Source organism: Ahaetulla prasina, chromosome 4 (genome assembly GCF_028640845.1).
Source record: "Ahaetulla prasina isolate Xishuangbanna chromosome 4, ASM2864084v1, whole genome shotgun sequence".
In the NCBI taxonomy this organism is placed as follows: Eukaryota; Metazoa; Chordata; class Lepidosauria; order Squamata; family Colubridae; genus Ahaetulla; species Ahaetulla prasina.
Genome location: NC_080542.1, coordinates 49,717,175 through 49,858,243, shown reverse-complemented (window position 1 = coordinate 49,858,243; position 141,069 = coordinate 49,717,175). Strand labels below are relative to the sequence as shown.

Below are 141,069 nucleotides of genomic sequence, written 5' to 3'. Positions count from 1 at the left end.
TGAATACATAACACATCCCAAAGAAAAAGAAATGCAAGAAAGCAAAATGGCTGTCTGAGGAAGCTTTGCAAATAGCTGAGGAAAGAAGGGAAGCAAAAGGCAAGGGAGAAAGAGAAAGATACACCCAGTTGAATGCAGAATTCCAGAGAATAGCTAGAAGAGATAAGAATACATTCTTAAAAGAACAGTGCAAAGAAATAGAAGAAAACAACAGAATAGGGAGGACCAGAGATCTCTTCAAGAAAATTGGAGATATGAAGGGAACGTTTCATGCAAAGGTGGCCTTAATAAAGGACCAAAGTGGCAGGGACCTAACAGAAGCAGAAGAGATTAACAAGAGGTGGCAAAATTACACAGAAGAACTATACAAGAACGAGCTTAACATCCCTGGTAACCACAATGGGGTGGTCACTGACCTTGAGCCAAATATGCTAGAATTTGAAGTCAAATGGGCCTTAGGAAATCTGAACGACAATAAAGCTAGTGTAGGAGGCAGTATTCCAGCTGAGCTATTCAAAATCTTACAAGACAATGCAGTAAAAGTGCTACACTCAATTTGTCAGCAAATTTGGAAAACTCAGCAGTGGCCACAGGATTGGAAAAGGTCAGTTTACATTCCAATTCTAAAGAAAGGCAATGCCAAAGAATGTTCAAACTATCGCACCATTGCACTCATTTCAGTGCTAATAAGGTTATGCTTAAAATCCTACAAGATAGGCTCCAGCAGTATGTGGATCGAGAACTACCAGAAGTACAGGCAGGATTTCGAAGAGGCAGAGGAACTAGAGATCAAATTGCCAACATACTCTGGATCATGGAGAAAGCTAGGGAGTTCCAGAAAAACATCTACTTCTGCTTCATTGACTATGCTAAAGCCTTTGATTGTGTGGATCACAACAAATTGTGACAAGTTTTTAAAGAGATGGGTGTACCAGAGCCATCTTATTTGTCTCTTGAGAAACCTGTATGCGGGTCAAGAAGCAACAGTGAGAACTGGACATGGAATCACTGATTGGTTCAAAATTGGGAAAGGAGTCTGGCAAGGCTGTATACTATCGCCGTGCCTATTTAACGTATATGCAGAGAATGAGAAAGGCGGGGCTGGATGAATCAAAAGTTGGAATTAAGATTTTTGTCTTGAGGGAACTGGTGAGCTAAGAGAAATATCAACAACCTCAGATATGCAGATGATACCACTCTAATGGCAGAAAGCGAAGAGGAACTAAAAACCTCTTGATGCAGGTGAAGGAGGAGAGTGCAAAAGTTGGCTTAAAACTCAACATTAAGAAAACTAAGATCATGGCATCTGGCCCTCTCAATTCCTGGCAGATAGATGCGGAAGAAATGGAGGTAGTGATGGATTTTATTTTCCTGGGCTCCAAGATCACCGCAGATGGGTACTGCAGCCAAGAAATTAAAAGACGCTTGCTCCTGGGGAGGAAAGCTATGGCAAATCTAGACAGTGTACTAAAAAGCAAAGACATCAACCTGCCAACAAAAGTGTGTATAGTCAAGGCTATGGTTTTCCCAGTTGCAATGTATGGCTCTGAAAGTTGGACCATAAGAAAGGCTGAGCGCCAAAGAATTGAGGCCTTTGAACTCTGGTGCTGGAGAAGACTCCTCCGAGCCCCTTGGACTGCAAGGCGAACAAACAAGTCAGTCCTAAAGGAGATCAACCGTGACTGCTCTTAAAAAGGCCAGATCCTGAAGATGAAACTGAAATACTTTGGCCACCTAGTGAGTAGGAAGGACTCACCAGAGAAGAGCCTAATGCTGGGAAAGATTGAGGGCAAAAGAAGAAAGGGACGACAGAGAACGAGGTGGCTGGATGGAGTCAGTGAAGCAGTAGGCGTGAGCTTAAATGGACTCCAGAGGATGGTAGAGGATAGGAAGGTCTGGAGGAACATTGTCCATGGGGTCGGGATGGGTCAGACATGACATCGCAACTAACAACAACAACAACAACAACAAAAGAAATAAAAGAAAAAGCAAAAAGCGTAAGGAAACAAAAAAGAAAAAGATATGAAGTGTCTATTCTTCACAGTTTTAAGTACAAATGTATTTTAAGCTCTCTAAAGTTACATCAAGTTATTCTTTCTGTAATCTATCCTATCTAATAATCAGAACTATAAATCATCAGTTTATGAAATGTTTTAACTTTTATGCAAAAAATCTATAAGAGGTTTCCAGGCACCAGTAAATGTAGGTAATATATTTCCTCTAATCAAAGAAGTCAATTTATCAATTTTAGCAAAATCTGTCAACTTCACCACCATTCCTCCTTAGTGAGTAGTACTGAATCTTACCATCTCCATGTATATAGTAAGCTCTTTGTAGTAATCATATGTTAAAATAATCTTCCATAACTTTTTTCTGTTTATCCAGGGTCTGACATTCATATTTGAAAAAAAATTGCAATAGATAGTAAAGAGGTTGATCTGTAAGGTTTGTATCCTTACAGTAATGTGAAATGTAATGTGATTACTAGCATAGATTTATCAGACAACGCTTGTTGTTGGATAGGGGAACAGCGAGAGGCTACTCTAGATCAAATATTACCTAATCTTATATTATTTTTTGATCAAATAACTTTTCTAATAGATAATGGGAAAGCTATACATATGATATACCTTTATTTCAGCAATGAATTTGGACAAAATACCCCATAATATAGTGATCAGCAAGCTAGCAAAGTGCAGGATGGGTGACTTGACAGTTATAAGGATACATGGAACAATAGCATGGAGAAGTGTAGATTCTTCTTCACTGGATGTGTTCAAGCAATGACTAAAATGCCATTGCTTTGGGTACTTAATTTCCAGTGCAATACTGAACAGACAATTACCTAAATACTGTTATATGATTGTCTGAGATTAAACAACATAATTAAATAATTAAACAACATAATTTTTACATGGTTAATGCATCTAAGAAAGGACTCTTGGGTTCAATATGCCATTCTGTAGATTGTTATACTGTTCCTTTACTCTCCATCTGCCATCAAGGGGTCATAAACTGAGAGTTCATCTTGTTCATCTAATCTATAATAAGTTTAAAATATAAATATAAAGCTAGTCTTCTCCTTGAACTGACCTAATAAGACAGTAATTTGAAGAAAGAGATTTTTAAATGAGCTACTGCTGACATTGCAAATTTCCGTTGTTCAGAGGAATGGCAGCTTCTTGGAAGGCCTTCTTGTTGGTGTTCTGAGCAATCAGTAGATGGCAAATTTCTTGCAAGACCTTAGTTTCTCTGCAAGCGAATGAAGAAGCACTGTATGCTAAACCAACATATTTTTCCTGGCTTCTGTTTTCTTTGCAGTCAAGCAGATTTTCGCTACTATCCAGGCTTTTTCTACCATCTGCCCTTCAAATATGTTGGAACCACAAGTAGCTGCAAATAGGAATAGTAATAATCTCAGTACATCACCAGTTTGGGGAACATTATCTTTAAAAAATTACTAGTCTGTTCTTGGCCTAAATTTTCTACTCTTCTCTATAAGAGGCTATTCTTAAGTATCTTCTTGATGTTTCTTTCCAGGCCAGCCAATCCTGCAACTTAACTGTTAACAATTTGCACAGATCTAGAGTAGCCTCTCGCTGTTCCCCTATCCAACAACAAGCGTTGTCTGATTAAATCTGGCTAATTATCAGTCAGTATCAGACCACCTTTAGTCTTTTGGCTGCTATGCCAGTTAAGCTTGTATAACTTCTAGATGGTCGATTTATCAGGAATACCATGCAAAGAAGTTCTCACTTATAGGAATAGTTTCAGCAGAGCTTTAAAAAAAAAACATGTAGCAGGATAGAGTATTTTAACCAGTTAAAATACTACCTCTTCCAATATTCTTTCTAACTTTCAGAGTATTTCTTTGCATATACTTATTTTCTATTCTTTTGTTCTAAACAATAGACTGATGCCTCTCTCATCCTCTCTTCTTAACCCTCTTATCCTTTCCAATACCCTTGTCTATCATTTATTTCTCTCTAACTCTACAAGCTTTTGCTCTCATATGTTTTCTAACAAAAATAGCTTTGTTATCTCTTGCTGTCTACTGGGAGGTGGGAATTGCTTCTCCCCACACCCTGAAAAATGCACACCATGTGATCATCACTTTATCACCATCTTATCAAACATAAATTACACAGCTCATCCTAATCTAGGCTCTTATTTGTTTCTTAGAAACATTGAATTAAACCGCATATGTTTTATTGGTTCATGGAAATTGAAAATTATGGAAGTGCTAACTCCCAATTGTATCTGGAGGCTCCGGCTGGAAAAAATATATGCATCTTTGTATTTTCATCTGCTATTACAAACTTGAACTTTCCAGATATTCTTGACTAAAATTCTTTGTTACCTGGGGATTCTAGGAATTGTGTCTAGCAATTGCTTGCCCTCTTCTCTGTTTTTATCTTTAGCTTAGTGCCATTATTTACAGCAGTGTTTCTCAACCTTGACAGTTTCAAAGTTTTGTGATATTCAGCTGGTTTACAGTGTACCGTTGAACTCCATGCAGATTATGAATCATTGGAACATTTCCTTGGGATGACTTGGGGAATGAGGTTTTCTATACTTGGATACTGATGCTTATATAGATAACTTTAAAGAGAACTTTTCTGTCTTGACAACTTTTAAAATGTGAGAATGTGAACTCTCAGAATTCTCCAGCCAGATCTAGCTGGACATCTCTGGTAATTGAAGTCTACACACACACACACACACACACACACACACACACACACCAGCTACAGACAAACAACTAAACAACAAAAAGAGTAATAAAAATATGTGCACAACAAATAACAAAGATATCATTAATATTAACATTAAACATAAAATGTCCATGCTTGTTGTATGCTGAAAGAGATTTCTCAGTCTATTCATCTTAAAGTTGCTAAGGTTGAGAAACACTGATTTAGAAGAAGGAAGTGTTGGAAGAAATGTCTACCTGGATTCAGTTCCAAGTGGGGAGAAAGACACTGGAAAAAATGGGGACTGTTTAGAAAGATGGTTTAATGGTGGACAGGACCACATGATTTGAGGTCCTGAGCAAAATAATAATAATAATAATAATAATAATAATAATAATAATAATAATAATAATAATAATAATAATAATAATAAATAAAAAAGATGGGTGAGAGAGAAAAAGAGATTTATACCCTCTCTTGGGCCCCGCCTTGGAGATTCCCGTTCCTGTGTAAGGGCAGATATCCTGATTGGTTGTCAGACTCCCATGGGGCCATGCAGGGGAGACTTTGTAGGTTGTCTTGAGTCCCAGGCTTGGTTGAATCTTGCTGGGTGATGTAAGCTCCCCAGGTGCAATGTCCTGAGGGCGGAGGTCTTTTGTGTTGTAGATAAGCTGGCCCAGCCTTTCTGGGGCTATTAGCAAAGATGGAGGCTGCTTTCCAAGAGCATGTTTCTCCTTTTCTCATCCAGGAAGGTATAATATTCTGCCTTTTTAATATTTCCTAGAATATTTCATTCTTCTAGGGTGCTAACTTCCCACAGAAGCAATATTCTGTCTTGGTCTAAAAGGCAGCAATAGATTAGGTTCCTATCATTATTTGTAGTGCAGCAAAAGTCCAAATCAAGACTTTCGTACATGGTTTCATTTTAAAAAATGGCTGTCCCTGCATATGCTATAAATAATGCTGCTTTCCACAAAAGTCAAAGTTGTTTCAAGTAATTTCTCTGACCTAGGAGTGAAAGGATAGCATCTTCTAACACACCTGAGGAACAGGCCATCTAAGGAGTTCTGTCCATAGGGAAGATACAGTTTGTCCTCCAGTTCTTTCTTTCTTTCTTTCTTTCTTTATTTGTCGTAACAATATATACAAGCGTTGCATAAAGGGTTATATAATATATGAACATATATATGAGGAGAAACGAGGTACTGTAAACATATATATACATAGGGGAAGAAACAATAGGACAGGAACAGTAGGCACGTTTGTGCTCTTATGCATGCCCCTTAGAGTCCTCTTAGGAAAGTGGTGAGGTCAACCATGGACAGTTTTTGAGTAAAGCCTTTGGGGTTATGAGAAGAAACCACAGAGTCAGGTAATGCATTCCAAGCATATACAATTCTGTTACAGAAATCGTGTTTTCTGCAATCTAAACTGGAGCAGTTGACATTGAGTTTAAATATGTTGGTAGCTCTTGTGATATTGTTATTGAAACTAAAAAAGTCATTGACAGGAAGGACATTACAACGGATGATTTTATATGCTAAACCCAGATCCTGTCAAAGGCGACAAAGTTCCAAGTTTTCTAGACCCAGGATTTCAAGTCTGGTGGGATAAGGTATTTTATTGGTTTTGGAGGAGTGGAGAATTCTTCTCGTAAAATCCTTTGGACACGCTCAACTGTGTTGATGTCAGATACATGGTATGGGTTCCAGACAGGAGAGCAGTAATCAAGAATTGGCCTAACAAATGTTTTATATGCTCTGGTCAGTTCTCTTCTATTATACTTTGCCTCATGATATCTGCCTTCTGAAACCTTTGCTGTTTTTTGCCTAATGATAAAGCTAGTCTAAGGTGGCTCAGAGGCTAAGACGCTGAGCTTGTCGATCGAAAAGTTGGCAGTTCAAAGGTTCGAATCCCTAGTGCTGCGTAATGGAATGAGTTCCTGTTATTTGCCCCAGCTTCTGCCAACCTAGCAGTTCGAAAGTACGTAAAAAATGCAAGTAGAAAAATAGGGACCACCTTTGGTGGGAAGGTAACAGCGTTCTGTGCGCCTTTGGCATTTAGTCATGCCGGCCACATGAACATGGAGACGTCTTCGGACAGTGCTGGCTCTTCAGCTTTGAAACAAAGATGAGCACCGTCCCCTAGAGTCGGCAACGACTAGCACATACATTCGAGGGGAACCTTATTTATTTATTTATTTATTTATTTATTTATTTATTTATTTATATTTCATTTTGTCACAACAGTATACACAAACATCAACATAAGAAAATCAACAAAATTATAAAAGATATATATATATATATATAAGCAAAACTATGCAACAACCATGTTAATTTGTTATAACGAAAGGGAACAATAGGACAGGAACGGTAGGCACCTTTACCTTTACCTTTTAAAGCTAGTCCATTTGCAGTATATTATTGGGCATGCATAACACTTCTGCGTCTTCTTGTAGAAAAATGAGGTCTCTCCTATATTTGGGGATCAGCAGTGCATTCCTATGTTCCCACAATATTATCTGGCTTACATACCACTTGGGAAGCTGAGTTGATTAGTTGCCAATTCAATTCCTGCTTCAGAGAAGATAATTTTGGTGTACTTCCACTGGAGATATGGTGCAGGGAATTTCTCATTCATGGATATTTCCATCTCATCTCAAGTGCTTGGAATATCCATCCTATAGCTACATTGCCACCAAGGTCTCCTCCTTTTCTTCACAGTTCTTCTGAACAGTTTTGCAGCGGCTGTAGTTTAATTTTTGAATAACCCCTACCCCTTGCTTCAAAAAATAAAGGCAGAGAGGGAAAAATAAGGGGGAAGGCAGAGTAGAAGCTAGTTTTTCCTTGCACTTTCCTACTGGGTAGCTGGAAAGAGCAGTGGCTTGCAACATGGGAGGACAAAAAGATAATGATGGGGACACTTCTAGAGTGGTATAAATCTGCAAAAAAGATTGTGTTTTACGATCTAACCATCCAAGAGAGCTTATGAGATTATTGTATGACATTATAATGGTGGGATAAATGTCGTCACCATTTGCATTTTTATTTCTGATTACTAGTTTTTGAGTTTAGAAACACTGTCCTGCAAGGCAGAATTAGTGAGTGGTGTCAAAGCCTGAAGGCTCTAGGAATGGAGTCTGAGGAACCACTAACTTGCGAGTTGTACTATAGCAAACTTAAATGAATTGGAAACAGAACAGTTTAATAGCTGGGTCAGTAACTGTTGGCAACCTTATCTATGGATTCAGTGAAAAGATACTGGCATATCATCAGGCATGGCTAACCTTTCTCAACCCAAACCCAAATATACTTCCAAAGCAAAAATTGTTCAGTTAGTGTTCCCTGATTCGTGTACTTCTTGAGTTCAGGATCATTCATTATTACAGAATCTTCATGTTTCAAAAATCTAATTCTTTCCTCATTGAACATAAAGAACCAAAAAGAAGATGGCCTTAGCCTGACCCATTGTAACGAGAAAAGGGGAATGTGTTGATCAGTCCAATGATATGCTCTGTTAAAGCTTCCACGAGACCCAAATCCTATTATGAATATCCATGTGTGAAGAAAAAGATCTCCAAACTCTTTGACTCCACCCCTTCTTCAGAGGACAGCCTCCTCTACTTTGATTTTTTTTTTACTTCAGCTATTTAATATAATTTCTAGCTAGCATGATCCCCAACTGCAATTTTCTGAACTCGAGTGTGGTGCATAATGCATCCATCTTTTCTCTTTACCATAATTCATGTCTCTTTTGAAGTCCTTAAAATCATTTGACTAATCCTGTTACTCTTGATTCCAAATTAAAACTAAAGGGCAAAGGTTAAATATCCATGGCAGGCCTGCTGGCTTCAAAACAAAAAAAAAAAGTTCATGTTTTCAGGCTCTACAAAGTGAAATATATCAATATAGCACTTAAAATGTCCTTCATTCCCTTTAAAATACATCTGGGTGGCATAGGGCAAATGCAATGATGACATAAAATAGGATTATATTGCTGCTGTTATCACAATAAATTCTGAAATGGACTTTGAACCATTTTTTAATTCGTAAAGATTTTTTTTACATTTAGCTAGTTTCTTAACCATTTCTTTGCTTTAGGCAAAAGTAAATCATGAATGAATGCATTAAGTAAAGTCTATTAACTGCCTGGGACATTAACTGTTAATGGTTAATGTTAACTAGACATCTGTCATAAAAATGAATGCCTCTTTTTCTGAGATCAAACACTTCCGAACAGAAAGTCTCAAAATAATTCTAAATCTATCCCCCTTTCTGTGGATTACAGAATACACTGTAACAAGGACTGGCTCTGCATTTAATCTCCCAATAATTTAAAAGAGATCAGGCCATAACATCAATTTCATGAACACAGGGAAATCTAAATGTGCCCTAAAATCTTCTATTATGCTGGAGATTGTTAACATTTCATTTTTATGGATGTTCAAAGAAGGTAAGCAGAAAACTTCTGAGGCCTTGGTAAGTATTGCTTCTTTAAATGGATCTTCCATAGAATCCCAGATAGATGAGGGGTGAAATGCTCCCGGTTTGGACCGGATCACCCGATCCGGTAGCAATGGCGGCTGAGCCACGCCATCGTCAGAGGTTGGAGGTTTTTTTACTTTTAAAAGCATTTTTTCTTCAGCCGAAAAAATGCCTTTAAAAGTTAAAAAAAAAAACACCTTTGATGATCACGGGGCTCAGATGGGATCATCAGAACCCTTTAAAAAAATCGTCAGAGGTTGGTTTTTTTTTTACTTTTAAAAGCATTTTTTCTTCAGCTGAAAAAATGCTTTTAAAAGTAAAAAAAAAAACCACCTTTGATGATCACAGGCCGAAGAGGTTGTTAAAAAAAAGCTTTTAAAAGGCTCCTCTGGCGATCCCAGCTGAGTTGCCTGATCACCAGAACCTTTAAAAAACATGTTTTCTACAAGCTCTTCGGCCGAAGAGGTTGTTAAAACAATCCTTTTAAGAGGTTCTGGCAATCAGGCAACTTCAGCTGGGATCGTCAGAGGAGACTTTTTTCCCTCTGGCGATCCCAGCTGAGTTGTCTGATCATCACAGGCTTTTAAAATCATTTTTTTACAACCTCTTACAACAGCCCCCACCCATGCCCACCCAATCATCCCCCTCCACCCTTGCCTAATTGCTGCTTCTTTCGGGCTCGCTAAGCCTTGCTTCGGCTGCTGCAATCAATTGCATCAGCTAGCAACAGAATCTACCTGCCTGCAATCCATCTCCTTGGTGAGCAACTCAATCTGCCTGCCTCCAATTGGGTAAGTAAATGGTGGGGGGAGCTTTAAAAAATAGTTAATTGGGTTTTTTTAAGGAGTTTTTTTTTAGACAGCAATTTAAAGTTAAGGAAGTTTTAAAACAGCAGTCGCCAACCTTAGTAACGTTAAGGTTTATGGACTTCAACTCCCAGAGTTCCTCAGCCAGCTTTGCTGGCTGAGGGACTCTGGGAGTTGAAGTCCACAAACCTTAAAGCTACTAAGGTTGGAGACCCCTGATATAAAAAATATAAATATAATAAAATATTTGTGCAGCTTTCTGAGATTTGGTGTGTTTCTGTAGTGTTTCACTCTAACTACACAAGCACACAAAATCTCACAAAGCTGTATGTGGCATTTTGTGTGTGTGTGAGAGAGAGAGTCAGTTGTGTTGTGCTCTGTGTGTGTAAAGTGTGAAAGTTGGTTTTTGAGCTTTTTGTGGCTGTGTGAGGTTCCTGCTTGTTGCAAGGGCCATTTTGGGTGAGGAGCAGCTGCTTTTACATTTTGTATGAGTCAGTTGTATTGTGTTGTGTTGTGTTGTGTGTGTGTGTAAAGTGTGAAAGTTGGTTTTTGAGCTTTTTGTGGCTGTGTGAGGTTCCTGCTTGTTGCAGGGGCCATTTTGGGTGAAGTGCAGCTGCTTTTACATTGTGTGTGAGTCAGTTGTGTTGTGTTGTGTGTGTGTAAAGTGTGAAAGTTGGTTTTTGGTACCTCTTATTGTTTTGTATACTTCGTTTATTATTTTAAGTATTTATTGTTATTGGCCATGCCCACCCAATCATCTGACCACCAAGCCATGCCCACCAATTAAGCCACACCCACAGAACCGGTAGAGAACATTTTTAGATTTTACTCCTGAGATAGATGTACATGTCTGTTATCTTAGAACAAGAGTTCCTAAAAATTTTGCCATCACACCTCCCTTTATTGTAGTCCAGGGGTAGTCAACCTTTTTATACCTACCACCCACTTTTGTATCTCTGTTAGTAGGAAAATTTTCTAACCACCCACCGATTCCACAGTAATGCACTGTGTAACATCATCTGCACATGCCTCTCGCTCATTGTGGATTGGGTTTGGGGGGGGGGCGCCGGCTATCAGCTCTGCTTGTCTGTTACAGCTGGGTGGTGTGGGGGGAGATGCGCAAGCTATTCTGGGATGAGGCTCTTTTGTTGGCAGTCGCACTATAGCACCATTTAGTTTCACTTATGTAACACAAACTGAACTTATGTGCGGGCGATACAAATAGTATATTTTCAGAAATTTAAATTGTCATGGGGAATTTTATGAAAACCTAATGAAAAAGTTTTTTAAATAATGCTATGAAATTTTTTTAAAAGTCAATTAAATTTAAAAAAAGTAAAGTGCTTCAGTTCACAAAACCCCTACTGCCCACCATGAAAGCTGGAATGCCCACTAGTGGGCGGTAGGGACCAGGTTGACTACCACTGCTGTAGTCTCAATACACTAAATCCCACTTTATTACACTTTCCCTAAAAAAACCAAGCACCAAAATGAGCACAAATGAACAATGAAAACAATGCAGTGAAACTCTGGGAAATTTATAACTAAGTATTATGAAGTTCTTCATAACTCTCCTAGACTGTGTACTTCCCAAAGGAAGGTACCAATGTCTTCAGTAATCAGATTTCACTGTTGTGTTGTACTTTAAACCTTTAAAGCGCTCCATGGCTTAAGACCCGGGTACTTACGAGACCGCCTGCTGTTACCCTATGCCTCCCACCGACCCGTACGCTCTCACAGAGAGGGTCTCCTCAGGGTGCCGTCCGCCAAACAATGTCGGCTGGCGGCCCCCAGGAGTAGGGCCTTCTCTGTGGGAGCATCGACGCTCTGGAATGAACTCCCCCCTGGCCTACGTCAAGTGCCTGATCTTCGGATCTTCCGTCGTGAGCTAAAAACATACTTATTTATTCAAGCGGGACTGGCATAATAGTTTGATTTTAAATTGGGGTTTTATTAATATTTTAAATATTTTAAATTTAAATTTTAATTATCAGCCGTTTTCGTAATTTTGCTATATTTTAATTCATTTTTAACTGTACATATTCTGTATTTTATTTTTGGCTGTACACCGCCCTGAGTCCTTCGGGAGAAGGGCAGTATAAAAATTTAATAAATAATAATAAAATAAATAATAATAAACAAATTAATACACTCTGATTTGGTTAGCTTCTGAATCATTCTGAATCACACAGACTACAATATATAATATTGCCTTGGTTGCCTTAGCCATTCCACTACACAAGCATGTGGTAACCCTATGCCAAATGGGACAGGCAGATATTAGGAGGTGATAAAGGCTTGGTAAACTCCACATGCATCACTTTTTCTCTAAGTATTTATGAGTGCTATTTCTTCATTAACTCCTATTTGCAGCTAGTGGACTCTAATCCTAGCAGACAAATGTTACAATCCCAACAGAGAAGATTGGAAAGTTTGTTTAGTTTTGCCTATCTACATGATGGAACAATGATAAAAAAAACAATGCCTGTATTTGAAATATTGGTTACTTTTTCCCACCAACTAAAAATTTAGTCAATTCTTCCCTTTGTATGATGCTTTTTAATTAAACTGTAAGGGGCTGAAGCATGTGACTGAGATTGAACACATATTGGTTAGCATTATATTACTTCTTACAATACTACAGGGGATCAGAGAGTTCCAGGTACCTAGCTGAAAAAGCATTGGTGATCTATAGAGTTGGATATTGTACATTAATGTTTCCTACTAGCATATGGTACTAAGAGCAAAATGCTTCTAAATGTGCCCCTTATAGCTGCTTGTCAATTTGTAAAGCTAATTTCTCCTCTTTCTCCCTTTGACCTCCAGCGGCTTCAAATGTTAAATTGGCTGTTTTATTATTTATGTACACATCTTTTTGCAAGATTCAATGGATGGAGACAGTGGAGGAGGAGGAGTCCATAACAAATTACATCCCCAATTTTCTGTCATATTCTCTTAAAAGCTATTAAAATGAAGCCAGTCCCCAAAATTGGCTCATTGCAAAAGAAAATGGGCAGGTTTTGTGTTTGATTTAGTATCTCCCTCACACCAAAGCATTGATTCTTAGAAAGTATTTGTGTGTCCAGAATAAAGAGATGCATATAGTTCTGCTTCAGTTTCACTTGTGCTTACCAACATGTGCATAGGAACACACGTGTGCATGTAGAGCCAGCTTGTCCCAAAAGCTGGGAGTCAGAGCAATTAAAGGTTGAAATGAAGCAGAAACAAAAGGAAGCTTTTCAAGCTTCCATGATGATCCCAGCTATTAAGTTACATACCAAATCTTTGCTCCATTTTTCATAATAGCCCAATGCTGTGCTTCTGCCCCTGATTGACCATCTTGGCTCTCATCCTAGTCTCCTGAATGTAGAGGAATTATTGAGTCTGTCATCTGCACCTCTATAACTGTCGGGTTTGGTTCTGCAGCCCAACAAGACAGACACAGACTTCAGAGGATAATTAGAACTGCAGAAAAAACAGTTGCTACCAACCTGCCTTCCATTGAGGACCTGAATGAGTAAAAAAAAAGGGCTGTGAAAATATTTACAGATCCCTCATATCCTGGACATAAATTGTTTCAACTCCTACCCTCAAAACAACACTATAAAGCACTGCACACCAGAACAACTAGACACAAGAACAGTTTTTTCCCCGAAGGCCATCACTCTGCTAAACAAATAATTCCCTCAACACTGTCAAACTATTCACATTAGGCTGCATTACTATTACTCTTCCAATCGTTCCTATCATCCATCTTCTCCCACTTATGACTACATGACTGTAACTTTGTTCCTTGTATCCTTATGATTTATATTGATATTGAATGTTTCCCAGTATAGTTTGATTGCTTATTGTACCCTATGACTATCACTAAGTGTTGTATCTTATGATTCTTGATGAGTGTATTTTATTTTTCGTTATGTACACTGAGAGCATATGCACCAAAGACAAATTCCTTGTCTTGGCCAATAAAGAATTCTGTTCTGTTTTGTGTGTCCAATCACACTTGGCCAATAAAGAATTCTGTTCTGTTTTGTGTGTCCAATCACACTTGGCCAATAAAGAATTCTGTTCTATTCTATTCTATTCTATTCTATTCTATTCTATTCTATTCTATTCTATTCTATTCTATTCTATTCCATTCCATTCCATTCCATTCTATTCTATTCTATTCTATTCTATGCAATAACCATCCCTTCTCTGCTTTAACTGGGACCTGCTCTTTTATATTAAGGCTTGTATCACTCCCTGCAAGTTTTTGTTGTATTTATCACTGTTCATCAGTTGTCTAGTTGTATGTCATGACATGCAACTTATTTCAGTGACACACCTGAGGGCAGGTTGGACATGGTTGTAGGTTCTAACCTTGGCAGTTTTCCAAGGGGTAAAATACTCTGAAGACAGCATTAAGTACTCTGGAGGAAAAGATCCCTGCTCCCACACTTAGTCAAAACTTGTTAAGGGTTTGTGAAATTTCTGTGCAATGTCATTGTGAAAGCACTGATTTATCTATGGACACCATGATGAAAATGTCAGCTAGGCAGATTGAAGAGGAAAATGAGGTGGGGAGAGAGGCAATAGGAGAAGAGAAAAGATTCACGTACGAAGCAGAATGATGTGGAAGTCCTATTATGGATTTTATTTTGATACGGTGGGTTTTTTGCTTTAATTTTAATGAAAATATAAAACATGTAATACGTTCACATGGTTTCTAAATGTGTATTTTTGTTTTTATTCTTTTGTTTGCTACCTCATAATTCCTAACTCATTTTGCTACATACATTGATACAATTGGGTGGTTCTGAAGGAAACAATGTAGTTTTGGAATGGAGAGGAAAATAGAATAACATAATAGAGAGAAGTCAATCATGTATCCATGGAAAAAACTAAAATATAGCCTCCTGCTGCCTTCCGGCCAAGATTTATTCACAGACATTTTAATCTAAATCAGCCTTCTTAAATTGGTGTAATGGCTAGGAATTCTGGGAGTTGAAGTCCTAACATATCTTAACAGAATAACAGGATAGGACTTTGGAGGTCTTCTAGTCTAACCCCCTGCTCAAGCAGGAAACCCTATACCTGTGATGGCAAATCTATGACATGCATGCCACAGGTGGCACGTGAAGCCATATTTGTGGGCATGTGAGTGTTGCCCTAGCTCAGCTGCAGCATTCATATGTGCACTGGCCAGCTGATTTTCTGGCCTTTCAGGCCCACTGGAAGTAAGGAAATGGGTCGTTTCTAGCCTATGGAGGGCCTCCCGTGGGGTGGGAAAGGCCATTTTCATTCTTCCCAGGCTCCAAGTAAGCCTCTGGAGCCTGGGGAGGGTGAAAAACAGGCCTAACGGACCCACCATGACATCGTGTGCCAAAAGCAGGGCAAGCGCATGTGCGAGGGGCAGGGCACGTTGAATTATGGGTATGGGCATGCGCATGCACAACCCCCCTGCGCTCCCCCCACTTTTGGCACACGACAGTAAAAAGGGTAGCCACCACTGCCCTGTACCATTCCAAACAAATTGTGGAGCACTCACAACACTGAAGGTTTTTAAGAAGAGATTGGACAACCATTTGTCTGAAATGTTATAGGATTTCCTTCTCTTGAGGATTTCAGGTTGGAGAAGGCTTAGTGAAATAGGTTGGTCCTTATAGTCTACTTGGATGCAGGATTTCCTGAATAATTGCTGTTAATATTTGAGCTAAAGTAAACATCTTTGAAAGGACTGCTGATCATTGATTACATTTGTAAGATTTACCCAAGACTTGCCTAAGACTTTTGAATGAGACTTATTAACTATTTGAGACTGGATGGATAGCAGGAGGAATCTGTTTGTTTTCTGAAAGCACTTTCCAAATCTGGAGTTTACATATTTGTGTTTGGCCCCTTCAGTGCTGAGACAACCTGACCACTATTATCCATATCACAAATAATATTATAGTCACACAATGGACCAAGATCATAGGTTGTATATGAGGCTGTCTTTGGAGACAACATAGATATTTCAGCTGATTCAGAGAATGGAAGTTAGATAATTGCCTTTGTTGGCTAATTAATCCCAAAGACAAAATGCTGATTTTAACCTTCAAAACAGATTTCCTTTGCAAAGGTGCAAAATTAGGACTGGTAATTCAGCATTTACAGAGAGCTTTTCCCCACCCTGGAGTGCACAGTTTATAAACCCATTGCCTGATTTTTGCTGCAATACCAAGAATCTACTTGGTTGTATTCTTATAGCTGTGATGTCTAGCAAATGCACTTTTTAACTTTTAATTATTGGGGAAAGCAGGAAAAAAGACTGAAGCAGGAAAATCTCATATTATCCTCCTCTCTTGAAAAGCCATGGCAAGCAGCAGCCACAGCAATAAGATGGCTGGTAATTAAAGCACCTTTGCTTCTCTGTAGAGAAGTTTGAAGGTGTTATTTTCCAGTCCATCGAAGCACAGAAAATCCATCTGGGGCAGACAGAGCCAATGCTTAGGAAAGGAAACTCTTGAGAGCTGGGGCAGGATTGGTTGGAATAAAGATATTTCCTTACTAATAAGGATCCCTTAGAAAATCACAACTCTAGTTTGCAGTGGAAAAGTAACATTGTATGTGGTGGAAGCTTAATTTAGATGCAAAGGCACAAAAATAAATAGAGGAAAATGGGCTGCATGCTATAATCTTATATATGCATGCTCAGAATTAAAGCTCATTGAGCCCAACAGGATTTACTCATATGTAAGTGTAAGTAAAATAACAGCCTAAGTTATATCTTGTGTCTTTAGAAAGCAATAGAAATGACTAAGGGAAAAATAACAATGAATTGCAGGATATGTCCATGAAGTTATTGTTTCTAATTCTAGACACATGCACATACTTAACATTACATGATTTGCATATTGATATTAATTTATGTTTACATTCAATTCTCAATCTGACAGTATTCCAGAAATTGCTGTTAGAAACTGAACACGGGAATGCACAAAACAGAAAATCTTTCATTTGAATTTCAGAACAAATATATTAGAAGTTCTGCTGAATCATTCTGCTTGGGCACAGCTCAGCAGAAACAGAAATCAGAATTGTTACCATTTGAAGTTTTTGTCTATGTTCTTGGACTTTTCTCATTCTTCCCCACCAAAACTAATACTCAGAACTGTAGGTTAGTTTTTAGCTACCAAAGCACAACCTACCAATGAGTACCGTATAGGTAATCCTTGATTTACATCCATTCATTTAGTGACCATTTGAAAGTAGAACAGCACTGAAAAAAGTGATCAGTTATCACTGTTTTTCACACTTGCAACCATTGCAGTATCTCCATGGTTCTATGATCAAAATTCAGATGCTTGGCAACAGACATGCGTTTATCATGCCTAGACCACATTTGCTAGACCAATTCTCAAATACAGCTCATCTGTCTGGAACCCACACTGTATATCGGACATTAATACAATTGAGTACGTCCAGAAATATTTCACAAGAAGAATCCTCCACTCCTCTGCTCACAACAAAAAATACCTTATGTCACCAGATTTGAAATTCTGGGTTTAGAAAATTTAGAACTATGCCGCCTTCAGTATGACCTGAGCATAGCTCATAAAATCATCTGCTACAATGTCCTTCCTGTCAATGACTACTTCAGCTTCAACCGCAACAATACATGAGCACACAATAGATTCAAACTTAAAGTGAACTGCTCCAATCTCGACTGCAGAAAATATGACTTCAGTAACAGAGTTTTTAATGCCTGGAATGCACTACCAGACTCCATGGTCTCATCCCAAAATCCCCAAAACTTTAACCTAAGACTGTCTACTGTTGACCTCACCCCATTCCTAAGAGGTCTCTAAGGGGCATGCATAAGAGCACCAGCATGCCTACCGTCCCTGTTCTAATGTTCTCTTTAGTTGTATTCATTTTATGTATTCAATTCATGCATATATATATATATATAATTTAATACGTATTTGACAAAATCAATCAATCAATCAATCAATCAGTCATGGTTGCAGTGTCCCAGGTGCATGTGATCACTTTTGTACCCTTAGGGTTCTATGGGAACCCCATATGCAAACATGGATGCATATTGTTATTAATTTATGTTTACATTCAATTCTCAATCTGACAGTATTCCAGAAATTGCTGTTAGAAACTGAACACGGGAATGCACAAAACAGAAAATCTTTCATTTGAATTTCAGAACAAATATATTAGAAGTTCTGCTGAATCATTCTGCTTGGGCACAGCTCAGCAGAAACAGAAATCAGAATTGTTACCATTTGAAGTTTTTGTCTATGTTCTTGGACTTTTCTCATTCTTCCCCACCAAAACTAATACTCAGAACTGTAGGTTAGTTTTTAGCTACCAAAGCACAACCTACCAATGAGTACCGTATAGGTAATCCTTGATTTACATCCATTCATTTAGTGACCATTTGAAAGTAGAACAGCACTGAAAAAAGTGATCAGTTATCACTGTTTTTCACACTTGCAACCATTGCAGTATCTCCATGGTTCTATGATCAAAATTCAGATGCTTGGCAACAGACATGCGTTTATCATGCCTAGACCACATTTGCTAGACCAATTCTCAAATACAGCTCATCTGTCTGGAACCCACACTGTATATCGGACATTAATACAATTGAGTACGTCCAGAAATATTTCACAAGAAGAATCCTCCACTCCTCTGCTCACAACAAAAAATACCTTATGTCACCAGATTTGAAATTCTGGGTTTAGAAAATTTAGAACTATGCCGCCTTCAGTATGACCTGAGCATAGCTCATAAAATCATCTGCTACAATGTCCTTCCTGTCAATGACTACTTCAGCTTCAACCGCAACAATACATGAGCACACAATAGATTCAAACTTAAAGTGAACTGCTCCAATCTCGACTGCAGAAAATATGACTTCAGTAACAGAGTTTTTAATGCCTGGAATGCACTACCAGACTCCATGGTCTCATCCCAAAATCCCCAAAACTTTAACCTAAGACTGTCTACTGTTGACCTCACCCCATTCCTAAGAGGTCTCTAAGGGGCATGCATAAGAGCACCAGCATGCCTACCGTCCCTGTTCTAATGTTCTCTTTAGTTGTATTCATTTTATGTATTCAATTCATGCATATATATATATATATAATTTAATACGTATTTGACAAAATCAATCAATCAATCAATCAATCAGTCATGGTTGCAGTGTCCCAGGTGCATGTGATCACTTTTGTACCCTTAGGGTTCTATGGGAACCCCATATGCAAACATGGATGCAAATTTATGAATAAATTTATTATAATTTAATAGAAAGACAATAGCAGTATCACTTAGACTTATATACCACTTTACAACCTTCTCTAAGCAGTTTGTAGAGTCAGCATATTGTCCCAACAATCCAGGTCTTGATTTTACTAATCTTGGAAGGATGGAAGGCTGAGTCAACCTTGAACTGGTCAGACTCCAGATTATGGGCAGAGTTAGCTCACAATACTGCATTTTAACCACTGTGCCACCACCATTCCAAGATATATTACCATAGCAGACAAGTCTAACCAAACTATTAATATGCATATTCAATCAACTATCCAGAAACTAATTGTCAATGGACACTTTGGTAACTTTCTCCCTCTGTCACACTTTTTGATTCTGAAATAAAATTCAGACTAGATAACCCTTCAGAAGATGCTGTCCCACAAACATTTATCCCCTAGGCCTAGTGAGTGGTATATGTTTATCCCATTAATTATTGCCTTATCTGAAGGAATCTTGCTTTAACATGTTTAAAGCAAGTTTTCTCCACAGTTTTGCATTTTTACTTTGCCATTATTCTGAAAGCAGCCAAATGCTGTCGTTTTCCATTTTTTCTGAACTTCTCTTTTGAGATTGGTTTAGCCAATACGTAACGCCCTTTCTACCTGGTGCTCCTCCTACTTCCTTACATGTAAATATACTTTTTACTCACTACAAAGAGGATTTCTTTTTAACTTTCTTTCTTGTAGACTGGTTAATTTTAAATCCAATCAAATGTTTGAGTTTAACATTATCATACAGGTTTCTGATCTTTAGTGTGTTGTTTAATGTGTGTGTATGTACATAAACACAAACCAGTGATGGGTTGCCCCCAGTTCGTATCGGTTTGCAAGAACCAGTAATAAAACCAGCGGAAGGCTCCACCCACTTACGCGGACGTCATCAGGAAGCTTCTGCGGATGCGCAGAAGCACACATGTGGGGTCCCATTGTGAACTGGTAGTAAAGGTAAGTAGAACCCACTCCTGACACAAACATACAAATAATATAGGGTATACGTGCAGGTTTTATTATAGTGCATTTCTGCATATCAACAATTATTACCTTATTTGATATTCCTAAATATAAAACAAAAATCGGAAGAACAAAAAGCTGATTGAACAGTAAAACCTTGAATTTTTAATAATTCTCAAAATCAAGTAAGATGGGCTATGAGGATATATATAACACCAATAGATAATTCCCAGTCTCTTTTTTAATTTTTGTTTCCATCCCTCTTTTAACAGTTCTCTCCAGGATTGTTAGAAAGAAAGAAAAGCATTCCTCCTCACCATTGAGCTAAAGTATTGTCCACCCAACTTTGAGCTGGCACAACACAATGCCAACTTAACCTTGTCCCTTTTGATAGTCCTTATCCTGCCTCTTCTGGGTCTATTACAAATCTTTACGGGATGTTTAATGAATATGCCACTCTTGAAGGGTAGGTGATTGGTTTTATCACTGATTTTGCATGCTGATTTTGCATGCTGTGCCCCTTCAGCATATTACAATCAGTGGAGAAAATGTCCACCAATCAGCACACCTCGATGAGTAGGGTCTAAGTTCAGGACCTTCCCTGTCATTTCTAGGTTGATTTTATTTGCTAAAACCTTAAGACCATTTGGGCATCTTCTAAGTTAAAAGGATATAAAATAAGGAGTGGGGTGGGGAGAGAGATGACTCCAGAGTGGAACTAGGAAGGAAGCACACGCCATCATGATTGTCCTTCTAGCTTTCGGGGTTCTATAGAATAGACAGTTTGAGAAATGCTAGCTGCCAGCAGCCAGCATTATTATTATTATTATTTTACTTTAGGGGAATGAGGAGGAGTGAAATAGATAGAGAAGGATCGAAGCCAAGTTGCAAATAAGCCATACCCTCTTCTTGCCCATGTGAAATAGTGCAGTTCTGACCTCCTTCCTCTTGTTGAAAGCCTGAAGAAAAGCTAGCATAAAATATATATATAAATGTGAGAGGCACGAAAGGAATTCAGGCAACCTACTGCTAACAGGGAGGGCAAAGGATGGGAAAGAAATGCCTGGGGTGGAGGCTGCATGGTGACCACTGTAGAAGGACAACCAGTGGCTCCCAAGACAGACTTCTGATTCCACCTGCTACTGGTCTCCTGAGTTCACTTACAAAGTAAAAGCTGGTAAAATATAGAATATTTAGTTGTATACACATCTTGTAGGGCAGTATCAGGGGGAAAAAGGAGGGGGAACACTGATTTGTTGGTATACTTAAGTTAATTTAAGGGTCACCCTCATGGGCAACCTTATGAGTAGAGGAAGGAACTGGTATTATCAGGACAAGTGTAAGTGGGAACAAGGACAAAATGAAATTCCCTGAAGTTGTTCACAAGATCCTTGGGAGACCAAACTTAGGAATAACATTTAAAACAATATTTTAGTTCCTTTAGATGAGGGCTGGCTTAGCTATCTGGATGGGGGGGGGGGCAGATTTCAGTGGCTCCATTCAAATTTTTCTTCTTTGCCCCAAGTACCAGGTTACTTCTCCCTTGCAATCGTAGATTGTTCTCTTCCCCCTCCCTGAAGGGGGTGGAAGAAAATTGAGTAAGGAGGGGAAAAGGAAAAGGGAAAACAAATCAATGAAGGCATCTTACTAAGATGTATCCAGTAAAGAACGTGCTGGCTCTCTCTTCTCTCACTTCTCTGGCTGCCTCTTGGTTCACTCGGTTTGTCTTTCCTCTTTTCTTTAATTTTTCTTTTAATCTAACCTTCACCCAGCCCACATTTCCATATCAAACCTGGGATCATACCTGCAGCAGTTATAAAAAGGCCATCAAAGAGCAGCAGTCTTAAGGGCGATACTCCAGCCAACGAGGGGACGGCGTTGTTTTTCCTTTTCTTTTTCACGGACGGACGGACAGACACACACACACACACACTCGGAACAAGAACACCCCTCCACCTCCTCTTCCCCAACCGGGAGATCTTTCTTTCTCCTTTCCTGAAGTTTACCCTCTCTGCCCTCCCCACCCGCCGCTTTTCTTCTCCTGCCAGCTTGCCCCGGCCATCCGTCACCATTTCCACCACGGGGAGGCAACGCGCCCAGCCCCTTCAGCGGCTGAGCATTGGCCGGAAAACTTTGGTCGCCGGGGCCATCGGCGTGGTGATGATCTTGATCCTGGTGATCCTCATTCCGGTGCTGGTGAGTTCCGTGGGCATCGACGGACACTACGAGATGCTGGGCACCTGCCGCATGGTCTGCGACCCCTACCTGGGCAAGACCAGCACCACGACCAGCGCCAGCAGCATCAGAAGCGAGGGCGCCGAAAGCCTCAGTAGCACCAGTAGCGACCACAGCGGACTGCCCCCGCCATCCACTCTCGTCCAGGGGCCCCAGGGGAAGCCGGGGCGGCCGGGCAAGCCGGGCCCGCCGGGTCCCCCGGGAGAGCCGGGCCCCCCGGGCCCCCGTGGTCCCCCGGGAGAGAGGGGAGATCCTGGAAAAACCGGTCCGCCTGGCCTGCCCGGGCCGGGGCTGAGCACGGGGGCCATCAGTGCGGCCACCTACACCATGGTACCCCGCGTGGCCTTTTACGCCGGCCTCAAGAACCCGCACGAGGGCTACGAGATACTCAAGTTCGACGACGTCGTAACCAACTTGGGAAACAACTATGACGCCGCCACGGGCAAGTTCACCTGCAACATCCCGGGCACCTATTTCTTCACCTACCACGTCCTGATGCGCGGCGGCGACGGGACCAGCATGTGGGCAGATCTATGCAAGAACGGGCAGGTAGGCGGGCGCCTCCGCTTGGCTCTCCTGGCCGGCCGGTGGGGAAGTCTTGGCTTCCTAGGCGCAGTTGTCGGTTCCTCGGGATGGGAAAAGTGGGAGAGGGGACCTTCCGCCAAGCGGTGTTTTTAAAAGACCTGACGAGCCTTTCTATTTACTGGAGGTAAGGAGGGTTTCCCCGAACTATTTGGGGATCCTGGGATGCCGCCTCCCCAAAGAGCACAGTTTAGCTTCAGTCCGCGTGTGTGCAGTTGGCGAAGGTGGCGCCTTGTCCCGCGAAAGCGGAACTGCGATACTCTCTCGGTCAGTACTAAAACCTTGCCGAACGGAGAGAGGCTACTTCTGCGCAAGTATATATATAGAATTCTGTGGGACATAATTTGTAAAAGACCTAGAGACGCACCTCGCTGTGGAATTGCAAATCTGTGGGGAGAATCCCTTCTTCTATAATAGTATAGTTGTCCAAGAGGTTGTGACAAGGAGTATCACTGGCAAATATGCCATGCATTCCCTCTACCCCCGCCTTCCTCTGGAAACGATGGGAAGCTCGATTCAATAACCAAAACACAAAATAATTCGCTTATAGAAGGATAGAAGCTAAAGGCTGGTAGAAGCTTGTAACTTTCTTAATAGAAACTTAGGTGCAAGACTCCTCAACCTTCTCTTTTATATCTCAGCACCCCACACAGTGACACAAATTCAGCATTTCTGTCTTAATGCATCAAAAGACCATTAAAATCCAGTAATGTCTCCTGTCATTTATATTCCTGCTCTTTATTCTGCCCGTTGGGATGAGAAAAAAAAGATCTGTGTTCACTAACACTATTCCTTCCCCCCCACCACATTCTAGTGCCCCCCTCCCCAGCTCTTATCCACACCTCTCTAGCAACCTGACCTTATTTTTACGGCATCATTTGATTCATGCATACTTTGTAGCAAGCCTTACTGAATTCAGTTGAGCTTACTCCTTAACACCCTTGGAGTAAGAGAACCACTGGGCTTCAACGCTAGTCAAATACACTGATATGGAAAAATCGCTTTAGTTTGCTCATTTAAATGTCTCTTTTTCTGATTTTCAAAATGTGTTGCATTCCCCTATTAATACATATGCGTGCATGCACACACACACACACACACACACACACACACACACACACACACAGAGAGAGAGAGAGAGAGAGAGAGAGAGAGAGAGAGAGAGAGAGAGAGATCTGTGTTGCTTTTCTTTAAAATAAGTCCTGAATGTGGGAAATAGCCTTTCAAAAAAGGAAATTAACTGCCTCTTCAATCACCCAGTCCAGGACCTGAAAAATCTTTTCTCACCAAATCATCCCTTTGTGATAGTACAAGTTAATATTGCCAGTGCCAGAGGGAGACTAACAATGAGTTCTTGATGCTTTCTAATTGAATTTCATAATTAAGTCCAGCCTCTGCAGAACAGCTTTTCATGTTGTATCCAACTAACATCTTTCTCTCTCTCTTTCTTTTTTAATGTTCTTCCTCTCCTTGGTAATACTTCAGCACTGCTTAACATGTGTTTACACAGATATTAGTATACTACTGCTTGCAAAGATCTCACCTGTGTGGTTTTCATTAATTAATCAAACAGAAATCTCCGCAGCTATAATGCTATCCTCACAATCACAAACTTGGTTTCAATTTCCAAACACTGTTAGGTTTGTTTCAATCCAAAGGTGTAAAAATCTTATGGCGCAAAAGAGAGAAATAAATCTTGCATCTAACATGAAGAAAAGCAAGCAACACAATGTATTTGTTAGTCTTTAGGGTACCAGAAGACTTGTTGTCATGACTTCAATCTCCTGCTTACCCATAAATATATATTGAAAAGGTGATTAAATTCACTTGTAACTGCTCTGATATCATGTCCTACAAAGAAATCCAATCTTTAATCAATAGCTAAGCAGTTAGCATAAGCTTAAATATGGAACAACACACACACACATACATCCTTGTATGGCTGTCTTTAAAAACTTTGCTGCAAACTCATTAATTCTCAAATGTCTATGGGAAGAAATCTAAGACAGGAGACTATAAATTTTATTATTCCCAGATACGTTTATACTTTAGAAGATATTTTTCTGAAGGTAGAGTCCCAAGGTGTAATATTCAGTGCAGGGAGGCTCTTCCCCTAAAAATTGCTGCACATTTCTCCTGCCAGTAGGCAATGCTTGCTGCTCAAGTCTTTCAAATTTTTATTTATTATTTTGTTCTTGTTTTAACTGCCTGCTAGTGATTATAATATTTATATAGGGGTTTTTTTTTGTTTTTAATTGTACACTATCCAGAGTCACGCTGTGAGTGAGATGGGCAGCTTCTAATTTTGATTAATAAAAGCTTCAATTGCAATAATACTAGAGCAACCAATAGATTTAAACTTAATGTCAACCGCTTTAATCTAGATTGCAGAAAATATGACTTCTGTAACAGAATCATCAGTGCTTCGAATACTTTACCTGACTCTGTGGTCTCTTCCCATGATCCTAAAAGCTTTAACCAAAAACTCTCTACTATTGACCTCACTCCATTCCTAAGAGGACCATAAGGGGCGTCATAAGCGCACAAACGTGCCTACCGTTCCTGTCCTATTGTGTTTCTTTTCTTCTTCCTATATATATATATATATATATATATATATATGCTTATACCTCCTTATATTTACTCATATATGTGTTTATATATTATATAATCTTTTTGTACGATACCTACATATATTGTTATTACAAAATTAAATAAATAAAAATAAAAATAAAAAGGATAAATAAAATTTTGAAAAGCAGGTGAGGGGGAGATTCTTCAATTGTTTGGGTTTCCCTTAATGGCTTGACTTCCTCATCATTTTTTTCTAACTCTGTGTGCTTTTGCTTTATCATTTATTTATTTATTTATTCAAATTAGTTATAGCCATCCAATTCCAATGAACTCTGGACACTTTCAAGCAAAGCTTGAGGGAGCTTCAAATACAGCTCCTTCATCTCTGTTTTGATGGTTTATGAGTTCTCTGACCAGATCATTCTCTGCTTAAAAAGAACTTTGATTAAAATCCTTTACAAAATTTTTTAATCTAAAGAAAAATTACACAAAGATTTCTCATTGTTTTATTTGACATAAGTCAGCATCCCTACCCCTGCAATATTAACTATTGCAGCCTGTTTCTTGTTGTTGTTGTGGCATTATTGTCTTAAATGCAACAGTAGCTCAAAATACTTGACATGAGGTGAAAGGCAAGGATGTTTTCCCATATCAAGTATAAAGCTTTACTGCTGTGACAGTTGAATTTAATTGCATAACTGATGATCGGAAAATGTGCTCCCCGTTAGTTTGGTTGGTACAGAATAAGTCATCTAACACATATGATTTAGTCCTCAAACATTTCACCACCATCTCCCAGTATCCTTTTCTTGAAGCAGCCAGCTCACTCTGTCTAATGTTAGAGCAGGTCTAACATTCCAAACTAGCGTAGACTCTTATAGAAGTAATAAATGGCATCTCTGGGTATATTAGCGTGTGTAGTACTATATGGTTGGGCAAGAGTTTGCTCTCCTGGCAGGTTTCCTGATTTCTTAGATTGCTCAGAATTGTCACCAGTTCATTGAAGAATGTCTCTGCCCTGAACAGTTGCATGAGAACCAGAAATTTGACAGGTGCCACCTTATCTGATATGGAAGTATAATAATGGAACAAAAAGGTATCTGCTGAATCTGACTCAGCTCCTCCAATAAATAAATAGACATAGAAGTGAAAGGATCTGGGTGACTATTTTTACTTCTGTATACACAATATAAATTGTAATTGTCTTCATGATTTTCTTATGCCATGTAAATTCCCATTTTGGCCATTTTTACAATAGCCAACTGTGCAAATTCTACAAAGATTGGAAGTGTCTATCAACCACAAGATTCAATTCAGATCTCAATTTGGGAAACAATTTGCTCTGAACTGACTAGGAAACTATCAAAGTTGATTAGGGACCTGAATCCAAATTTCAGTGAAGAAATCAAAATATTGATGTTTGATAGGTTTGAAATCAACAAATGAATAACTTCTTCAAATTTGATGAAGTTTGAGGGCATGCTAGCCCTTTATGACAATATGAAGCCTGCCAATTTTCAGACTAATAGATGAAAGGTATTTTTGTATTCGGTATGTATGGATTGATTTTTTTTAAAAAAAACAAAAAAGTAGCTGCTGATAATGTTTTCTCTGTAGAATTGAATCAAATTTTCAGTAAGTGGCCTTTTCTGATGGAATAAGGTGTATCAAATTTGAAATGACTAGTCTAAAGGGTTTGTTTCTTTTGCAGAAAAGAAGTCTTGAAGTCTTATTATTTAGGAGTTTCAAGAAAAGATTCCCCTAGTTTTTAAAAGAGATGGCCTCAGCACTAACATATTAGCAAAATATTGCAAGCATTATTTAATTTTATGTGCAAGTAAAATCTTCTACTTTGTGTACTTGATGGGACGGGAAAGCTTCAGGAACTGCTCTGTTGGCATAAAAAAATCACAGTAGGAAGAAATGGATGTTGGCTATGGAAGATATCCACAGCTTAATGAAAAAGGCTTCAGCAGCGAACATTTTCAGAATCTCTCTGCTTCATCCTTCTACATCCTGCAATTATGGCCAATTATTTTCTTATCTGTTGCTGTGAAGAAGAAAAAAAGCACACTATCGGAGAGCATGGAACTCTTTATATGGAAGTTTGTCTGCCAATTAGTGTTCTTCTCTTTGAAGTACCTCTGACACTTTCCAAGGGAATCCTGAGGATTCTGCAGAAAAATAATTAATAACAAGTAAAATAGATAAACAACTTTATCAAATTTCTCTTTGTTTGTGGGGTTGACTTTTCCCAGTCTGGCTTATTTGCAGAAGTGTAATAATTATATAGTTTAGTTGTGGAAAAACAATGCCCTGATCTATATTATTGTCCAGATTTCAGTTCCCAATCATCCCAAATACTCAGAATTCTGGGAGTTGAAGTTCACATAGTTTAAGATCGCCATGGTTAAGAAACAATAATCTAGGAATGGAAATAGATGTTCTGGAAGGAAATTTCAAATATAATAGATAGATAAAGTGGCTATAGGAAGACTTTGGTTTTGAGTTTATAGATATAAAAAAGACACATGCACCTGCCTGCTCCCCCCCATGTCCAAATAGTGTTTTTATTCATTGCTTTTTGCAGATGTTTTATGTGCCTAAACTGAGCTTAGAACACCCTGAATCTCTAGAGCTAGATAATAAAGCCCAATGGAGGTCAGCAAAATTATAAGAACTAAGAATAGAAAAATAAAAAAGGAAGTTTTCTGGAAGTAGGTTCTTTGGTCACTATACTTAGAACAATGTTTATTGAAATGCAATACAGATACTCAGAGTATTACTGCAATATTTCTCAGAAGCAAAATAGGATTAAAAAGCTAAGACCAGTCTCCATATTTGCTACACATGGATTTCTCTATACAGCAATAATGTTCCCAAGGCTCACCCCAACACCCTTCAGAAATGCAAAGTCCAAGAAAAGAAATGGCATGTGATTTTTAAACCTTTGATTGTCGGTTTTTAATGGGGATGCACTTGTCACACCTTGAATGTCACACCTGAATTTTCTTCAGTGTCACAGATAAGATGGAGAGAAGAGGAGAGAAAAAACAGAGTTGTTAAGTAAGAAAATATGATTCTCTGATTCATTTTGTAGGTCTGAAAAGTCTAAAAGGCCAGCAGGCACTGTGACTTTAAATATTTAATAACTTCCCAATCAGCAAATATATTTTTCGCTTCCTTTTTCTCCTAGTTTCCCCTTGTCTCTTTGCATTTTTTGCAAAGCTCAGCTCAGGAATGTACTGCAGAAGACAAAAAGTGAGGCATTGTTGTGTACAGAATGTGACCCTTTGCCATCTAAAATATTAACTTTCTCTCAATTCTCCATTTCTGGACCAAGAATAGCTAATGGCTCTTTATTAACTGCTCCGAGTGTGATATATCAGATATAAACTAAAATGGCTGTGGGCAAATCATGCTTCTTTCCCATCAATCCAAAATGTGAGGATAACAATATTAGCTGACTTCACAGAAGGTGTCAAGGTTTGATGGTGGGAAGGAGAGGAGAGACACTGATTACTATGTTAAGTACTTTATAGCCTCAAGACCCAGTTCTGTCATGTCTAGGTATAAATGCTCACAGAGGGTTCTCAGCTTTTGAACGCAGCTCTCCAGAGTTTCCTTTAAAAGCAGCTTGCTCTGTTGATATTAGCAGGTAACAGGTAACAATGCCTATCTCCGTATTTGAGAAATGAAACATTCACTGCAGCTTAAGACTCTTGAAAACGTCAGTTTGGGGAAGGACATTTTGGAGTGTTGGAAGAAATGTCCATCTGGATTCAGTTCAAAGTGGAAAGAAACATGGAGACTGCTTGGAAAGGGCCAGGGCCACATGGGTGTGGGGTTTTTTTTATCCTGGGCAAAATGAGCATATGGAGTGGAGAGAGGGATATATTTATACACTCTATTGGATCCTGCCTTACAGTTTCCTGTTCCTATAAAAGAAATGTATCCCATTGGCTGTCAGACTCCCAGGGTACGGGGTCTTAGCTAACTTTGTAGGCTGTCTGTGTCCCAGGCCTAGTTGAATCTTGCTAGGTGATGATGCAATGAAGGGGCTTTGGGCAATTCCTATCATGTCCTGAATGCCATGTCTTTTGTGTTGTAGTTAAGCTGGCCCAGCCTTTTGTCTTGCAAATAACAAAAGTATCTACTGTAGGCAGGAAGCTGGGGCTGAGTTTCTGTCTTAAGATTTCTATTTCTCTTTTAGGAAAAATATTCTGCCTTTTTTATATTTCCTAGAATATTTCATTTTTCTAGGAGAGGGGTGGGTACTAACTTCCTACAGGAGCTCATGCTGTCTTCATGTTTGATCACTTTCCGAACTGTCCTCTATAGGAGATTATATTTATCTCTTATGGTGCATAATGTAAGGTAGGACGTGATGTTTTAGTCAATTAATGGCCTTATTCCAAACTTCATTCTTCTATATGAGGATATAATCTGTTTTAAACCCACAATATGCATTAGCCCATAATATTTCTGATTTGCTTTTGATTTAGCATATTGCATGGATCCAGCTTTATGAAGGTTTATGGAGGTTTATGAAGGATTTTTATATATATCCCAGACCACTGAGATATTCAGCAAACCACAACAAAATAAATGATTGCATAATTCAATGCATCAGGTCAAACTCAGCAATGCCCTGCAGATTTGTTTTATAAAATAATATGCATAGATCATGCTAAACCAAAACCAACCAGCCAACCATATTATTGTATAGCATGATGCGTAAATCTTATATTTGTTAACTGAGGCACAATTAAATCACAATGTAGTGTTCTTTATTTATTTTTCTTTCTTTCTTTTGTCACAACAATATATATAAGTATCATACAAAAAGATTATATAGTATATAAACATATATATGAGTAAATATTAGGAGGTATAAGCATATATATATATAAGAAGAAGAAAAAGAAAAACAATAGGACAGGAACGGTAGGCATGTTTGTGCTCTTATGCACGCCCCTTATGGTCCTCTTAGGAATGGGGTGAGGTCAATAGTAGAAAGTTTTTGGTTAAAACTTTTGGGATTATGGGAAGAGACCACAGAGTCAGGTAAAGTGTTCCAAGCACTGATGATTCTGTTACAGAAGTCATATTTTCTGCAATCTAGAAAATATGACTTCTGTAACAGAATCATCAGTGCTTTCATCATTCTTGCTTATGGTTAGTGTGTTGATGGAAGCTAGACAATATGATTTCTAAGTCATGGATTATGGTTTAAAATGTTACTGCATGTGAATTTAGATAATTTATCCATTAGGGCAGGATTAAGAAAACTATGGCATGGTATGTTAGATTTTTGTTACAACCATATTTTTGTTAAACCGTATTTAAATATAAATACCCAGATTTATTGCATTGTTGCAACAAGCCTTAAGATTGAAATACTTTATTCTTCTGGTTTCTGAATGTTCACCTAATCCTGCCACTTTCCTTCATTTAAAAATTATCAGAATACAAGAGTAAAAACCTTCTTTTCCATCCATAAATATTACCTGTGAATTAGGGACTGTTGCTGAGCTTGGAGAAATTGGTGGAGATACCATTCAAGGAGAGGTCAGGAGATGCAAATAATGAAAGTAAATGGCTAAAACTGAGGCAGGAGTGGAGCAGAGAGATAAGCTCTTGTGGAAAAATTAGAATTTCTACTATGCATTTTTTTATCATATAGGAGTCAAAAGATGCACAGAGCTTAATATAACTGTTTCATCTTAAAACCCCACCCCTTCAAAACATGTGTTTTGCATATCAAAGGTCCCAGGGTTAATCCCCATCTCTTACAGATCTTAGAATTAAGTGAAAAGTACAGCAATTTTTGAACAAACCACTACTTTAAATTCTCTTCTTCCTTCCTTTATTCCACCTCTACTCCCTGCAAATTGTGCAAACCAAAAATCAAACAACATCCTGGATAATTGGGGTGCAGGAGGAAGCTGGCACAAGCCAGTACAGCCTTGGTAATTTTGGACCTATGATTTTGTGGTCAATTAGAGTAAAAACTTGAAGTCTCATGTTAACGAATGTAGCCAATTAAAGCTGCTTGGAATGATTCTCAGCCATAAGCCAGAGGTGCTAAAACCCCCACTTCTGCACAACCATTAACGGGATAGGCAGGGCTGAGTTTAATATGGGCCTGCAACAAATGGGGAGAAGAGTGCTGTGTTTATCCCATTTGCACGGGAAGAGCTCGTTGGTTCTTTCCCCATTCCAGTTTTTTTCAGCAAGGCTTCCAAGAATATTGCACTGCAGTATCCAAAAATAAGGTATAAATTGTGATTGTTAATATATAGAATCCTATGGTTAAAGAGACGACTTCCGGTATCCAGCGGCAACGGACGTCTGGAAGGTTTCTCCTGCCTCCAGCGCCCGAATCCGGCCGCCGCCGAGGCCCTCAGGGGCCAGGTGTTCCGAAAAGGACACCTGCCGCACGGACGGCTCGCCAGGGGTCTCCCAGCCGACATACAGGACTGTGGGGACCGATGCTGGCGCGTCCTAGGCTCGGCGGGGTTCGGAGGCCACAGGCCGCGGCCATTATTTTGGTCGTCGCCTGGGCCGCTGTGCCCGGTGACACCGGGGCATTGGATTTATAACTGCAGCAGCCTGGTGGTGAACAGGGCACGGAGAAGAATTGAGGAGGAGAAGGGAAGGGAATATCGGTGGCGTGGTGGAGTGCTCCGGAGTGCGGGGGTTTTCTCCCCTGCGGTTGGAAGGAGCACGAGTTATTCTGGAGAGGAGAACTTAAAATAAGAAGATTACGGTTTTGTGGAGCTCTGGAGAAGAGGTGATGGAGAAATTTAGGAGGGAAGGTTTGAGGCCCCCTCCTTCTGGGGAACAGTGGTGGCGTCCAGCTTCCGCCTTCACTATGAGAATTTTGATGACATCACTTCCCTTGACTTCCTGGTTGACTAACTGTACTCTGGACTCGTTGCTCCTGTGAGTGCCCCTGGTGGATCCGGAGGAAATTACAAGGATACTGTGCCTGCCTGAGGATTTTGTATTTTTTTCCTTAATGGCAAAAGGTCAGAGACCAACTGCTGGAGAGATGGAGAGAATTTTGGAAAAGTTATCTAATATGGACAAGAAATTGGATGAAATAAGAGCAGAAATTGTGACTATCCAAAAGGATTTAAAGGATACTCAACAAGTTTCAGCAGAAAACAAGCAGAAAGTGGAAGGTTTGGAGGGTGAGATGCGGGCAGTGCAGAAAAGAGAGGAGGCGGCAGGCAATGCTGTGCTTGGACTACAGATGGATAAAATGTCTTATTTCCTTAGGTTTCAAAATTTGGAAGAAGTGGACCAAGAAGACTTGAGAGATGTTGTGACTAAATTGTTGGGAGAATTTCTTGGGAGAGGTGTTGATTTCATGAATTGGGATGTGGATCGAGTTTATAGAGTTAATTCGCAATATGCACGCACGCATGCAGTTCCCAGAGAGGTTCATGTCAAATTTGTGAGAAGAGAGACGAGGGATGAAATTCTTAGAAAACATAGGAGTGGGGCACTGGTTTACAGGGGCAGGAGATAGCCATTCTGAGGCAGATTCCCAGACAGGTACGTGAAAAAGAAAGAAATATTATTTTTGTCAAGCAAATTGTACCAGAAGGAGTGGGCTTCAGATGGCTGATGCCAGAGGGATTGATGATTTTCCGGGAGGGCATTACGAAAAAAATCAGTACAATTGCGGAGGCTACGGCCTATGTGGAGGAACACAAAGCCTTCCTGGAATCAGATGACCCAGGAATTGAAGAAGGGGAGGTTATAGATCATGGGGCTGAAGCGGCGGCCGCTGTTGCGGCCCTGGAGTTGGGTCAGGCTGAACCCAGAGTTCTGAGATCCAAAACTAGGAAGTGATAAAGATATTTGGGATTGTGTTGGTTTTCCTTATTCTCTTTTGTACGATATTCTGTTTATTCTTGACTCTTCTTTATTACGTATTTAAAATTTGCAAACTTAGCTACTTCGTGTCACCTGCTTGCCTTATGGCTGTTGTATGTGTTAAAAAATTTGAGTAAAATTCTTATTTTAGATAAGAAAAATGAAAATTTACCATACCTGATATGTATTTGTATAAACCTTTTTTGACTAATAAAAACTTTTTGAATAATAAGAATCCTATGGTTAAAGAAAAAGGTTTCCTTCATGAAGCCTGTTTTCTAATAACATGACACTTCTCCCATTTGTAATGTGTGTGTGCGTGTGTGTACATGCCTGCAGCCTCCCCCATAGCTCCTTCAACATTATTTTTTTCCATTTTCTCCAGAAGAGACTTGATCACTTTTAATTCTTGTACTAAGTGCTTTTGAGTATGTGTAGAATGTCTCTATCTGAAGAATTCAAGATGATAGCGAGTTTTAGAAGAATCATGCTGCATAATAGCTGTTACATTTCACAGGGAGTGTTTTCCTCGCAAAGTCAAGGAGTTCTATGTCTTGAAAATTAGTTAGTTCAAAATAATACTGTACAGTGCCTGAGAGAGAAAGTGAAGCATAGCACATTCAGCTGGGTTTAAAAAGAATGTTCTGTGCCAGTTGGTACAATTATGACTACAGATAGTCCTCAACTTATGACCACAACTGATCCCAAAATTTCTGTTGGTAAGTGAGGCAATAACTTTTGCCTTATTTTATAATCTTTCTTGCCACAGTTATTAAGTAAATCACTACAGTTGCTATGTTAATTACATCAGGGGTCTCCAACCTTGGTCCCTTTACGACTTGTGTACTTCAACTCCCAGAGTCCCTCAGCCAGCAAAGCAAGGTTTTTTTTATTTTTTTTATTTTTATTTACATTTATATCCCGCCCTTCTCCGAAGACTCAGGGCGGCTTACAGTGTGTAAGGCAATAGTCTCATTCTATTTGTATATATTTACAAAGTCAACTTATTGCCCCCCCAACAATCTGGGTCCTCATTTTACCTACCTTATAAAGGATGGAAGGCTGAGTCAACCTTGGGCCTGGTGGGGCTTGAACCTGCAGTAATTGCAGGCTGCTGTGTTTTAATAACAGGCTTCTTACAGCCTGAGCCACCAAGGTTGGAGACCCCTGAATTACATGGTTGTTAAGAGAATCTGACTTTGCTTGTCAGAAGGTCGTAAAACGTGATTACATGGCCCTGGGACACTACAACCATCATAAATATGAGTCAGTTGCCAAGTGGCTGAATTTTGATCACATGACCATAGGGATGTTGCAATGGTCGCAAGTGTGAAAAATGGCTATAAGCCACTTTTTCCAGTGCCATTGAACGGTCACTAAATGAACTGCTATAAGTTGAGGACTACATGTAGTACAGGATTTTGGCCTCTCAGGGAACTTGCCTCAGAAATAGGATTTTCAAACAGGCTGCTGTTGGTGAAAATCCTGAGAAATTCTCCACCCACTCATTTGATACTCCTCTTGGAACTCACCAGCAGCTAGATCTGAAGAATTGAAGGGCCTTTCTAAGAAAAGCCATGTCTTTATTTGTGTAATTAATTGCATTTTTTTTGCAATCAGTAACAATCTGGTGGCCAGGTATTGGCTGGTGAGAATTCTCACGTTGCATGTAGGGTTGTTTTTTAAAAAAATATTTTGGTTTCTGCTCACACTAATTCCTTCCTACCATGCAACATCTATAGTATTTATTGAGCAATATACTCTTCACTTTGTTTTATGTAGCATGTTTATTGTTAGTGAAAATACTCCAGCTGATTCTACAGTACTTTTAGTGTAGACATTTAGTGATACAAGTCTAAGCCAGGTGTCTGCAAACTTGGCTCTTTTAAGACTTGTGGACTTCAACTCCCAGTTTTAAGTCCACATGTCTTAAAAGAGCCAAGTTTGCAGACTCCTGAACTAGCCTATTGATCCCTCTCTGTCAGTTCCTCCTGTCCAAAAGGAACACACAAACACAAAAACATGATCTACCAAGATCAGGACAAAGGCCATCTGTAGCAGAGAAAAATAACCAAAATAATCAGCAGACGTTTCAGAAATAATAAAGGCTAAATTGTACAATTAGGAAAGAAAATACAAAATGAAGCCATGTTGTTAAGAAAGCTTGATCAAAGGCATCGAGGAAGCATAGAAGTCACTGAGATTGCCTCTAGTCTTTTGTCCAAAGATTTTATGCAAACACAGCAAATAATTCGATCAAACTCACTCAGTGTTCAATAGTTCTTCAGGATCAAGGGCTATTCAGAGAAATTCCTGATATTTCTTCCTCCTATTTTACCCTCAAGTCACTCCGTCTGCTCCTTTTAGTTCTTAGTTCTTTGTTTTAGTTGTGGTTATTTTACTGCTTGGGGATTGCATAGTATCTTCAGGAACAAGAATCTGAGCTTACAGTACATGGTCTAAGTGGTGAAGTGGCACCAGGCTAGAAAGTGGGAGACCATGAGTTCTAGTCCTGCCTTAGCCATGAAAGCCAGCTGGATTACTGGACCAGTCACTCTCTCTCAGTCCACCTTGCAGGATTATTGTTGGGAGACAATAGGAGGAAGGTGTGTTGGATAGGCTCATCACCTTGAGTTATTTGTAAAAATAATAAAGGCAGGATACAAATAAACAAATTAGTTGTCCCAAGTCTGATTCTGAGACCTGAAGATAATCTTTCTAAAGTTCAATGGATTCCTTCTCTATTGCTTTCATTTCTTCTTCTGAGAACGATTGGTCTGAGGTAGTTATGATAGTCAGACTCTGAATAGCTTTTTCAGTTCTTTCTGCTTGGCTTTCTTCCACCATATTTCCCATCCCACCCTGTAACCAGTGATACAAGACAGCATTTCAAACACTGTAGCCCTCCTTACAATGGAAATGTGAGGCACATCTTACATTTCTGTCCAAGATTATAATTAAAGAAGGTCCTAATGGAGAAGAGAATGGCAACAACTACAACCCTACTTTGGATGCTATCAGAAATCAGATTCTTGCCTGAATGATAGAAGCACGAACTTGTTGTCTGAGCCTCAAATCAAATAGCTCTACTTACTTTTTAAAATAGAAACCTAAACCTTTCATTCTTGAAAAGAAATGAACTAGTTAATTTCTCAATTTTAGGAATTTATTTATACTTCTTGAAAGATGCCTTCTTCCCCGTTCTCTGTAACACTCAGCAGGGTCTCCACCTCCCACTCCAAGCTGAAGCAAGGTTGCCAAACAAATTATCTTGTTATTTAAAGGTACCAAAAGCTAAGGCAAAACTAGTTCAGTTCAGTTTGGAGCTCAGTATTTCCCATTTTGGCAAAGCCAGGCTGTGTCTTCCAAATCCAGAGTTATCTGAAGGGCAAGCCTTCAAACATGGGGGTGAAACCACTACAAATTCTCTCCATCCAGATCCTAATTTGCGAGCAGTTGTTCCTTCTTGTCCTTCCTTGACTGTTGCTGGTTTTGGCTTGTAAAAAAATAGCAGGGTATTATGATTAGTTGCTTGCAGAAGATTAGAAATGCCTCCTCCTCGGCAAAAGTGGCCTCTGGAATGGTGGAAGAGACTGCTAAGTGACTGCTTTTATAGAAAGAATGGTGGAAGTGTAGTTTAGAGCAGGGGTCTCCAACCTTGGTCCCTTTAAGACTTGTGGACTTCAACTCCCAGAGCTGGCTGAGGAACTCTGGGTGTTGAAGTCCACAAGTCTTAAAGGGACCAAGGTTGGAGACCTCTGGTTTAGAGAAATTCAGGGAGCAGCCTATCCTTTGTACCCAAAGTCCTCATCAAGCAATACTGTATGTCAGACAATGCCAGATCTTCATGGATTTCATTGCTTACCTAAATCAGCTTTTTCAGCCTAGTCTCCAGATCTGTATTGATGATAAATGCAAAAGAGATTGAGAAAGTCCAAAATTGTCAGGGGAGGATCTTCTGATTAAAGTCGGCCATCAGTCAAATTCAAAATGCAAACCATTCTTCATAATTGTGTTCAGTTTTCTCTCTTTTTTTTTAACACAATACATAGGTTTTTTAAAAAAACTGTCATAATCTTTGGATATGGTTAGAAAAATAAAATGTGAAATAACACATTGTAGGCTTTGCCAAAAGTGCCATAGGAAATGAGAAAGAAGCATGGTAAGGATAGTGCTATAATCAGTTAAAAATACATCAGACGGGAGAGTTGTGGTGTAACTATGGCAGGGGTGAAATGCTCCCGGTTCGGCTGAACCGGTAGTGATGGCAGCCGGTGGTTTGGAGAACCGGTAGTGATGGTGACGCGAGGCTCCACCCACCCACCTGGTCATCGTTACTTCCTGGTTTTAACTGTCCTTACTTTAAGTAACCTGTTTTTTACCCCCTGCGCATGCGCAGAAGGGTTTGCGCATGCGCAGAGGGTCCAAGCACATATGTGACACACGCACGCACTTCCGAACTGGTTGGGAAAGTAAGTAGATTTCACCCCTGAATTATGATCAATTTACCAATGATTTGGCCTCTTTCCTTTAGTAGATCTTCAGATACCGATTTTTACTTTTCACAACTGTTACAGTGATTATCTAGGTCAGCCTTCTACAATTATACTAGCTGGAGATGAAGAGTGTTGTAGTCAACATGTCTGGAAGGCATCAGGTTGAAAATGACTGATCTGGACAATACTCTGAGAATTTGGAGAAAAGCACTTAACCTTTCAGTTTCCTTATGAATTATTGGAAAGCAAAATATGCTAAATTAGGATGAGAAGGAACCCCCAAGGGAGGATGAGGGATTTGGTCGGTTGTAGCATCCGCTCACCTGCACTTCTAAACTGTCATTCACAGGGCTCTCAGAAGAGCATCCTCTCATTTTTCATAATCAGTGGGCCCCGCTGCCCTTGCTCACCATGGATAAAAGATGCTAGATCGTTAGGATCGTAAATCAGCGGTGGCACTTCAGGAGCACCAGCGTCCCATGTAATTGCAATCTCTACTGGTGATCAGAGCTATTCTGGTCCCTGGAGAAAAATAACTCACCTCTCAGCCGCTGTTATCCTTCTCATCCATTACACCAAAGGGTGAGAGCTACAAGCACCAGCAAGTCTCATTCAGGGAATCAGTTACATAATGCACAGAGAAAAGCAGACGGTGTGTATGATTGTGAGATCTGAATCTGAATTATTCCTATACCACATGAATGATGTATGAAAACAACAATAGCATTCAAAGAGCTGTTTGTAAAGAGATGACATGAAGTTCTCTCTTTCCACCCTAGGAATTCAGGGTTCAGCAGCCAGTGGAGTTTCCTGAATATATACAGAGATCTTTCCTTCCTTCTCTTCATATCATCTAGCATGGCAACATGCTGTCCTAGTCATACTGCTCAGAAAGATACCCAGGTATAACACTGCTGGCATGCCAACATCAGAAATTACAAAGGTTTGGAAACAATGGTGGCCTGGTGCCATAGCAACTGGGAAGCTTTTGAGGACATTCAATGTATTGGTTTACATAGCTTTACAATCACAAATGTCTCTAGGAAGGGGCGTTTTTTTGGTGGGAGAAACAACAGATTTACACAAATCTGTGCAGAGAAAATACATAAAACATGGGGGGGGATTTATTTTTTATTTTTGGTAAATGCAGGAAGCAGAGTTTGGTCATGGAATAGACTTGGTAAAACCTGAATATCAAAATGAGACCACCAGTTACTGATTATCTTGAAAGGAAAATGAACGAACATTGATTTGTTGATTGGCCAGCTTCAAGGGAAAAGGACTGAGCATTGATTGGCTAAAGGTTTTCTATATGCAAGTCTACAGACATGACTATGACCATAGTGTTTTAATGTCAGAATAAATCTGCAAATAGTGTAGACTCCCTATCAATCTTGTTACAGTAATTATTGATCTGGATTGAGGAAGAATGGGGGATAAAAAAGTTGGGGCTTGTAAGGATAATATTAAACAAATCAAAATTTGTGATGTGGATTACCAGTGTAATGATGTGTCATTTGAAAAAAAAATCAGCAGAGGATGTTGTGCAGTCATACCAATTTATACCTAATTAAAAGAACTCCTTGATGGAAAGTTTTTGGCTGGAGGCCTTATAGCAGATAATGCTTTCCTTAAAAGGCATTTAGCTTGATTTGTTTGGTTAAGTCTTCTGCAGCAATCTGCCTCTCAGGCATATTTCTGAATTACTCATAGTGGATTCTGCATTACTCACAGATATTTTGAGGATCTATGTTTGGTGATGGAGCCTGTTCAGTGTTATGAGAAGAACCAGAAAGTAACATGATCTCCTGCCAGATTAATAAAAGGTGTGTGAAAGAATAGAATAGAATAGAATAGAATAGAATAGAATAGAATAGAATAGAATAGAATAGAATTCTTTATTGGCCAAGTGTGATTGGACGTACAATGAATTTGTCTTTGGTGCTTATGCTCTCAATGTACATGAAAAGATACATTCATCAAGAATCACAAGGCACAACACTTAATGATAGTCATAGGGCACAAATAAGCAATCAAATCATGCTAGGAAACAATCAACATAAATAGTAAGGATAGAAGCAATGAAGTTAAGTCATACAGTCATAAGTGGGAGGAGATGGGTGATAGGAACGATGAGAAAATTAATATTAGTAACTAGTTTGACAGTTTTGAGGGAATTATTTGTTTAACAGAGTGATGGCATTTGGGAAAAACTGTTCTTGTGTCCAGTTGTTCTGATGTGCAGTGCAGTCGTTTTGAGGGTAGAAGTTGAAACACTTTATGTCCAGGTTGCGAGACTGCCACTTTCACTATTGCAAAGTAATTCCTTTTAAGAAAAAGCTATGGTACCAAATAAAACCAATAAATGGAACCATAAAAACTATCCAGATTGGTTAGATTTGTGCAATGTATTTAGTCACACGCATTGAAAAAATAAAATCCAAATTAACAGTAATCATGCTTATCACATTGTACAAAGGAACCATTAGGTCTCTTGCTGACCTCACTAAGCATTTGGGCAAACCCAGCCAGCAAGTATTTTTAGAAACAGGAGTCTTTTCAAATGAATAATAAATCATTTTGTTTACTGTACACATAGGATCAGTCATTTGCAAAGACTGTGGCATTACCACTTTTTGTTCACAAAAACTTGCCTTAAAAGAAGAACTACCCTAGATGGGCTGTATAAATCTGGATGACTATAAGCACAAAGAATTAAGAGCTTTCTCTATGTCTCCATAGACATTTATTAGTTGTGCACATTTTGACAGCCTCCCAGATGTGGTATGAATAGCTAGAACACATACGAGTGTGAAAAACAGTATATTACATTGCAAGCTGGACATTTAATTAATCTCATAGCTTCTCTCTATAATATATACACAATCTCTGAAGACTGTAGAGAGGGTAAGATTGAGGAGATGATATCACCAATATTTAATATTTGGGCTTCTTTCAAAATATATGTTAAACTTCCCAGAGTCAGTATACATCATTGGTGGACTATTTATTTCTCCGTGGATATTCCTTTCTTCCCCCCCCCCGACTCAGGACTCTGACTTGGGGAGTTTAGATTCTGGAGCTAGTCTCCCCTCCCCCTTTGGAATTCTCGAGTGTGGATGGGGCTACCTATTAGGATCGCTATAAGATCATGCGTGGGCTTCGGGTTAGCTTTTTGGTTAGTCCAGGTTAAGATCAGCCCTATCCTTGGTTCCTCCCCTTCCTCTCCTGCATACCCTTTCAGGCGTGTGGTGTTTATAGGGGGAGGATGCTGGCACCGACTATTTTAACATCTGGAAAGAGAATTCCATGAGAGAATGTCCATCATTTTTACCATCTCTGGGTCTTATGTCATCGACCCAAATATGACTGCTTTACCATCTTCTACGGATGAGAGACATATTTTCATCTATGCGCCATTTATGCCTGATTCGAGATATGATTTATTCTTCGGCTGAACTCCATCATCTGCGAGGGTCCTCCGCTTCGCAGAAATGGCCCTCCACGTTATCGAGGGCCTATCTCAATGACGGGTTTGGGACCCAGAGAGATGGCATGCGTTGAAAAAGAACCTATGGGATTTTTTAGATAAACAATTTTTAAGGGGTGGGAGGGTAAAAACGGGTATCGGGGGAAACCCGTTGGGGAGGGAGCCAGTTCTAGCGATTGCTCACGGCGAAATTTCATCAGGTCCGGAGGTAAAGGGGAAGCTTCTCGTTCCAATTCCAGAGGGCTGTTCCATCAGTATGGTAAGTGGAAGAGGCAGATATGGCGGAAGTGGGGGGCCGTATCATGTTCAGGGGGTGCGCACTCGCTGTTTAAAAGCGATTGCGCGCTCCGGCCCCTCAGACTTTTCCCGTTCCCCGAGTGGCCAGTCTCCTCAGGGCTTGGATCTTCGGCTGATGTTATGCAATGCCAGGTCCGTAGTAAATAAAGCCCCCTGATTTATGATCTTATACAGTGGGGGCTGCGGAGCTTATGGCCATTTCGGAGACTTGGTTGGGCATTGAAAGAGGGATGCCCCTGGTGGAGATGTGCCCACCGGGTTTCTGGGCATTTCATCAGCCGAGGGCCCAAGGTAGGGGTGGAGGGGTGGCGGTGGTTATTAAAGAGAGTCTAGAGCCGATGGAGGCCACTGTACCTCAGATAGCCGGTTGTGAATCCCTTTACGTGAAGTGGGGTTGTAGGGTGCAGGTGGGCTTGTTGATCGCGTACCTGGCTCCTTGCTGCATGACAACAGCCCTGCCCGAGTTGCTGGAGATGATAGCCGGGATGGCGGTTGATACCCTTAGGCTTATGGTCGTGGGGGACTTCAACCTGCCATCAGCCGGTACGTCGTCAATGGCGGCTCGGGAGTTCATGGCCTCCATGACGGCCATGGACCTGACCCAATTAGTTCACGGCCCCACTCACGTTGGGGGAAACACACTAGATCTGATTTTTGTCTCTGGACAGTGGTTGAGTGATCTGGAAGTATGAGAATTAGTCACTGAACCTTTGTCATGGTCAGATCACTCTCTCCTTCGTCTGGACTTTCGGACCGCTGCTCAACACCGCAGGGAGATGGGACCAATGGGTTGGTTCCATCCCAGGCGACTGATGGACCCGGAGAGGTTCCTGATGGAGCTTGGGCCGTTCCCTGGTGATCTGGCCCACAGCTCAGCCGAGGAGCTTGTTGCGGCCTGGGAACAGGCTGCAGTGGGAGTCTTGGACTGTGTCGTGCCTTTGCGGCCTCTGACCCGGCATAGGTCTCAACCAGCTCTTTGGTTCTCCGAGGAACTGAGGGAGATGAAGCGCCGGAGAAGACACCTAGAGAGCACTTGGAGGTCCAGCCGTTCCGAAGCTGACCGTACACTAATTAGGTCTTTCACCCAGACCTATCTAGTGGCATTGAGGGAGGCCAAGCGGGCCTATGTTTCTACCCTCATTGCATCAGCAGAGAACCACCCAGCCTCCCTGTTTAGGGTGACTCGCTCCCTCCTTCACCCGCGGGGATGCGATGATCCCTTACAGGGTTGTGCTGAGGATTTCAGCAGATATCTGTTTGACAAAATCGCTCAGCTTCGGGACGGTCTGGACCAAAATTGGGTAGTTTCGGGTGAGGTGACGGAGGCTAGTCTTGTTGAGACCATCTGGGAGGAGTTTGATCCTGTGGCTCCCGAGGACATGGACAGGTTGCTGGGATGGCTGAATGCCACCACGTTTATTGGACCCGTGTCCCTCCTGGTTGGTGCTGGCCACCCGGGAGGTTACACAAGGCTGGCTCCAGGGAATTGTCAACGCTTCCTTGGGGGAGGGTGTTGTTCCCACCGCCTTGAAAGAGGCGGTGGTGAGGCCCCTCCTCAAGAAGCCCTCCCTGGACCCAGCTGTTTTGGGTAACTATCATCCAGTCTCCAACCTTCGCTTTGTGGCAAAGGTTGTTGAGAGTATGGTGGCACATCAGTTACCCCAGTACCTGGAGGAATCTGTCTGTCTAGACCCGTTCCAGTCCGGTTTCCGACCCAGGTACAGCACGGAGACAGCTTTGGTCGCATTGGTGGATGACCTCTGGAGGGCCCGGGATAGGGGTTATTCCTCTGCCCTGGTTCTCCTAGATCTCTCAGCGGCTTTCGATACCATCGACCATGGTATCCTGCTGCGACGGTTGGGGAGTTTAGGAGTGGGAGGCACCGTGTTTCGGTGGTTCTCGTCCTATCTCTCCGACCGATTGCAGACGGTGTTGGCAGGGGGGCAGAGATCGACCTCGAGGCGCCTCCTTTGTGGGGTGCCACAGGGGTCGGTTCTCTCACCTCTCCTGTTCAACATCTATATGAAGCCGCTGGGTGAGGTCATCAGTGGTTTTGGGGTGAGTTATCAACTGTACGCGGATGACACCCAGCTGTACATTTCCACCCCTGACCACCCCAATGAAGCTGTCGAAGTGTTGTCTCGGTGTTTGGAGGCCATGCGGGTCTGGATGAGGAGAAACAGGCTCAAGCTCAACCCCTCCAAGACTGAGTGGCTGTGGATGCCAGCATCCCGGTACAGCCAGCTGCAACCGCGGCTGACTGTTGGGGCGAATCACTGGCCCCAATGGAGAGGGTGTGCAATCTGGGTGTTCTCCTGGATGGACAGTTGTCTTTTGAAGATCATTTGGCGACCGTCTCCAGGAGAGCTTTTTACCAGGTTCGCCTGATCCGTCAGTTGCGCCCCTTTCTAGACCGGGATGCCTTATGCACGGTCACTCACGCCCTCGTCACTTCTCGCCTGGACTACTGCAATGCTCTCTACATGGGGCTCCCCTTGGGGAGCACCCGGAGGTTTCAGTTGGTCCAGAATGCAGCTGCGCGGGTGATAGAGGGAGCCACTTGTGGCTCCCATATAATACCAATCCTGCGCAGACTGCACTGGCTACCTGTGGTCTTCCGGGTGCACTTCAAGGTGTTGGTTATCACCTTTAAAGCGCTCCATGGCATAGGACCGGGATATCTTCGGGACCGCCTTCTGCTACCACATGTCTCCCACCAACCGGTACGCTCCCATAGAGAGGGTCTCCTCAGGGTGCCGTCAGCCAATCAGTATCGGCTGGCGACCCCCAGGGGGAGAGCCTTCTCTGTGGGGGCACCTACCCTCTGGAATGAGCTTCCCCCAGGACTTCAACAACTTCCTGACCTCCGGACTTTTTGCCGCGACCTGAAAACATACCTATTCTTCCGAGCAGGACTGGCTTAATGGGGGTTTTTTAATTCGTTTTAAATGGGGTTTGTTTTTATATTATGTATTTTATATTTAAATTTAGGCCATATGGCATAAGTTTTTTAAATAGTTTTTATGGTAATGTATTGTATTGTTTTACTTGGCTGTTCACTGCCCTGAGTCCTTCGGGAGAAGGGCGGTATAAAAATTAAAATATTATTGTTGTTGTTGTTGTTGTTGTTATTGTTGTTGTTGTTATTGTTATTATTATTATTATTATTTTCACTACACCAATTATTGCAGTTAATAAAGGAGGGAGGGTAGAAACCAGTTATTTGCCCCCAAATGTCAGTATCTCTGTTGCAAGAAATCTATTCCTCAGCTAGCTGCTAAGATGAAATGTGAGGATTTTAAAGAAGACAAATCTCTATTTTAAGATGCCATGAAATGGAAAGATATCACAGATTCACGTCCAGTTTAAAAAAAATAAGAAATCTGAGAAGCGACAGCAAACGGTATGAAATTAAAAATTAGTATCTGATATTAGATGGAACGAACATTTGGTTGTATCATTTTCTAGCCTTTCAAAGATGCTGTTTTAATTATCATAATTATTTCTATATGTACAATAGTGCATCTTCTTCTTTTTAGTCTGTATGATGCATATTATTATTTCAAGGATTAATAAGCATCCTGCCTAATGATAGGTAATTTATAGTCGAGAAGCTCACTAACTTGGGATTTAAGAAAATTGGGAGTCAGTATATCCAAACCTACTGGGGGATTAATGTAATTTTTTTGGAAAAATTCTGACTGAAAGAACAAAAGATATGACAATGAACAACATTTTGGGAATGCTTTAGGACTTTACGCTGGGCAACAATGGGCAAACCAGATTTTTGCTATTTAGCAGGTCATTGAGAAATGTATTCACACAAGAAAGTTAACAATGTGTACGTTGCTTTAAGGAAAGCACATGAGACATAATGAATAGGGTTGAATTATTATAAATTTTTTGAATGAACACAATGTTAAAGATTGCTTGCTAAATGTATACTAAAGTATACTAAAATATACATGAAAATAAGCTAAATGTTTGGTGAACGGATCAGCATTAAGCAGGAAATAAGACAAGGATGTATAACAACCCCTTGGTGATTTACTGAATTTATTATCACTTTACCGGTAATGTTTTGTTTTAAAAAGTTTTTTTTAATTATTTTTAAACAAACAAACAAACGTATAAACAAACAATACATCCTTAATCATTCAATGTTTCATCTGAGTACATATTTTGTATCTTCTACTCCCTCCTCCATCATTTTCATATTATATTTCTATCATATCTTTATATTTTCATTTAGATATTACATCATTCATCCCAAATTATCATTCTTACCAAATTCATAAATTATCTAAATTTTTATATATATATATCTTCTCTAACCATTGATATAATTGCCCCCAACTGGTAATGTTAGATGTGAATGCGTGTGTATGTTTGTTGGTGAATGGCTGTGATTTATAGAAAATATTAGAGTACATACTATGGATGATTCCGTAACATGCTAAAATGTTTACTAAAATGGGAAAATGGGTAGAAACATTTTAAGATGCGCAAATCTTAGCAGAAATGTGAAATATGTGGACTGTTGCAAAAATAGCAATATATAACAGCATTTGTCCTTGTTCTTATAGCAAAATGAGAGTTGATATGTCAAGAGAAGCACAGAAGTTGAAGGCAGCAAGAATAGTTACTTAATAAGTATTTGTGATGGAAGAAGAGATAAATTCAAGAATGCCTGGGTGCTGAATAAATGCAGATTGAATGGAAAAATGAGTGATTGGTACAGTGCAACAGAATTACATTGTAGTGATTTGGTTATTTAGAGAATGAGGGAGGATTCAGTTGTAAGATAAATAAATGAAGGAAAAATGAATGGACTGAAAGGAAGCAGAATATGCTTCCTTTTAGTCCACAATGTTTCTATATGATTTTACTAAAATTCTATCTGCACAATCAGTAAGGTTTTTCAAAAATGTACTTCAAAAAGTAAATGCATTTAGATGCCCAAGGACAATAGCAAGGGAATTATGAAATTTAGCACATTTTAAGATTTACATTTGAAAAATATGATTTGGTATGAGCATTTGTAGAAATTGATTTGTCAGGCATCCTTATAACAATCTGCAGAAAAAGGAACTTCCCAATTCTGTGTATCTAAATACAACCTGATCCTAATCTGCACTGAAATTTCAAGTCTGTTCCAAAAATCTCTCATAGGATTTGGTGGCGTTAGCTGTCTTCTTATGACATGCTTATCCATGATTAAATGAACCATGGTTTATTTATCCAATTTCTAAGCTGCCCAATTCAAAAAAAAACAAAACATTTCTGGGTGGCTTTATGAAGTTAAAAGCATACTATACTTCATTCTTGTTTGCAAAATATATTGAAAACTCACCACACCATGCTAGGCTAACATGTGGCTGGCTAGCTTGTGGTATAGAATGAATGAACCATCTGTTCCTGGGCCAGCAGATAGATTTGGCTCCAGAATTTACTCTGCCTTGGGTTCCATACTCATACTGGCAGTCCCATTTCCCTGAGATATACACCTTGCTTGAAAGAAAGAAAAAACAGCATAAGAAGGCTGTTTCTGGAACATCAATTTATCTTCACTAGTTAACAGATAATGTCATAACAGGCTCATGTACTGTGACAAGGCAGCTCCTTAACGAGTGGAGATAAATGGCCCTAGTGACAATGCCAAAATGGCTTTTGCTACCATTGGTGTTTAACAAGCAAGTGCATTATAGAAAGACTGGCAGTGAAGGAGAGATGCACGACTATAGTGGAAAATAAAGCAGCTGTCTGGAACCCCTTTGCTTAAGTTCTTTGTCAGTATTCAAGGACAATCTCATTCAACCCAAGCCTTGGTTAATTTTAATCAGGACAGCTCTAATTTTTAAATCAATATGCATGCACTTCAGACTTCTGTTTGTACTTTTTCTCCCTTCCTGGCTCTTGATTTCCTGAACTCTTTCAGCTCTGTTTGTTTATGCTGTGAGAGCCTTTCTCTCATTTCTATCTCTGATGCCCCCATCAGCATACAAGAAAGAGCCAAGGCTCTTTAGGTTAGAGCATAAAATCAAAATCAAGGTGAAAAGTACAACCCAAGACAACTGTGCGTTCCTGCTCATGTTCAGCCTTTTCCTATGTTCTGCTGAAGTTGGTTTCCGTACTATTTGAGGTACTGAAAATTGGTGCAGATAAAGATAAAGTCCTGGATCCTGTTTTGGTATACTGGGAAGTTTGGTCATGCTCAGAATTTCAAAGATGAATATCTTATGGCAGTCAGCAAAATGGAGGCTGGATATATTCATCCAAAGGCTACTGCTCCAAAGGTAGGAAGTACTTGTGCAAGTTTCTCTAAAATTATAAGGGAGCTGTAGTGATTTTGTGGCATGAATCTGTGTGTGTTGGCTGAAGTCTGAAATAGAAATTGCGCATAGCAGATGATGGCGGGGAGAAAGCAGAAGTATTTGTGTTGTCATCTATAAAGTTACCCTTGGAAGTTAAGCAGAGTTAACTCTGGTTAACACTTTAATCAAGGACCAAGTGAACATATCAGAGCTGATGGCTAAGATAGGAAACTGAAAAACAATGGAAAATCCCTTCCATAATACTGTCAAGAAAATCACATTAATGGAGTCAGCAAATGCTTGATTACAGGATGTCTATACTTTAACTATATAAAAAATATTATCTATCTATCTATCTATCTATCTATCTATCTATCTATCTATCTATCCACTTATATACTTTATAAGAAGCTGAGCTTGTTGATTGAAAGATCAGCAGTTCAACAGTTCAAATCCCTAATGCCCTAATGAGGGTGAGCTCCCGTTACTTGTCCCAGCTTCTGCCAACCTAGCAGTTCGAAAGCATGTAAAAAATGCAAGTAGAAAAATAGGGCCCAAATTTGGTGGGAAGGTAACAGTGTTCTGTGCGCCTTTGGTGTTTAGTCATGCTGGTCACATGAACATGAAGACGTCTTCGGACAGTGTTGGCTCCTCAGTTTTGAAATGAAGATGAGCACCACCCCCTAGAGTCAGGAACGACTAGCACATATGTGTGAGGGGAACCTTTACCTTTATTATACGTTATAAGTTACCTATATTAACTTATGACACTGGCAATTACATCTGTTCTAACTACATCATAGTGGGATAACATTCATATGTTTAAAGTGAAAGTCCCAAAAATTCTCAGATGGCATTGAATTTGGGCACATTGATGACAAGTAACGGGAGGTGTTACTCAATGCCTACAAACATCAAATTGAGGAAACCTATTTTAAATGGAGTATAGGAATTTCCATATGCAAGATATCTGTGTTCGACTCTAGTCCTGCAGCTCCCTCATGAATGGAGAATAGTATGAGAGACCTTACATTGCAACAGCTTATCAGACCAGTATGTTTAAGGGCAAGAGGAATGACTGTACCAACTGGGGGCATTTTTGGAACAGATAATGAACTTCCTTTGCGTTAGGGCTGCTTATTTCCATCGAATAAGTCAGCCTCAACGGGAAACACAAAGCCCTAATTAAGTGAGCTCTTGAGATATAAATTGATCATAGGAAGCTCAGCTCCTGAGTGATGAAGACACTTACTTTCTTGCTGTCTAACACCCACCAGGAGGCTAAAGCTGAAGATAAGTCTGCAAGAAAAACACACTATCTTTGACTCAGAAGCAGCTGTGCTCTAGAGTTACACCCGGAAGGCTTAGAGGAGGGCAGTAACAGAGAATGTGTCATCTGCAGATTTAGAAGAAGTAGCAGGATCAAATCCAGCTGTGTCTTTTCTCACACTTGCTAAGAAAAGGAGAAAAGGACTTTTTTCCCCTGAAATTGTCATCCAGTGAAATGCAAATATATGAGAAAAGACAGATTAACACATGCACACATACACACACTGCTACACACACACACACACACACACACACACACATTGAAATATTTTTGTGGGACAGGACAGCAAAGAGAATTTCCATCCTTTCACAGCAAGTTGCATAATATTTAAAAATGTTTCTCAACCTTGGCAACTTTAACCCGTTCGAACTTCAGTTGGCTAAGAAACTGTGGTAGTTCAGACATTTTAAAGTTGCCAAGGTTGAGAAACACTGATCTAAAGCCTTCTGAAGACATTTGGCATTGAAGCAGAAAATCTGACAAGAGTTCCTTTTCACATACCTGTCAATAAAAATTTACTAAATAATATAGGGCTGAATCCTGCTGCTTGCATTCATCAGATCCCTTACTTTCTACAAAAGACACATCTGTTCCTTTTTTCTTTTTCTTTTTTTTTTTTTGCAAGCAGTAAATGAGTTTAGCAAGAAAAAATTGCGATGTTGGGAAGGGGAGGACCCTGATGTTGGACAGGACTGTTCAACTTAACACAAACTCCACCTTCCATTTTTTTCCAGATCATTACCCAATTACACAGCTAATTATTTTGAAAAATGCTGGTGGTAAAAAAGCTCCAATGCTTCTGCAGGTGCATGATGACCTTTTTTTAAATTAAAGAGAATTTTGAAGTTTAAAGTACTCCTAAGACTATTCAAACATAAAGCAAGAACTCTGAAAGAGGCTTGTATCTCCTCTCTCTTTCCCTCCACCCCCTCTCTCCCTCCCTCCCTCCCTCATAAATGGTTGCCACCATCCTAAAGTACCATAACCCAGCTGGTTTCTCCTCTGATGCCTTAACCTCTATATCAAATACCTCAATACAGGTAATCCTCAATTGATGGCACAATTGGACCTGGAGTTTTGGTCATAAGTTTTTGTGGGCATAAGTTGAATCACCATGTGAGCAGACTAAATTTTACAACTGTTTTTTATTATGGTTCTTAAACTATCACTGCAGTTGTTAAGTGGATTACATCATCATTAAGCAAATTATGATAATAAATCTACATTCAGCTTATCCAGTGGCTGTTTCTGGCTGGAAAATGGGGGAGGGGGAATCATATTACATGATCGTCTGATCGCTGCAAGATGCTGCAACTGGTTGTAAATGTGAACCAGTTGGCAAATGCCCAAAATGCGAACATGTAACTGAAAGCGTGGTGCAGCAGTCATAACTTTCAGGATGGGTCATATGTAACTTTTTTTAGTCCTTCGTAACTCATTAAGTAACCAGTCATAAATTGAGGATTACCTGTATTTTATGTTCTCTTTTAATTTTTTCCCCTTTCACCAATAGGGCAAATTAATCAGGAACAAACAATTTGTCAATGTTACAATAAAAACAATTCTGTAACTAAAACTTAAAATTTTCAGCATTTGGTGGCACTTTCCATTCTGTCTCATCATAGGACTTACCCAGTACACCACTACCCTGTGACAGGGCTACTACTTCTGGGCTGCAAAATCTGGATGAACACTAGAAGGCAGCAGAGAGGCAAAGGAAACTAATTCTGGCTCTTCTTCCCAAAGATGTTGGAGTGTTTTCCTTGAGGCAGCAGAGCTGTATAAAAGTATGGTTTATGCTCCCCTTATTGTAGCAAAAAAGAAGATGGTGCTGCCCTTCTGGTTTTAATATCGCAAAGAAAGCAATCTGTGGTTTCTCTGATTTTCCCTCTTGCCAAATTTTGCACCAGCTGAGGGTGCAAAATCTAGATATAATACATGTATCTATGTATTCATATGGCTGCCCATCTCACAGCTGTGACTTATCAGTTTTAGAGACTTTTACAGATAGATGGGAAGAGAAGGAGGGGTAGTTCTTGACGTCTGTCACAGATGTGGAAAGGGATCCATCTCTTCAGCAAGACTTTCTTAAGAAGGAAGCAATTACAAACACTCCTGCAAACTGACATATTTCTCATAATATAGCCTTAGATCTTCAACATCCATTAGGATAGAATCTTTCTCACCTTGTTTTTTATCCTCTTGCTATGAATCAGCAAATTGATGGATTTTTCCACTGATAATTTAGGAGTTTTCAGATGACATTTCACGGTATGTTCTTGAGTTCTTATCGGCCTGGGAACTGTACATTACATCAGAATGGTTTGTTCTAACAGTAAGTCTTATATCAGAATATGAGAAAAAATACAACTTAAAAACAAGAATGCTTACATTTACCTCCACTGAGATTAAGGCAATGTGCAGAGTCTAAAATAATAATAATAATAATAATAATAATAATAATAATAATAATAATAATAATAATAATAATAATAATAATAATTATTATTATTATTATTATTATTATTATTATTATTTAATTTGTATATCGCCCTTCTCCCGAAGGATTCAGGGCGGTTTACAGCCAAGTAAAAACAACAATCAATAACACAATACAAATAAAACAATAACTAAAAAACTTATTCAAATTTGGCCCCAATTTAAAATACATTTAAAAAAACATAAAACCCAATTAAAAATTAAAAACCCAATAATAACGTCTAAAAATTCTATGCCAGTCCTGCGTGGAAAAATAGGTACATCTTCAGCTCGCGGCTGAAGGTCCGAAGGTCAGGGAGTTGTCGGAGTCCAGGGGGAAGTTCGTTCCATAGGGTAGGAGCCCTCACAGAGAAAGCCCTTTCCCTGGGGGGCCGCCAACTGACATTGCTTGGCTGACGGCACCCTAAGGAGTCCCTCTCTGTGAAAGCGCACGGGTCGGTGGGAGGCAAACGGTGGCAGTAGGCGATCCCGTAAATAACCCGTTCCTAAGCCATGGAGCACTTTAAAGGTGGTAACCAACACCTTGAAGTGCACCCAGAAGACCACAGGCAACCAGTGCAGCTTGCGCAGGATTGGTGTTATATGGGAGCCACGAGCAGCTCCCTCTATCATCCACGCAGCTGCATTCTGGACCAACTGGAGCCTCCGGGTGCTCTTCAAGGGGAGCCCCATGTAGAGAGCATTGCAGTAGTCCAGGTGAGAGGTAACAAGAGTATGAGTGACTGTGCATAAGGAATCCTGGTCAAGAAAGGGGCGCAACTGGCGAATCAGGCGTACCTGATAAAAAGCTCTCCTGGAGACGGTCGTCAAATGTTCTTCAAAAGACAACCGCCCATCCAGGAGAACGCCTAAGTTGCGCACCCTCTCCATAGGGGCCAATGACTCACCCTCAACAGTCAGCCATGGTTGCAGCCGACTGTACCGGGATGCCGGCATCCACAGCCACTCCGTCTTGGAGAGGTTGGGCTTGAGCCTGTTTCTCCCCATCCAGACCCGTATAGCTTCTAGACACAGGGACAGTACTTCGACAGCTTCGTTGGGGTGGCCTGGGGTGGAAAAGTACAGCTGCGTGTCATCAGCGTACAGTTGATAACTCACCCCAAAACCACTGATAATCTCACCCAGCGGCTTCATATAGATGTTGAACAGGAGGGGTGAGAGAATCGACCCCTGCGGCACCCCACACATGAGGCATCTTACAGTCGATCTCTGCCCCCCTGCCAACACCCTCTGCGACCGGTCAGAGAGATAGGAGGAGAACCACCGAAAAACAGTGCCTCCCACTCCCAAACTCCCCAGCCGGCGCAGCAGGATACCATGGTCGATGGTATCAAAAGCCACTGAGTGGTCTAACAAGACCAGGGCAGAGGAATAACCCCTGTCCCGAGCCCTCCAGAGATCATCAACCAACGCGACCAAAGCTGTCTCGGTGCTGTACCCAGGCCGAAAACCGGACTGGAACGGGTCCAGATAGACCGATTCATCCAGGTACTGGGGTGGCTGACGTGCCACCACACTCTCTACAACCTTCGCCACAAAGCAAAGGTTGGAGACAGGACGGTAATTACCTAAAACGGCTGGGTCCAGGGAAGGCTTCTTGAGGAGGGGTCTCACCACCGCCTCTTTCAAGGCGATAGGGACAACACCCTCCAACAAAGAAGCATTAATAATTCCCTGGAGCCATCCCCGTGTCACCTCCTGTGTGGCCAGCGCCAACCAGGAGGGACACGATCCAGTAAACATGTGGTGGCATTAAGCCTTCCCAGCAACCTGTCCACGTCCTCAGGAGCCACAGGATCAAACTCATCCCAAACAATCTCAACAAGACGAAGCTCCGACGTCTCACCTGACCCAATTTTGATCCAACCCATCCCAAAGCTGAGCGATTTTATCATGCAGATACACACTAAAATCCTCGGCACGCCCCTGCAGGGGGTCATCCTGCACCTCCTGCTGTAGGAGAGAGTGGGTCACCCGAAACAGGGCGGCCGGGTGGTTATCTGCTGATGCAATAAGGGAGGAAACGTAAGTACGCTTAGCCTCCCTCAGTGCCACTAGGTAGGTCTGAATATGTGACCTAACCAGTGTTTGGTCAGCTTCCGAACGGCTGGATCTCCAGGCACTCTCTAGGCGTCTTTTCCGGCGCTTCATCTCCCTCAGCTCCTCAGAAAACCAAGGAGCTGGTTGAGCTCTGCGCCGGGTCAGAGGTGTCCTTTAAATCCAATTAATGAGGGATCTTTGTGCTGAGCTGGGCATAGGCGGGGCCCAGGGATTTTTGCTACTGGTTCTCCGAACCACCTGCCACCATCACTACAGAATTGGCCAATCCGGTCCGAACCAGGAGCATTTCACCTCAATATACATACCTACATACCTACATATATATGAAAGATCTCTATCTCTATGTATAGATACATAATTAATTTGTTTTTTATATTCAAATGAGAAGAGTGGGTGAAAATATGATCTATCTTCATTTTGAAATAAAAGCAAATTTTAAAAGGTAGTTCCAAAACCAAAAACATTCTAGTCAATAGCAATATAAACAATGAAGCCCCATTGAAGCCCCATCCACCGAAGTGGAATACAAGTCAATATCACAAAATTGTCTTCTCTTAAATTTGTAGAAAAAAACCCTTTCTCTTTCAATTTCATTTGTAGAAATGAACAGTCAGAACAGAGAGCGCTGAGAAATATTATCACCTGACTTGTTTGTAGATGAAGGTGTTATTAGAAGCCTAGAAAACAGAATAATTTAAAAGATGGCAAAGCCAGATATCATGGACATTACACACACACATACACACACACACACACACATAATTTATGGGATAGAAAGATACAGGTCAGATGTCTGTCAAAATGATCTTCAGCAGAAACAATAAAGTAGCATGGAGGAGAAAGCAGAAACTGACATAGTAACTATTAGTAACAGGTAAAGAGGCATAGGACAAGCAAAGACAGTCACACACACATACATATGTACACACACATTGTCCTACTTTAGCAAATGAAAACAATTTAAGGGAGAAACATCCACTTTTATTCCTTCTTTTGCAGATTGTATATTTTTATACTAACGCTACTGCTCTTTTGCCAGCCTTCCCCTTCCCCAATTGCTCAGCCAAAAGCCAGACAACCTGGCTTTGTCCAAATCGCTTCGCTCATTTAGGCCAGTGACTTCTGTTTCAAACTGCATTAGATCATTGGCAAATACTGTTATGATTATATGACCACTCACTGGTTCTGGTTACTAACAGTACTTCACTTTGAGCTGGTGAAGGAATTAAACCTGACAAATTTGCTGGTCACTTAGCACAGCAATGAATAGGACCATGCAGTGCTTCAAATTTGATACCAAAATAGTATGGATGCTTTAAAAATATTGATAAATAATCCTCTTTATAAATCTATAAATCTATAGGAGTATGAGATATATGCTTCATATAAAGGGACTTCCTAGAGAAAGCTCTTTATTAATTTAGGTTGGTTTTGTAAGTGCTTACTATTTGCATGAGTAAGCTTCACTGCATTAATTATTATTTCTGAGTAAATACACAGAAGAAAAAGAGGTAATGGATTAGGAAGTAAATGCCAAGTTTGACTAGTTTGCTATGGAAATGTATGAATAGCTTGTAGAGACTCATATTTTTGCGAGATTCAGTAATCTTTGAAAGGCTCTCCAAGATTGTTCTCTGCACAAAAGAAGAAACAGAAGTAATTTGAAAATTACAATTGAAATAAAGGAAAGCAGAAGGTAAGTTTTTGTTTTGTCACAAAAAATACCGCCCGCCCCCCAATATTCAGATGGAACGGTTAGTGAAGGAGTGAGTAAGGAGTGAAGCAAAAAGGAGCATCCCAAGTCCCCCAATCATTCTCTGCCACGTACCCTAATCTGGGCAGTGATTGATAGTTTTTTCTTACCACCAGCAAGTGACACTGGGTAGGAAAGGAATGAAAGCTGGAGATCCACCAATCACTGCTCAGAAGCTGTCCTGCATTATATTTGTAAAGACAGCATCCCTTACCTGCCTCACTGTTTGATGGAACCCAGTTTGCAAATGACAGAAACAAAACTGTGCAAATTTAAAATGTAGAGAAATACCAGAAATTTTTTAAAAGCTTGTTTTGAAAGAGAAATTGAATATTTACTTAAAGACTATCTTGAGTTAAAGATGAATCATAGAAATTCAAGAAGCATTATTTATTAACTTATATATCACATTTATACAGCCATCCATCTCACAGATTTGTGACTCCTGGTGATGTATATTAAAAAGAGATAATAAAAACTGACAATTAAAATTGAGCAGTTAAAACACAATCAAAGTTACTAATGACTGAATAGAAGAGTTATTGTTATAAATAATAAAGCCATGTCATCAATTCACTATGATTCTATGACAGTCCCTCCTTAGCAGACAGGACCTGCAGTATACCTCTTTTGCTGGACCAAGTGACAGATATAATTGGGGAGAGGCAATCCCTTAAAAACTCAACCCCAGGCCATAAATGGCTTTAAAGGTAAAAACATCTTGACTTGCACCCAGAAGCAAACTGGTAATCGATGCATCAGAGCACTGATGTCATGCATGATGATTTAAGGGAAAAGATAGCTACCCACACCACCATATTTTGCATGAGCTAAAGTTCCTGCATACTCTTCAAGGTCAGAATGTGTTGCTGTATTTATCCAGGAAGTGACCAGAGCACGAGTGATTGTGAACAGACCCTACCACTCTAGGAGCTGAGAGTCTGCTCCTACCAGTCACCATCTAAAAGTGTGACCAATATCATTTCCATCCCATTCCCAGGCCTTATTGAAAGGTTTCTAAATAATCTGCTTCATCCAGAGCTTTCTGAAGCTGCTTTTAGATCACCTTCCCACAAAAGGGGAAGTGAGATACTGGGCAAAGTTTGAAATGATCATTACAATTACAATTATCACAATGATAATCTAGTGAACAAATACCTCCTTAAGAAGCAGAAGAATTATCCCCTCCTTTAAGGAAGAATTCATCACCACTAGATCCCACCTACATAACACCTCCTAGGCAGCTTTAAGCAGTCAGATGGGACATGGATCTAAAGAGATAACTGAGCTCACAGTCTTAGGAATCCTGTTAATCTTCTCAGGCCCAACCAGTCCCAGAAAGCAGAGCAAGAATCTGCACCAGCACATGCTTAACACCTGCAACAAGGACAGCATCCAGATGAGAATGAATGTAGGGGATTTTGTCTGACAGATCCTAAGCAGATGCCTCCACATGGCAAGAGAATATCTGAACCCCCTCTAGCTAAGAGGACTTAAGTCATCTGAAATAAGACTGTGAGGTCGCTATCTTTGGATGCCATAATGGCAGAGAAATAGTGCTATTTTGCCCAAGGTGGGCCTTAATAGCAGTTCTAATCTGTATTCAGTCAAGTTTATCCCTTGATGTGCACCAGCGGCACTATAGATGTCTCTTTTCTCATTTCATCTCCTTCAGCTCATCTGTGAACCATGAAGAATGACAAAATCCACGAGACAGGAGAGGTTGCACAGGTGTAGCCTGATCCAAGCCTCACAGTCCTCCTTAGCAGACAGGACCTGCAGTATACCTCTTTTGCTGGACCAAGTGACAGATATAATTGGGGAGAGGCAATCCCTTAAAAACTCAACCCCAGGCCATAAATGGCTTTAAAGGTAAAAACATCTTGACTTGCACCCAGAAGCAAACTGGTAATCGATGCATCAGAGCACTGATGTCATGCATGATGATTTAAGGGAAAAGATAGCTACCCACACCACCATATTTTGCATGAGCTAAAGTTCCTGCATACTCTTCAAGGTCAGAATGTGTTGCTGTATTTATCCAGGAAGTGACCAGAGCACGAGTGATTGTGAACAGACCCTACCACTCCAGGAGCTGAGAGTCTGCTCCTACCAGTCACCATCTAAAAGTGTGACCAATATCATTTCCATCCCATTCCCAGGCCTTATTGAAAGGTTTCTAAATAATCTGCTTCATCCAGAGCTTTCTGAAGCTGCTGTTGGATCACCTTCCCACAAAAGGGGAAGTGAGATACTGGGCAAAGTTTGAAATGATCATTACAATTACAATTATCACAATGATAATCTAGTGAACAAATACCTCCTTAAGAAGCAGAAGAATTATCCCCTCCTTTAAGGAAGAATTCATCACCACTAGATCCCACCTACATAAGACCTCCTAGGCAGCTTTAAGCAGTCAGATGGGACATGGATCTAAAGAGATAACTGAGCTCACAGTCTTAGGAATCCTGTTAATCTTCTCAGGCCCAACCAGTCCCAGAAAGCAGAGCAAGAATCTGCACCAGCACATACTTAACACCTGCAACAAGGACAGCATCCAGATGAGAATGAATGTAGGGGATTTTGTCTGACAGATCCTAAGCAAATTCCTCCACATGGCAAGAGAATATCTGAACCCCCTCTAGCCAAGAGGACCTAAGTCATCTGAAATAAGACTGTGAGGTCGCTATCTTTGGATGCCATAATGGCAGAGAAATAGTGCTATTTTGCCCAAGGTGGGCCTTAATAGCAGTTCTAATCTATATTCAGTCAAGTTTATCCCTTGATGTGCACCAGCAGCACTATAGATGTCTCTTCTCATTTCATCTCCTTCAGCTCATCTGTGAACCATGAAGAATGACAAAATCCACGAGACAGGAGAGGTTGCACAGGTGTAGCCTGATCCAAGCCTCACAGTCCTCCTACTCCAAACGGCCACCAAAACTTCAGATGCACTATGCAGCAGATTAACAGGAATATCCCCTAGCTTTCTTTGAAACTCATTTGAATCCATCAGTTATCAGGGGTGGACTGATCTAACAGGCCCTACCTCTCTGATGCAGATAATGGCACCAGAGAATCACATGATAATCAGGCTATGACCTGATCATGACAAGGAGGATACTAGAAGTTCTCCCAATACCAGACCATATAGTTATTGCTCCAACAGAAAAGTCACACTTGCTGCATGGCCATTGTCCCATGTCAGGCCCTGAGTAACTTGGGATCGGTCCATGGCTGTCATGGTAGCCATAAATATCTGCTGCCTCAAATCCTATCCCTAGTGAAGGCAAATTGAAGTCCCCACAGAACTACAAGTTTGGGGAACACCAGCAGCAATATCAGGCAGGAGGTTGCTATGCAACAGGGAGGCTGTACAATAGCAAAGATTCCAACTGATCCCTAGAGCCAAATTTGATGAACAGGGTCTCACTTTCAGAACTTATGGAGCAGCATCCCTGAAAACCTTAATATTTTCTCAAATAACAATTGCCACACTATCACCTCTGCCTCGGTCTCTACTGATCCCAAACCTGAAAGCCAGCTGGGCACATTTACAAAAGGTGACCCCAGCCTCCTTTTTATTCCAGTCAGGTCTCAGTAATATATGCCATGTAAGGCCTCTAATCTGTAATTAAATTACTGGTGAAAGAGGCCTTATTAAATACTGGCCTGGCATTTAGTAGCAGCAGCTAGACGTCAGGGCCTCTGAAGGCTGCTAACAAGGCACAGTGGTTGTGTTCCAAGAGTTGGAATATGAAATTGATAAAAGACATTGGGCTCATGTTCCTCAACTATGTCCCACTCCAAGCCTTCCACCATATCTACCAAAGCTCATAACATTATGATGTTCAAATTTGCCCCAGTTCCTCCTGGGGCCCAACACCAGTTCCCAAGATTGGAGATCTGTTCCTGTTCTCAATATCATTCCTCCCGGGAAGTCGCCAGAGGCACTTCAGCTTTAGCTCTCAGTGTCAGCAAAAGAGGGTATCTACAACCACCTCTTCATTCTCTTAACAAAACACCAACACACCCCACCAAGTGTTCTTAATGACCTATCCACAGGCCCCCTCTCAATTTACAATCACATTTACTGTTCTTCCCCTCCAGCTCTCATCCACGGAAGAAATCAGTACAATCCAAACAACTATCAGTCCATAACTACAAATGTCATTTCCAAACCAGCAGAAAAGGGCAAGAAAACTTCTACAGGGAAGGGATCCACAGCCAGCAGAAATACCAATCAGCTGCTGACACCACCATTTAGCCAGTGTCACACACAAATATTGGAGACTTGGAAAGTCCTTAATGCAAAACCCACAAAAAGCACAGGGAGTCTGCAAGAAATGTCATATTGAGATGCCAACAATTTCACAAAGCAAAAAGCATTACAAAACACCACACTGAAGTATTGACAGCTCTGGCATCAAAGATCCCCAGAGTCCTCAAAATGTGATTATCACCAAGCAGACTGCCCCGTCACTAGCTGAAACCAATCAGCTAAACATTGTCTTTACCATTACCATGGTCCTCCTGTCAGCAATTCCGCACAAAACAAAATCCATGTCAGGAGCAGAAATCCACAGAAGGAGGCATACCTGTGAAGATGCTTCTGCAATACCAGCAATCCTCTGTCTGGTCTGGGTTTCAGTTGAGGTTGACAGGTCAACAAGCAGTTGGTCATCAGAATACATCCATGCGTAGCACACAGAAGAAGTTTACCATATTCATCATATTTTCATACTTTTAAGACAAAGAACACAATACAGATGGTTCTCAACTTACAACCAATTGTTTAATGACTGTGTGAAGTTACAATGGCACTGAAAAAAGTGTCTTGTGAATGTTTTTCACATTTACGACCATGGTAGCATCCCCATGGTCACATGATCAAGATTCGGATTCACTTAACAACCATGTTACTAATTTGACAACTTTAATGTAACTATCATGGCAAGAAAGGTCGTAAAAATAAGGCAAAACTCATTTAGCAACTGTCTTGCTTAGCAACATAAATTTTGGGCTCAATTGTGGTCCTAGGTTGAAGACTAGCTGTATGACATAACTTTCTTTTTCAGATGACTGGAAACATGAGTATCCTTTAGAAAAAGAATATATTTTTCTGTTCACAGAACTTTCTCAGAAATTTTCCTTTGCTCAATGGCTAGTTCATTGTCAATTCAATATATAGCCATAAAAATTGTAGCTCTTATTTAAACAGATCAAAATATGATGGCTGTAAGATTACATAGAGGAACTTTTGGATTCAAATTTACCATTATAATTTCATTATAGCTAAGATATTGTAGTTTATTATTAGTATAAGAAGTGCTGCATAGAAAAACCTCTTTAATTCATATTCTGAGCCACTTCCATACTAATGAGTGATATAGCTTTATCCAGAGTCTAGTAAAATGTTAATGAGAAAGTTTATTCTTCTGGTATCAAATAGAAAGAAACCCATATAAAACAAAACAAAACAAACAGATACATTGATGAATAAATTGAAACAAATAGAATCAGGACCCAGGCAAAACCTATTATTTTAATATGGCTGTAAACCGCCCTGAGTCCTTCGGGAGAAGGGCGGTATAAAAATTGAATTATAAAATAAATAAATAAATAAATAAATAAAATAAAAAACCTGAAACTGGATTTAGAACAAAATATTAAAGTGTTTCATAATCAACTACTAGATTTAATATAAAATTTATGAAGAGATAAGGGTTGTCAAATAGAAATATTTTGAAAAAAGTAATGAACCTGATAAATTTTGGCATATTAACTGCAGAGAAAAAAAATGTTATGTTAATTTGGATTGGAAGAAGGTATGTCTCAGCTTCAGAGGGGATGATTTGTTACTTCTTCTCTATATAGAGATACCAAGTCTGGAGACAATTGAGGAATACTTAAATATAACACAGGTCATGTAATTTATAGATCAACAAAAAGAAGATAAAACAAAATAAGCAATATCAAATTTGAAGTTGAATAAATCTCTAGAGCCAGATGGCTTTTGTGCAATATAAAGATTTTTAAAGAAATCTTGATGAAACTCTTAACCCTGGTAATGAATGGAATATAGCTTCAAGAACTTCCTTCCTTATGGCAACTGGCTTTTACCTCTTTGATATACAAATTATCCAACTTATCCAGAGTCATACAGACTTAGCTCTTTATTGAATATAGATTATAATCTTTTTATAGCTATGCTTGCAAAAAAGATTGAATGGCTTTTTAACTCATCTAATGTATCCTGATCAGACAAGACTTGTTCCAATGAATTATATGAGAGACAATATCAGATATATTTTGAAAGCTGTTGATAAATCAGAAAAACAAGAAATGGCTATTATTCTTCTTGATTTGGAGAAAATTTCTATTAGATTGGAATGGGCTTTATATTCATAATACTGAAGAAAAATTGAGGCTCAAATTTTCTTATATAGATACTAAACATTTATAATGAAGAAGCCAAATATTCATATATATCACCAAGCTAGTGTTTCAGATTGGATCCCATCATGTTGTGACGGTGTTATTTTAATACAGTAGAAGGTTTATATCTATTCTTTTGGTTTTATATAAATAGCAATGTAGAACCTGTAAGAGATAGACACTGCATTAAAAAGTTTGGAATAAATATTTTACCTAAGCAGCAGAATTGTTGATTAATTTTCTCTGAACTTAATTTTTAAGTAATAATTTCTTCTTCCTGCCAGAAGGGGGCTTAATTATGGGTTCACTTTTTCACTCATTTTTTTTAAATCGTGAAATTATAGCTTTTCAAAAATCACAAGAAAAAATAGTGAAAAAAAATAGGAAATAAAATGATCGTCACAGGCAAGAGGAATTGAACAATGAAGACAAAATTAAGAGACTGTTAATTAACACTCTAGTTGGAAGCAGTATCAGAAGAGATGAAAGCTGCAGATGTTTTTAAAGACTCAGCAATCTTAACCCTCTTAGTAGCTCTTTTGCTAGTCCATTTTAGAGAACTTTGTAATTGCATTTTGAATCTGTAATTTCATTTTAAATGTATATTGTAGCATAGCATAACTAGACTCTGGAGTGGGATGGAGGAAACAAAACAACAATAAAAACATTATAAAGGGAAATTACTTACTTAAAGAGATATTATATTATTTACATATAGGGAACTCAGTATGAATGCTTCCCTCAGACCTAAGCAACTCTCATAGAAAATGCATAATCTGGTAGAAGCACAATACATATTTACACAACCCAATTCTCCCTCTCTGCCCCCCAATAAATTTGCTCATAGCTTTACAGGTGGTCCTCACTTAATAACTGATTGCTTAGCAACTATTCAAAGTTACAATGGACACCCCCCTCCCAAAAAAGTACTTACAACCTGGTTTTGGAGATTTGAAGAAGCAACCTCACCCATGGTCATAAGACCACATTTCAACAACTTGACAGCTGGCTTGCCTTTATAGTCAATGGAATAGAAAAACTTCTATTCATTTTTCTCAAACACAAAGTTTTGTTTCTTCCTTTCTACCCCATAGAATAGCCTCTCCCTCCATTTAGAAGAATTCCAATTCCATAATTTCCTTTCAGGCTTCTTTGTTTGGTAAAAAGCCTCTATCCTCATTTGTACTGAAGCATCCTTATTTTTTTCCCCGATCAGTCCCTGGAATCAAATTCCTATCACATAAGTAATTTCCTTGCTTTTCATAATGAAGTCTAAACAGTTCATACCCATTTGGGTATGAATTTTATTCATTTCAGCTCTACTATATGATACATGATGAATAATAATATTGTCATCCATAGCAGAATTCTGTACACAGTAAATGGATTTAAATCAACTATTTTGGTAATGCTAGTATAGCAATAGCAATAGACTTATATGCCGCTTCATAGAGCTTTACAGTCCTCTCTAAGTGGTTTACAGAGTCAGCATATTGCCCCCAACAAGCTGATCCCTCGTTTTACCAACCTCAGAAGGATGGAATGCTGAGTCAACCTTGAGCCAGTCAGGATCAAACTCCTGGCAGTGAGCAGTGAGTGAGCCTACAATATTATATTCTAACCACTGCACCACCATGGCTCATTCAATTATTTTTTTATGTGGGTCTTGCTTTCCTGTTATGAGTACAAAGCGGAGTGTATAAGTGTTCCTTCCTTCCATTTTTCTCCGTACATCAACTTGGAAAGTTATGTTAGATTGAGATAGAGTGATTGTCCCAATATCAGTTAGTGAGAATCAGCAGCTAAAGATATATTTATTTGAGCCTGGATCTTTCCACTTCTTGATCACTACCCCATTGTGGCACATTATCAAGATGATACAAATTATCTCAACCAAGTATTCATAAGCACGCTGCTGTTGGCACTGTTGCATGTTGAATATATTCAGTGGTGGACATTCAGAGAATCTTCTTATCTGTTATAGCATCTGTATTTTTCTGCTCCACTGAAACCCTGCAGGCTGTGCAAGAGAAGTCACAGGGTTAACTATTGTGTTTTCCCCACATAATAATAATGCTTGGTATACCTCATCCATCACAGGCAATATCATTGAATGCTCTGGATTTGCATTATTCTGGAATTCCCCTCAGCTAAGACTCATAGTTTTGGGCTAAAAAAATCAATTTTAAAAATGGAGTTTAATTTCATTTCCCAAAGTGAAAGGTAATTTTTTGATCCTGATATATATATCTGGTAAAAAAAAACTTTGTGTGACTCTCATTTTCCTACAATCACATCTTTATGCTGGAAAATGTTCAGAAGATAATTTAAGGAGAATATAACAAACATAATTGGTTCGAATGGCCATACTGAAAATTTGAAACCCATCTATGAAAGTTTGTTTTCTGTTTCTAAAAACAAACAGTTTTACAGTTCGATCATCTATTCATAGGACTACAATTTTATTAGTTAGTGGAAAGCTAAAATGTTAAGGTTTGAAAATTTGGATAGACACTATAGATTCTAACAATGTTCCACAGCCTGCAGTACAATCACTGACATAATTATCTCCTCTCTTGGAGACAGAAGAAAGAAATAATATTTTAATGGTTTCACAGAAACCACAAATGTCAGCAATGGATGTTCTGTTGTTACAGTATTTTTAACTTCTGTGATCTTATCCCCTTAGTTCCTGTGGCTAATAAGTCTCCTAATACAGAGGATATTAAAGGGATCCTACATATCTTTCCAGATATATCCAACTTTGTAATTTTATAAGGAATGCATGGTAAATTTTCTATTTCCTTCATGTTTCTGGTTGTAAATTAAAAGGGTATTGTATTAAATTGCATTAAAAATGGAAAATATTCCCACTTCAGCCATAAAACAGATCTATATTCAATTGTAATTACAGTAAAATCTGTTTAAAATGAATGCCTTTCTACAGCTGCTTCTTTGTATTTGGACGTAGGTATGTGTGCATTTATGTGTGTTGAATCCTGTCTGTCTTGGTTGTAAGTCAGGGATGAGAACCAATGTGGTCAGCCCAGAGAGCTTGATCTGTGCCTAACAAGATGATTAGGGTAATAAAAGGCAATTACCCAGTTGCTTATTGTGAAAGTAAAATGATTGCTTTTGGATCTTTTTGAGGAAGTGGGAAATGCTTATTCTAAATATTCAAGGAGCTTCTGAGAAATATTTAAAAGCATGATATAAAAACTCTCGAGAGGTATTTGCTTTGTCTGTTATCCCTGCTCTCTAAGGGTCAAATGTCTTAGTTTGGGGAAATATAAAGCAGAAAAATATGAACCAAAAAAAGAAACCCCATGAAAATAATATACAGGCTATGGATCTCCCAAAACAACCCATTTACACAATTTCACCTAACTTTTTTGATCCCATACAACAGCCTAAACCAACAGCTGATTCCAGAGGCTGGGTTTGTGTGACCCATGAAGCTAGAATGGGATTGGCCAAATTGTATATCAATGTGCCAAGTAAATACAGTCCCAGAATTTAAGTCTGATAGATCATCAAGGCAAAGATGCCATTTTAGCTGCTTTTTTGGCATGCCTGAATTGGACTTGCAGAGAGGTAAGTGGTTGCATCAATAATGTTCAAAGGAGAAGGCACTGTATTTAATAGTAAACATTTTTGTATGCGGAGTTTAGATTTTGAGCCCCATATCAAATCTATTATCACATATTTAGTACCAGTTAAAAAGCTAGATCATGTCTTTGGTTTTTTTTTAAACTTTTTCAATAAAAAAAAAAAGCTAGATCAAAACCAACAGTCTTATAAGAACAGATATGATACCCTGATTTTGTTGAAGTGATCATTGCAATAGCTTTCCTGACTATTTATAAAGATGGCGTTGTAGTGGCACAGAAGTTAGGCCAAAAGCTTCTTTGGTCACTGGGAACTGTAATAAATACTGTGTCAGGTGCAGATTTGACTTTCTAATGCTCTTACCTGTATACAGCCAATGAAGAGATGTCTCCAAGGTTTGGGATTTTTCAGGATGAAGAACTTTAATGCCTGAAGTTAATGTAACCTCCTCCTTTCTGCAGATCCCCTATTTTTCCTCCAAGGGCAAGTTGTGATAATAAGAGCAGCAGCATACCATCACCTCTACCATTCTGGTAGCCCAAAGTTCTGGAAGACAAGCAACTGCACAGTTGCTGTTTGTTCTGTACTCCCAAACTGAAGAATGACTGGAGCAAAGCCAAGCAAAGTGGTTCTCTAGATGGGATAGGAGACCACCAGGCCTAGTGCAGGTCTCATCCATATCCTTCATTTGCCTAGAAGCATCAAAATACTATTTTGGGATCATACTAAATAGCAACAGAGAGCATATTTACACTTATTGTTTGTAACATAATTTCTACCTTGGTGAAATTTAGCCCTTTTATATCTCCAAATCAGATTTCAAGCTAGTCACTTGCAATGAAGGGTTACTCTGTTTTGATTTTCCCTTTATTAAAGGGAATTAAAGTGAGCTGATTAGAAAGCCAAAAATTAAATAGGAAAATGCAACAGAGATAGTCCTTTTTCAGTGTTTCTATATCCTGGTCCTTTCTTGCATATTGGCTTTGAGAACTTTCTCTGCTGCTACTATTTCACCTTTTGCTTCCTCTTTCTCCCTCCCCATCCCCCAACTCTCCCTATGTTCCTTTGCTTTCCCTCCAACCTTCCTATGAACTTTTCTCTCCTAGGTGCGGGCCAGTGCCATTGCACAGGATGCTGATCAAAACTACGACTATGCTAGCAACAGTGTTATCCTACACCTGGATGCCGGGGATGAAGTTTTCATCAAGCTTGATGGAGGCAAAGCCCACGGAGGCAACAACAACAAATACAGTACCTTTTCAGGTTTCATAATCTACTCAGACTGAGGCTGGAAAGAAGCCCACTGACTCCCAGCCCCCTGGATTTCTCCATGTGGCAAACCTGGCTACTGAATCCATTAATACTAATGTCTTTGCATACAGCCAGGCTCCCTCCATGGGTTATTTGAAAGCAGAATTGGGTCACTTTGTTTTTTCCTCTAGTGGGCACTGGAATGGCCAACTGATGATTCAATCACGATCCCCATTTATTTTACCTTCCATTGTATCATGAACCACTAAGCTTTTCAACAGTATTAATACAGAGGATGAAGAGAAAGAGAGCCAAGGAGCCAGGGTGAGGCTTGAGATGTAGTTTGGAGAATTGATCATCCCATTGCCCTTGAACGCATTTTCATTTCCATATATGACTTGTTGAGACATGCTGCATGCTATTGTATTGGGAGTAGATTCTATATGTAAGTAAGAGGTTATAGAGACTTAATCAGTGAAGGGACTATGTGTATTGCCATCTGATCCTCCTAACATATATTTATATGTATCTTTTTAACCATGTCCAGGGCTTCCTTAAGGCTAAACATCTTATTTGAACTTAAAGCAACTACCATTTCCGGCTAGCATAAACCAGAATGTAAAACCAACCAGAAATGGTGATTGTTCTGAACTTGATGAATCACTAAATCTACTCAATTTAAAGAATCTTCTGGCACTGGAGTAAAATAGTGGCATACATGGTCCTGGAAACCTTTTAGAGTTATTTAGCATATCGTGTGAATGCCCTCATATCTTTACTAGAAGAGGGAATCACTGAGATTTAAAAATACTGAACATTGTTTTTTTTAAAGGTAAAGTATTACTTTGCCAAGTTTCAAAAGCATAGAAAAGTATCAATCTTGGATTTCTGTCCCTCCATGAGGGTAGTCCCAGGTGGTTCTGCTTGTTGTTGGTCAGGTAATTAATTACTGGTCATGTATAACTGAGTGAGTGGAGAGTCATAATCTTGTCTTTCTCAACCCAATCCGTAATACTGGTGGAGAAATTATGCAAGTTTTCTAATACAAATGGAGAACCTAGGACTGGTGAAAGTTAATTCTGCTCTACCCACCCACTCCCAAAAAACCAGTTGCAATCAGATTAAGTCAATAATTCTACAAAGTGTCCAGGATCTCATGCACATGCATTTCTGTATGTGTGTACATGCAAGTTTACACATACTGTATATGTGTGTATTATCCAAACAGGTCTACTATAGGAATACTATATAACTGTATTGTCCCTCTCCTCAACTTCTGAGTGCTCTTAGAATGAGAACATAATCTCAATTCTTTGTGATTTAGTATTTTAACAGAATCTTTACTTTGTTAAGTTTTTAGAGGGTAAGATGGGGAAGCTGATTTTTCTTACCAAAGGAAGAAAAAAAGAAGAAGAAAAACTTAATTCAAACTGAGCTCTTCCTTTGGAGTCTCTGTCTCTTCTTCACTGGGTTGCTTCCCAGGTGACTGTGGTTTCTTTCTTTTCAGAATGGATGGGTCTAGGGAGAACAGGATGCTTCTGGGTTCTCATCAAGTCTCTGGCCATTAAGATTGGAAAGATCAGAAGAATGACACAGGGTTGTATGTGTAATTTTCAGACTCATGTCAGACATATTTCTTTTTTATATATAATTTGTCATGTTGGCCTTTGCTAATCTTTCTGATCACAACATATTTATTATTTAAAATATGAAAAAATGATCAACAAGGTGAAGCTTATCAGATCTCCCCCACCCCCCAATACAGCTTGTTTATTGAGAATGTATGTTAATGTAGGCCTAAAGTACAGTTTTACTTTCTCTCACATACGCTATAAATTCATTATACACACCATATTGGCTGCACAAGGAAATGATCTCTACAGGACGGCTTGAAATGAAACTGTTAAATAAGAAAAATTCTTGGTAATGGCATCCTGCATTAATTGTTTATCATATGAGCAAAAGAACCTGAGCATAAAGTGTAGGCATTCAGCTTTGCAGGTTTATGTAGTCTAAAATTTAACAAGCTGGGGTCATTGACTCAACTCCAGTTGGTTCCTATGCTCAGTGGTGTTCTGGTAAATATTTAACACTGACTCTGCCAGCTCCATTGCTGCCACTGTGTGGTGCTGCTAACCACCAGACAGCTGATCTAGGTGTGGTGACTCAGGTCTTCCCTTCTCTCATCTGGCTTGTAAAATTCCAGAAAATTTAAGAATCGGCTTTTGCAAGTACAAACCAGCTCCAGCACTCCACTGATTTATGCTGATCTTAAGTTATAAAACAGATAGAAATACTTTTGAGCATATACAAAGTATGTTTCTTAGTGCCACAAAGTATATAAAAATGATTTTCATACATCAGGAAATAAAAGGCAAGAATTCTAATTCAAAGGATACTGTTTACAGATGCTTGAGTCTAGAATATCTTAATATAAATGTTTATTTTATTACAAATGAAACAAAACAGAAAATCTACGAAACTCCATAACATGTTTTATTGCCATCTTTTTTCCCACAGAAATGTTTGTATCTCATTCATTAGATTAGTTTTTCAGAGCCTAATGTTTAAAGATATATTGGATTATAACTTCCACAGTTTTTTATCTAACATGGCCAGAACATGGTCCAACATGGAGAGGAACAAGATGAAGGAGACTGAACTATTTCAGCTGTACACAAACTATTTTATTCCAAGATATTGTTACCCAGAAAAATAATCAAAAAATTAATGAACTGAGACATTAAGCTAAATAAAAAAAGTACAGTCTTATAAGTACAGTATATTTTCACAAATGAGTTTATTGGGATTTACTGCCAGGTAAAAAGTATATTGTATTTAGAAATAGATGTGGTAAATGTAACTCAATATTAACGATCAAATTAATAAGAATGAAATAGTGAAATACATAAATATAGATTGAAATTGAAAATATGCAGATGTTGAAATATCCATAAATACATACTGCAACTCCTTACACAATAATTAAACACTAACAGAAAGCCAGCAGAGTTTTCTAATTTGAATTGTTCTCATTCACTGGAAATATTCTGTATACATCAAAATTCAGAAATTGCATTTCCATAAGACAATGTGTTTAACCTGAAAATCTAAAAAGCTTCACCTGGTCAAATGACAGTGTGTGTAGAGAGATTACTACTGTGTGTAATCTGTGTGTAAGGCATCATTCTGTTTCCTAAAAACCTTTATCAAATGAAGTAACACAGACAGAACAAACTTGGAATAAAAGATATTGAATTATCTAGGTTTTTTTTTTATTCCCAATTATTGGCCCTGACAAATTTGGTAAATTAAAAGACATTTCAAATGTGTTTTTTTTCTCATCAGATGCAGAGAAACTGAGATAAGAAAATCCTCATAGTAGATTTTCCTCCATCCATTTTTGACCAGAAAGTCAGTCCTATTTGTCAGTATATAAATTTTTCATTCACTTTTTAAGTACTTTTTATGGGCCCCTGACAATCCTCAGATCATGCCGCTGCAATTGGGCAGTAAATTGAGCAACAGTAGACATATAATTTCCTGCCAGCTTTCTACTGAAAAAAAAGAAAAAAGAAATGATGCATAAAAAATTGTATGGTCTTCAGTCATTTAAATTGATAATTTGAAAAAGAATCCTTGCTCCTGTTCTCACAACGTAGAAAACATTTCCCCAAAATTTTAGACTGAGCCACTGTGATCCTGGGTTGCTGAAAAAAATGTGAAGCTTCATCCCTGATTTTTTTAATATAAAGATCATATATTCTTAATACATCATATTACTTTATTGCTAAAGGGAAATTCATGAAAAGAATATGTGGTCCTGTTTTCCAATTCTCTCCTCTGCTATTTCGACTGACATAGGATCAAAACCACCCCACTGCTTTGGGGAAAAATAACACAATTTTTTGCTACTTTTAAGCACTGTTTATTTGTGATTCTTAGATTTTTCTTCTAAGATGTCTTAGAAGTATTTATATCTTAAACAGTAGGAGAAAGTGTATTTTAAATACCATTAAAACATTGTTAAAAGCCAAGATACACTTCCTGGTTTTGCTGCTGAGATGGCAAAAATGGATGTTGCTTACCATCTGTTTGGCCATAAGATATGATTGATGTACCTCATCGGGTTTAGTAGACCACAAATTATGCAGATCTGCCATCTACCTATCTAAGGGCAATTCCAAGTTATCACTGTTTTTATTCCACAGCCTGCTGCTCAAAGCCAATACTTTCCTCATCACTCACTTCTACTATTTTCTACTAATATTATTAGTAGAGATTTCAGGAGACAATTTGTGCTCTTTCAGTTGACTAGATGAGATAACAATTATCATCTCCTTCCATCGATGACATCCACCATGCCTCCTGCTCTTTAGCTGAGCTACTACCAGTCCTAGAGTAATCAAAATCCACTCCATGCAACCGGAATATGAAATAAACAGTTGGTTCTCCTCAGGGGTGAAATCTACTTACCTTTCCTATCGATTCGGAAGTGCACGGGCCACGCATCACATGTTCATGCGGACCCTCTTTGCATGTGCAGAGGGTAAAAAACAGGTTACTTCTTGGTTAAAACCAGGAAGTAATGACGATCAGCTGGGTGAGTGGAGCCATGCGCTGCCGTTGCTACCGGTTCTCCGAACCACCTGCTGCCATCAGTACAAGTTCGGATGAACCAGGCCGAACCAGTAGCATTTCACCCCTGGTTCTCCTTCCTCATGCTTTCAGTTCATGTTGCATGTGTTGGTCTTGACATTTGGATATAGGGGAAAAAGATAATTTGCTACAGAAAGGCCTTCTGTTTGTAAAATTGGCTTTCCTCATCTCCAAAGTCACCCAGCTGGCTTCATGTCTAAGCCAGAACTAGAACTCACAATCTCCTAGTAGCCTGGTGACTTAACCATTAGACCAAATGCCAGTAAAATAATCATGGGAGAGTTAACCATAATTCAGAACAGCCCAGTTGTGCATAGAGTTAAACTAATCCCATCCTTGTCAATGGCTGAATAAATAAGCTCTAGTACAAAATTCACTATTGTATCACAATAGCAATATCAAACACACTTTCAAAATCTTGACTGTCTACAATGCCCAAACCATACTTACTCCTACCAGTCTCTTCAATGGATAAGGGACTAGTGATATTAAGAAGTCTTGTGGATACTAACCAGGAAAGAGAGTTTATGGGGTGCCAGGTCCCATCTGGAGAAATGGAAATGGGGACCTGTAATCTTCAAATAGTATTCTTTGAATTACTTGGAGCCATAATCAAAATAAGGATATTTGATTTGGGTCATCAGCTTAGTCTTGTGTCTTGTGAAAAATATGATAAATCTATTAAGATCAGTCTTTTAAAATTATTTGACTGAACTACTGATTTCTCCTTTGCAGAAAGCACCTGACAGAAGTCATTTGAGATATGTGTCATATATCCAACACACCACTGTCACTTACTAGTTGGCTGTCCATCAAAATGTTTGACCTAATATTGCTGGATCGTTCTTGATTGTTGTACTAGTGAAACCAAGCAAATTATTAGATGGGCACTGACCAAATCATACAAATTTGCTAGTATAAATTCTAGGCCAATATAATGCACATGAGTACCAAATATGGAAATTTATAGCATGAAAAAGAGAATACCCAAAAATAAAATATTTTCTCTTATCCAGATTCTATGACATAGACATTAAATTGCATAAATTTATAAAAACTGATTGAATTATAATTTTATAATTAAACTGATAAATCAGATTCCATGGGCTTATATAACAGTTTTTGATGACCATACAGTATTTACATAGCAAAACTGATCCAGACATCCAATCTCCTGACCAATCACAAATTTCTATATGCTGACAAGTTGGAATAATTGAATCAATTATCCCTTGGCTATTTTCTAATACACTGAGCCATCTGGGAGATTTTCGGAGAGAGAGAGGGAGAGGGCGGAGAGAGAGAGATATCTCATAATGGATGAGGATTGGCATCACCGTGAATGGGTGGGGGGGAAATGTCTGTCCTTTTTATTTCTGCTTCTCCTACTATGGGAAGGTGAAAAGCAAAATGGCTATATCATCAAGATGTCTAGAGATGTCCCATTTTTGTAATTCTACAGGGAGGGCAGTTAACCCTTCATAAGTTATTTGCATTGTGCCCAAAATAATTATTTTGGCCCCAATCCAAACAAACCTGAGGCTTTTTAGGGCTTAATCAACCCCTCTCTGTCCCATCACATTAATTAGCTGGCTCCATTTTCCTATTGGCACCACATTCATCCGCCTCCCCCCACCCATGACCTAATTAAGTATGTCACATGAACAGGACCTGTGTGAAATAGTCCCCATGAAAAACTGCTATATTACCAAATAGCCTATGAATAGCAGTTTCTGCTACATTAAGGGCATTTGGCATTGATGAGGTATTGTTTTTTTAATAATTAGCTAGATATAAAATTAAAGTTATGGCTTCAGAAGACATTTATTAATGTGCGTATTATTGGCCAATCCTACTTAAGATACTTAAAAAATGTTTACTCTGTAACGAATTCTAGTCAGTAAAGTTTCCTTGTAGCATATATTAGAACCTACTTGCTTTTTCTTGAATATAATCCATCACTGATGAATCACTCTTTAATTGGGCAGTTTCTATTCTGCAGCAAGTATATTTAAATTACTGCATTCTTCTCATATTTTTAAATATTATTTCTCTTTATTGTGAGAAGTGCTATTTTGCTATATGAAAAAAATGAGAGAAAATAAGTAGAGAGACCATTCAATTTTGGATGGGGAACATAACTGCTTGTAGCATCACCAAGAGATATTTTATTAATAATGGGGTTGTTGCTAAATAAACCACATTCTTAGCCTTTATTTAATTTAATTGTATCATAAGCAGAGAAATTAAGTCAGGGAAAACAGAGAAGAAAATCTGTAATTAAAACAAAATACACTTTAAAAATCTCTGTTATAATTTTCCTTTTGCACATGTTCTCTAGCTTATTTTAAGTGAGATTGCTCCACATGGGTTTGGAACCAGCTTGGAGGACAACACAGTCAGCTTTAAAGTGCAACAGCTTGACCAGAATGCCATTTTTAAAATTAAAAATAAATATATTTGCAAGTCTTACTGAAGTAGTCAATTTCATGCTTAGTAGCTCATTTATGGTTCAATATATCAAAGGATCTTTGAAAACTGAGTTGAATAAAACTATGGTTCTGTTAACGTGTTGATATTGTTGTGCATATGCAACTTATGAGTAAATAGAGTATATATTAATGTAAACTGTGCTATTCCCATTACTGATCCTATCTTGCTTGCATTGCCTTCTTCATAGTCAATAAGTCACCTGACTAAGTCCACCAGAGTATAGATATCTTAATGTTGCCCTTGAATGGTGTTAGAGTACAAGGAGAAAATACCAGCTACAACTAAACTTGATTTAAAGCTGTTACACTCTTGGATTGGAGAGTCAACACAATGCAGATATAGTGGGAAGACAAAAAAATGCTGCCAGGGCATATTTATACTGTAATTAAATGCAAGTAGGGAAAAGCCTGGAGAAAGGCAGCTCCAGGCTAAATGCTGAGAAGGAGGAATCAGTGTTAATCTTTTTAAAAATAATAATATATCAATCAAAAAGGGAAGGAAAGAGACATTCCCACATCTCTGAGATAAAATAACAAATAATGAGGACAGAATGACTTAGGAAAAAAATAAATGTATTCTATTCTCTTTGAGGAAAAGAAACTCATCACCAGTCACTGACACTAATAGATAAAAAATAAGGATCAAACCATTTCTTCTTCCATGGCATATAATTAAGTTTATTGCTACAGGGAGTTCTGAATGACTTTTAAAGGATTTGATGAAAACTGAGAGGAGAGTTTCAGTCAATAAGCTTGATGCACCAATGGGAAATCCTTCCTCTGTGCTTGAGAATAAAGGTATAAAACCCCTGTCAGAACAGAAAAGGGTGAAAATGCTATTTCAGGGTGCATTTACTACTCAATAATTGAAATCCATATTGTCCTATTAAGTTTTCAAGCTCCAACTTAACTAGAAGAAATTTGTTCATCTATGCACCACTGAACTAAAACTCTGCCTGTTTCTAATAGTAAATTGGGCAAAACAGTGCTTCATAGGGCAACAATTTTTGAACTAATGTATCTCAAATGGGATAACTTACAAAATACATCCAAAATCTGAGACCAATAACTCCTGGGAGATTGAAATTTGGCAGAGTTGTGACTGTTTCAACATTGCCATACTCTTGCACTGCTATGGTCATGCGGTCATCATTTCCAATTCTCTTTCTCAATTTCCCATAAGGAAGTCGGAAATCCCAGACTGGTAGGCAAGTGAGTGGCTGCTGCCAGATGGACGAAGGAGTAAGAATGTGCTGGATGTGCCACACTATCAGGGAGGGTGCATGAGAGGTGTATACATCAGGTTGGGATTGATGCAAAAAAAGTGTACTGGTCTGTGTGAAACACGAGTCAGGGATGCGAAGAGGATATATGAGATGCACTATGTAAGTTTGGAAAGGTGCACAGGCATGTGCAAGAGGTATAAGATAAGGAATGATGCTGGCTGTTTGAAAGGTAGTGAATGAGGTGCATGGAAGGTGCTTGCGTTTTAGGTAGGGAAGTATCTCTAAACATTGACCCAATAGATCATGGGTTATCTAGTTTACATAATTAGAACTAATCGTCAAAACAGCAGTGTTTGAATCTTCATTTCCTTGAGTGTCTAAAAATCAAAGCTGTAAATCAGAACCATAAGAGCAGATGAATCTCCTCTTCTTGTACATGTATAGAACAATCTGTCCTTCCCCAACATGGTACTCTTGAGATTTGTTGAAGAACTCCTCTTATCCTCAAACAGGTAACAATAACAGAGTTGGAAGGGACCTTGGAGGTCATCTAGTTCAATCCCCTGCTCACGCAGGTATCAGCTCTTTGAGATTTATTCAGCCTCCATGAAAAAGAAGAATTTAACTTTATTGAGATAGGGAACAGAATCTTGCAAGTCTGATTCAGTCTCACCCTCTCCTTTTATCCTAGAAAGTCAGAAAGAAGTATCTTTCCAAAGACTAAATGAATACTTCTGTTCTTTTTATTTTTGTAACAGCTTCTGAATAGTTCCCTCGAGGCCATCTCCATGGCTCCATGAATGAAAATAATTGACCCACAGCATCCAGATGGTCATAGATTACTCACACCTGATTACAAAACTTACCATATATTGGACTGCAAGTCTTTAATATATTTATATTTAAAATTTCTCCAACAGATATGCCTCTGCAAATCTACAAAAATGCAAGTGAGGGAGATTACTTGCACTATCTCTTTCATTGAAGTGATATTGGTTGACATGGCTGAGGAAAGGGACAGCAATTTATCTGACAATAGCAAATGTCCAATGGTAACCTAACTGGACAGGCTGCCTTTTGACATCTGTCAGGCCCTGTTCATAGCTGCCAGCCACTCTCCCCAAGTGGAGACCAGACCAACTGTGCTTGAACACAAGGCTTCAAGAACTCTTCTACAGGGATGAAGGAAGAAGGACCAAAGGTCAAGGATTTTGCATACTTCTGGGAGAGAGAATGCAAGGATGCAAGGACTGGCTTTGCACACAAAGCAGACAGAAAAGCTTTTGCACTGATACCATTCAGAGCTGGGATCCAAGTTTCAAAACCTATAGAGCTGCTTTGAGTGCATAGTTTTCTGCATACAGGTTTCACAGAATGTAGAACTAAGTGCCCAGAATTCCTTTTCTCATTATATATCTACCATATGTGCATGCATCATCTGTATATATCTGTATATATAAATATATATAATCTCTGTACCAGGTAACTTACCTCTTATCGCTTTTCCTTTCTGTCTTACCAGCGTGAACGTGGCTTTCCTATTTCTTCAGATGGTTTTCTTGAACTGCTTTTTTATCCCTTGCCCTGTTCACTTCTTATCTTCCTTTGGCTTATGGCAGGGTTTTTCAAAATAGATTCCATGACAACTTGATGGGATTCTGTTAGAAACTATAAATTATATAAACAGTTCACTCAAGCCAAATTTCTATCTCTAGGGTTTCCAGAAATCTTCCTCAGACTTGCTCAAACTGGTATTCTTAGTTGGGGGAAACAGATGTGATGGTGTCCTATGTGGCTTACCTCTAATTATTATATTACCCGTAATAGACAGAATACCATGTGTAGTGTATCCCTCCTTAACTAGGCTGCTACAGCACCTTATGACTATCAAAAATTGAATGGCTGCATCCTTTCCCCAGCTGTTCATTCCCCTTTTAATCCTAAATCCTAAAAGGTGGAATGGGTGTTAATGGAAAGAAGTTGTTATTTGCAATAGCAACTTTAATCACAGGATTCAAGAAGTCAGCTAAAGCAGATTAATGTGGAAAGGAATTGTCTTCACACAACAAAGATTCAGAGGCTATTTTCTAGAAAGTTGATGATTGTTTTCTGCAGTTCTTTTTCTCTTCACAGACTCTACGTTGTTATACAAGCCAGGCTTCTTTTCATTAAATACCAAATGCCAGATATCTGTAGCTTGCAAAAATTTTTAAAGGATAAAGGATATTTGGACCAAATTGGCCACTGCTGACATCCCTATATGTATACTAATATTTGCCATTTATTCTGAACTGGGAAAGTGCAGGGAGGAAAGCAATCTGCATTTTAGGTATAAAAAAGTTACAATAAAAATAGCCATGTGTTTCTGTGAATAATATACCTGCATGCATCATTACAATAACCAGACTGCTCAGGAGAGTGACTAAGACAATACCAGAAGGATGCAGGGACAGGTGTGTCAGAATTTCCACCCAAAATCTTAGGTAAACAAAAACTGCTGTGGAACATTCATTTGTATATAATTTTTTAAAAAAGATTTTTCTGGCTAAATCAAATGCCCCCATTTCTGTGCTGACAGTCAAGAATGAGACAGTCTTAAGCAGGCATTAACACAACTGTTAAAACCAAAAAGTTTGACTTCCTCAGTTTCACTGACAAGGAAAAAAAAGGAAACGAAAGCTTAAGAGATTCACATACACAAAAAGATAATTTGAAACCACAGTGCCTCCTGACATAAATAGCAGCTCATTTAGAGGGTGGGGGGAGGGGGCATGAATTGGACATAAAGCATGGTCAGGTAACTTTAATTATTTACCAACACTTTCTGCCCATCTCAAGGTTCAAAGACTTTAACTAATGGAGATGAAGTCATCTGGATGCCCTATGAAATGACTGCAATAAACTTGCCATTGCACATTAAGAGATCTGGAAGCAGCTTAGGTTGTAGGGTGAATAGGGGAGGTGTGAAAATAATAGCCATATCTAAAGTTCCACTACGGTTGCACACACTAAGGCAACTTATTGTCTTTTCTATCAGCCTTGGGTGTAAAGCGATCCCAAAGTTATGCTTGGCTGTCAGGTAATCTAGTAAACCATTGATCTAATAAACCTCAGTTTAGCAGATTTGGGGTACTAAATCTCATAGCATACCCTGTCCATGCGTTCTCTGTTCCTCTGTGTGTGCTAAAACCTGATTGCCATCCTTCACATCCTATTTATTATTTTATGCACATGTAAAATGTTTGTACAAAATATATCATTTATATAAAAACAAAATATATAATTATGCATGTGTATAGTATCCCATTTATTATTTTACGTGTGCATAAATTCCACTGGGATTAAAGGGGTATTCTATTTTAACAAATACCATACCCCTCCCAATATTAGTCCATTAAAATAAGAATTACACTATATTTAAATTGCTAGGCTACCTTGTTCCTTGGCTAAATGTGCTAGAGATTGTGCTTTAAATTCTGCATAGAGAATAGAATTGTTTCAGTTACAAGAGTTGGCTGTACTATTTGCTTCTATGAATCTCAAGTCAATGACTTCTGAAAGTTCCTGGCCTGATTGCTTTAGGCTTATTGCAAGCACTCCTAATGAAAACAGGATCAGATTATGCCTGGAGTACTAACCAACCTTTCTTTGAACCTCCTGTTTGGGAATGTCTGTTCTGCCCTTTCCATCCTATACTTTATTACTGTTTGAATAATTGTTTCAGACGGTAATTGCTTAGCAGCAAATATCCATTTTTGAAGTGTATGCTTTAATTAGTTTTCTTTTTTCAAGAATGTGGGAGAGAAAAAGAAAGAAAGAAGCACATCCTCAAAATGAAACTTCCTGGTTTGAGTTGGGAGAGCTCAAGTGCCATAACAGAAATTGCAGCATTAGCTGCAAAATGTGATGAAAAACTGACAATTAATTCCTGGATTTCCTCTAGTCAAATCTTCTGCAATTTTAACCTTTGAACTAAGCTGGATCCGAGGGCAATTTTTAGCTTAATTGGGGGAGGGGGTGGAGTACTATAGAGAAGAAAACACATCTTTACTCAGGCAAATTAAAAGACAAAGAATCAATATTTCTCCCCCTCCCTGCTCCATAGTTTCTAAGAAGGAAGTGATGATGCTATCATTGTCATCTCTTAGTTTAAACATATTTTTAGCAGCTCTGAATCTCCACAGATTTCCAATCCTGAGGAGAGGGATGTCAGCAGTATAATGTTGATGAATTGTATAATTGCTGTATTCCACATAAAATATTAGCTTGGATGAGACAAACCCCTTATCTGGAACCTCAAGAAAATACAGTTGCTGGCATGGAAACAAAATAAAACACCTTGAAAACTGAGGGTATGAGGACTGCAGAAGAATCAGGAGTTAGAGACCTAAGAAGCTGGTGGAGTTTACGTAGCTATCATAATTCTTACTTTGTCACTGAGACTTTGCTCAAGCAGTTCAGTACTTGACATTCAAAAGTTCCTGGGAAACCTATCAGGGAAACAGAAGAAGGAACTTAATAGAGAACTAAAGCACAACATATATTTTCTAAATAACTAATTCAGCTTTACAGTAGAAACAAACACTATGAATTGTTCTTGCTGTAAATGAATTAATTTAAATCTTGAGGATGAGGAACAGTTATCTTCTTCCTTTTCTTACTTGTGTATAACGTGCATTTAACTGTTGGACAGTTCATCTTGTGTAAAGCCCTTTGCTGTCACCATAGTTCATAGTGTTGCAGGGGCTTGTCAAACTGATGCTGCTTGGCCACAGTAAAACTATTTTCAAGAACCAGAAAAGTTTCCCTTCTCGCCTCCTCCACACTTGCCTCCTTCTGTCAGGAGAGGCTATCTATGAACATCAGATTTTGCCTTGGATAGGAGAAGGCCTGATTAGCAAAGGAAGAGGGCACCAAAGAAAGAATTGTCACTCTTTCTCTCATTCATTCAAACACAACATACCGGTACTTCAAAACTTAAAGCATTGAATTGTTAGAAAAATAATTTGGGGTTCCAATTCAAGTTGGGGTTATGCAAGAACAAATCAAAATAAAATTCAGACATACTATGAGAGGAGGAGATTCATTTATTCCCCAAAACAAAAAGTTCTTGGGTGTAGGCTACGAGAAAACGGGGTCCAGAGACTTCGTTTATAGGTGGAACTGACTCTTGGTGTGGGATTAAGGGGGCATGGTTTGTGTAGTTGCTGGTTCTAGTGTGTGACTGTCAAATGTAATTGTCCTCCCTGCTTAGATGTGCAGATTGAGGTGCTCCTGTTCAGGATTTTGATCCTGAGGTGGGTGTGAAATCTGTAAAGGAAGATTGCCCTTAGATATAGATTATTATGAGGGAATCTGGCATCTTCCCTTATCCTGAGTGGATTCCTGTCTCCCTGATGGAGCTAGTGATATGCTAAAAAGGGGGGCAAATCAGAGACCTTTTAACTTCCAATAGCAGGACCATAGGAATAAGCCTTAGGTCACAGGTATGAGCACAGGGCATCCAGAATTGTTGGGGCAACATGCAAATAATGCTTACATTGTAAACTGCCCAGAGAGTGCTGTAAAACACTATGGGGCATATACAAATCTAAATGCTATTTATTTCTGGTAGGTTAGACAACTAATTAACTCTTTTTTTGTTCTTCAGACTAAATAAATGTGTATTTTCCCTGTCAGTTTGCCAAGTTAATGCCACTTTTCTGCTGTTTCAATAAACCAAGTCACTAAAATCTATTCATCTGTTCATTTAACCTCTTTGTACAGCTTTTCTTAGCATCAATGCACATTTGGCTTCATGACAAGGGGGGAGGGGATACTGCTCTACTAAGAACTTGTAATCTACAAATTGGAAATAGCAGAAATGTAGGATGAGGAGAGTAAACAAGTAATGGATGAGCAAACAAAGGCCTGCCAAGGATATTTTGCAACCTGAAATAAAGGAGAAGCAAATACTAGAGATGCACCACCACAGAATCCCAGGGAAAGGTAAAGCTCCTTGAAAAGGTTTTAAACTGGTCCAAGTGTCCTCTAAAGCATTTTTTAGACTCAAATAGAAGCACTACACAACTCAGAGGAAACCCACCCACTCTATTTCATACAGAGAAGTCGACTGGATTTGCAAATGAATTTTATTTACAGATTGGCAACAGTTTGCAAGTTAAAGAAGTAAAGGACACACTATGTGTCACAGTGAACTCTGTCCTCTTATCACTATTCACTGCCTCCCACCCAGTACCTTCCAGGAGCCATGCTGGCTATGCAGTTGGGGAAGCAGATGGGGAGCAGCAACATCTAGTGCCTATGGCTGCCACTATTACCACATTCCTTCTTCCTTCCTCCAGAGACTGTAGTTGTTGCTGACCTGCTTGCCTGCTCTAGAATGCCTGCAATCTCCATTCTGTGCTGCAGATCAGTGCTTGTTTGCTTTTTTCCCCAAAATGTGCCTTCTTCACCCATGCACTCTGTCCTCAGGAAGGACATTGGTCAAAGCTACTGATACAATAGCCAATATAATTTAAAACTTAGATTTGTAATTCCAATGTCACATTTATATCTACGTTTCATCTGCAAAGCATACATAGGGTTGTCCTCCCAAAAAAAGAAAAGTAGGTGCAGAAGTTCTCTTGAACTGCCTCACTCACATTATTGCACCTTGAGGAATATTCTTTCTTTTTAATTGGAGGTACAAATAGTATACCTCCAATTAAACCTCAACTAACGACCACAATTGAGGCCAAAATTTACATTGCTAAGTGAGAAATTTGTTAAGTGAGTTTTGCCCCATTTTATGACTTTACTTGCACATTTGTTAAGTGAATCACTGCAGTTGTTAAATTAGTAATATAGTTGTTAAGTGAATCTGGTTTCCCCATTGACGTTGCTTGTCAGGTTCCAGAATGTGATCACATGACCCCAGGACACTGCAACTATCATAAATGTGAGTCAGTTGACAAGCATTCAAGTATGAATCACAAGACTCTGGGGATGCTGCAACGATCATAAGTGCGAAAAATGGTCATGTCACTTTTTTCAGTGATGTTCTAAAAACCATATGCAGTCACTAAGTGAACTGTGTAAGTTGAGGACCACCTGTATATTGATTTACAAAGGCGGCAATTGACACAGAAAATCAGGATAATGGAGGCTTACTGCATATGGTTTTTACTATATAGTGACCTTATTTGCAGCACATACTTTCAACAGGTAGACAGATATGTGTGTGTGTGTGTGTGTGTGTGTGTGTGTGTGTGTGTGTGTGTGTGTATGTGTGTGTGTATGTAGGTCTTGGCGTATTTGGGTCTTTTCCCATGTAAGGTTGAGAGTATCTTGGTGACGTTTCGATGAGATACTTTCAACCTCGCCAAGATACTCTCAACCTTACACGGGAAAAGACCCGAATATGCCAAGACCTATATACCTATACCCGTGAAAATCTACGAAAAAATGTGTGTGTGTGTGTCCCTCCTAAATCACCTTCCAAATGCTGACCTGGCTAGCAGTCAGGACAGCTCATCTGACCTTATGATAGCATACCCATCCTTCAAAACCAACACTGAGCTTCTCTTTCCTTTTACCCAATCCAATGGCTAACTCAAATGAGCAGAACAGTAATCATACCAGTAACAATAAGCCACACTTGAGTTGTATGTTCTCTCCAAATTCTAATATTTGATGCATCACTTCAAAATATGAGAGGGGGTAGAATCTAATCTAATATCTATTCAGAGTATTGGATAAGCTTTCAGTAACAAAGCCCAGACTTAGTATGTCTTGGGAGACATGGAATGTTGTGTGTGGTTGGGATTTTCCTTTCCTTTTCCTGATTTGGGAAATACTTCTTTTCCTTTCTGAATGTGTTGATATCATATTTGTAGCTTGTACTTATGTTTTCATTTTCCTGCTTTTAAGAAGTGGAAAACCCTGCCATAGAAGTTTAGCAATTGAAATTCAGCTATGAAATAGGAAAAACCTTCAGGGAGAGAAAGGAAAAGGCTTTTTAATAAGCATTAGTCTCCTGCAGCTGTTTTGTAACAGGCACTGTCACATCCCCAATGTCAAAAATACAGCTAAATCCTGAAGAAGATAAACCACCCCAAGTCAAGCCTTCAGCACACCCTTTTTTGCTATCCCAGCCAGCTTGAGAGAGTAGTCCTGCCACTAACTGATAGCTCATACTCTGAAAATGACACTCCCATGCCTTTGCGGCTCCAAAAAGGGCCACAAGCTTTTAAAGTTTTGCAGCAGTAGCAGACATGGACAAAGCAAAAAAGGATTTCATGTCTTTGGCAGCATTCTTAGCTCAGATCCACACTGTTCAATTATCAACAGCACAGACCACCCCATCCCCCATTTCTCAAGTGCAGGAACAGACAAAATTGTCCTTGATTTATTCTCAGCTGACTGCAAATGCAGTCTTGCCTGTGTTTTGAAGCTGTTTTCCATTCTGAGCCATCTTAAGTCCTTCCATAAGCTTGATCCATTGCATTTCATTCAAATCTAGCAACATTTCAATTCTGGCTAGAACAACTGGGATCCGTCCCCAGTGTCTGGTCATTATAACCGACAGTGATTTCCTACTGGTCTACAGGAATGTTATTTTCTCAGATGGTCAGAAGCTTTCATTTTTTCTCTTCCAGTTCATCCAGTGATGGTCCATAAAGACCTTGGAGTTTGGTAGTTTTGTGGCCACTATTATTTTCTCACTTATTCATTGCTAGTTTCTATGGGCTCAGAATGAAACAATCTGTTTCTTTTGCTTTGATCACTGAAGCAATAATGATACAAAAGAAAGAGGGGAAAAATCTGTGCTAGAGTCAAAGAAAAAGAATGTAAGAAGGGCTGGTGGTAAAGGAATCCATATGTTGCAAACATATGGAAAAGCAAATGGAACTACTGAGGAGGGAACAATACCGAAAAGAGAAAGCAGGCAGTGATAAATCTATTACCTGCCTACATAAGGATCAATCAGTAAATTATGACTTCCCTGCATTGAGGAAAAAGTCAAGAAATGATCAATTAGGCTTTATACCTGCTATAATTTACTTTATTGTTATTGCACTTTGTACAACGAAATTAAATGCCATCTTCAGTGTACATTATAACTATAAAAATAAAACACATTCTTCGCATTCTATACAATTGAATTGAAAACCCCTGATATTGCATTAAACAATGATCACCAAAACAATGATCTTTGTGGTCTTCAAAGCAATTGTTCAAAGTTGCTAATCTGATGAATTTCCATTATTCAGTATTACAGTAATACTCAGTTGCACAATACTCAATAGCATGGAATTCTAAAATCCAAAGGGCAGAGGTTCCTTCTCCTTCTCCTACCATAGCTTGTCTCAAGGGCAAAGAATGTGTGATGCTATAAGATCCTAGAAAAAAAAAAGACCAAATTTCCTTTCTCTCTTTTTCGTCCTAATGATATATATAGCCATGAGACAATTTCAGTTCAAATGGCAGTTAGAGCAATGGGAAATAATGTTTTTAATCTTCTCCTTCACATCATATTCCTGATCCAAATCTCTTCTACTCAGAGCATCTCTGGCCCAATAAGGGAAAACATATAGATACAGATGATTACTATGTCTTTTCATCTTCCCAGTATAAGATTCCATGAAAGAAGCAATTTAAAAAGAGAAAATCTGGGAGGAGTATATAAGCTCCTTCCTCAATACTAACAGGCCCATTCTGAATCTATGCCCTAACAATTACATTTAGTATTTTAAATATCTAAATCCAGTTAAAGATCTCTGTGTATTATGTAATATAGCCTTAGCCTAGGAGTAAAGTATCTGAATCTATTTTAAAATAGTACCTCTAATCATTATTCTGTAAGAAAGCCAGAACTTCAAATATCCACTATATAAACTAATTTTATCCAAGTTATATCCAAGTTCAGGGCTTTCTGTGACCAAAAATGTAAATGTTTACATTTTAAATATTTAATCAATGTACCTTTGTTCAAGCCATTGCACACTTAACTAGAATCACAAAATAAAAAAATATCTGCAGCTACAAAACTATTCTGTTATGTTCTTTACATTTTTATTGTTGTTCTCTGAAATGGTTAGGGTTACCATGGGTGGCTATATAAGTTATTTAAATGAATAAATATTCCAAATCAGGATATCTGTTAATGCAGACACATTAAAATAACGAATTTGTTGGTGTTGGTGAAACCAATTAAGCTAACTATGTCCGGCTGAACTTATTTATAGATATTTATAGATAAATTGATAGAAATATGTATGAGATACTTGACTGAGATTAGCTGAATTGCTTCAATTGTAGAGGTCAAAATTTTTTACTTCACAATAATTCTGTATCAAATATGTAAGAGAACTTACATATGTAAGAGAAATATTACACTGCCAACATGAATCAGATGTTTATCCTAATTTTCATTTTAGAAATCTCTTTTCTATTGCAAAAAACATCAGTTGAAAAAATATGGTAGTTCTCAAAACTTTTTTTCCATGTCACTGATATTTTTACCCACAATTGCCAGAAAGCTACCAGAATTCCTGAGTATAATATATGGTGTTATATAGGAGTTTAGTTTTAACAAATGTTTCTCACTGCTTGAAGCTGTAGTCCTAAAGCAGGGATAACAATTGGATTTGGTGTGACTGCAGGACATAAATCTTCATTCTTCATGATGAATTTATTCTGTATGACTCAAAACTTCAAACTTTCTGATGCAGTCTAAAATTTAACCTAAAATTGTATAATATACTTTTTTTTGCCTACACGTACATGTAGATATAGGTTGATAATGAGGTATAGCACTTTCACTGAATAGTTGACAGAGGTCAGTCACTTCCTCTTCCATTCCTTCAATCTGAGGGAAGCAGAGAACAAGAAGTTTTGACACCACACATGGTTCTGTGGGAAATGTGGGCTAGGAATAACTACTGAGAGATGTTGCTGGAGAAAAAGACAGCCCTTGATTTGGCCTGGCAAACTTGCAGTTGCCTCTGCTTTTCCCTATCTCTGCACTGTGCTGTATTTGAACGAAGTCTCTCCCTGGCTTTCTCTTAATTTTGTCCTTCATTTCTGTTCCTCCATTTCTGTCACTTATGAGCAGTACTGGAATTTATAATCCAGGGCACAAAAATGTCTGATTCCTTTCTGTTTTGCAAGATTGTTGATATTTAACAAGGTTTGACAGGCTGTTTTTTTTTTAACCAAACAATTCTCTGGACACAGAGAATGGATGACTAGAGGCTAGTCTGTGGAAGAGCAAAAGAAGGACAGCTGACCAACCACATTTTTGCACAAGAATCTGTCTACTAACGAGAGCTCTTTATTTCAGAATGGAACAGCAAAAAACATCAGACATTGATAATTCCTTGTTCTTTGTTGAGTTCAAAGGGCATGAGTGCCATTGAGCTTATTATTAACAGCTCTTAGATGGAGACAATCCTATTAACCAGTTCAGCAGCCTTGCAGTAGCTATAACTGTTATTCCTTTCATTGTCCTAGTTATTTCTGCTCTGGAGAACTCTGGAGATACATTATCTTGAGCTTCTTATGTCTATGCAAATCAGTAATAATTATATTATTATAACTTGTATGTAATGAATGCTGTCTTCAGAATCCTTATTCTTCACAATTTTTACAATGACTCTATAATCCAAGGGAAGATCAGAATCAGCAATAACTTTCTGTATCTTTCTATATCATAGGATAATTAATTTGCTATACCAGTTTGTAATAAGCTCAAAACTGATCTATCCTATTGGGCTATAATACATACTGTCGAATTTTATCTAGTAATGTCTGAATTGCTTAATATGATCCTTTTACTGATCTTGGAGAAAAGCATGATTAACTGATCTCTATGCTACTCAATTAATGCAGAAGGTTTTTAAAATATTAATTCATAATTTAATATCTAGTTCTGAAAGTAGGGAGTCTTAAACAGAATGCTTAGGCCCAGCTCTGAAATTTCTATCTTTGAGCCAAAATATATTTCTTTTTATCCTCAAAAAGTACACACTATGTGAGTTGCAACTTTTTAGTATCAATATCATTTCTATTTAAATTAAGTTTACTTTATTGTCATTGCACCTCGTACAATGAAATTAAATGCCATCTTGAGTGTACATTATAACTATAAACATAAAACACAAACACACATCCTTCACCGCCCTGAGTCCTTCGGGAGAAGGGCGGTATACAAATTAAAATATTATTATTATTATTCACATTCTATACAATTGAATTGAAAACCCAATATTGCATTAGTATTGCACTATGCAGTAGAATTCAATATGGTTACTGCCCTGGGATAGAAACTCAGCCTATTTGTCCTTGTTTTTTTTTTTTTTTTTTTTATATAAAAAGTTTTTATTGGTCAAAAAAAAATTTATGCAAATACATATCAGGTATGGTAAATTTTCATTTTTCTTATACATGATAAGAATTTTACTCAAAATTTTAAACACATACAACAGCCATATGGCAAGCAGGTGATACGAAGTAGCTAAGTTTCAATCTTACATACACAATAAGGAATGGTCAAGAATAATCAGAATATCATACGAAAGAGAATAAGGAAAACCAACACAATACCAAATATCTTTGTCACTTCCTAGTTTTGGATCTCAGAACTCTGGGTTCAGCCTGACCCAACTCCAGGGCCGCAACAGCGGCAGCCGCCTCCGCCCCATGGTCTATAACCTCCCCTTCTTCAATTCCTGGGTCATCTAAATCCAGGAGGGCTTTGTGTTCCTCCTGTCCTTGTTTTTATTATCCTGTACCATCTGACAGATAGCAAACATTCAAAAAAAGGGTGCCCAAGATGTGGATGGATCTTTAAGAAAGTTTTGAACTTTCCTAAGGCATCGGAAGCTATAAAGCTCTTCCAAAGAAGGTAGAGGGCAACCAATGATCATCTGGGCAATGATGTTAACCCTCTGGAGTGCTGTCCTATCTGCCACTGTGCAATTGGCAAACCATACACAATACTTTCTATGGTGCAGTGGTAGAAGGTCACCAGCAGTTTTTCATTCAGTTGTTTCCTGAGAAATTTTAGGTAGTATAATCTCTGCTGGGTCCTTTTGACCAGTGCTGCAATGTGAGTGCCCCAGGTCAGGTCCTCTTTTATGATAAACGCCCAGAAACTTAAAACTGGCCACTTGCTCCACTCGGTCTCCATTGATAAGCAAGGGCTGGATGTCTGATCTATTCCTTCTATAGTCTCTAAGCTCTTTGGTCTTATTGGTGTTAAGGACCAAGTGATTATCTCCACAACATAAAAGCAACCACTCCACCTCATCTCAATAGGCAGACTCATCCCCCCTCCACACCTCAGAGATGAGTCCCATCACTCTCATTTTTCTGTAGAAAAAAGAAGCAAAGTTGTTAGTGGGGGTCCTTGGTGCTTTCTGAGCTTGGTTGTTTTCTTGCAGGTATTTCATTACCCAAACCAGGTAACATCATCATTGCTAGTCCTGATAGCACTGATGATGTTATCTATTTTGGGTAATGAAACAGGAAAACAACCAAGCTCAGAGAGCATCGAGGATCCCTCATTTCAACCCTGAACTATGGATATACTCCTTTATTAGCGAAGTGGTTAATCACACAAAAGTGCTCAAGGCAAAGAACTTTTCATTACACTTTTGCAAATGCCAAGTGCTTGAATATTGCTAAATGACAGGTAAGTCGCTAAATTACAGCCTGCAAGGCAGAGTAAAACGATATTAAAACCTAATATTTGGGACTAATAATCTGGCACTTATGTAACATAGTGTAACAGCAGTAACACCTATGTTTTTCATGCAAATAAACTGGGGTGGAATCCTAGGTGTTCTTTTGAACCCATCAGTCAAAAGATGCTGCACATTCTGCAATTTAAAGAGTTGTCTTAAATAAAATGGATTTATCAGTCTTTAAAAAGCCTTTGCACTAAATCAGGGGTCTCCAACCTTAGCAACTTTAAGCCTGGAAGACTTCAACACCCAGAATTCTGGGAGCTGGAATCCTCCAGACTTAAAGTTGCCAAAGTTAGAGAACCCAGCACGAAATGACAAATACAATTCACTGTTTTATATTCAATTTTACCAGAGAGAGAGGTTTATAGTAGAAGAAAGGTGATCTGACGTTCATTAGTTGTATAGCAGACATATGGCTGAGAGCAATCTTTCAGCGAACATCAGCAATACAGCTCCCTTTTACTAGTTTGCTGGAATGAAAACAGTGTGGCTGCAAGGTTGATGGCGTGGGAGCATAGGGTAGGAAGTCGATTAGTTTTGTAAAATACCTTACGATCTCCAACCTACGTGAAACATACAGCAGCTCCGCGGAAACGGTTCCGACTGTAAAAAGAAATGGTATAGAAAGTATTAATTTCGTCTATTCTCAAATCCGTACCTTTGAGGAAAAGACAAAAACCTCAGTTCCTCCTACTTAAGAAGATCAACTCGGAAGTTCAATATTTACTTTTGGTGCGTCTATGCCGCGGAGAAACGACTTAATTTCTACGCCGGACTCGCTTCTTTCCTCAAAACGATCCTACCCAGAATGCATAGCGCAATCCAGGTGAAGCTGACTGACCAATTAGAAGAAACGTGAAAGCCAGCCGACCAATCGGAAGTGAGTGAAGAGGCGGTGACAAGCGATTTGAACTTCACAACGGGACCGGTGGAAGATGTTGTTCTCAGAGTTCGTTGGACGTTGGGATAATCCTTTCTGTGTTTTCCCCTTTCCAACAGCCGCAAGATCCGGTGAAGTAGTTTAAGTGACGGCCTAGAATTCGGCTGCCATTTCCAGATCTCGTCAGCCGCCGAAAACAGTTGACGGATTGCCTCCTGCACACCGTACTCTGTTCTTGTTGAGATCCCGAGTCGCTACAGAAAGTAGCTGCCGTCGTCTGGGGGAAAGCGGAGTGGCGGTTCAGGGCAGACAGATTTGAAGAAGTAATTTAGGAGTAGCCCTGGTTAATATTAATGTTGTAATTAATAATCGAACATGTTTCAAGTGTTCAAAATCTGTCAGATCTACTTACGAAATAAAGGGATTGTGTGCTTTTAAAAAAAATAATAATAAGGGACGCGGTGGCTCAGTGGCTAAGACGCTTGTCGATCAGAAGGTCGGCACTTCAGCGGTTCGAATCCCTAGCACCGCCTAACGGGGTGAACTCTTCGGCTAAGTAACGGAGATGAGAACCGCCCCTAGAGCCGGAAAACGACGTGTGCTGTGGGACCTTTTATATGCTTCATGGTTATGGATGGTCATAGAGAAAAACTCTGGAATCGCTAGTAGGTCGAAAACAACTCTGATCACATATAATCAAATGCTATTTATTCTTGGTCGGGTTGGCCACAAATTCAAAGTTAATTTGAAAAAGGGTGTTTATATATATACACACACACACATATATGAAGAAGAAAAGAAAAACAATAGGACAGGAACTTTGTGCTCTTATGCTATTATGGTAGACTTTTATTTGCTCTTATGCTATTATGGTAGACTCTTATGGTAGACTTTTCCATGCCTGGCTGTTCTCCAGTTCTATAGTAATGCAATTGGGCCAATGATCTGGAGGGCAAAATGTTGGGACAGGCTGTTCTATACATTCCTAACTCAGCTGTTAACAAAAATCTGACCACTATGCTCATTTTTCATTTTGCTTTTTTTCTGGTTTTTTTTTAAATGTTACAAGCAAGTTAGGAAATTATCTTGGGGTAGCATCACTCTTTTTTTGGGTATTTGTATCACTTTGATACAGAAGCACACTTGGATGAAAAAGAAATATGGCATTTCTACATTCTTTTTCTTACATAGCTTGTTTAAAAGATGTTGGAATTATAATGTTGCATTACATGATCCTATTTTCCTAAACTTTTGTTTCTGATCTAATTCTGGTCTGTCCCTTAAGTTAAAATTGGGTAAGGTGATGGGAATTAGGATCCCTAGGAAATAGCTTGATGTACATGACGTGAATCTTAAGGTAAATGTGAAGAAGCTCCTTACTACAAAGCCATCAGAAGTGATTGCTCTTTTCAGAGAAGACAGGTCTTATTAAAACCCACATTTATAGTCTTACAACAAATGAATGCATTGATTAGCCAGTACAATCAATCAATGAATGTCTTTTGCCCTTAATCCCTTGTGGCTGAGCTGAGTTGTAAATTTGTTGCCTTAGCAGCATTAAAGCAAGCAAATTTATTGTCCTTTCTCTTGGGCATTGAACTTCAAGAAGGTTGTTGAGACTTTGGAAAGAATGTTGAGAAAAGCTATGTGGCTGGATATTATTTACTCTTTCTGTATTTTTAAATGGAATTGCACTCATTCCTGAATAAATAGACATCAGGCATCTGTCTGTCTGTCTGTTATCTATCTATCTGTCTATCTATCTATCTGTCTATCTATCTATCTATCTATCTATCTATCTATCTATCTATCTATCTATCTATCTTGTATAGATTTGTGCTGAACTGTATTAGGGTTTCAATATTCTGATAGCCTGTGTCCAATTGGAGAGACCTTTCAAAAACTCTTAATAGTTTCTCAGGTTAAGAAAGATATGCATCTGATACTGCACATATCTAAATGTTCCCATTTTGTCCCTGACACAGCATTCTCTAATAATGGTGCTCATACCACCAGCTGAAGAAAGCAATGTAACAGTAGTGGTCCGAGTGCAGCCACAGACTCCACGAGAGCAAGTAGGAAACTGGCAAAGATCAGTGCAGGTGCTCAGTAACACATGCTAGTGTTTGACCCTGAAGAATCAAACCTCCTGGGCTTCCAAATTCATGAGTCTGTCTCCCAGAAGAAGACATTTGCAGAAATGGCTACTCGAGCAGAAGTCTTTGAGAACACAACTAAAGAGATCCTGAATGGTGTGCTGAGTAGCCATAATTGTTCTGGTAAGAAATCTATTTTTCTGGCCTCACAGTATGACAGCAGCACAGGAAAAAAAAACTCCAAACAGCATGTTGCCTAACATAAAAAATATAAGAAAAAGGAAATAACTTTCTGCTAACATTCATTGAACTAAATTTTAAGCTTCCATTAATCATATCAGATTGTGTCAGTCTGTTACTTTGCCCTGCTGACTTTAAATGATGTGGATTTAAATCTAATACAGGCAAGATATAAATTAGTAAAAATGCAGTGTCATTTGGTTTTAGTTTAATATTGAAAATATAGCCAATTCTATTATCAGCCTCTTCTCAATACTGAGCAAAGGTAATTTTTGTAATACTTGTAATTAACTCCTTGCACTTTAGAAGAGAATATTTGTATCTCAGGGTTGAACTTTGGCCTTTGGTGTTCTCTGAATTTGATAGTTTTCTTGCAGATAACTAGATAACATCAATGCTAGAAGGTAATAGAGTTTGCTCTTATTTTAGTGGCTTGCCCTGTCAGTGTTAATGGGAGTGCTCTTGGTGATTCCTTGACTAGGCTGTTGTTATTGTTAGCTTGTTTGTCTATGTTAATAATTGCTTGATTGGGTTATTGTTTACTTGATTGTCTGGTATTAATTTGGGTGTTAATCTCTGCTCATATGGGTATTGATTGCTGGTGAGGAGGTGTTTTGGTCTTTTTTGTTTCCTTTTGGTCTTTTTGATTGTCTCTTTTGAGTGGTATATAGATGTTGTTTATCTCTATGTGCTTGTTGATAACTGATTTGTCCAAGTGCCAGGTTTCCAGGAATTATTTGGCATTTTTGAACTTGGCTTGATCTAGGATACTCACAGTTTCTCAATTGAAACTATTGTTGAATCTGTCCATGTGTTGTGATATCAAGGAGTTTTCATCATGTCTTCTGACTGCTACCGTAGTTGGTGTTCATGGATGTTCTCTGCTAGTCTTCTGTCTATTCTACATACTGATGATGGCTGTTACAGTCCTTACACTATAGATTATAAATGACTCCTGTTTTTTCTTCTGGGGCTGCTGGGTCTTTTGGTTTACTTAGGATCTTTTTAAGGATTCCTTGTACTTCATTGGAAGAGGTGCTAGCCAAAAGGTCATAGGCACAATGATACATTATTTCTTCCATCTCCAGGTAGATGCTGAGAATGTGTACATTTGCTACGGGATGCAACAAATGTTTCCTTAGGAATATGAAGATACAACTGTTGAAAAAAATTAATTTAAAAACCTAGTTACAATCTACTGCCCATTTATGTAAGAATAATTCATTTTAGGTGCCATACCTCGTGGATCTTTCTTATTTTGGTTCTTAAAGTTGACTACTTCTGCTCTTGAAAGTTTGTTCAATAATAAAACCTCAGTGATTGCTAGGGGTTAAAAACTACTTGATGGCACATAATCAAAATCAGAATCTGAAATCAATTCTTGGTGTTTGAGTTTATAGAGGAAACCTAACTAAGTTGGGTGAAAAATAAAGTTTGCTGAAAATAGATTGAAGGGAAGAAAGGGATGCATGTGTACTCTTTCAAATATTTTGGTCTCAGGTTTTGGGTAGTTTTAGCCTCTTGATTCTGAAACATCTTTGGATAATATGGGTTATATTTGGGAAGTGTCTCTGAATGATTGTCTTCCTTCTTTTCCAGTATTTGCATATGGTAAAACATACCATGCTGGGATCAGAGAAGGAATCTGGTATCATCTACCTCACCATGAAGGAGCTGTATAAGAAAATAGTGGTTAAAAAGAAAGAGAAACTCTGTGAGGTGCTCATCTCCTATCAAGAGGTATTGTTCATCTCTAGCAACTTCTTCCAGAGAAATTTTGTTACATTTTCTGTCTTAGTAAAATAGAAGTGTTCATGCCTTCTATAAACTGGTATTCTAGTTTAACAAGTCTAGATATGCTCCAGTGGCATAATTATTGATTCAGTGTAGGTTTTATTTAAAAATGTTGCTTTTACTGGGGTAATGGTCAATGGATAGATGAATATTGCATATAGTGTTATATCTGAGATGCTTATAGAAATAGTGGCAGTGTTGGAAATATCAAGGGTGCATAATTATTTATTTTATTTTTATTTAGAGTAGAGGTAGGGTGTTAGAATAGCATCCTGGTCTTTATATATATATAATTATTATTTTATTTTTATTATTATTATTATTATTATTATTATTATTATTATTATTTATTTGATTTTTATACCGCCCTTCTCCCGAAGGACTCAGGGCGGCGTACAGGCAACAATAAAATACAGACACTACAGTATACAATTTAAAATGCAAGTTAAAAAACCTAGAACTTTAAAAATTTATAAAAACCAAAACCCCATTTAAAATTAGTAAAAAATTTAAAATCGATAAAATTTATGTAATTTAAAATTTAAATTTAAAATTTAAGCCAGTCCCGCGCGAATGAAAAGATGTGTCTTCAGTTCGCAGCGGAAGGTCCGAAGGTCAGGTATTTGGCGTAAGCCCGGGGGAAGTTCGTTCCAAAGTGTGGGAGCCCCCACAGAGAAGGACCTTCCCCTGGGGGCCGCCAGCCGACATTGCTTGGCGGACGGCACCCTGAGAAGTCCCTCTCTGTGAGAGCATACGGGTCGGTGGGAGGCATATGGTAACAGCAGGCGGTCCCGTAAGTACCCAGGCCCTAAGCCATGGAGCGCTTTAAAGGTCATAACCAACACCTTAAAGTGCACTCGAAAGGCCACAGGTAGCCAGTGCAGTCTGCGCAGGAGCGGTGTTACGTGGGAGCTACGGAAGCTCCCTCTATCACCCGCGCAGCTGCATTCTGGACTAACTGAAGCCTCCGAGTGCACTTCAAGGGGAGCCCCATATAGAGAGCATTACAATAATCCAAGTGAGAGGTAACGAGCGCGTGAGTGACTGTGCACAAGGCATCCCGATCAAGGAAGGGGCACAATTGCCGAACCAGGCGAACCTGGTGGAAGGCCCTCCTGGCAACGGCCTTCAAATGATCTTCAAACGACAGCCGTTCATCCAGGAGGACACCTAAGTTGCGCACCCTATCCTTTGGGGCCAATAACTCGCCTCCAACAGTCAGCTGCGGCTGCAGCTGATTGAATCGGGATGCCGGCATCCACAGCCACTCCGTCTTGGAGGGATTAAGCTTGAGCCTGTTTCTCCCCATCCAGACCCGTACGGCTTCCAAACACCGGGACAGCACTTCAACAACTTCATTGGGGTGGCCCGGGGCGGAAAAGTACAGCTGAGTGTCATCAGCGTACAGCTGGTAACTCACCCCGAAGCCACTGATGATCTCACCCAACGGCTTCATATAGAGCTTGGCTGTGCTCTGATTGGATGGGGTTTTCTGTGCTCTGATTGGATGGGGGTGTGTCCTGTGTTGGTGGGGGCTTGGTTGTGCTCAGTCTAGTCTGTGCTGCAGGGGGATTTGAGCTGGTGAGCTGCATAGCTGTTGTTTGGCTTTGTGGTCGTGCTACATCTTCATAGTGGGTGTCAGTCTGCTGCATGAATGGATTGGAGGGGTTTGAAATGGCTAATGTTGCAGCTGCGGTCTGGCTTCTGGTCCTTGGTCGTGCTTCATGATCAGTGTGGGTTTGGGTCTGCTTTCTGGGTGGATGTGCGGTGGTGACATCCTGTGTGGACCTTGTGAGTGTGGATCTGGTGTCATTCCTCGTGTTAGGGACTCGTTTGTCAATAAGGGCGGGTTTCCAAATGGCTGGTAGGCGGGAGGTGTCATCTCGTTTGTTCATGCTGTGTGGGCGTTTTTCTATCTCAATGGCTTCTCTGATTATTCTGTTGTTAAAGTGTTCAGTTTTGGCGATAGTTCTGGTCTTTTTAAAGTCAATATCATGTCCTGTGACTTTAAAGTGTTGGACCAGGGAAGAAGTTGGTTCCTCTTTTTTGAATGAGTTCTTGTGTTCTTCAATGCGTGCACTTATTCCCCACCAACACAGGACACACCCCCATCCAATCAGAGCACAGAAAAAACCCCATCCAATCAGAGCACAGCCAAGCTCCCACCCAATCAGTTCAAACCCCCGCTAGCAGTTAAAAGGAAGAAACAGCTGCGATCACACATTGCTCCCAGAAGCACGAAGCTGAAGCCTGAAGATGACGAATGAGACTTCGTCGAAACGTCGCCAAGACACTTCCAATTTTACACGGGAGAAAACCCGAACAACCAAAGACATATATATATATACAGACACTACAGTATACAATTTAAAATGCAAGTTAAAAAACTTATTATAATTAGCCTAACATAACATTTAACATAACATAACATCAGAGTTGGAAGGGACCTTGGAGGCCTTCTAGTCCAACCCCCTGCCCAGGCAGGAAACCCTATACCATCTCAGTCAGATGGTTATCCAACATTTTCTTAAAAATTTCCAGTGTTGGAGCATTCACAACTTCTGAAGGCAAGTCGTTCCACTTATTAATTGTTCTAACTGTCAGGAAATTTCTCCTTAGTTCTAAGTTGCTTCTTTCTTTGACCAGTTTCCACCCATTGCTTCTTGTTCTACCCTCAGGTGCTTTGGTGAACAGCCTGACTCCCTCTTCTTTGTGGCAGCCCCTAAGATATTGGAACACAGCTATCATGTCTCCCCTAGTCCTTCTTTTTGTTAAACTAGACATACCCAGTTCCTGCAACCGTTCTTCATATGTTTTATCCTCCAGTCCCTAATCATCTTTGTTGCTCTTCTCTGCACTCTTTCTAGAGTCTCAACATCTTTTTACATCGTGGCACCAAAACTGGATGCAATATTCCAAGTGTGGCCTTACCAAGGCATTATAAAGTGGTACTAACACTTCACGTGATCTTGATTCTATCCTCTGTTTATGCAGCCCAGAACTGTGTTGGCTTTTTAACAGCTGCTGCACACTGCTGGCTCATATCTAAATGGTTATCCACTAGGACTCCAAGATCCCTCTCACAGGTACTACTATTGAGCAAGGTACCACATATACGGTACTGGTGCATTTTGTTTTTGGCCTAAATGTAGAACCTTACTTTTTTCACTGTTGAATTTCATTTTGTTAGATAGCGCCCAATGTTCAAGTCTGTCAAGATCTTTCTGTAACTTGAGCCTATCTTCTGGAGTGTTGGCTATTCCTGCCAGCTTGGTGTCATCTGCAAATTTGATGAGTTCCCCATCTATCCCCTCGTCCAAGTCATTGATGAAGATGTTGAAGAGTACTGGGCCTAAAACAGAGCCTTGGGGTACTCCACTGCATACTTCCCTCCATGTGGATGTAGTTCCGTTGAGGACTACACGTTGAGTGCGGTTGGTCAGCCAATTACGAATCCATCTGGTGGTGGTGCTGTCTAACCCACTTTTTTCTACTTTATCTAGTAGTAGGTTATGGTCTACTTTATCAAATGCTTTACTGAAGTCCAAGTAAATTATATCGACAGCATTCCTCTGGCCTAGAACTTTAAAAATTTATAAAAACCAAAACCCCATTTAAAATTAGTAAAAAATTTAAAATCGATAAAATTTATGTAATTTAAAATTTAAATTTAAAATTTAAGCCAGCCCCGCGCGAATGAAAAGATGTGTCTTCAGTTCGCAGCGGAAGGTCCGAAGGTCAGGTATTTGGCGTAAGCCCGGGGGAAGTTCGTTCCAAAGTGTGGGAGCCCCCACAGAGAAGGACCTTCCCCTGGGGGCCGCCAGCCGACATTGCTTGGCGGACGGCACCCTGAGAAGTCCCTCTCTGTGAGAGCATACGGGTCGGTGGGAGGCATACGGTAACAGCAGGCGGTCCCGTAAGTACCCAGGCCCTAAGCCATGGAGCGCTTTAAAGGTCATAACCAACACCTTAAAGTGCACTCGAAAGGCCACAGGTAGCCAGTGCAGTCTGCGCAGGAGCGGTGTTACGTGGGAGCTACGGAAGCTCCTCTATCACCCGCGCAGCTGCATTCTGACAACCTGAAGCCCCCGAGTGCACTTCAAGGGGAGCCCCATATAGAGAGCATTACAATAATCCAAGTGAGAGGTAACGAGCGCGTGAGTGACTGTGCACAAGGCATCCCGATCAAGGAAGGGGCGCAACTGCCGAACCAGGCGAACCTGGTGGAAGGCCCTCCTGGCAACGGCCTTCAAATGATCTTCAAACGACAGCCGTTCATCCAGGAGGACACCTAAGTTGCGCACCCTATCCTTTGGGGCCAATAACTCGCCTCCAACAGTCAGCTGCGGCTGCAGCTGATTGAATCGGGATGCCGGCATCCACAGCCACTCCGTCTTGGAGGGATTAAGCTTGAGCCTGTTTCTCCCCATCCAGACCCGTACGGCTTCCAAACACCGGGACAGCACTTCAACAACTTCATTGGGGTGGCCCGGGGTGGAAAAGTACAGCTGAGTGTCGTCAGCGTACAGCTGGTAACTCACCCCGAAGCCACTGATGATCTCACCCAACGGCTTCATATAGATGTTGAACAGAAGGGGCGAGAGAATCGACCCCTGCGGCACCCCACAAGTGAGGCACCTCGCGGTCGACCTCTGCCCCCCTGTCAACACCGTCTGCGACCGGTCGGAGAGATAGGAGGAGAACCACCGATACACGGTGCCTCCCACTCCCAATCCCCCCAACCGGCGCAGCAAGATACCATGGTCGATGGTATCAAAAGCCGCTGAGAGATCTAATAGGACCAGGGCAGAGGAATAACCCCTGTCCCTGGCCCGCCAGAGATCATCCACCAATGCGACCAAAGCTGTCTCCGTGCTGTATCCGGGTCGGAAGCCGGACTGGAACGGGTCTAGATAGACGGATTCATCCAGGTACTGGGGTAGCTGTCGCGCCACAGCACTCTCTACAACCTATACAATATATATATATATTCCTGAATATGCTGCTAAGTTGCAGAATCAGTTTTTTTCCTTAAGAGTTCATGAAATATAATAATGTGCATGATGTCAGGACTGTGAAAATATTTCAGTTGCCATTTCTTCCATTTAACTGTTACATCTTTAGGAAAGTTATCAGAATCATTCATTTAAAATTATTTAATTATATGTATTTGGGATGATAAAACCTTTTATTTAATTTTTATATACCTACAAACCATACTTAAGAAGATAAACACATACTTTCTATGGTATAAAGGTATTACAGGATAACATAAAAAGACCTAATGTTTATATAAAATGATTTACTCCACCTTGCCCACTAAAAGTGACAGCTGTGGGACCATCTGGAATAATATGGCATATAGTACGAAAAGCCAAAATATGTAGGAATAATTGGTGGAAACTTGGAGCCATCATCTTAATATGAATAGAAATCCTTCTACCAATGCAAAGGGTAGCCTTTTCTGAAGAAGGGGTTTGACAACTAACATTTTTCTAAGTACTTCACTTAAAACTTACATATATAACTATATATACACACACACATATATAGTTAAATATAGCTGCCTGGTTATCTGGTGATCCTTTTCTAACAATCTAATCAAATTATTGATTAGATGAATTACGCAACTCTACTAGTTTCAGTTTTTGTGCTGTTCTATAATAAATGTAATTAACTTTGATAAGTATATAGATTTTTGTAGAGATTCTCAAGGAAGAGAGAGGTGACAGTTTAAAAACTGGCCCTTTTTTGTGCTCTTAATTTAGAGTCTGACATGTTTTGTATCTCTGCACAGTTATAGCTACAATCCTAAGCAAACCCGTCAGTAAATCCAATTGAAAGACTGCATTTTATATACATGCTAAAATTGGAAGCAGCCATTTTCTGTCAAAGCCTATTAGGGTTCATCACCTATTTAAGAAAGAGGTTGAAAAAATAAAAATAAATTTGGCTGCCATGCTAATAGACAAAAATATAGAATAGAATTCCATTATATAGGATGCCCATTGGAAACACTCAGTTCTGGGTTTACAGTGTCAATATATAAACAGAAATTTGTTAGAATATAGTAATTTGGGGATGTTGTACTTTTTCCTCAATAAGTAATCAGCTTTAGATTTTTAGGTGCCTGCCTGCATTTTCCTCATTGCTCATATCAACTATCTAGATTCCCCAAACACTAATCACCTATTTTATTTTTCATGGGTTTAAGAAACACAATTGGTTGAAAGAGTAAATTTCCAAGTTTCTAGTTCTTTGGATTTGGAAAAGTTTGTGCCCTTGGCTTCTGCTAAAAATCTGAACTTTGAGACATCCAAAGCAGTCAGTTTTTGTCTTAAACAAAGTAGAATGATGCATAACTTTTGCTTCTAGGTATATAATGAGCAGATTATGGTATTTTGGAATCAAAGAGTCCACTGGCTATTTGGGAAGATCCAGAGAAAGGTATCTTGGTCTTTCAGCTCATAAGGTGAGTGTGATATTTGCACTGTATGAACTTCAAGGATGACTTTATGCATTTTATGAGTGAATAGTCATCCTCAATTATTCATATAATGTTGATATAGTTTCAGCCCTATATAAATTGCTATATAGACCACAGTGATTTGATGCTTGCTCAGAGAGCTTTATTCTACATTGTAGTTAAGGAATGGTCATGAAAAAAAGGGTCAGACAGAATCAGATGGAAATAAAGAAGTAGCTAACCAAAGCTGAAGGGAGGAGGGAAACAAGCAAAAGTTTGAAGAAGGGGTTTGTGAATAGAAATTGGCAGAGAAAAGAGAAGGAGCTAGTGTGAACTTAATATTATTTTTCACAGGGCTGACCAGAGAGTCAGCCAGAAAATATTGCTGTAGTTTTTTACTGTGCCTCTTACATGTGGAATTTGGCACTGGGTAATAAAGTCAATAGTCCAGTTGTTGCAGATTTGATTTTTCTTCAGCTCTTATTGGCTAAGCTGTTAGATCTCCCTGTGAATAAGATTTTGATGCTCCTTAGACTTTATCCTTCCAAATGACAAGTTGCAGTAACAAAATGTAATCAGAACTATTTTGAACACTTGTCATATATTGGTCATGTAAGGAAGTCGAAAAAGATCTGTATATATCTTTCTATTTAGGAAGCCTCTTTGTAGAGGATGTAACTGCAAAGAGTGTCTTACCAAATCTTTCTTCCCCTTCATCCCTTTAGCCAAAATCTGCTATGCAGGTTCTAGAGATGCTGAAGCAAGGAAATCTGAACTGTACACAGCACCCACAGACATTAATGCCACTTCTTCATGATCTCATGCAATCTTCCAGGTAAGTATAGTAAGATTCATCAGAAATGCTTAATAGCTTCTTATGAGACATTGTAATTAGGGAAAATTCCTCATTAGTATCATTAATCCATCAATCAATCTCATTTTCTCCTTCAAGAACATCATTACCATAAGATTTCTCCTAGCATGTGAATTCTTGGAGGCATCAGACTGGCTATTATTGGAAGCAGAGTGCTGGATAAGATGGATTCTTAATCATGCAGTTCTACTCCCTTCTTTTTCTATTGAAAGGGAAGAGGAGATTTTTTTTATGTATACCCTTTCCTTATTTTATGGGACTCAGTATTTGATTAGGCAAAGGTAGGATAGTGAATATCTACTTTCCTTTCGGCTAATGACAAAGGTAATTACATTGATTGGTTGTGCTTGAAAATGATGGAGCACCTCTGAATTTTTTATAGTGTCTTGCCTTTCTGCTGAAACAGAGCACATAGTTTTTAGAATTTGAGACTTGGGTGATGTACTTCCTCTTTCAAGAAAGGATACTTTAAAGTACAGAAATATGAGAAATACTAGGTAGAAAACATTTACCTAGTGTTTTTCTGTGAGAGTCTGATATATTGGAATGGCCCCTGAATGGAAAATAGCAAATCTAGAAGAAAACATAAAATCCATAGTCAGGCAGTATCTTTATTACTAGCAATGAGCACGTCCATTACATAGAGCATAATTTTTCAAGTTCTGCAGAACTAAACAGTACAAAATATATAAGAGTGAAGCAAAAAGGAAAGACAAATCAGAACAAAAATTCTGCCTAGCCAGCTAGATCAGCTGAATCAACCCTGGCAATCAATGGGGTAACAGATGTCACGGCCTGATCGCCCCTCATCAGGGGTGAAATCTAAAAATTTTCCTTATCGGTTCTGTGGGCATGGTCTAATTGGTGGGCGTGGCTTGGTGAGCAGGTGGGTGCGGCTTGGTGACAAGATGGCTGGTGGGCATGGCCAAGTCGACATCACTTCTTTGCCCTTTTTGGAGCAAGCAGGAGCACTTTACACTTTACACACAACACAACACCACAGACTCACCCACAACTAGGAAACAGCTGTGCCTGACCCAAAATGGCCCCTGCAGGAGCAGCTCACAGCCCCAAAAAGCCAAAAAAGAAGAAAAAACTCACCCACAACTAGGAAACAGCTGTGCCTGACCTAAAATGGCCCCTGCAGCAAGCAGGAGCAGCTCACAGCCTCAAAAAGCCAAAAAAAAAAAGCACTTTTACACTTTACACACAACACAACACTGACACACACACACACACACACACACACACACAAAATGCCACATACAGCTTTGTGAGATAGTGTGTGTTTATGAAACACTACAGAAACACACCAAATCTCAGAAAGCTCTCACAAATATTTATTTTATTTATAATATTTTATTTTATTTTTAGATAAAAGCAGCTAAATTTAAAACTTCCTAAACTACAAATAAAAAAACCCCTCAGTTAACTATTTTTTTAAAGCTCCCACCAAAAAAGAAAAAAACTTATCCAGTTGAAGGGACAGAACAGGCAGAATCAGTAGCTCACAGCCTCACTGATGAAGAAATCCTGCTAGCCGATGTAATCGATCACAGGGATTGCAGGAAGCGAAGGAGGCAGACGTTGTAAGCAGCGGCTGGGGATTTCGTATCTTCAGAGAAGGTAAGCAAGCTGGAGGCTGGGGGGAGGAAAGGTGGGTGGTTAGCCAGGCCAGGCAGGCAGGCAAGGGAACCAGGGGACCGTGGGGAGGTAGCACATGGCCCGCAAATCATCCCCAGCGGCTGTGCGAACTATGCGAGCCCGGGGATGGGGGTGGCAGCACGCTAGGCCTCAACCGGCGATCCTCACCTTTTTCGGCGAGGTGTCCAGGTGAGGCGTCCAGGCGAGGTCCGAGGGAAGGCAGCGAGGTCCGAGTGGCCAGCAAACTTCTGGGTGAAGTAGCTAGGCCGCGTAGAAAGGGACCTTATATAGGCCGGGGTATAGTGGGTGGGCCGGAAGCGCCGAGTGGCAGGAAAAAAGCAACAAACAGGCAAGCAGGCAACTGGCGATTGGGGGGCCGATGAGCGGAGGGGGGACGAGTGGAGGGGGGATGAGCGGAGGGGCGGAGCCACAGATTTTTGCTACCGGATTGGCGAACCAAAACCAATTTCCAATCCGGTAGCATTTCACCCCTGCCCCTCATATTTATAGAAGGAAAGAGGAAAGACAGCAAAAATGAGAAAGATGTTATAGCAATGCATTTGAATAGTGATTCAGTCCAATTTGCTTAGACAGATTTGTCTGCTCTTTAGACAACCCAGCACTCTGGTATCTATACCGAACTCTGCCATTTTTTTGCAGATCTGCGTGAAGCAGCAAAACCTTGTGGTGGGCATACATCAGGATCAACTAGTGGCAAAAATGAGCCTGGTTGATTTGGCTGGCTCTGAACATGCCTCTGCTGTCAACACCAAAGGAGAACGACTCTATGAGGGTGCCAACATCAATCGATCCCTATTAGCTCTTATCAATGTTACAAATATCCTGGCAGATGCCAAGGTAAATTATCTCTTACTCCTTATCTGCTGCTATTTTGTCTTGACAGCATTTATAGTATAGGGACTCCTTTGCTCTATATTTTTAATTCTAAATTTACACCTAATTATTCTCTCTCAAATCAAATCAAACCTTTATTAGGGCCTCATAAAACCAGTGAAAAATGGAGAGGAATGGGATAGTAGAACAATGATGATCTGATCACAACATTACAGTCATCATTTTGATTTTTTAACCATGGCCTGCAGTCACGTCTAACAGCAAGATACATTGAAAAAGCAGCTCTGCTTGCCATATTTCCTCCATATAGATATCCTTCTAATATTTCCATTATTAGATTCACATTCCCCTGAATATATGAATAAATGTGCAACAGCTATATTCTTTGAGGAGTGTATATGATCTACTTTTATGAAATAATGTTACTAAACTAACATCTGTAATCCTTGATAGTTTCTTGTCTTAGAAATTGATAAAGATAGGGCAAGAATCTTAAGCTTCAACTCTGGGAAGGATTTTTCTCCTCCAGAATGACAGATAATACTGTAATACTATAACAGCATGGAAGAGCCAGTTTAGTGTAGTGATTAAAATGCTCTCGTAGAAACAAGGAGATTCTGAGTTCTAATCCTGGTTTAGGCATGAAAGCTGGGTGTGTGATTCTGGGCCTATCACTCTTTCTCAGCCCAGCTCGTCTCACAGGATTGTTGTGAGGAAAATACAAAAAAGAAGTATTATGTTTGCTCACCACCAATAATAAAGGCAGGATTAAAATCAAATAAATAATCTTCTAAAATAAACAGCACAGCGTATATTTCAGATATACAATTCATGTTTTCATTTACCTTAGACACAATAGGAATACATGGAGGAATCAGAAGAATTATATGAAACAGTTGTTTCCTTATAGAATCTCTAAATCCTCCATTAATTTTGTTGATACACAGAATCAAAAAATCCACATTCTATACTGGGACAGCAAGCTAATGCACCTACTAAGGGATTCTATTGGTGGAAAACTGTTAGACCTTCATGATTGCAGCTATTAGCCCCCCATACTTTCCTATGAGGACACATACAACACCCTCAAATATGCAACCCGGGCTAAAGAAATTAAACTTTTAATAGGTACCAAAAGTTGCATTTGTAGCGTAATTGCTTGAAAATTATTATTTTTATTTTTGCCTCTGGATGACTCTCTTACCCATGTTACTATGTCCTTCAGTGAATCTGCTATGAGTTCTTGAAAAGCTCAGAATAATGTAAATCTTCAATTTATAGACCTCAGGAAATATTAATATTTCCCATGATTCTACAATTCTAAGTTAAAAAAGGAATGTGTCTCTGTAGCCCAATACAGGTAGTCCTCGAATTGTGACAGTTCATTTAGTGATCATTCAAAGCTACAATGGCATTGAAAAAAATGACTTATGACTATTTTTCACAGTTACAACCTTGGTAGCATCTCCATGATCATGTGATTCTTGGCAACTGGTTCATACTTATGACCATTACTGTATCCCAAGGTCATGTGTTCACCTTTTGCAATCTTTTTACAAGCAAAGTCAATGGGGAAGCCAGATTCACTTAACAACTGGGTTACTAAATTATCAGCAGCAGTGAATCATTTAACAATTGTGTCAAGAAATATTGTAAAATGGGGCAAAACTCATTTAAAAGTCTCACTTAACAATAGAAATTTTGGGGTCAATTGTGGTTGTAAGTCAAGGTTTACCTGTAATTCTGCTTGAAAAATCAGAAATTGCACTGCCGATTTCCTGTATATATTAAAGCTTTATTCTATCTTTTTATATATATAAATATTTTTTTATTTTTTACACACAAACAACAGCATTCAATATATCTTTTCTGAACAAAATATCAGCCAGGTACATGTTTACATCCAATTTGGTCTTTTCCAACACTTCTTATATGCTTTCATCAATATATTTTCCTTCCTTTTTTATTTCCCTATTAGAATTTCTCTTAAAAAACTAATCTTACCTTCCACCCCCAGTTTCAATCTTTAATCAAATTTATCCCTCCTCCCCGCCTTTTTTTCTATTCTCATTTATATTAAACCCTTATATTCCCATTTACTAATTTCTTTCTTTTCAATCTTCTACATAGCATCAACATCAATCATATCTTTACATTTCAATGACAATTTTTAAATTGTTATCCATAATCCTATAAAGAAAATAGAAGGCAAACAAAACACTATTTTTTTTTCAAATTAACTTTTACATTATTCTTACTAAAAACATAATAACCTTCAAAGAATCATTTCAAAGAATCTCAATATTTATATATTTCAAATCTCAGTATTTCAACCCATAATTTATTTCAGTTCTCTTCTTTTCTTTTTTAGAAATTCTTTGCTCTCTTTGCTTGTCCTGTATTTCTCTCCATTGTCCTTTTCTTCCCTTCCCCATTTTTTGTTTTTCTCTATTAATCCCTATGTATTTCTTTGACTTTATATTTTTTCCCTTCCCTTCTTTCTTTCCTTGTCTTTTCCTCCCCTCCTTATTATTATTTTTTTACCCTTCTTGTTTTCAGTATTTTTCCATTTACTCTCTTCAGCTTTTTTGTGCTGTTTTCCTTTTTATTTTCCCTTCTCTGGAGATCCCTTCACCTCTCCCCTTACACTGATTTGAAATTTCACAATCATTTAATAATTCATCATCACTATTTTTTTCTTCATCTTCCAATGCCCTCTCTTGCTTCATGGATTCTTTGTTTGCTGTCAGTTCTGGTGCAGCTCTTATTTTTTCTGGTTTCTGCTTTCCAAAAGGTCTTGTAATTATTTCTTTTATTTCTTGCTTAAAAGTCATATGCGTCTTTTTCATCATTTCAATTATTCCCTGTGCCATTCTTTATTTTTGGGGTTGTAGTTCTTATTTGTATCAGAGTCAGACAGTTTCTTGATAAAATCCTCCCTTTTGGTTCTCACCAGCCTTATCAATCCAGTAGAGAAATTTTCCACAGCAAATGTTAGTCAGTGCAATTTTCTCTTCTGCCTGAGGGTGTCTCTTTCCAATCCACAATTCTAATCAATAATTAGCAAAGATATCCATTTTGTTTCCTTTACTTAGAGCTGCACTTTGTTTTGCTTTAACTTTCTAGTTATTCCAGTCAGTCCCATTTAAAATCCGTGTCCCAATTTACTTAATTCTAAGTCATAGAGGAAATCAGACAAAATCAGAGAAATTCCACCACAATGTAGTTTTAAATCCTCCGTTTTTTTTTCTTTTTTCCTTTTTTGTAGTCTGTAACAAATTTTAAAAGTCTCCAAATTCTTTATTTAAGGGTTCCTTTATTTTTTATTTTTTGTTTGGGGTGTCTCCACTTTAATTTTAAAAGTCAAATTTCTCTCGGGTCTTTGGGTACAGCTTCCATTTTTTTTATTTTACTGTATTTACAGTCCTTCTTAATTTAGCTGCTATTCCACCACCAATTTTTTTTTTTGCAAATGTCAAATTAGAATGCTTCTTTGTGAGTTGGTATTCATTTACCCAGCTTCGATATTTCATCCAAATCACCGTTCCTGCTCAAAAACTTGGTCCAGTTGCCCCAGCTTAATGATGACTGCTATAGCCATCGCCCCCGCATTTGAGTCGAAGAGTTTCCCTCTGACCTCCAAGGAACTTGCCGGTTCCTCTCAGTCGTCTGAGCACCTCACTTTCTTCACCGTCCCTACAGGACAGCTCTGGTCCGAAGATCCCTCAAACAGCGGTTCGTCAGCCCGGGGATTCTCAGAGCTCAGCAGAGCTCGCTTTTCTCCATCCATCTCGCTGTGACGCTTCCAGTCAACCTTAAAGCTTTATTCTAAAGCATGAGGGCTAGAAACCTCTATAAAGACTTAAAATTTATAATCTATACAGGTTCCATAAAAAACTTGAATTTATAATTTATCAGAATATATTGAACTAAGTATATAGATGCAATTTCATTAGATATAAACTGATGGCAAAAAATTCGAGCAAACTGTTGGAGTAAAATTAAAGTAATTAAAGTAAATATTACATTAGGATTAATGTATATTTGAAGAGGAATTCCAGTGTTAATTCATATCAGATATTTTATACATAGACAAAAGAATGAAAAAAAATATGGTAGGCCAAAATCATTCAAATATATTAGACAAATTGAAATTGATGTCTAACTATAACCTATAAAATTTCAAATTTTATCATTGGGCTGTTAACGTCTATATTCTGGGTGAGAACTTTTCTGGGTATCATTTTGGGGCCTATTGAGAGATCAAATTTGTAATTTCTCTGAAATCTTCACAAATTTTGGGGTACATTAAACAGAGATTTCATTTCCAACCCTGAATGCTGCTGAACATATTTAGTTCTTAACAAGTAAGCAAGTTTTGATCAAGAATCACATTGGGAAAAAATAAAATTTGGAGGAGCTGAAATCTGAAAATAGCATGGAAGATGTTCTTTTGGAATCTCTGGGACAAACAAGCAACACATTCTTTAAATTCAAAATGGTTATTTTAAATATTTTAAGATTTTTTTTTGATAATTTACCTGTGACATCAAGAAATGGCTTCTGGATATCAGTTCTGTTATACATTTTTGAAAAACCTTTGTGTTTTACCTGAGAGTAAATAATAAGTTTCAGGTATGATCTAGATTTAATGTTAATCTTAAATATTGAATTAATTCTATTGTTACTAAATGGATCTTTCCCCCCCTTTTTTTTTCTTTAAACCTTTTCTTTTCTCACCATATAAACACTATTAACGTGTTTTCCCGAAAATATGACTACCCCAAAAGTAAGTCCTAGCTTAATTTTTACACATGCGCCCAATACAAGCCCTATCCTCAAATTAAGCCCTAATTAAAAAAACCGCCCACCCCAGGGTGCAGGGGTGAGGCAAGATGCACAGGTAAAAATTAAGCTAGGGTGGGGATGGGGTGGGTGGAGCTCTACTTACCAGGCCTCGCACATGCTGACACCTGCCTCACCTTACAGGTCTACTTCTTCTGCATCCACTTGTCACCACTTGCATGTATCGCCCCCTGTTGGGAATCATTATGGCAATGATCATAATTCTGCTTTGCATTAGCCATATAATCTTTTAGATAAGCAATATAAACTTGTAGATGTAGATTCTTCTAAGAATTGGATCATGTACAAGAAAAAGTAGCAAGCAGACAAAGTCTCCATTGTATGTGTATAACTGCATACCCTGTTCCAACCACATAACCCTGACTGTGATGTTTCCATGTCTCGCTACATTTGAGCATTCTGTAGAAATGTATTCACACCTGCTGTTGCAAACTGCTCAGAAACGCTAACTACAGAGCCTGTCCGGGTAACACCGGACATGATAAGAAAACTGCTTTGCACACATAAAATATTCATCATGCTCAGCTGTGCTTGCCACCATATTGCCACAATATGCATATCCAACCCTATGTGTCAGTTTATGTATGGTTAATCAGGATCATGTGCTTGCCTTCTGTATCTCTGTAACCCAACCCTAACTAACCTCAATAAAAGAGTTTGTCTCGAGCTAGCTCGGGGCTCGCTCACCCGAGGAGAATTGGACTCCGTGTCTTCGTTCTCACTCCGTTCGGCGCGGGGACTGCCCGGACGATCTCATGGTGAGCCCGCTGGCCGCGAGAAAAGCCACAGCCCCCGGCCTCCATTTCGCCATCAGAGGCCTTCCAGAAAGCCCTCTGCAGCCAAGAAATGACATGTGGATTGATGCGTGCATCATCCCTGGCCTCCCTTTCACTGTCGAAGTTTTCAGAAAAGTCCTCTGAAGCCGATAAAAGAGCTCTGGATCGATCCAAAGCTTTGTTATTGGCTGCAGAGAGCTTTCCAGAAGGCTCTGATAGTGAAACAGAAGCCAGGGGGCACCGCACATGTCAATCTGGAGTCCATTCCTCAGCTGCAGAGGGCTTTCCGGAAGGCTATGATGGCGAAATGGAGGTCAGGGGCAACGTGTTCAAGCAGCAGCAAGCAGCCGCAGAAGTGGGTCTGCAGCAGACTCCTGCTGGGCGGGGCTATCGCTGTGAGGTGAGTCAGTAATTAGATCCCCCAAAAAGAAGCCCTAGCTGTTTTTTTGGGGGTCAAAGAAAATAAGACCGGGTCTTATTTTCAGGGAAACACAGTATATATTATTTTCTGATAGTGTTATAGTAATTTGTATTCCATTCAGGCTAGAAATCTGTGTTTTATATATATGAAACTAATGACATTTGGAGCTTAGATTTTTTTCCTTTAGTTTTCTATAATTGTACAGTACAGATACTTCTAAGTGACTTATTTTCTTCTCCGAGGGAATATTACTGGATGAGGTCAAGGGGCCATCTGTTCCAACAATCTCTTCAGTATCGTACATCATGTTTATAGAATATATATATTGTGAGGAATTTATAGAAATTTATGCTTTGGAATCTCAAATTTTGTACTTGAAATAATAATGATATAAATATTTCACATTCATTTTGTGCCAAAAGTGAGACAAATCATATTCCACTGGTATTTGGCAATCTTCCATTTTCTTGGATTTATTTTTGACAAATTTAATTAATTTAATTTCTCATGTAGGGGATTTTATTTAATAGGTTCTATTTCTTTTTCCAATATGTTGAAATTCATTAGGTCAACTCTGGCAACATGGGCCAGGATGACTTAAGCCTGGCAAATTTTGGCTTGCTGATATATTTATGAATCTCTACTATTCTATAACGTTCTACTGTATTGAAAATGTAGGGTGGGCGTTCCAGTTTGTGATACAGTATTGATCCCTGTGTTTAAGCCTTCTTGCAGTTCTCATGATAAAACATTTTTTGCTTTCTATTCTTTGCCCTGGTATACAGATAAAACCTAACATGGGAAGCCTGAATTATTTTAGTAGCAAATATGCAGCTGTTTGTGAGCAACTAAAGGCAGAAGTAAGGGGCTCTTATATTATGTCTCAAGCCCAAAAGATTTTTATTGGGGTGAGAAGTCAATGGAAGGCAAGTGTTCCAGACAATAGAATAAGATCCAGTATTTTGTTTGATTCCTTTGGCCTAATGCACATTTAAAACAACCTTAGCTGTTGATGCATCCATCAGAAATTCTCAGGATATTGACTGTTTGGAAAAATGTCATACCTAGCATCTCCAGACAGGGCTGAGAAAGATTCCTATCAGCAAATCCTTTGGAAAATAGCAGCGTAAAGCATACTATAAGGGGCGTGCACAAAAGTGCCTACCGTTCCTGTCCTATTGTTTCCTTTCAATATATGTTCCTGTATATAATGTTATGAAAAAATAAAATAAAATAAAAAATAATAAGTAACTGCTGTACTTTTGAAGAAGTCTTTTCAGGGTAGAGCAGTGGTAGTCAACCTGGTGCCTACCGCCCACTAGTGGGCGTTCCAGCTTTCATGGTGGCGGTAGGGGTTTCGTCCAATACTGAAGCACTTTCCTTTTTTTTAAATTTAATTGACTTTTTAAAAAAAATTCATAGCATTATTTAAAAACATTTTCATTAGGTTTTCATAAAATTCCCTGTGACAATTTAAATTTCTGAAAATATACTATTTATATCACCCGTGCATAAGTTTATTTCACGTTACCTAAGTGAAATTAAATGGTGCTATAGTGCGACTGCAAACAAAAGAACCTCGTCCCAGAATAGCTCACGCATCTCCCCCCACACCACCCAGCTGTAACAGACAAGCAAAGCTGGTAGTCGGCGCTCCCCCCCACAAACCCAGTCCACGATGCGCAAGAGGCATGCGCAGATGATGATACATGGCGCATTACTGTCGAACTGGTGGGCGGATAGAAAATTTTACTACTAACAGAGATACAAAAGTGGGCAGTAGGTATAAAAAGATTGACTACCCCTGGGGTAGAGGATACTGCTCGTTGTGAGGTATGTTGGCAATACAAGATAAAGATGCAATCTTTCTGTTAAGTGTACTGTAGTAAATATCAGCACAAGACTGTCTGATTTGGTAGAGTATTTGATGATTCTTGTTGCTGGTATCCATGTTAATGCCTGAATTACTAGCTACTTGCAACTCCCAACTGGGATTAGTTTAAGGGAGAGAAGGCATCGAGAACAAACTTTATTCACCAACCCTTATCACTACGGGGTTATTTCAGTCAGGGCAACATTTTTGTAATGTGGATACTCTAATTCAGGGGTCTCCAACCATGACAACTTTAAGACTTGTGGACTTCAACTCCCAATTCTGGGAGTTGAAGTCCACAAGTCTTAAAGTTGCCAAGGTTGGCGACTCCTGCTCTAATCTGTCTTCGGTAACACTAGCTTTAATGTTAAAGTTAAACTCTAGCGAAAATAAGCATATCATTTTGTCCCTTTCAGGTGGCAGACTTAAGAGGGAGGCTCTGAACTTATGAAGAAAAAATGCCAGAGCTTAAGTTCTTCCCTAGCTCCTTGTACTTCTGAGCAGATGGAGCTCTTCAGGTGGTCCATTACCTCTAAGGCAGAGCTCCCCAACCTTTCTGGTTTTGCAGACTGGCAGGGGGAAGAGAGTGGTTTTACGCGAGCAGTGAGCAAGCACCCCTGTGCACACTCTTGCTCGCTGCTTGCACAAGTAGGGATGTGCACACACATGCTCACCTGCCACTTCCATTGCCCGGTTCTGAATGGCTCAGGGTCCAGTAGTAGGTCAATGGCCCGGGAGTTGGGGACCCCTGCTCTAAGATGAGAAAAAGTAGTAGGTGGGCAATGTGTCAGTAAATATGATCACTTCTCTGTGAGTCAATACCTTTTATTTTTATCTTCTGAGTTCCAAACTGGAATACTAAACTCTTATCTCTTCCCAAAATAAGTATCTGTTATTTCACACTTTGGGGCCTGTATTTCATTAGAAAACAATCAACTGAACAAATTTGTGCCTTAAAGAGGGGAATGGGAAAATCGGACTGGCAGATTTTTGATTCTGTTGAAGTTGATGTTAAATATTTTTTCATCCTTGCTTTGGAAATAGGTCAGAAGATACTACTTTGGATTATGGAGTGTCGCAAAAGGATGATTGCACAAAAATGGGACCTTCCCAAATTTTGAGACAAAATTGCTCAAGAAAAATCCTCATGAAGGAGGTAAGAGCACAAGAACTATGAGAAGAGGCTATGTCAGAGTCCAGCATACTTTTTGTAGAGTTACTTAGCATTACATTTTTATTTTATCCAAGCAGATTTCTGTGTGTCGAGTGTGTAAATGAATACTATGAACATTTCTAAACTAACACCCAACAGTAATTGCACCCTGAAGAGATAAGAACTCAAGTTAATTCACATGGAAGGAAAATCTGAAATGATGAGTTTGATTAGGTTTCTGCATTTCTCAAGCAAGAAGTGAGGGTTGATGAGAGGGCATTAATTGAGTATACAATATAGCATTTATCATAGTGAATTTTTTTTCTGAGGTTAAGTTGGCTTATCAATTGTTTCAGTTGAATGCAGTTGCTGAAGTCCTTGTTTCACAAACTTGCCTCTGCACCAGAGGTGGGTTTCAGCAGGTTCTGACCAGTACTAGAGAACTGGTAGAAATTTTGAGTAGTTCAGAGAACCGGTAAATACCACCTCTGACTGGCCCCACCCCCATCTATTCTCTGCTCCTGATCGGGAGGAAATGGGGATTTTGCAGTAACCTTCCCCTGGAGTGGGGAAGGAATGGAGATTTTACAGGATCCTTCCCCTGCCATGCCCACCTAGCCAAGCCACGCCCACCAAGCCACGCCCAGAGAACCGGTAGTAAAAAAATGTGAATCCCACCACTGCTCTGCACATAGATTGCCATCACATAGTATTTAAGGGCTAAAATATTTACTGTATTACAGTGAGTACAAATAATAGACCTGTATGTAGAATATGGCTATTTTGTTTACTGGAAAGAAGTAGGATTCATCAAAATTTGGTCTCCTTCAGTTTATGTTTCCTGGAGCTTATTTTTTTCCAGTTTCTTCCCCTGAGAGAGAAGTGGAAAAAAAGAAAGAAAAAGCTGGCTGTTTCCACTTCTAATTTTATCTTGTCTAGCTGTCATTATATACAAGATAATATGTTCTCAACAACAACCACAACAAAACTTCTAGTTCCTTTCAAGATATACTGGACTTTGAGTTTTGTATTTAGTATTGTGGAAAAACCCAGCCACCATCTTAGTTGTTGAATGAACCTAGCTATTATGTTTTATTTATTTGATTTATTTATACATTGCACATATTAATAAAAACAATGGTATGCTATTAAAGAAAATTCAGTCCATTTTGTGATCCAGTGTTTGAATTAAATTTTTAACATCCCCCATGACATAACCATGGTAGCAGCAAAGCACACCTAGGTTTTTCCTTGTCAGCGTTAGTTCTTTTTTTCTTTCTCCTCTTTTATAAAGATATACCTATTCCCAGCCAAGATGACTTAATTTCTTCATAAAACCTATATTACAATGTTTTTCAGCATCATTAATCCAAAATATTCCAAACCCGTTTCTATGTACGTTTACCATCAGGCAAACCTCTTTGGCCTTAAAGGCATTTCTCATGTCAACATGAAGGAAAGATAAAATTAGCAAAAATTTCTTGCCTTCTTCATGAATGCAAATGAAATCAACCTTCTTCCTTTTTCTAAGTTCTTTGTGGCCATCAGAAATCTCAAAAGAAGGTTGTGGTTCTTAATGTAAGATGTGTTTTAGGGAAGATTAAAAAAGAGTTTTGCTGCATTTTTTAAACCTTTTCTAAATTGGAAATCAGATAAGAAAGGAAGTATGCTAGTTGATTTCTTTTCTTTTTTCTTTTGCCAAAAAGCTGGCAAAACATTTGTTTTTAAAATGGCAAATGGATTTGCGGATATCTGATTCATCATTTAGTGAGCTGTTTTTCCGCTTCAGGATTTAATGGACACTGACATAGTAGCTCAACCAATTGATGTCTGAGAATTTGTAAATAACAATTAAAGTTTTATAATTCATAATTATAGTATAGATCCTGCAATCTTGTACCACTTTTTCTTGATAAATTCAGGATTCAAGAAGAAAATTTGAGTGCTGTTGCCCAAAGTTTTCAAATCAAATTAAACATCAGGAAAAAGTGGAAACTCAGTTGCAGAGCATGGACAAGCAACAGTTAAAGAGGTGAGTTGGTATCTTTCAGTTCAAAACAAGAGTTGAACAACTTTTTTTAACCTGCCAATTTTGTAGATATATAATACATATATTGGAATCAAAGAAACATTGCAGATGATTTTTTTTATTTCCCATACCCTGCCTTTTTCCAGGGATTGAAAGGAAACAGAGACCAGCCCACTCCATTCCATTGCATACATTTATTTAAACTTTAACACTAACTAGCTCTCCAGTTTCAAATCTCATAGAACTGTTTTATTGCAGGCTTGTTACAGCTACTCTGCTGGTAGCCAAGAGACAGTATAATTGGTTGAAAGTCACCAACCTACTTACTCCTGAAATGATAGCACAGTTTGAAGAGCTGACTTCCATACTACATCAAGAGTCCCATGGAGCCCTAAACCTTTCAGTTTTGGATGGTCATGATGAAGAACCAGATGTGCAACAATTTATGAATCATGATGATTCTTTGGGTAAAAATTCAGAGAAAAATTCAGAGAGAAGCGTGAATGTTGAAAATACAGATCAATTCAGGTATAGTGAATGCCAACAATGTTTGTTACTGTTTGTTTTTCTATCATAGCTATCCTCCCTGCCAATCTTTCTGCAACCAAGCATGCCAGTCCTAAAGTCAATCCTAGAATTCAACCTACTGAACCAGAACCTGCGCTGATTCCACATGCTGTCTTGAAGATGCCCCACTACACAACAAATAAGAGGAAGAAGGTATCGCAGTTTGAAAGAAGTGTTTCATCTAGCCAAAGGGAGCATGCAAAGTGCATATAATGGAGTATGATGATCAACTGCTCTGGAAGATTTTGTTTTCACTCCAAGAGGGGTGCTGGTACAGTCTTCCTGGGCAGAATCAGACCATTCCTTGAGAGAATCGACTTTCTGAGATGAAAGACAGTTGGAGAGTTGCATGCCCTCAACCATTCAGAATTGTTCTCCTCCACAAAGCTTGAACATAACTTTTGAACTCTTTGAGGAATCCTGGCCCCCAGTCTTGAAGGTCAATACTGTGGAATGCCCTGGTTGGGAAAGTCTCCAGCATGATTTCAACCATCAGGGCATGCCGCTTATATCCAGGTAGGATCTTCAGAAAGGCAACTATCTGCAATTATCCTATTTGCAGAGATTTAACCCAGTAGTTCTTAGATTCTAATAGGGTGGGCAGTCTGTTGTCCAACTGTAGTCTCAAACAAATGGCTTTTGTGGAGTTCAGAGAATTTCACCAAGACGTTATAATTGATTTTTCAGCAACATCTGCTAAATTTCATGGTGGTGGTACATTGACCAAAAACTCAGATGATATGCATGATATTCTGAGTAATATTCAGATGGCAGGCTAGTATATTGGTCATTTCCTAATCCACATTGTCTTTTTAGGATCCATTGAAAGGATCAACAGATCCAGAACAAACTGTGAGTAAATGGGGATCTCTATATTATAGAAATCTACAAATAATATTTGCCTTGTTCTGTGTCCAGAAAAGAAGAGGCAAGATTTGTAGATTTTGTTTCATTTTGTTGTTTTGCAGTGATAAACTGGTTTGGAAAGTAATAAACAGTTAGTATGGCTGGAACCAAAGTTGGATGAGGCTATTCTAATCCCACTATTCTAAACCCATGCCAAACTAACATAGTTGCACCTTAATTTTGTAATTTGTGATCTTACCTCACCTAAAGCTGTTGAAAGATAAAAGATTATGGATAACACTGACATTTCCAGCAAACATGTTCCCAACACCATTCATCAGTTGGCCTAGGGGTTAAGGAGTATAATTTGATTCAAACACTAATCCTGAGGGAAAGTAGAGTGTATTGTTTAAATGCTGCTAGTCTTTTGGGACAGCATTTTTTATAATTTGATATAGTTGAATATAGTTGAGATGCTTTTTCAATTCTTTTCATCTAAGATAAGCTTCATCCTTGTCAGTTTTCTGAAATTAGTATATTCCAGTTTTTTAAAATGTGTGTTTCAGATCAAATCAAATCTTTATTCTATCATAGATCAGCAAAAAAAGCCCTGTTATCTTAGTTAACAACAATAACAACAGAGTTGGAAGGGACCTTGGAGGTCTTCTAGTCCAACCCCCTGCCCAGGCAGGAAACCTTACACCACTTCAGACAAAAAGTTATCCAACATCTTCTTAAAAATTTCCAGTGTTGGAGCATTCACAACTTCTGCGGGCAAGTTGTTCCACTCATTAATTGTTCTGACTGTCAGAAAATTTCTCCTTAGTTCTAAGTTGCTTCTTTCCTTGATCAGTTTCCACCCATTGCTCTTGTTCTACCCTCAGGCGCTTTGGAAAATGGTTTGACTCCCTCTTCTTTGTGGCAACCCCTGAGATATTAGAATAGTGCTATTATGTCTCCCTTTGTCCTTCTTTTCATTAAACTAAACATACCCAGTTCCTGCAACCTTTCTTCATATGTTTTAGCCTCCAGTCCTCTAATCATCTTTGTTGCTCTTCTCTGCACTCTTTCTAGAGTCTCAACATCTTTTTTACATCATGGCAACCAAAACTGAATGCAATATTCCAAGTGTGGCCTTACCAAGGCATTATAAAGTGGTATTAACACTTCACATGATCTTAATTCTATCCTTCTGTTTATGCAGCCCAGAACTGTGTTGGCGTTTTTGGCAGCTGCTGCACACTGCTGGCTCATATCTAAATGGTTGTCCGCTAGGACTCCAAGATCCATCCCAAGGTTACTACTATTGAGCAAGGTACCACATATACGATACCTGTGCATTTTGGTTTTTTTGCCTAAATGTAGAACCTTACTTTTTTCACTGTTGAATTTCATTTTGTTAGATAGTGCCCAATGTTCAAGTCTGTCAAGATCCTTCTGAATCTTGAGCCTATTTTCTGGAGTGTTGGTTATTCCTGCCAGCTTGGTGTCATCTGCAAATTTGATGAGTTCCCCATCTATCCCCTTGTCCATGTCATTGATGAAGATGTTGAAGAGTACTGGGCCTAAAACAGAGCCTTGCATACTTCCCTCCATGTAAATGTAGTTCCATTGAGGACTAGTCGTTGAGTGCGGTTGGTCAGCCAGTTACGAATCCATCTGGTGGTGATGCTGTCTAACCCACATTTTTCTACTTTATCTAGTAATAGGCTATGGTCTACTTTATCAAATGCTTTACTGAAGTCCAAGTAAATTATATCAGTGGCATTCCTCTGGTCCACTAATTTTGTCACTTTGTCAAAGGGTGTAATAAGATTAGTTGGCATGATCTGTTTTTGACAAACCCATGTTGGTTTTTGGTTATTACTTTGTTTGCTTCTAGGTGTTCGGTGATTTATTGCTTATCTTTTCCAGAATCTTCCCTGGTATTGAGGTCAGGCTGATAGGTCTATAGTTTCCTGGATCTTTTTTTTTTTTCCTTTTTTGAAGATGGGAACTACATCAGCTCTTTTCCAGTCCTCTGGCAGTTCCACTGTGCTCCAGGATCTTTGAAAGATATAGTTCAGTGGTTCTGAGATTTTGTCTACCAGTTCTTTCAAAATCTTGGGGTATAATTCATCCGGTCCTGATGATTTGAACTCGTCTAGGTAGACAGGTGTTCACTTACCATTTTCTTTCCTATTTTAACTTGTGTTCCTAATCTGTTTTTTTGTGGCACTGTTTTTGATAGGTTGGATTGTTTTTTCCTTTTGTGTAAAGACAGATGCAAAAAATGAGTTAACTAGTTCTGCTTTCTCCCTGTTGCTTGTCACTTCTTGCCACTTTCTCCCAGCAATGGGCCAACTGTTTCCTTGACCTTTTTCTCATTTTTAACATGTTGTAAGAAGCTTTTTTTGTTATTTTTTACTTTTGTCGTGAGCCTTAGCTTTCCTCACTTCATCTTTACAGGCTCGGGCTATTTGCTGATATTCTGCCTTAGTTATTTGCCCCTCTTTCCACTTTTTATACTTGTCCTTTTTGTCTTTCAATTTGTCAGCTAGTTCTTTATGCAGCCATGCTGGTTTCTTTTGAGATCTATTATTTTTCTTCTTCATTGGTATTGTGCTAGACTGAGCTTTTATAATCTCACTTTTCAAAATTTCCCAAGCTTCTTGAGTTGTTTTCCCCTTGAGGATTCTCATCCATGGAATCTTTCTCAAGCTCTCTCTAAGTTTATTGAAATTAGCTCTCTTAGAGTCCAAGATTCTAGTTTGACTTTGTTCTACTACTTGTGTTTGCATAATATTGAATTCCAATATTGCGTGATCACTTGCCCTCAAGGTTCCTGTAGCTTCAACACCTTCTATCATTTTGTCTCTGTTAGTGAGAATTAAGTCCAATATGGCGGATCCCCTTGTTCCCTTCTCTACTTTTTGGGAAACAAAGTTGTCTGCTAGGTTTGTTAGGAACCTGTTGGATCTTCCACTTGGTGCAGAGTTTGTCTCCCAGTTGATGTCAGGATAGTTAAAATCCGCCATTACTATTGTGGTGTGCTTCCTACATACCTTAGTTAGCTATCTAGCAAAAAGTTCATCTACTTCCTCTGTTTGGTTGGGTGGCCTATAGTATAGACCTATGGCAATCTCATTTTTCTCCCCTTTAATATTGACCCAAATGCATTCAAGGTAATTTTCATCATTATTGTGCTCTATTTCTGTAGATACATAGTTATTTCTTATATATAGTGCAACTCCACCTCCTCTTTTATTTGGTCTATTTCTTTTAAATAATTATATCCCTCTAGCTGTATGTTCCATTTGTGGGTTTCATCCTACCAAGTTTCCGTAATGACAACAATATCATATCTGGCCTCGTTTACTTGAATTTCTAATTCACTCTGTTTATTCCACCCTGTTAATTGTGACTTGTGTTTTATTTGCTGGTCTATGAATAAAGATTTAATTTGAATAGGTTTTCCTTTTCTGATGAAATCTTATATTATGCTATGCTGTTTGGAAAACAGATTTCTTTAATAGAGAGCCACCAAATCTACCTGAATGATTTACCTTCTTTCGTGGATTTATTTCAGGGCCTTCGTGCCTATGTCTACAATATGTTTGGCTTCCAAAACATCGTTACAGAAGAGAAGACGCACCACAATGTAAAGTCATTCTCAGCTTTGAGATAAGTTTGGTTAATGTGGCAATTACGCCTGGATAACTTTTGGCGGCACGATGAGGGTGCCTTTGAGCCAGTTCTGATTAGTCGCCTGCAGTTTTCAGGTTTTTCAGAAATAGAATAGAATAGAATAGAATAGAATAGAATAGAATAGAATAGAATAGAATTTTTTATTGGCCAAGTGTGATTAGACACACAAGGAATTTGTCTTGGTGCATATGCTCTCAGTGTACATAAAAGAAAAGATATTTTCATAAAGAATCATAAGGTACAACACTCGATGATAGTCATAGGGTACAAATAAGCAATCAGGAAACAATATCAATATAAATCATAAGGACACAAGCCACAAAGTTACAGTCATAAGTGGAAGGAGATGGGTGATGGGAAAGATGAGAAGTATTGTGCCTTGTCCTCCCTCCTCTCCTCAGTCAGGCCCTTCCCTCCTCCTGCCAGGCCTGCTATCCGATTCAGAGTCTGATAATGAAGAGGAACGGCCTGGCATGCCTCCAGCCCCCAGCCCTGGCACCATGCCCAGACAGAATGTCAGGAATGAACAAACAAACCTCACTCCTACAGCGTGTGAGCACGAAGCCAGCCACGTGCTAGAATTGCCGGCAGCAGATCCGGAGGAAGGGAATTCACAGTGGACGGATCCTCGCTTCCAGAGATCTGAGAGGCGACGTCAGCAGAAGGAAGGGAGGGGCAGGCCTGGATAAGTGCTGAGTCATGGAGCCACACCCCATGGCCTATATAAAGGATCTGCTTTTTGGCATTCCTTGAGTCAAGCAAAGTCTCATCTGGTTTGCTGAAGTCACACCTTGGATTCCTGCCTGCCCTGAGAAATCTGAAAGGAATTTGGCAAAGCTGCAGAGGCTTCGTGGCCACACTTGATACAGACTTCCCAGACCCGGTCATTGGAGGGGGAGGGGGACACGACAAGAAGATTAATAGTAATGCAGATTTAGTAAATAATTTGACAGTGTTGATGGAATTATTTGTTTAGCAGAGTGATAGCATCCGGGGAAAAATTGTTCTTGTGTCTAATTGTTCTGATGTCAGTGCTCTATAGTGTCATTTTGAGGGTAGGAGTTGAAACCGTTTATGTCCAGGTTGCGAGGGGTCTGTAAATATTTTCACAGCCCTCTTTTTGACTTGAGCAGTATACAGGTCCTCAATGGAAGGCAGGTTGGTAGCCATTGTTTTTTCTGCAGTTCTAATTATCTTCTGAAGTCTCTGTCTGTCTTGTTGGGTTGCAGAACCAAACCAGACAGTTATAGAGGCTCAGATGACAGACTTAATATCAGCAGCTCCTTAGGCAGTTTGAGCTTCCTGAATTGGCGCAAAAAGAACATTCTCTGTTGTGCTTTTTTGATGACGTTTTTGATGTTAGGTGTCCATTTTAGATCTTATGATAGAACCTAGAAATTTGAAGGTCTTTACTGTTGATACTGTATTGTCCAATATTGTAAGAGGTGGAAGTATGGAAGTCGTTTGCCATTGATAGCTTTCCAAGGCAGAGAGAGAGAGAGAGAGAGAGAGAGGCTGGTGGGGGGGAGGGAGAGAGAGAGAGACTAGTCCAAGGTCACTCAGTTGATTATGTGCCTAAGGCAGAATTAGTCTTAGATGCTTTAACTATTACAACAAACAAGCTCTCTAGGTTGACGTTTACAAAGAGTAGAATGGACTGTATGATTACAGACTTGGTGGCAGGTGATTCCTTGTTTGTTATTGGGGAGATAGCAACTGTTTTTTGTAAGCTTATGAGGATTTGTTTTTCATGACAGAAATGATATCACTTCTTGCACCAGTCTGAAGTGATAACCTTATTTCAGTCTACAACCTCATTCTTTGCATTCTTGATGTGGTTAAAAAGTCATATAAAACCTTGTCTCTGGGGGCATGACATAAAATAACATCAGTTTACAGGTAGCCTTCAAATTATAGTCATTTGTTTAGTCACCATTTGAAGTTGTAATGGCACTGAAAACAGTGACATGACCATACTTATGATGGTTACAGTATCCACATGGTCACATGAACAAAATTCAGACATTTGGCAACTGACTCATATTTATGGTTGTTGCAGTGTCTGGGGATCATGAGATCGCTTTTTTGAACTTTTGATAAAGAAAATTAGTGGGGAAGCCAGATTCACTTAACAATCATGTCACTAGCCTAACAGCTGCAGTGATTCACTTAACAGCTGGGGCAAGAAAAGTTGTAAAATGGTGCAAAATTTACTTAATCACTGTCTTGGTTAGCAAGTGGAAATTTTGGGCTCAATTGTGGTCATAAATTGAGGACTACCTATATCTGTTTTTCAATCTTTTGCTTAAGGGTAGATGGAATATATAGTCCATTTTAATAGATTCTTGGTATGAGAAGCTGTACAAAAATTGATACCGTGTATTCTGAATGTGTGTAAGAATAGGCAAATTATTTTGTTGTTGGATTGGGAACTATGTCAAACAGCTAGGGAAGTTTAGAATATTTTTCTAACTATAGTGCTCTCAATTATGTTGAACTTCAACTCCCATCATCCCTAGCTTCCAAATATGGCTATAATAAAACTGTTCTCTCTCTTTCCAGTTCTACTTCTCGCTTTCCAAGCAACCATATTGGTAGGCTCCAGGGTCGTTCTATAAAGTCTTCACAGATTGTGAATGCACCAGATAAATTTGCTTTAGAAAGTCAATGGACATAATCTTCCATATTGTAATTTCAGTGATTTTGAGATGGAGTTTCAATTGGTAGTGGAAACAAGAAAAAATGGAATTAATGAAAAACTTTCTTATTTTAAAGGGCTATTTTTCTAGTCTCAAATGAGTGTTGTAGAAGTATTGGTGCTGATTTATATTTTCTGTTCATTCATATTTGTATTTGCAAAATATGTGCATTCATATTTGCAAAAGCATGTAAATTACAAGTTAAGATGATCATAAAATCCATATCATGGGTGTAAGAAACTGTTTCTGCAATTTCTCATATTTTCTCAAGCCAAACATATTTTTCCCCTTCTTTCAGCTTCAATTCTCTTCAGCCTGTATACATTTTTAGCCTAGTACTTGGTTGTTACATCAGTTTTTAAGTACATACAGGAATTTCAATAATAATACCAATACTGTCCTATGAATTGAATGTTTATGTGTATGCTGTTTCCAGTACTTGTTAGTTGGCCCCTTTTCTAGTTCAAGCAACTATCTAATTTTATGTGAGGTTGTTTTGTTATTTGTTAAAGGAGTAAGTGTTTTAAAATGGTAGTTGTCATTGCTAGAACAGAAGTAGAGAGAATAATCCCTATCATTTACAGTTTCACCCGTGAACTTCCATCTTAATATTTTCCCCCTCTGCTCAGGACATCCATCTGGCATCCCTGCATGGAAATGGCACTAGAGATTTGTTCATTCCTAGGAATCAGCATTCTACTGTAGGCTCACTCCATGAAGTTTCTTTCAATCTGCTACTTGAACATTTTAACATTCTGACACCCTATCTCTTCCGCTCCCTCTATTCTTATATAACAGTATCTATCTGTATAGCTGTTGTGACCCAGGCCCAAGTAGGTAGTAATAAACTTAGTCCATAGGAAAAAAAACTTTATTTAAACAGCTGGGAATTACTTCATTCCCAGCGTCATTCAACTTAAAGTAAAACAAATGCCTCCCAAACATAAATTCTTCAGTTATCTCACAAACCTTAGTCCAATTAGGCAAACTGCCAAAGGCCCTTCCTGGCAAACGTTCAGAAGCCACAAAAACAAAGACGGACACGAAGCAGAGGACAAAGCATAAAATGCAGCTACGACATTGTTTTCCAGCAAAGCTGAACACTGGTGCTGGTCTGTTTTAAGCCTTATGGGAGGGGCCAATCATCTCTTGGCCCTACTCCTGAGTTGTCCTCTCTGCCTGAGCTGCTCTTGCCTTCTGGCAGCTCTTCTCATGTGTGCATTAGGAACAGGCTCCTCCTCTTCCTCTGCCTCACTACTATCAGTCTCTGGAGGCTCTAGAGTCCGCACCTCACTTCCCAATGGTCCTGGCCTCAGCCTCATCGCTGTCCGACTCCGTTGCCAGCTTCATAGGCTGCTGACAGAGCACAACAATAGCTATACCTACATTTTTAATAGCAGGTATACATTGAATTAACAGATGACAGCTGAGCTGCCATAAATTATTAGGAAAAAGCAGCAAACCTAACGTGTAAAATTTGTTTCAATATTATACAGTTTCTTTCATTGGAACGATAATATGGTGCTCAGCAAATATCTGTTGGATAAAAAGAGCACTCAGTTTTCAAAATTAGCTTATTCTGGACCCAAATTAATGATTTTATACGAAAGTGAATGATTCTTCATTTAGTCAGCTTCTCTGGCTAGTTTTTATTATTAATAATAAAAGCTATTTCCTCTCCCGTGGTGCACTGAAGATAAGTTTGTAAATGTGTGAACTGAACAAACTATGCTGCCAAGACCACTCTGTAACATTGTACTGTGAATATCCCTGATATTGTTTATCATACAAAATAAATTTTTTTGAAAAAAATCCACTCTGTTAACTTGGCTATTTGTCTTCTTTTTGCACCAGAATTCAAGTATGGAAGTGCAGGTAGTAAAAAATATACTCTTTAATGGCATGTGGAAAAACTGGAGTCCCAGTCCACATGAGAACCCTATTTTCAGGAGGGAAGACAGATTATATTCAGTTATCCTTTAAAATAAATATGGATATTTCCTATCTATGAAGCTTTCAATGTAAAATTTGCTACAGTCAATTAGAAGCACAAATGGTGCTGTGAATTAGTTAGAATGAGTTAGCTGGCTAGCCAAGCTCCTTTTTAACAGATGTGTCAGTGCAGTTATTTTAGAGTTAGGGTTGGGGCTAATTGAGAGTCATGCTTTATGCTTTTCTAAAAGTCCCTTGTGTGCATGGAGAAAAGAGAAGAATGAAGAACATGGAATATTTTACAAGGGTTATATTGCAAGGGATAATGCTCTCTGGGACAGTGACATCACGTCTCACAGAATTTTTTTCATTCTCACTCTCTTCTTATTAAATATAAATCAAGCAACTAAAGTTGTAAGGAGATAAAATGAAAGAAGCTAAAGGACAGAAATCAATGTTCCCATTTTATAATCAGATCAGACCTTTTTGCAAACTGTCCCAGGCAATAGGAAACAAAGACAGATGACCAAAGCAAGATGGAATTGATTTGACAGAAAGATTATGTCTACAGCAAAGAAAGCTGATTCTGATCATTTGAGATACTACTGGGTATATCATGTGGCTCAGTTAAATGTTTTTTAAACATGATTAGATAGGTAATATTACTATTATCAATCTGTCAAAAGATTTAACAAAAAGATCATAACATTTCTTGAATTTCAGTGCAGGATTTTTACCAAGAGTCTTTATCAATCAAGGCCAGTCACGTTAGTTATTTTTTGAAGGGAAACAAAACAACTCAGTAAACCTTATGTAACAAAATTAAAATAACATTGATTGCACTACATTGGTAGGCATGTTGGTGCACTTATGCACACCCCTTACAGACCTCTTAGGAATGGGGGAGGTCTACAGTAAACAGTCTAAGGTTAAAGTTTTGGGGGTTTGAGGAAGAAACTACAGAGTCAGGTAGTGCATTCCAGGCACTGACCACTCTGTTGCTGAGGTCGTATTTTCTGCAATCAAGTTTGGAGCGGTTTACCTTGAGTTTGTATCTATTATGTGCTCATGTTTTGTTGTGGTTGAAGCTGAAGTAGTCAGTGACAGGTAGGACATTGTAGCAGATAATTTTATGTACTTATGCTTAGGTCAGACCGAAGGCGGCATAGTTCTAAGTTGTCTAAGCCCAAAATTTCAAGCCTAGTGGCATAAGGTATTTTGTTGCGAGCAGAGGAGTGGAGGACTCTTTTCGTGAAATATCTCTGGACTCTCTCAATTGTATTAACGTCAGATATGCAGTGCAGGTTTACTCTGAAGTAATGCATAGGGAATAGCTTGCAAGAATAGATTGCATGCTTACCTATTAGGTCCTTGTTTTAAGGCTTCTGAATTTACAACGCTCTTTTATTTTACTAGTGCATACTCCTGCCAATAGTAATTCATTTGATGTATTCTTTAATTGTACCTTAAAGCTGGTCTTTTGAATTTTACATTATTAGGTAAACAGTATAAATCAAAAATAAATACTGATAGAAGCCACAAAATGGTGAGAAATATCGAAAAAAATACGATGGGATGTTATATTACTTTACATCTTGTTCCAGTAGATTTAGCATGACATAATGTATGAGTTGACCAACTTGATGACTGGTTGGAGGGTGTTTGGAGCGCTTAATAGCTTACTGTGACAACATAGCTTGTGACCAATTGGCTAAACTCAAACAAGGGAAAACTAAAGCATTATCTCATGAAGAGTCAGAATGAGTTTACTGAACTATGCACTAAATGTGGTATAGAAGGCCATCCTAGCAGACAAAGAAGACTATTTATTATTTTATCATGTGTGGTTTTACTTCTGATTTCTCATCAAGAACAGCATATATTGATATTCCCATTTGTAGTTCACAACAAATAATTCGGTACATTTAACATTAAACAAAGCTTTATTGAATTTATCAGCTTTGATGTAAATACTGACGAACAGATAGCTGAAATGCAAATTATCAGCTTGGGAAAAAAGGGACATTCCTCTTGATTGCAGAGAGCAAAGTTTTGATAACAGCTTTAATCTTTCAGAGAAAATAAAAGGTATTCAGGCCTGCATTGTGTTCAAATATCAACTTATTCTACTTGTTCTTCTGATTCTCTACATCTTATAAGTATTAATGCTGTACCAACCTATATTAATATTTTCAACTGTATATTTTGTTTATGGACAACAACTTTTTTGTTTTTCTGGACTAGTTCTCTGAAGTGAAGGAATAGAACAGAAAAAATATACAGTTCAAACATACTAATCAACATGGGTCAATGTTATCCATCCGCTCACAGACTCTTCTGGGTATTCTGCAAGCAATTGAATGTACTCTCAAATTAAACTTGACGCTTGAAGCTCAGTCAAATCCAGAAACATTGAAAAGCATTCTAAGAAGAAGCATTCTAACCACTACACCATCACGGCTCATAATTGCAAATTCCTTCCTATGTTTTCCCAGAAGTTAGTCCTAGAATTATCAGGAATGATTGTTATGTATTATTGTTGTTTGTCTTGCTTAAAATTAGAGAATAGGTCATGACTTGTTTAAAAGTATGTTGGAACTCGAGAATTTACCAAATTCAGAACCTGGAAATGTGTGGAGCCTTTTTTGAGGTGAGTAGCAGATAAAGATTGCTGGATTTTTCGTAGTAAAAAGTTAAGAGTAATGAGACCAGCAAAAGAAAACACGAAAAACGCTAACTCTGTAATGTACATACATGTACAAAAGCTTCCAGTGTTCAGCCTTTGCAGGATACCTCAGTCCTTCCAATTTGTGGTTTATTTATGAAAAAAGATTCTGTTAAATTAGGTCTTTGAGCTTACCAACACTTTTTTTTGGAACAGATATGTTAAAAAAAAAAAGCCGTGAAAGAACGTCACCCATCCCTGCCGCCCAAGCTCTATATTTTTAAATCTGCTGGTTGTCCTAAGCCCATTAAGTAGTCCAATTCTCAGGAGTACTGGTTCATGATGCAATCTCTTCTGACAGCCGATCATCCATCTTTGCTAGCCTTGGGATTGGTAAAAAAGCAGTATCTGAACATTCTCCCTCTAGGGAGAGGTTATACCCCCACCTCCATGCACACACATGTGCTCCTACTATGCTTCCTGACCTAGATTAAGGAAGAATTGTCTTAGAGAGAAATCTGGTTTGCAGATGGGGCACAACTTTGCCTCATTGTGCAAAAAGGTTATAATTAAAATTCCAATTGCCTTTGAGTTTCTGCCTCTCATTAGGAGGTCATGGGGAAAGGACAGCTCTCTGCTGAAAGGAAAGTACTTGATTTTATTATTAGGGTGCAGTAGTTGCAAATGACATGCCTGCTTTGATCCTGTCTTTTGTTGGAGAGGTAAAGCAAAAACAAATGGGGAGGTTTCACTGATTCTTTTGCTGGTCACTCCAAATACCCTATTATTCAGTTGTGGGCCTTTTATTCCTCAGGTGCAAAGCCATCACCTTAGAAATAACGAACCTGCTGAAGCAGTACAGCGAGATGCCTGCCATGGTTCGATCCTCTTCTCCGCCTGTCTGCTCTCGCTCTTTGAAGATGCAGCAAAGATGCAATTAAATACTACAATTCTTTATGAAAGAACAAAAAGACATGAAACGAGACCTTGTTAATACTCTGGAATAAGACTGAATTATTAGTAAAAAGCAAAGATTAAACTGGTTAATTTTGGTAAAATGAAGCTCAGTTAATTTCACTTGGTTACCGTTTTTAACTCTTCCTTTAAATCAGTGGTATGTTTTAAAAAACAGTTGGATGAGAAGGCATCCATTGGAGAAATCTAGTTTGAATCTCTACTCAGGCATGAAGTTCTCTATTTGCCAGCTCTCAGTCTAATCAGCCTTGCAAGGTTGTTATGAGGATAAAAACAGGGATTTATTCACTGTCCCTTGGCATTTGAATTTTTTGAGGAAAAACAGGACTGAAGGGTTGTTGCATAATATTAATATTTAATTAATGCAATTTTTACCCCCACATTTTCACTCTGTTTTGTTGTCATTTTGCAATGTGTTTCCAAACAGAGCATTCAAAGACTGTTGCAATCCTTGACTCATTAAAATTGTATACCCTTCTATGACCAGGTTAATACATTTGTTCCTTCAAAACAGTGCATACTATTTGGGTAAATATCCTTAGACATAAGACTGTGGGAATTAGATGTTCAGAGTGATGTCATGAGGGGAAAAAAACTTTGTGTCTAGTTGTTTTGGCATGCAATGCCCTATAGCCGTAATGGCAAACCTATGGCTCGTGTGCCAGAAGTGACATGCAGAGCCATCTCTCTGGGCATGCAGCTTTCACCTGGGTTTCTCTTTTGAGTTCTGGTGTGCATGCTGGTCTTCATGCGTGCATGCGTGCCAGAAACCGAAAGAGCAGGTGACCAGCGGGCATGCGCGTGCTGGAAACTGGAACCTCAGCTTCAGGCTGGGGAACTACTCTTCTGGCTTTTGGCGCTCCTGTATGTGCATGCGTGCCAGAAACCGAAAGAGCAGGTGACCAGCGGGCATGCGCGTGCTGGAAACTGGAACCTCAGCTTCAGGCTGGGGAACTACTCTTCTGGCTTTTGGCGCTCCTGTATGTGCATGCCGGGGAACTGTTCTTCTGGTTTCTGGTACTCCCCCACTCCACGCGTGTGCTCCTGTTTCAGCACTCTGTGCTGAAAAGGTTCACCAACACTGCCCTATAAAGAGTATCCTGCAGGAAGGAGTTGAAACAGTTTATGTCCAGAATGTAAGGGGTCTGTTGTTGTTTTTTCAGCCCTTTTTTTATTCTTGCACTATAACTAAGTGGAAGACAGGTGGTTACAATTGTTTTTTTCTGCTAACTATCTGTTGAAATGTATACCTGTCCTGTATAGTTGCTGTACCAAACCCAGACAAAGTCCCATGTAGTATGGCCGTATTACTACTTTCTTTCTCATCTTTTCTATCACCTTCTCTTATTGGTATCTTATGATTATATTACTTTATTGTTCGTATGTACACAGACCTGCATCTGAGACAAATTCTTTGTGTGTCCAATCACACTTGGCCAATAATTCTATTCTATTCTATTCTATTCTATTCTATTCTATCCTATCCCATCCCATCCCATCCCATCCCATCCCATCCCTTCCCTTCCCTTCCCTTCCCATCCCATTATTTTATTTCCAGGATCACAAGGAAGTGAACAAACTATATACCCTCATAGGCTGAATATATATTAGGGAAAACAGGATTGGAAGAAGAGCACTGTTAGAACTGGAAGAAAAAATATCAATAATCTAATTCGTCTTGGTAAATGCTACCAAAGTCTGTTTTGCCAAATTCTATCTATACTATCATTCCCTGACCTTTATATAGATTTTGCATGAAGATAATGAGGTGTTCCATGTTTTTCTAAGCACATTCCATAACTTGATATGATCAACACAACCAAAACAGTGGTGGGATTCAACTAGTTCAGACCTATTCGGACAAACTGTTAGTTCTGACTTTCAACCATGAGCAAACCAGTTCACTATGATTTAAAGTGGGCCCGTCCATCTGCCTGCCTTTGCATTATACTCACCTATATTTCCGTTTCTGAAGCCCAGCTGATCGGCGCAGCAGAGTGGATTGCCGTGCTTCAGCTGTTTTCCTTGCTAGCAGCAATGCAGAAGTTAAGTTTTCTCCAAACTGTGCACACAGCAAGGGTGCGTGCGCAAAGCATGCACTTAGCAAACCAGTTGTTAAAGCAGGTAGGATCTCACTCTTGACATTTTTTAAGCTTTCTCAGTTATCCAACATGTATTGGCAATAAGGGGAGATTAATAGACATGGATAAATGTGGGATTCCCAATAGATTAACAGTAGAATCAATTAGGATCTCACGAGGGCACATGGCCTAATCTTTGCTAACTATTGCTGCCCCCCACTCTAATTCTCTGTGAGTCAATGAGTGAATTATTGAGGAGAGAAATATTCTCCCTATGTAGGGGAAGGAAGAATTCATACAACATTGATGCTCAGCCTTGAACATTGAGAAATGATAGGTTTGGCCACACAGATGCAAAGGAGGGAGGGAGTGGCAGAGAAATCAGAGTTAACTGATTTGATCAACTTGTTCCTGTAATTTTAACTGCTTAATTTGGAAGTTATGGCAGTGAGACAGACCAATGTGTCAAGGATCCTTTCTTCAACCCTTACCAAGGATACCTACTTCACCTGACTTTATTTCTTTCCCATTGCTTTTAAAAATAGACCTATAAATACATTGAAAGTTGGCATGCTGTAGAGCAATGTGTCAGTTCTAGTATCATCTATTTTTACCAAGAATGTTTCTAGGTCCCACATAAGCTCCAGAGGTATTTTTAGAAAGTTATGGATGGCTGCAGTTCAAAAGAAGGCTTTGTTTGGAAATATGATCACTGCCCAGCAAAAAAGATGAAGATAAACAAGAAGCAGCAGAGATACTGGGGGTGGGTGGGGAGGAGGAGAATAAAGCATCTCACTTACTTCATCTTTTGGTAAATGGCTGTTTTGTGCTTGACCAGGGGACCACTAAGGCAATCATTCTGGGAAAAGATCCATAGCAAATTCAAATCTTTATTGTCAGTGCACAACATATGTACAATGAGATTGGTTGAGCTCCCTCAGTGCACACACCCCAACACAAAACACAATGAAGACAGAAAATCCCTAACTCAATAAATCATATTAAAAACCACCCAGTCCTATTGCACCAGTGTGAACATATTACACATTGCGCCAGCCCTGCAAGTCCATCGTACTCAGTGATGGGTTCACACTGGTTCGGGAGGACTGGTAGTGGTAATTTTGGCTAGTTCAGAGAACTGTTAGTTCTGCTCGCTCACCCCAGCCCCCCTCCACCCAGTTACTCCTCACTTACACAGTGTGGGTCCTTCGCATGCCCAGCTGAGCAAAAAACAAAACAAAAAACCTTTAAACGGCTCTGGTGATCAGGCAACTCAGCTGGAATCGCCAGAACCCTTTAAAAGCATTTTTTCTACTGCCTCTTCGGCCAAAGAGGCTGTAAAAAATACTTTTAAAGGGTTTTGCTGATCCCAGCTGAGCTGCCTGATCATCAGAGGCTTTTAAAAGCATTTTTTTACAACTTCTTTGACCGAAGAGATTGTAGAAAAAAATGCTTTTAAAAGTAAAAAAAAAAAAGTTGGCCACACCCATCCAGTCACATTACCCACCACCATCAAGCCACGCCCACAGAACTGGTAGTAACAAATTTTACATTTCACCCCTGTTGGAGACCCCTGACCTAGACCACTTTAGGAGCAAAGTGGTGGGTTTTGCTGGCATTTCAGGAGGAAGGGGAGGGAGTGGCAGAGAAATCAGAGTTAACTGATTTGATCAACTTGTTCCTGTAATTTTAACTGCTTAATTTGGAAGTTATGGCAGTGAGACAGACCAATGTGTCAAGGATCCTTTCTTCAACCCTTACCAAGGATACCTACTTCACCTGACTTTATTTCTTTCCCATTGCTTTTAAAAATAGACCTATAAATACATTGAAAGTTGGCATGCTGTAGAGCAATGTGTCAGTTCTAGTATCATCTATTTTTACCAAGAATGTTTCTAGGTCCCACATAAGCTCCAGAGGTATTTTTAGAAAGTTATGGATGGCTGCAGTTCAAAAGAAGGCTTTGTTTGGAAATATGATCACTGCCCAGCAAAAAAGATGAAGATAAACAAGAAGCAGCAGAGATACTGGGGGTGGGTGGGGAGGAGGAGAATAAAGCATCTCACTTACTTCATCTTTTGGTAAATGGCTGTTTTGTGCTTGACCAGGGGACCACTAAGGCAATCATTCTGGGAAAAGATCCATAGCAAATTCAAATCTTTATTGTCAGTGCACAACATATGTACAATGAGATTGGTTGAGCTCCCTCAGTGCACACACCCCAACACAAAACACAATGAAGACAGAAAATCCCTAACTCAATAAATCATATTAAAAACCACCCAGTCCTATTGCACCAGTGTGAACATATTACACATTGCGCCAGCCCTGCAAGTCCATCGTACTCAGTGATGGGTTCACACTGGTTCGGGAGGACTGGTAGTGGTAATTTTGGCTAGTTCAGAGAACTGTTAGTTCTGCTCGCTCACCCCAGCCCCCCTCCACCCAGTTACTCCTCACTTACACAGTGTGGGTCCTTCGCATGCCCAGCTGAGCAAAAAAAACAAAAAAAAAAACCTTTAAACGGCTCTGGTGATCAGGCAACTCAGCTGGAATCGCCAGAACCCTTTAAAAGCATTTTTTCTACTGCCTCTTCGGCCAAAGAGGCTGTAAAAAATACTTTTAAAGGGTTTTGCTGATCCCAGCTGAGCTGCCTGATCATCAGAGGCTTTTAAAAGCATTTTTTTACAACTTCTTCGACCGAAGAGATTGTAGAAAAAAATGCTTTTAAAAGTAAAAAAAAAAAAGTTGGCCACACCCATCCAGTCACATTACCCACCACCATCAAGCCACGCCCACAGAACTGGTAGTAACAAATTTTACATTTCACCCCTTTTGGAGACACCTGACCTAGACCACTTTAGGAGCAAAGTGGTGGGTTTTGCTGGCATTTCAGGAGGAAGGGGAGGGAGGGAGAAAGAAATAGAAAAAGAGACAAAGAAAGAGACAAAGAAAGAAAGAGAAAGAAGGAAAGAAGGAAGGAGGGAAAGACACAGAGAGATAAACAAAGAGAAAAGAAAGAAAGAAAGAAAGAAAGAAAGAAAGAAAGAAAGAAAGAAAGAAAGAAAGAGGGAGGAAGGGAGAGAGATAAAGAAAAAGAAAGACAAAGAGGAAGGGAGAAAGAGAGAGAGAAAGAAAAGGAAGGAAGGAAGGAAGTGTAGAGAGAGAGAGAGAGAGAAGAGGAAGGAAGGACCACAAACCCTGGCACTAGACATGGCTTCAGAAGATGCTTTGAAACAGGACAGCAATCTAGGGCTGGAAGAGACCTTAGAGGCTATCTAGTCCAACCCCCTGCTCCAGCAGGAAATCTTACATCGTGTGGATTATTTTGGTGCCTCTAAAAGGAAAATTGCCAGAAAGGAGAAGGAGTTTACTAGGACAAGGCTGCCATACAGAGGAAAGCAGAGATAGTCCTTGACTTATGACCACAATTGAGTCCAAAATTTTGGTTGCTAAGCAAGAGCGCTGTTAAGTGAGTTTCACCACAATTTACTCAATCCATGATCTCTCCTGGCTCTAACAGTCATGTGCAAGTTAGGGAAGAGCATCTGAAGGTGTGTGTAATGTTTTAAATGTACAGAAGTTATAGTTAAATGTGTGGCAGAAAGTGGATTCTAGGTATGTTTTTCCAAATGTAGTAAGTGAGGTTGAATGTGTATAATTTTAGAAGAGGTGTGTGTGTGTGTATACAGTATATATAGTAGATAATGTATCTTTTTGTGTACCTATACACACTGTACTATGTAATATGTATGTACACATATGGCATATATACATAGGATTAAATAGTATATTTTGGATGTTCAGTAGTAGTAAATAAATAGACATGGAAATTGTATCTCGTTGAGACCTTTGAGGCAAGGAGAGGACAGGCACCCTAACCCTAACCTTTGACGTGAGTGACATCAAGTTGGCCACACCCACCCAGTCACATGACCACCAAGCCACACCAACCAAATAAACCACGCCCACAGAACAGGTAGTAAAAAAAATTAGAGCCCATCCCTGATCGTACTATGTAGCTATGATGTTATTTCGCATTCAGAAATCTGATAGCCCACGGATAAAAACTTCTTCAGCCTGTTTATGCGGCTGGCTATGCTTCTGTATCTCCTTCCCAATAGTAGGAGGATAAAGAAATGGTGACCAGGGGGTGAGTCATCCCTGAAGTGTAAGCACTCTTAATGTTTGAATGGGGAATTGATAATAGGTAAGCTTTGGTTCCAAAAGTTCCCCCTGGGCTAAGAAGTTGAGCCCACTCTGTATCAACCATTAAATAAATGAATAAGCCCATACTTATGCATCAAGGAAGATGTGTATCATCTCCCCACCACCCCAGCTATTAGGCATGCCACTTGAGCTTATAGGAAATTTTTAAAAATGAAATATGCTTTTCAGAATTTTGGGGAAATGTTTCACAGTTTGATTGGTTGTAGAATTAGATTGTTACCCTATGGTAATATATACACCTTCCAACGTATCCCAGTCTGCATCTGAGGGTTCATCTGGAGGATTCTGTTCATTTGCATCTGAGATAATGCTGTTCATCTGAGATAATGCTGGGAAATTTTATTTTTTTAAATGGGTTAAGGTTCTATGTACCTTTTAAGTAATAGCTAATTTAAACAAATGAACTAGTGCTACTTCGTATCTCCATACCCAAATATATATATAAATAAATCTGCTCCAAACCCCTAAACCAACACCATCTCTCCCTTGATGAGGTTTTTTGACTGCCATACCAAACTTACATCGGCTGAAAGCTTGATGAAAGTGCTTAAGGATTGATTTGCTCCCTTCCATTAGAAGAGCAGTGTGGCCTTTGCCTACTCAGCATATGCCAGCAACACAATATAGTACGCCAATAATAAATCCCATCTATCTACAAGACATGCAATAGAAATGTACTATATAATTTTTATTATTTGCAGGTAATCCTTGTCTTACAATGATACTCAAGACCAGAATTTCCATTACTAAGCTATTGAGTGAGTCAGCTCAATTTTACAACCTTTTGGGATATAATTGTTGAACAAATCAGTGCAGCTGTTAGGTGAATCGCACTATCATTACACAAATCTGGCTTCTCTAGTTGACTTTGTCAGAAGCTTGCTGGCAAATGGAAATCACATGATCCCAGGATGCTGCAACGGTCATAAATATATGTTGTTTGCCAACTGCCTGAATTCTGACCCCATGATTGTGGAGACACTGCAATGTTCATAAGTGGAAGGATTAGTCATAAGTCACTTTTTTCAGTGCTGTTTTAATTTTGAGACTTTATTTTTTATTTATTTATTTATTTATTTATAATTACATTTCTATACCGCACCATCTCCCGAAGGACTCAGGGCGGTGTACAGCCAATATTAAAATACACACACCAATATAATATAAATATAATAAATAACATTATTTAAAAACAATTAAAAACAAATATTTAGTGGCCGAATCACTAAAACAGTCAAAGACCGATTAAAACCCATTAAAATTTCGCTAAAATACGTCTTAGGCTAGTCCCGCTCGGTGAAATAATAAAGTCTTCAGTTCACGTTTGAAGGCCTGGAGGTCGGGGAGTTGGCGTAACCTCGGAGGTAGCTTGTTCCATAGGGCTGGTGCCGCCACAGAGAAGGCCCTCCCCCTGGGGGCCGCCAACCTACATTGTTTGGTCGACGGCACCCTGAGGAGGCCCACTCTGTGGGAGCGCACAGGTCGTTGGGAGGCAATCAGTGGCAGAAGGCGGTCTCGCAAATACCCCGGTCCTAAGCCATGGAGCGCTTTAAAGGTGATAACCAGCACCTTGAATTGCACCCAGAAGGCTACCGGCAGCCAGTGCAGGCCGTGCAGGATGGGTGTTATATGGGAGCAACGCGGTACCCCCTCTATCACCCGCGTGGCCGCATTCTGGACTAGCTGGAGCCTCCTGGTGCTCTTCAAGGGGAGCCCCATGTAGAGAGCATTGCAATAGTCCAGGCGGGAAGTGACGAGGGCATGAGTGACCGTGCGTAAGGAGTCCCGATCAAGGAAGGGGCGCAACTGGAGAATCAGGTGAACCTGATAAAATGCTTCCCTGGCGACGGCCGTCAAGTGTTCTTCTAAGGACAGCCGATCGTCCAGGAGAACGTCTAAGTTGCGCACCCTTCCCCTGGGAGGTCAGTATTTCGCCCCCCCCCAGTCAGCGATGGCGTAAGCTGATTGTACTGGGACGCTGGAACCCACAGCCACTCAGTCTTGGAGGGGTTGAGCTGGAGCCTGTTCCTCCCCATCCAGACCCGCACGGCCTCAAGACACCGGCCCATCACCTCGATGGCTTCGTTGGGGTGGTTCGGGGTGGAAATGTACAGCTGCGTACCATCAGCGTACAGATGATAATCCACCCCGAAACCATGGATAACCTCGCCCAGCGGCTTCATGTAGATGTTGAACAGGAGAGGTGAGAGAACAGACCCCTGTGGCACCCCACAAGTGAGGCGCCTCGGGGTCGACCTCTGCCCCCCTGCCAACACCGTCTGCGAACGGTCAGAGAGATAGGAGGAGAACCACCGATAAACGGTGCCTCCCACCCCTAATCCCTCTAACCGCCGCAGCAGGATACCATAGTCGATGGTATCAAAAGCCGCTAACAGGACCAGGACAGGACCAGGACAGAGGAATATCTAACAGGATCAGGACAGAGGAACATCTCCTGTCCGAAGCCCTCCAGAGGTCATCCACCAACATGATCAAAGCCGTCTCGGTGCTGTACCCGGGTCTGAAACTGGACTGGAACGGGTCCAGATAGACAGTTTCCTCCAGGTGTTGAGGAAGCTGATATGCCACCACAATCTCAACAACCTTCGCCAAAAAGCGAAGGTTGGAGACTGGACAGTAGTTCGCTAATACAGCTGGGTCAAGGGAGGGTTTCTTGAGGAGGGGCCTCACCACCGCCTCTTTCAAGGCGGTGGGAAAAATGCCCCCCATCAAAGAAGGGTTGGTAACTCCCAGGAGCCAGCCTCGTGTAACCTCCCGTGTGGCCAGTACCATCCAGGAGGGACATGGGTCCACTAGACATGTGGTGGGATTCAGCCTACCCAACAGCCTGTCCATGTCATTGAGAGTCACAGGATCGAACTCAGCCCAGATGAAAATCTCAAGACTTGTCCCCGCCAACCCACCCGGATCTATCCAATCAGTGTCCAGTCCGTCCCGAATCCAAGCGTTTTTATCAGACAGATACTGTACAAAATCCTCAGCACGCCCCTGTAAGGGGTCCTCCCGAGCCTCCTGCGTAAGCAGGGAGTGGATCACCCTAAACAGGGTGGCTGGGCGATTATCTGCCAATGCGATGAGAGCGGAAAAATAATTATGTTTCGCCGCTCTAATCGCCACTAGATAGGTCTGAATATGTGACCTCGCTAGTGTTCGGTCAGGTTCGGAGCGACTGGACCTCCAAGTGCTCTCTAGGCATCTTTTCCGGCGCTTCATCTCTCTCAGCTCCTCGTTATACCAAGGAGCTGGTCGAGTTCGTCGCCGGGTCAGAGGCCGCAAAGGCACGACGTGGTCTAAAGCCCCAGCCGCCACCTTTTCCCAGGCGGCAACCAGTTCCTCAGGCGAGCCATGGGCTAATTCCCTCGGAAACGGCCCAAGCTCCATAGAAACCTCTCTGGGTCCATCAGGCGCCTGGGATGGAACCATCTAACCGGTTCCGTCTCACTGCGGTGCGGTGCAGCGGTTCGAAAGTCTAGCTGAAGGAGCAAATGATCTGACCATGACAAGGGTTTAAATAGTAACTCCCCTAACTCCAGATCATTTAGCCACTGTCCCGAGATGAAAATCAAGTCCAGTGTGTTACCCCCAATGTGGGTGGGACTGTTAACTAACTGCATCAGGTCCAAGGTCGTCATGGAAGCCATGAACTCCTGAGCTGCCGTTGACGAGTCACCCGCCGACGGCAAGTTGAAATCCCCCATAACCATAAGTCTGGGGGTCTCAACCGCCGTCCCAGCTATCATCTCCAGCAGCTCGGGCAGGGCTGCCGTTACGTAGCAAGGAGCCAGGTACGCAATCAGCAAGACCACCTGCACCCCACAGCCCCACTTCACTAGAAACAGTTGCTAAATGAATGATTCTAAGCCAAGGACTACCTCTACTGTCTTGACTGTTTTTAGGCAGAATGGCATTAGATTAAGTTTTTAAACAAAAATAAAATACAATAAGAAATATTTATGTTAATTCATATTATTTTTCAGATACATAAGCTGTTTTCTATCATTCTTTTTACTACCTTTTTGTTTTTGTTTCTCATGATTGGCAACTTCTAAGAGGCTCTTTTTTAATACGTGATTTTGAATAAAATATTTGATTTGCGATCAGGCACTTTCCCTTTTATCTAGAGCCCAAGCAGGTAAAATGTTCAGCACTGCAATTCATAACTGCCATCTAGTGTCATTCCAAAACCCAGTCTGTTCTATTTATTCACAGTCCCTTTCCATTGGCCGTAGTGTAATACATCTGGCCAACTAGCCAGAAATAAATAAGCTGATCAATATTGAGGTAATTGTTATACAGAGGTCTATTTCTAAATCTATGTCTGTCTTGTGTTGTTGTTCTTTCAAAAGACAAAATTTTCCATCCATATGATATTTCTCTTGTATATGTCTAATCACTGCATGTATATTTTCAATAACAATTGACATTGCCAATTATTAAGAAAAAACATTCCCAAATCAGTGGAACAGTCTGCCTCCGGAACTTGCAGATGTTCCATCACTGGGAAGTTTTAAATGTTTCTATTATTCTATTTTTTTCCAGTTTCTATTATTCTATGTTCTTGCAATGAACATTTTCCTACTTCCAAAAGATACTCCCTGTGTGTAAAGATTTCCTCTTTTAATAATGTTTCCCACTCAAGAACTGTAAGATGGAAGACAGCAGAAGCTCTGAAATTGCTCATTAACACCTAGTATTCATGAAAGAGACAAAGCAGGAATAAAGATCACTAGACTCCTATTATACCCACTGCAGTTTTTTTCTTCTTCTTCCCGTGATTCACATTGTAATTAAGTTGCTTTCCCCCCTCCTGCACCTCTTTCTGCTATAATGATGATTTCCAAATGTGCGTCTTGTATATTAGTGCGACTTTTATATATATTGTCAATTCTTTTTCTCCCCTTTTTTAGTCATGAGGAAATCTGGTAAGCACACTGCTTTGCGGTTTGGAGCCTCAGAATGGAATCCCTGGGCAATTACAAAAATCTTGCTGAGCCTTGCCATAGCACTGCCCTTCTTTAAGAATTTCTCCCTCTCTGTTGCTAGTGAAAGCATAGAAGGCCAGCTGCTCTGCTCAGTTGTTCAGCCCCTGGGCACACCACTGTCCCTGCACTGATGCCTTGATGCCTTCTAGGGTTCATGCTCTGCCTGAAATTTTTGGTTAATAATATTGTAGTATTTTAAAAAAGAATAAATAAAAATGCCATCCTCCGGCATCTTCTTTATTTCCAAAAATGGATCCCATAATCTTTCCTACAAAGTATAGTTGATGGGGAATGGCATCCCAATGCTTTGTTTGAAAATGTTCTCGGTTGCCCAGAAAAAAAGATAAGAGTTTATTAACATATATAAAGACACATCCATCCATCTTCATACATACATACACTATATAACAACACAAAGAAAAATTTAATATAAAGGAATGTAAGACTAATACCTTTATTATAAAACAAATACCTTGATGTATTCTCTTCTTTCATTTTTTCATTTCATTTCCAATGCAATATTTAATTTGGAAGAAAAGACAAATAATTGTGATGCTTGTAACAATTGTAATCCTGAATAGGATTACTAATGATACAATATCCATTTCTTAACTGTATTCAATACTTTAAAGTACCCTAATAATAGAATACCAATAAGCTAGTGTACTATATGAATATCATTATTGAAACAATATATTTTATGAAAAGGAAGCAATAGATGGCTGAATTTAATAACATGTTAAAGAACTGAGCTACTGCATTTACACTGTATTAACACTTTATGGATATATATTTTAGTTTCTTCCAATGTCACTCATTTAATCACTAGTCTGTAATTCTTTTCTTATTTTTATTAACACTGTTATATTTTTAGTTGTACCTCATCATATCTTTGGGTTGTTATATTTATCAATCAGTAAATATATAAAAAAGAACAAAGGCAAAACTAAGCAAGATAAATATGGAACAGCCTGCTGGACAGAGAGACTGAGGAGCATTCTGGTTGATTAGTGGTTATGTTCCCTGTGACAGCTATGTCCTCCGCTCAACACCCCATTCATATGTTAGCTTCTAAATGTCCCCCTATGCTAGTGTCTAAATGACTCAAGTGTTAGGTTGGATCTTAACTCCCAGCATACATATCCTTAAAATGTCAGGTACAACAAATCATGAAGACATTAGCTTAGCAATTGTGCGTTAGAATATGTCACAAAACTTGTAGTTCTAAACCAATATTACAGAGGAGCTGCAAGT

At 39.4% G+C, this 141,069-nt stretch overlaps 2 protein-coding genes and 1 long non-coding RNA gene across 6 annotated transcripts; 2 read left to right on the top strand and 1 right to left on the bottom strand.

Annotated features, from left to right (window-relative positions):
• The first annotated feature begins 22,088 nt into the window (after positions 1 to 22,088).
• On the top strand, positions 22,089 to 68,586 carry C1QL1 (complement C1q like 1). The gene is made up of 2 exons (XM_058181274.1): positions 22,089 to 23,018; positions 66,909 to 68,586. Exons 1-2 carry the CDS (start codon positions 22,395 to 22,397, stop codon positions 67,086 to 67,088), a joined length of 804 nt encoding a protein of 267 aa, XP_058037257.1. The 5' UTR covers positions 22,089 to 22,394; the 3' UTR covers positions 67,089 to 68,586.
• Positions 68,587 to 68,635: 49 nt separating this feature from the next.
• On the bottom strand, positions 68,636 to 89,989 carry LOC131197347 (uncharacterized). 4 transcript variants are annotated; one of them, XR_009154938.1, is made up of 5 exons: positions 89,891 to 89,989; positions 89,712 to 89,766; positions 79,860 to 79,920; positions 71,530 to 77,098; positions 68,636 to 70,610 (listed from the first exon to the last, which is right to left on the bottom strand). It is a non-coding gene; the product is annotated as an uncharacterized LOC131197347 (long non-coding RNA). The 4 variants fall into 4 exon arrangements; XR_009154937.1 differs by having other exon boundaries at positions 68,636 to 76,032; positions 76,922 to 77,098; XR_009154939.1 differs by having other exon boundaries at positions 68,636 to 75,013; positions 76,922 to 77,098.
• Positions 89,990 to 90,099: 110 nt separating this feature from the next.
• On the top strand, positions 90,100 to 120,171 carry KIF18B (kinesin family member 18B). Its single transcript, XM_058182693.1, is given in 19 exon segments — positions 90,100 to 92,155; positions 92,158 to 92,322; positions 93,979 to 93,991; positions 93,993 to 94,119; positions 100,549 to 100,564; positions 100,567 to 100,649; positions 101,365 to 101,428; positions 101,431 to 101,474; positions 103,818 to 104,015; positions 104,960 to 105,140; positions 109,849 to 110,054; positions 110,861 to 110,935; positions 112,982 to 113,104; positions 115,024 to 115,133; positions 115,389 to 115,597; positions 115,708 to 115,900; positions 116,031 to 116,213; positions 116,514 to 116,549; positions 120,112 to 120,171. Coding segments are annotated over 18 exon segments (2,115 nt in total). The 5' UTR covers positions 90,100 to 92,040; the 3' UTR covers positions 116,524 to 116,549; positions 120,112 to 120,171.
• The last annotated feature ends 20,898 nt before the right edge of the window (positions 120,172 to 141,069 follow it).

Coding starts and splice junctions, on each gene's coding strand:
- C1QL1 (XM_058181274.1), top strand. CDS start 22,395: ATGATCTTGATCCTGGTGATCCTCATTCCGGTGCTGGTGAGTTCCGTG. Junction 23,019..66,908: donor ATCTATGCAAGAACGGGCAG/GTAGGCGGGCGC, acceptor TTTCTCTCCTAG/GTGCGGGCCAGTGCCATTGC.